Below are 126,904 nucleotides of genomic sequence, written 5' to 3' on the forward strand. Positions count from 1 at the left end.
CCACATTATCTTGGAAAACGCCTGGAGTTCTGAGCTAAAATTGCCCATCGTGGATTCCTGTTGGGTCAAATATTCCTCATTCGCTTCTCGGCGGTAACTGCCTGTGAGGAGCTGTCATCCAAAAAGAGAATGATTATTAGTGTGGGCACATGATATGTTAGAACGTTAAATCTGTGTCCAAATAAGAACATCGAAAGGCGGAAAAGAAATTCATATGTAGATATTTATTTCATCATTGTAACTGGATTTCCAGAAGACGGACGGTTACCTGAAGACGGGGATTTTTGAAATGAGAACCACAAAACTTTTTTTAATGTGTCAGGTGTAGGAATAATAATGAATAAGGAAATTACCAGTAGACCAGAAGATTATCTACAAAAAACAGGAGAGCAATTGATGGTGGAATTGAAAAGACATTGTGATGTTGCTGATAGGGAAATGAATTTGCAAAAGAAGTTAATGTAGGACACTAATATTATAGCTATGGGAGACTTAAATTTTGTCGATGGTGAAGGTAGCGAAGAGAAATTAACGGGACAGCACGATTACAGCAAACAAAATAAGAAGGGAGAAAGATTAATATAATTCTGCACGCTAGTTATTCGTTGTGAATGCATTTTCCTAGAACCCATTCAGCACGAAGTATACACCACCCGCCAAAAGATGTGAAGCATGTGGACAATGAGGAAGAAAATAAAGCTGTAAGGCCCGTAATACAATGAAATAAGGTATTTCAGGGGCGTGTAGAAGTTCAGGTGGACTCTCGAGTAATGAAGGACTAAGCAGGGGGAAAAAAAACAACGGTTAAATAACGAAATAGAATGAACGGATCCACATCATGACATGAATCGATACTGCAACTGTAGTTAGTGGAAGGAAATAATTGCGTGGGTAGACATTTTCATAATATATATGGTAATCGTGAACGATTAAAATAGAGAAGAAGAGTGTAATAACAAGGAGAGCCGACAAGCCACAGAATGGAGAAGTACTTCAAACCAACCTTAGAACTGATTTCTGAAACAACAATTTTATCGCTGTTGGTTCGTTTCTGTGCATCAAAAGTCTCTGTTTGTAGCCACCATCCTGGTCTTTTGACATTAAGGCTTTGTATACTCGTTTACAAAAAGGGTGTAGGAAAGTTCTCCTGGAACATATCTAGGTTATGTCTGATTTCATGCCACGATGAGTAGAGGCTTCATAAAGCAATGTGACAAAAAATTCCATAATCCTTGTAAGTTTTTGTATTGTCATGTAGAAAATGTTTGGCACAAAAGGGAACCTCATACTCACATTTGTTTTGTAGTTGTCACAACACCATTAAATCAGCTATTTCTTCGGAATCTTCCTCCTCCTCCTTGTGACCACATCCTCCTTCCCATCTCTTTTTCTTTTCCCCTTCTCCATCTGCCTTTTACCCCTCTAGGCTGTGCACCTGCCTCATGCACCTCCCACTATTCCCCTCTTTCAGTCCATCCCCTCCTCTATCCGCCCCAAACTGTCCCCATCCGTACTCATTCTCATATGCAGTTCCATATAGTTCCTTTCATTGCCCCTAACATGTAGGCTGCCCTGCAAAGCAGCCCAATATGTCAGGCTGGTACTGTTCCCACACAAATGTCTGTCGTGCAGAGCATCCTGTACCTGAGGGACTGGATAAAAAACACGTTAAACACGTTTCTGCCCATACCTTTTCTCCTATTGGAGATAGGAGATTATAAATCTCACAGTACTGATATTTATGAGGCTCGTTGTTTCTGTGCCAAGTGTAGCTGAAATCGTCTCAGAGATGTGAGAGGACATCCCAGACATACACGCATACACTCTGCTTTGTATGGGGTTGCTCACTTAAATGTATAAGTGCAAATATCTCTGGAACAAAAATAGATAATGGGAAAATCACTTTCACTGGTATGAATGTAAGACAGAAGCTCATGAAAATAAAGACCACCCACGTTGCTCATAATCGCGATGTAACGGACGTACGGAATCTTATTTTTACTGTTGTCATAAGGGCTGAAAGAAATAATAGGATTTCCTGTTACAAACACTGACATGTGGGCATCACGCTTGTACCTCAGGATGTGCAGTAACTGTGCATTTAGGTTATTTAAAGGGTTAATTTCTCTTTTCAATTTCTTGAGTTGTAACTGACATATTGTGATGCAACCAAAACGCCACTGTTTTTTGTAGTGTTACTGATTGCGCAAAACATAACGAGTGGTTATAATTAAACTTCCCCTATTTAACACGTTATAACATGAGAACTAATTACCATATGCTGGCTACCTCTCTTGACATGCAGCGTTTAAGATCAGCACATGTGTGACTGTTTCCCTGGTAAACCCTGTCCTTCAAGTAGCCCCACAACCAGAAATCACAGGGAGTGAGGTCAGGTGATCGTGCCGACCAAGCGTTTGGAAACGATCGCCTGCTAATTCAATCGTTTCCCTACTTGTTTTGGAGAAGCAGGTAAACTTCATGAGCGATGTACAGTTGGACCACATGAAAATTCTTGAGTTCAGTGCGTTTCTCTCCTGTGAGACAGGTGTGAACCATATCGCAGTAGTGCTGACCAGTCACACTGCACGTCTTTGGTCCTTGAGCGCCAACCTGTTCAAAAAATAATGGGCCAATGATGAAACCACGTCAAACAGTGACACGTTCACCATACAGAGGAACTTTATGCACAGTGACTGAAGGTGAAGATCCCCACACTCGGAAATTCTATGAGTTCATCTCACTCTTCAGTCAAATTAAATCTTTGTGAGAAGGTAGAGAGCGAAGTCAACATGTCGTTGCGCGTTCTGTGATGGAAGCTGCTGGACGATATGGGTCTTATATGGATACCATTTGAGAATGGTTCAAAGCACCTTCCACACAACGGGTAACAGGATGTTCAACTGTCGTGCCACAGCACACGCACTGCCTAACGATCGGGAATTGCGTGCAGTGTTGTCTGCCATAGCAACAGCGATTCCATCAGCCACCTGTGGTGCAACAGGTCGTCGGCCTTTTCCCGGAGCTACGCCCAGTTCTCCAGTTTGTTCGAACATCATCCTGCTCCACAGAGCAGATGGAGAAACAAGACCCCACCGTAATCCTTTCAGCCGACGATAACCTCGAACTGCAGCTGCAGCATTACTGTTGATTTGATAGTACAGGTTCATCAATAATGCCCCGCTTCTTTTGTCCAAGCTCATGTTGACACATCAACAAGTGCAATGCGACGCGTCAGGTGTGTGAGACTTTGAATCACAATGACTGATCATGGCACCTCATGGTCATAGTTTGAACTGGAGGGTGGTGCTGCGATGCATGGAAAGCATGCACCCCATGCTCTGGACATTAAAGGTCCCAAGTTTGGTACTCGCAAGGTCATTAGTTTCCGTGTTATAACGTGTTAAATAGGGAAGGTTTAATTATAACCACCCAGTAATATGGGGAGTCCATTTAAACAAACATAAGTTGGTGTTGGAACTGATATTTGCTTACTGTTTAGAATGTCTCATACCATTAACGGTTATGAGCACCTGTCTTACATTCATACCAGTGGGTCTCTTTCAGTATCTATTGGTGTACCACAGATATTTGTGCTGAAACGTTTAGATGGGCCACTTCTCTCTCTCTCTCTCTCTCTCTCTCTCTCTCTCTCTATCAGCAAGGGCTGATTGTAGGTACTACTTACTCTCATTGTACCCTATATGTAATTAGATGCATTGATGAAATTTTTACACAGTTATTATAACATTTGAAGCCAAAATGTATACTGAAATTAACATTCACACTGTAAATATAAAATTTAATGTTGTCCTCTCACATTGATACAAACGACTATAAGCGAGTACATACATGTATATCTCTCTATATAAAATTGACTCACAATTCATAATATTGATGTTAATTCGAAATGTATCTTCAGAGAATGAGGAATTGTAAAAGTAAATGCAGCTTGTTGCACACATTGATTGTTGATTAAATTTGAAAAATCATGACACTATTATTCTTTGTAGACCTCATGTCCTTGTTGCGATACCATTATTTTTCAGTGAGTAGCCACGTGGTACTCATTTTGCTAGCTTCCAATAAAACTTTATTTTGATTGATTTCACATTGCTGTGAAGAAATGAAAACACGAAATATTGGCTGATAGCCACCAGTTATTATCCCAGCGAATGCAATAAATTTGGATTGTAGCTTCCACCTTGTGGCCGCGGTCCATAATACTGATTGCCATGAGTGGGGCGTTGACCAGCGTACCGCCCACTTGGTGTTCTTCTGGCTGCTCCAATGGGGACGCCTCCTACTAAGCTGGCACCAGTGTGAGACAGTGGTTTCCTACTGCGAGGCTTTGTTGGTGAATAATTAACATCCCCCTCTCCAAAAAATGGTGAAGCACCCGGTCCGTAGTATGTCGTTGGTTGGCCATCTTGAGATGTAGTGTAATCAGGCTCTCCATGGGTATAATCTCTCCAGATGTCACCCTCTATCCACATAGAACCTTCTCTACCTGCTGATCTCCCATGTGAAGCATATGGAGGTGGCACGAATCCCCCAGTTGCACTGTAGCCTCCATATACTTGATTTCTGAATGGATAAAGTGCATTATAGTGTTGCCAGTAAGGTTGTGGTGGACCTTTCCAGCCATAAATTTGTGCTCCCATTGTAGGATCGTAGGAAGTCCCATAATTTCCCCATGGATCGTTCCATGCATTTTCTGGTGGTGTGGTCAACATCCTACCATCAGTGATCCCAGATAGCTCTGGGTTCCATTCGAAACCAATGCGACCTCGTATCTTCCATCCCCTTTCTTGTCGAGTGCCTGGAGCAGTGAATGATGTGTCACCAGGTAGAGATCCGGAATGGGATCCTTGGTTTGGCAAGCTACCTGCAACTGAAGCCCCAACACCGGTTCCAATTTCGGTTGTACTTGGTCCATCAAAGTTCATTATAATTTTGTTTCTATCGTCACTGGACCACATTCCTGCATTCGTGTTGGGACTACCAATGCTATTATCATATCCTGTGAACGATGTGTCAGCAGGTACAGATCCGGAATGGAATCCTTGGTTTGGCAGGCTACCTGCAACCAGTGCCCCAACACTGGTTCCAATTTCAGGTGTACTTGGTTTATCAAAGTTCATTATAATTTTGTTCCTATCATCAGTAGACCAAATTCCTGCATTCGTGTTGGGACTAACAGTGCTATTATCATATCCTGTGAAAGGTGAATCATGATTCGTAGTTCTTTCTGTGGAGCTCACACTATACGGAATCTGGCTTTCTTGACCAGATGGACCAGTATATGGAGGTAAACTCGCTTCTGCACTTAACACATTACTGTCAGGATAAACATTATACGCTTTACCTGGTGTACTGCCGGATTCTGTGCCACTGAAACCCATAGTGCCTGCTCCAGAGATGGAAAGGTCATTTCCCATATTTGCCGACACATTTACTGTACCAATGTTGTGTTCAGATACCCCATTGTTGTGGGCTGCAGTGTCCTGGTGTGGATCGTCCGACCAGGCAGAGGGAAGGCTGATTTCACCTCCTGTATGAGGAGATGGATTGTCAAAGTGTGAAGAGGTGGTTGGTTGATTGAATGGTCCATTGTGTAGACTCCTAGCTGAGTTAACATCAATTCCACGACTTCTCCCCGCATTTAGAACTGAACCGTCAGTCTCGTGATTATAGCTCTGTAGAAGTAATCTATTAGCAAGTCTAGTAGGGAGAAAAACCATGGTCATTCCATTGTTTGCTAAACTACTGTAATTGAAATTTTTTGCGACATTCGAAGTTTGAGTGGAAACTGCTTCTTTGTCGGCAATGTAAAGGACATTACTTGGATTGTAGCTGCCATTACTAAGTGCGCCACTTTCGTAGGATGATGAAGAAGAATCGTTTGAACTTACTGGGAGCAGTGCTCCACCTGTAATAATAACAGGCCCATAAAAATTGAAAATATTATAAGTGGGGTGGCTGACGTTAAGAGAGCGAGAGCCGTTTCTTTGTTCAGACGTTAGGTTCAGACGTTTCGAAGTGTTGGTCTGATGTCGGCCCAATATTCTGCGTCTCCTCTCATGTCTTAATTTGTGCATAGTATTGGTTATGTGATTTCCTTCTTGACTTCTTGCTTCTAAGGGATTAGCAGCGTTTTTCGGTTGCTCTGGGAACTGTTGGAGTGGAGTTTCCTTCGAATAATCTGGGAGATCTTCGGGGACAGCACTCCCCTCTGTATGATTTTCGTCTTCCAATCCAACATTATCTGTATGTCGTGCCGTTTGGGGGGCCACTGGTTTCGCTACCACTGGCTCTAATAACATTTTCATGGATTTCAAGTTTATACCTGAGCCTGAGTGTAGCTCCTGATTAGCGTAGGAAGCACTTTTACGTTCTGTCTCCAACGACGGGGCCAAGTGATGTGTTTCATTCATTACTCGTGACCTCCCTACGTCCCCAATATGTAAGGATCTTCCTGGTGATTGGTGATTGATTACGGAGACTGCAGGCACTTCATCACCCAATTCGTGAGAAAGTGGATCGATGTAGCTATTGTACGAAGACTTGTTCGAGAGAACACTTTTATTTTGCTCCGATGATTTCCTCATATGAAAGCCATTATGATTTTTATCACGTAATTTTTCATTTTGTTTCAGTACCCCATCTGTTAGGGGCTGTCGTTGTCTGTCGTTTGCGTACACTGGTAGTCGAATTTTCTGATTTCTGACTTTTTGTGACACTCTGTCTTCGGGTACAATTTTTGAGCCAGGCAAGGTATAAGTAGCAATGTCATCGTTGATAGCTCCCGTATCTGATTTCTGTGAAGATATCTCTATATAATTAGCTTCGCTAACATTGTCATTCCGTGACTCAGCATGATGTAGTTGCTGTACGTATCGATGCCGTCCATCTCGAGTTGAACTGGAACTTTTCTGTAAATAAGAAGAGTCTGTTACGTTGTGGTTCTCTGGAGGAAATTTGTAAGTGTTCCGATATGATGTGATAAACTGTGCGGAGCTCGGTTGAAGGGGGGGATTATTTGTCTGTACCACAGAATCTGTTTCCCAAGACAAGGAGGTTTTCCTCATTATTGGTCGCTTGTATCTTCTGTGCCCCTTTCGTAAAACTCTCGGTCGCTGGTGATCGTCATTCTGGTTTGTTGGATTACCGATATGCGGTACGGTTTTCCTTGCTGTGTGGCGGTTACTATTTCTTTCCTTCTCTCGGTCTGCCACATGCGTTTTTTGTTTCGTTGAGCTGCGTTCGTGACCTGTATCCACCGATTCATGCTGTGAGATGTGTACATCATGACTACCATTCGGTTCCGTCTGTGGTAGGCGGGTAACTGCAACATTGCCAGCACTGCTCCTGTAAGGAAAAGAAAGCAGGAACTTCTTAAGAGACACATTGAGAAGTAAAACTTACTTTTACCTTTCCATTTGTAATAGTTTACAACAAACGAACATTTTTAACTTTGAAATTTTCTATCGTCAGTGGTTAGGGACGCAGCTTACGTAACGTAAAAACTGAATAAACAAGAAAATAAAATATTACTAGCGTCTTGTTACATTACTGAGGCAAATTTCAAGGAACGAAGTAGAGCTCAGAAAACTACTATTCTCATTCTTGTTCATTTGGTACTTGTTACACATACATTTACAACTTCAGAGTTTATTGTGACGAATGTGTTTATAACCTCTTTAACTGTGAATATCAGTGTTTATTAACAACAAAAGGATCATATGGGATTGCAAACAAAATTTGTGATAGGACTGAAAGTTTGTTGGTAGAGGGACGGAGTATGGTATCCCTGATAGAGAATCATTGGCAGATGTAGACTGTAGCTTCAGACACACCCGAGGCAAGTGTGTTGGGGTCCTTGTTGTTGTACATTAATGACTTGGCATAGGAAAAGCCGTAACGCTGTAATGTTAGGACGTATTTATCGTACATAAAAAACAATTTATGTTTTCATATAAGACATTTTTCACTTTCTAAATCTGTTGTGATGATTTAAAAAAATATAATTAAAAAAATAACTAAAGGACAGTCGATATTCTTCTTTGAGTCAGTTAGTTCCGCCTTTAGCGATTTCATCGCAAAAGGGATGTTTTAATGGTGTAGTAATTAAATATCCAACTTTTCTAGATACCAAACTGCGTGCCTAGAGCAGGGGTCATCAAATTCATTAAAGATTCTAATATAAACTGCACAATGGTCGAAATTTATATTGAAAGACAATTTTTCTGAACTTAAACCATAGAGATAATAAATCGTTTACACGTAAGGATAGTCCTAAGCTGTTTTTTTTTTCTAAAACAAAAAAGGTCCTAAATCCTACTGAGGTACGTTCGATTATATCGATTCCTCCCAGTTCTACCACCCACTCTCTTATGGTAGTTTCGTCAATCCCCTTTCGTTCATTCTCTCTGTACGATCGAATCATCTCAACATACCTTCCTCAACATTTCGAAAAAAATCTTCTTTCGACCCACAACGCTCCTTAAAATTAAGTTCATAAAGTAAACTTAAAGTTTCAAGTCGTAGTAAGATTGCAGACTCGTTGATTAAAGCTTGATGTCATTCTTAATAACGATACTATTTATTGATAAAATTAAATTGTAATGTTCGCCGACGTATGTTCCGTCTTTGCAACAAAATGAAAGGCAGTTTGTTTTCTGTCATACACGCTTCGCCACATTTATTTCTGAAGCATCTTCAGTTGCCTGTAAGACATGTTTATTTGACGTATATAATAAATGCTTGATGCAGTAGTCACAGGTGTGTTACTATATTACGTTTTCCTCGTTATTCTCTCGTTTCTCATGTTGGAGACAACTTTTGCGTCACAAGTTTCATGACGTTAAGTTACCGTTTGGTGTTACTACTTCTGATATTGTCAGTCTATGTGGGTAATCCTAAGGATTTATTTAATCGGTTTGTGCTCTGCAGATGGCCGATTTTCAAAGTTTTTTCTACCACAGTTATTTCAGCACTTCCCTTGTACTTTTCACTGTGTGATGGATGTGTGGGTTTACAGTCTGTGTGTGGGTCGGATTCTCTCTCTCTCTCTCTCTCTCTGTGTGTGTGTGTGTGTGTGTGTGTGTGTGTGTGTGTGTGTGTGTGTGTGTGTGCGTGTGTGTATGAGAGAGAGAGAGATTTATTAATTAATTATTTAGTCTAATTACGTTTTTCAACTTTCGATGTTACTGTTTTAGTGGCTGACAACATCAGTGAGTTATTGTTTTTCTGATTTGATCATTAATTACTTTCTTTCAAGTTGCAAGAGCTCTTTGTATATGAAAGTTTTACTCCAGTGTCTGGAGTTTTTTGTTGCAACTATTGACTGAAATAACGCTTATGACGTGACCAAGAGGAAGAAATGGTACACTTCAACACATAAACATGTATCAACAAAAAGGACAGCAAATATATAAAAAAGTAAACGATTTCACATTGCTTACAGAACAAGAAACATACTCCAGTCACGTTAACAGACAGCAATTTACAAATCAGATAAATACCAGCGAGTAGGTACGGTATATACCAGTTAGAATGTCAAGAATATGAATCAGTATATCTGGTAATTACATGCAGGAATTTGAAAACTAAGAACAAAGAACATACAGGAAGCTGGAAGTGCGAAAACAGCCATTCTGACTTTGCCAAACATCTGATAAAACATGGGCATGGACCATCCAACATGGAACAGGACATGAAAATTATTAGAGTCGACAATTACAACAATACGTTGTTGAAAATACTGGAATACTTTCATATACAAACAGTCTTTGTATTGAAAATTAAATTAATTAATGACCAACTCAACATAAACAGTAACTCACTGACCATGAAACTACACATGCACTCCAAAACACACAAAAGAACGAAGGCTAAACATATGCGACTGTTGGCAAATGTACGCTGCAAACACACATATTAAATGCGTGGAGGAAATTGGAAGTGAAATGAAAAATAATAGAGGTGAATAAAGTGTCCTAAAATCGGACATATGGTAGGTACAGACCCACTTTATAGACTATGTCTCCAGGATCACATATTGACTGACGACATCAGAACTAGTAACATCAAATGATAATTTAACCTCACAAGACTTGTTGGCCAAAAGTTGTCTCTAATCCGAAAAACGAGATAATAACAAGAGAAATCATGGTACAGAAATTATTTGTAACTAGTACTTAAAGCTTTTGTCATATACATACAGTCCACTGAAGATACTTCACATGTAAGAGAAACGAAAGGCGAATGGTAAAAAAGAAGCTGCCTTTCATTCAGTTGCAAGCACTGCATATACCTCCATGAATTTTTAACCAACTAAGGAACAATAGAAAACGGGTAAACAATTGTAAGGGGGTCATAAAACTTAAACCATGTCAGTGACACAAAAGGTAATGTGAACGATGATCTTGCATGTCCTTGGTAAGTTTGCATAAGTTACGTTCTCATTTTCTGTTTCAATGTTAGACTCGATTTCAGGTTCTCACAAGTAAATGCGGATTCTCAGTTACTCTACACAAGGTTTAAGCTCGAAAATAATTGTTCGAATGAATATGTAACCCGAATGAGGAAAGAACAGCAGATTCTACATTTTTCAGCTTATTGTGTGTCAGGAATACTATTCCAGAAGTTAAAATCAACTTATCTTCGCTTTAGAGCCCTCGCCTCAGGATCAGGATAAATCAACACCACCGAAGCATGTAAAAGTAGAAGTAAGAAAACCAGTCATGTCTGCAAGTATATTTATTTGTTATTACACAAGCTTATATTTCTTTGTCACCACCATCGTCTTTCACTTATTTCTTACTCAGAACTCAAAGTTATTGCTACATCACTTCCCCAGTGATATGCTGTTAGTTCGTTGTTAAAATAACTACTCTGAAACGCCAAGGAAACTGGTGTATGCATGCATATTCAAATACGGAGGTATTTAAACAGGCAGAATACGTCGCTGAGGTCGGCAATGCCTATATAAGAGAATAGATCTGCCGCAGAACGATTATTGCAGCTACAATGGCAAGTAATCAAGTTTTAAGTGAGTTTGAACGTGGTGTTATAGACAGTGCACGAGCGATTGGACAAAGCATCTCCGAGGTGGCGATGAAGTGGGGATTTTCCCGTACGACCATTTCACGAGTGTACCGTAAATATCAGGAATCAGGTAAAACATCAAATCTTCGAGAGCGCTGTGGCCGTAAAAAGGTCCTTCAAGAAAGGGACCAACGATGACTGAAGAGGATCGTTCAGCGTGACAGACGGACAACTTTTCCGCAAATTGTTGCACATTTCAATGCTGGGCCATCAACAAGTGTCAGCGAGCGAATCACCCAACGAAACATCATCGATATGGGCTTTCTGAGCAGAAGGCGCACTTACGTACCCTTGATGACTGCACGACACAAAGCTTTACGCCTCACCTGGGTCCGTCAACACCGATATTGGACTGTTGATGGCTGGCAACATGTTGCCTAGTCGGACGAGGGTCGCTTCAAATTGTATCGAGCGGATGGACATGTACGGCTATGGAGACCACCTCTAGAATCAATGGACTCAGCATGTCAGGAGGCGACTGTTCAAGTTATTATAGGCTCTGTAATGGTCTGGGGCGTGTTCAGTTGGAGTGATATGGGACTCCCGATACGTCAAGATACGACTCTGACAGATGAGACGTATATAAGCATCCCGTATGAACACTTGCATCTATTTATGTCCATCGTGCATTCCGACGGACTTGGGCAATTCCAGCAGGACAATATGACACCCCACATGTCCGGAATTGCTACAGAGTGGCTCCAGGAACACTCTTCTGAGTTTAAACACTTCTGTTGACCACCGAACTCCCCAGACATCAGCATTATTGAGCATATCTGTGATGCCTTGTAGCTTGCTGTTCAGTAAAGATCGCCACTGTCTGGTGTTCTTGCGGATTTATGGTCAGCTCTGCAGGATTCATGGTGTCCATTCCCTCCGCCACTACTTCAAACATTAATCGAGTTGATGCTACGTCGTGTTGCGGTAATTCTGCGAGCTCGTGGGGTGGGGGTTGGGGGGGGGGCACGACATTAGGCAAGTATACCAGTTTCTTTGGGTCTTCAGTCTATCTTCTTCTTCTTTCCGCTGCTAACACGTTTATGAGAAACAGTTACACACTCTTTAACTGAATAGATATTCCCTACATCGTTTGATTTTGTACAATACCACGTTAAAATTATGTTACGCTTGTGACTTTTAAATGTTGTCTCTGCCCTCCCCCCCCCCCCCCCCCTCTTTCGAATACATTGCCAGATCTAAGCCGAAATCGACTTCGGCGTATGAGCCACGAAGTTTCAGTCACTCTGTAGGTTCATCTCCGTATGTGATATTTCGTTGAGAAACGACACTCAAGGGCTAATGAGCCATTGTTTGCCGAGCACTGACCTAGGGGAAGAGTATCCGTTTTGCACAATTACATACCCGTCTTTCGGGATGAAATTTTCTCTTATTTTTATCATTTTCCTCTATCTTATTGGTACAAGCAAAGTTTCCCTTACGTGTTCAGCAGTTTTGTAATACTAAAGAATTTGTAGACGGTTTGATACAGTCTTCCAGTTACTTTTATTCAATGCCAATTTCTCGCTGCACGCATGTTTACAACACCCAATATTCTGAGTCACTTCTACGCCGTACCTCATCCATAGGTACACATGTAGGCGGCCTTCCCTCTATACCTTCTTTTCTATTCTGAACTTTTATTCGGACGTTCCTTAGTCGACGTACTAGTTAACTCTTTATGCACCAGCCATAAAATCTTTCTCAGTATTATACCTAAAATTGAAGCACGTGCAAGCATTTTCTGAAAAAAAGGGTTTTCAGTTTTTTCTTTCATATGGTGAAGATTTTAATGGCTCCACGACCAATGGCTGTTCTACTTCGTTAATTTCACGTAATATTATCTGGCATTGATGACATCCACTGTGAGAAGTTGCCACATTTTGCTATGCCAGCATTTCACTTTCGATTCCAAAGTTACTGATTTCGGATCCCTTATAATTCATCCAGTGCCGTTACAGCGTCTTACAAGGCGTAGACTCCATGATTCTGTCTCACAGAAGAGGAGGCGGCGCGACTTCTAACCCTAGAGCAAGAAAGTGTGAATCCCGAGACATAAATAACAAGATGGTATAAAAATTTACCCAACATTTTTCTAAATTATTGTGAACGTTTTACAATATGACAAAGCAAATAATAATTATAATATCAATGTATATTATTATATAATGGTTGTCATATATGGAAATATGAGATAGCACTTATCTGTTGTACTCAATTACCCTCTTTGTTATAAGACTGCAAAACACGATAGGACAGATCATAAAGCGGAAGAGTCATTGAAGGAGTCGTTTAGCATAATATCACAAATAATATGTAAATTGATAAAAAATATAAAGCTAACAACTTCGAAAAGATAGTTCCTCATGAAACAGGAAATACAGATTTTATAAGTTAATTTCAAAATTTGATCAGATTTTGAATATATCGAACATTGTCGAACAACTGTTATGGCTAGTGTGACAAATATTTTTCCGATGGTCATTGCACGCTGGTTTCGGACATTCAAAGAAACTTTTCGGGTCTTCTTTTCGACTGCAAAGAAAGCATCGTCCACTTTCTTTCCTTTTTTTTGAGATCGTTTTGGGTTGCACTGTTGAGCTTGGAATATCGCTCCTAAAACGTGTCAAAATCTGTTCCATTGTTATGCGAAACTCTTTGTGAAAATTTTTTCTCGTGAGTCTGTCTTTCATTCCTGCTTTGGCTGCTTGTGCCGCCATTCTCCTTATACAAGATCTAGGCGTTTTTTCCTGAGGCATATAAAAGCCCATATATGTATCGCGTAGGCCAGCGCCTGGTTTTTCGTACAGTGATCTTGTCTGTTATCATTGTAGAAAATCACTATGTTCGATTATTTTGTCTTCTCATCTACTTCGTGTATCTCATGCATCGTTGGCGCAAGAATAACGTTTCAATTTTTCTTTGGAATCCATGACTGCAACATTCCTTTCTTTCTTGTAAATGATTACAGAGGAAGAAACTGGTCTATTCTTGTTTCGAAGCAGAGTTTATAGGATTTATGGCTTGTTGCTGCGTAAGGTGTCAACCATTGTCCACTTTTAGTCGGCCAGTTTGTCGACTACTTCACAAGAAGCAAGCTAGTTATCCATCGTAATGTCCCGGATGGTTCCATGTACAGGGTCACATAATTTCATCACATAATAAAACGTTTGTACGAATCTAAACACTTTTATCCTTAATCTCTTTTCCCAAATATGGCATGCCGCCGTAAAAGTTATATGTTTTCGCAACCCATAATGAAATTATCTTTAGTCTATATTTGTCCGGTATGCTCGGCAGATAGATTCTGAATGGGCATCTGCCTCGAAAGCCAAGGAGTGTCTCGTCAGTGTTTAGGAGATCAGAGGGAGTGTACAGTTCTTGACTATGCTTGACAAACATACACCAACAATCACGGAATGCAGTGAACTTGTCTGCCGTTCTTCTTCGCGATCTAGCACACTGGCCATCAAATCTTCGATTTTTGATCCAAAAGTCAAACCGGTTTATCGTCATAACTCTTCGGAAAAATCGGGACCCGTGTAGAACAGGCCACACGTGAATACAATTGGCATTCGCATTTTTAAGAGCTCCACTTATAAAAAGTATACCAAATAATTCTTTAGATAAGGCTTTTATATACGGAGAGAAATACAGTCATACATATCAGTTATTATATCATTGCATCATATCATTGCATTGGTACAAATATCTGCTACTTACAAAAATATTATATATATATATATATATATATATATATATATATATATATATATATATATATATATATATATATACTCCTGGAAATTGAAATAAGAACACCGTGAATTCATTGTCCCAGGAAGGGGAAACTTTATTGACACATTCCAGGGGTCAGATACATCACATGATCACACTGACAGAACCACAGGCACATAGACACAGGCAACAGAGCATGCACAATGTCGGCACTAGTACAGTGTATATCCACCTTTCGCAGCAATGCAGGCTGCTATTCTCCCATGGAGACGATCGTAGAGATGCTGGATGTAGTCCTGTGGAACGGCTTGCCATGCCATTTCCACCTGGCGCCTCAGTTGGACCAGCGTTCGTGCTGGACGTGCAGACCGCGTGAGACGACGCTTCATCCAGTCCCAAACATGCTCAATGGGGGACAGATCCGGAGATCTTGCTGGCCAGGGTAGTTGACTTACACCTTCTAGAGCACGTTGGGTGGCACGGGATACATGCGGACGTGCATTGTCCTGTTGGAACAGCAAGTTCCCTTGCCGGTCTAGGAATGGTAGAACGATGGGTTCGATGACGGTTTGGATGTACCGTGCACTATTCAGTGTCCCCTCGACGATCACCAGTGGTGTACGGCCAGTGTAGGAGATCGCTCCCCACACCATGATGCCGGGTCTTGGCCTTTCGTGCCTCGGTCGTATGCGGTCCTGATTGTGGCGCTCACCTGCACGGCGCCAAACACGCATACGACCATCATTGGCACCAAGGCAGAAGCGACTCTCATCGCTGAAGACGACACGTCTCCATTCGTCCCTCCATTCACGCCTGTCGCGACACCACTGGAGGCGGGCTGCACGATGTTGGGGCGTGAGCGGAAGACGGCCTAACGGTGTGCGGGACCTTAGCCCAGCTTCATGGAGACGGTTGCGAATGGTCCTCGCCGATACCCCAGGAGCAACAGTGTCCCTAATTTGCTGGGAAGTGGCGGTGCGGTCCCCTACGGCACTGCGCAGGATCCTACGGTCTTGGCGTGCATATGTGCGTCGCTGCGGTCCGGTCCCAGGTCGACGGGCACGTGCACCTTCCGCCGACCACTGGCGACAACATCGATGTACTGTGGAGACCTCACGCCCCACGTGTTGAGCAATTCGGCGGTACGTCCACCCGGCCTCCCGCATGCCCACTATACGCCCTCGCTCAAAGTCCGTCAACTGCACATACGGTTCACGTCCACGCTGTCGCGGCGTGCTGCCAGTGTTAAAGACTGCGATGGAGCTCCGTATGCCACGGCAAACTGGCTGACACTGACGGCGGCGGTGCACAAATGCTGCGCAGCTAGCGCCATTCGACGGCCAACACCGCGGTTCCTGGTGTGTCCGCTGTGCCGTGCGTGTGATCATTGCTTGTACAGCCCTCTCGCAGTGTCCGGAGCAAGTATGGTGGGTCTGACACACCGGTGTCAATGTGTTCTTTTTTCCATTTCCAGGAGTGTATTTTGGAGAAATACTCAGTATGGTTATTCACTAACAACTCTGCTAATTCCTCATATTAACAACAGGTCACGGCACGTTTCTTGAAACATTTTTGCATGTTGTATTGATAGACAATACATTAGTACTTATTGTTGTAAAAAAAGACACGTGATAGTTAAACAACACAGATACAATTTGTAGCCTACAATACTAATGATCGTGTTTAATATCAACAATTACCAAAAACCGACAGTATTACCTTTTCTGCCTGACATTTAAGTGAACATGTATTGTTTTGTATAAAATTTAAATCATTTATTATACATGCAATACTGATATATACATGCTGTATTTAACTTTCTTTGAGACTTACTGTTTCATATTCGAAATCTGTGTACGTTGACATGAAAGTGTACACAGCTTGTAATAGTTATTTCATAGTGGTGTCATATGCAAAGGAGATCAACGAAATTCGCAGGTGTGCTATACTTTCATTTTTGGAGCACATGGCATACGCTAGATAAATTTAAATAGATCAGGACCATACTACAGCCATTTGCCAGTACAGCGCACCTAGTGACTAGACAGACGTAGTCCAGTTTATAGAAATCGTACTTGTTTTCTGAAATTTATCCCATATTTTGTGCAATTAGACGCTCCCCTAAATCAGTTGGGGTGTAAGGTGAAAAAATTTCAGTGGATCGATATTTTGCAAGCGATCTTCGACACTTTAAGATTGGCTTTAGCTGGTGAGATTGTGTTGGATCGTTTCTAATCAACGCACATAATTCTTTAATAATTGCCGTGTCTCTCGAAGAGCATGAAGGACAAATGAAACCGAATACTTACGCTTCAGGGTTCATGTCCATATCCATGGATGAGAGCAGAGACTCAGTATATGCATTAGTGGTGTAAGTAGGCTGTTTAGGTTTTTATGTTGGTAACGTCACGTAGCGCTCTGTATGAAACTTACTGACTGTGCAGTGTGCAGTCTGTGGCTGGTTGGCATTGTTGGAATATTCACTATTGTAGTGTTGGGCAGTTGGATGTGAACAGCGTGTAGGGTTGCGCAGTTGGAGGTGAGCCGCCAGCAGTGGTGGGTGTGGGGAAAGATATGGCAGAATTCTGAGAGCGGACGATCTGGACGTGTGTCCATCAGAAAGAGTAAATTTGAAATATTGGATATCATGAACTGATATAAATATGATGACATTTGAATATTATTAAGGTAAATACGTTTGTTCTCTATCAAAATCTTTCATTTGCTAACTATGCCTATCAGTAGTTAGAATCTTTTATTTAGCTGGCAGTATTGGCGCTCGCTGTATTGCAGTAGTTCGAGTAACGAAGATTTTTGTGAGGTAAGTGATTCATGAAAGGTATAGGTTATCGTTAGTCAGGGCCATTTTTTTGTAGGAATTATTGAAAGTCTGATTGCCTTGGGCTAAAAATATTGTGTGTCAGTTTAGTGTTGATCAGAACAAGTAAAGAGCGAAATGTGTGAATACGTTCAGTTCTGCTCAGCTGTTCGAAAATCAAATAATGTAAGGGGTTTATCAGCGCAGTAATTCATTAAATCTTCTAAGGGGACGTTTCAGTGGCACTGGCCCTCATATTCGAGATGGTAAACGTAAATCTTAACAGGGGCATAAACTATTTCGGCTGAAAAGCGATGACTATGCCTCGCCTTGAGTATTGGCAAGGAAGAGCTAAGTGAGGCACATCAAGACCGCACATCAACTATCTCACGGCCTCTGCTGCATGTTCCACCACAAACAAGTCACTAAGCTCTCCAAGTATACTGAAGGGCAGGTGCGTGAGTCTGTGGTCCCATGGGAAATTGCAGATCTGCTCATAAAAATGAGGGAAAACAGGCAGTAGATGCATCATTAAAGGAAGTTAAAGTTAGGGATGGTAAGCAGGTGCCAGAGTATTCTCTTAGCAAGAGCTTTGTTACCACTCTCACTATAATTGGAAAGTCAAGCATCCCAAGAAAGCTGATTCCTCCTGTTCTCGGGTACTTTGACCATTCATTATACGGGGGAAGTCTAGAGTTTTATACGGCAGCTTGTCAGGCAACGTCGAGAGTGTAAGGTGGCTAAACCTGATCCCGGTACCTGCACAACTGAGGCTGGTTCCAGTAGGGTACAGCGTGCCATGGGCAAATTTTTTACCGATTATCTGTGGCGTCTACACCCTACCAGACATTTTATTTGGTTGGGCATTTAGCACCCACTGGGGTCGCTGTTGGGCGTTTAGGAGGAATATTTTCGATGCTTGGCTCACTTAAGGTATTAGTGATCGATATTGCTCCATCTATTTTGTGTTGAGAATTTAGGTAATTGCGCTTCAATGGCGCTATATATCACGTTACTTCCACCCCTTATTATTACAGCAGAAATTTGCGGAACGAGTTAACCGAAAAATGTAATGTGTCCTGATCATTTTCCACCTACAATCTCACACTAAGTTGGATCAGTCAATCATTTGAATTCATTTTGTGTTTATACGACTGTGTGTGAAACTCACAGAACTACCCCGACCAATCTGATGTTCGCATTTCCTGTTCACTTACATGTATCTAACCTATGTGACACTCCTAGAAGACAGTAATCCGAAGGTCATTAGGAAAAACTGGGAGGCGGCCAGGAACGATATTCGTCTTGGATACCAGAGGGAGGCTACCCAATACAACAGGGCAGATGTCCCATCTTGCAGGTTCACCACGTCGGTTTTCTAAAACTCTCCTGGGTCCAGAGTAACTGCAGCAAGAAGACAAGAGCCAAAATGTATCCCCACTTCCTGGGGTCATACGATGTCGTCAGTGTAAACACCTCAGTTAGATTTCTGGTCAAGGACCGAGCCACCAAGAAACAAGTTAGAGCACACTTAAGTCAGCTTAAAGTTGTGTCTGGTAAACAAGATGCTTCGACCCGTTGCCTTGGCACTCTGAACCCGCCAGATGCAGCAACGTATTGTTTTGCCAGGATGAAGGTTCACGCATGAGCAACGGCAGTAGGGATGGTTGAGCGACCACTGTTGTACTGCAGCTTGTGGGCGACATTTTTCTGACGACTCCGGTGTAACACCTGAGGAACTGGCTTGGAGTTTCAAGGCGGACGAGTTGTCTGTTAAAGGAGCGGTCATGCGTGTGGAAGACCCTGTCTGCAGCCTGCTTGGGCACAGACGAATCACTGGCTGCTGCCTTCGATGGTTTAAATTAGATCAGATTAGATTAGTTTTTCGTTCCATAGGTCCGTGCTGAGGAGATCCTCGTGGATGTGGAAAATGTCAATTTTTTAAAGCTTAAATAACAATACTAATAGTATGAGTATATACAATACATCATTTGTTCCTATTAAAAAATTCGTCAGTGGAGTAGAAGGAGTTGGCCACTAGTAAGTCTTTCAGGCTCCATTTAAACTGATCTTGATTTGTAACTAAATTTTTTATGTTTGCTGGCAAATTATTAAAGATGAGGGTTCCTGAGTAGTGGACCCCTTTTTGACCTAAAGTAAGTGCTTTTAAGTCCTTGTGCAGATCATTTTTGTTCCTGGTATTGTATGTATGAACAGAACCGTTTGTTAGAAAAAGAGATATATTATTTAGGACAAATTTAATTAAGGAGTAAATATACTGAGAGGCAGTAGTTAGTATACCAAGTTCCTTGAAGAGGTTTCTACAGGACGTCCGTGAATTTACTCCACAAATAATACGCATTACACGCTTTTGGACTCTGAAAACTTTTGTTTGACTTGAAGAGTTACCCCAAAATATTATACCATATGACATTATGGAATGAAAGTAGGCAAAGTATGCAAGATTTTTCATTTTTATGTCGCCTATGTGCGCTAACACTCGAATTGCAAATACAGATTTGTTAAGGCATTTCTGCAGTTCTGTGGTGTGCTCCTCCCAACTGAATTTATTATTGAACAGGCTATTGTGGGTTTTTAATTTCATTCAAAAGCAACGTAAAAATTTGGTGAGCATACGCTGTAGAGCTACTGAGTGCCAGGGAAGGAAATTTTGGAATATGCCTGTGTCCTGCCTTAAGGTTCGACTTTCTTGGCTATCAAGACGCTTTGCACTGTAACATTGTGCGGTCCTGACCTGTGCAGGGGCATTGGTTATGCTCTGAGGTTGTAAAAAGCAGCCGGCCGGAGTGGCCGTGCGGTTCTAAGCGCTACAGTCTGGAGCCGGGCGACCGCTACGGTCGCAGGTTCGAATCCTGCCTTGGGAATGGATGTGTGTGATGTCCTCAGGTTAGTTAGGTTTAATTAGTTCTAAGTTCTAGGCGACTGATGACCTCAGAAGTTGAGTCGCATAGTGCTCAGAGCCATTTGAACCATTTTTTTGTAAAAGGCAAGTGTATCAATTTTTAAATGTTTATCAAGTTATGCCTAACCTTTGGCGAAGGGTTGCCTTGGCAGTACATATGTAGTCTGCTGGCGAACGGACATTCCCTGTGATTAACGTGTGTTACTCGTTTTCACTTTATGTATATAAGTACTTGAGACTGGCGGCTCTGACCGATGTACTGCTCACATTTATTATTGCTTGTCTTCCGAGTGGTTCTAAGCCACTTCACGATTAACTGGTATTTATGTTTTGGCCGGTTGCCGTTTTGGGGTTACTCTTTGGTGTAGTATTTATTTTTTTGTTTTGTTTCACTGTCTGAAGGTTAAATATTTGATGTGCTTTCTGTATTTTAAATTCAGGTGCTTTGTGTTGGTGTTTAAAGACTATTGATGTGTTCCAGGCAGTCTCTTGCTGTTGTGGGTCTTGACATTGTAAGGAATTTAAAATATTAAATAATAGTGCAATGCCTTGTTTCCTGAAGCGTTCTCTTCTAGGACTGCTTTTTAAGTTTTGGTAACTCAACTGGAAAGTAGTTTGCCACCTGACGCGGATACCTAAATTCTGATATTCTTTGCTTCCTTAATTTAATCTGACTGCTGTCACGGCCAGTTGTTTTTTAAATTTTGCTTATCTTTCTTGACGACTAGATTAGTTATTAATTATAGCTATTTTATATTTGTACTGAAACACACTGGGCACCCTGAAGGCGCTTAGTTAGTTACTGTGTTTCTTTATTCTATTGCCTTTTAAGGCGGGTAATGGTTTCAGTATTTCTTTCGTATTTTATTGCTTGTGCACTCATTGTTCTGAGTGTTTACCAGAACGGAAAACATAAAAGGGTGTAAATTGCTTCTATAAAGCAGTAAGCGTGCTAATACATTATGTTGCTTTCGATGTTGGCTCTTACTGTTAAGCATCTCAAACAGTATGAATTAATTTGTTCGAGTACCTTGCCAACCATCCTACCACCCAGCCATTTTAGTATGTAGATATACATTTATTACACTTACATTTAAGAGAAAATCCTACTTAGTGTTCATTTAATAGGAAGTGCTATGGTCTAGTAGGGTAAAGTACCATCTTTGAAATGAGAAAAGCGAGGAGGCGGAGGGTTAATAGCGGGGACTCACAGAAAGTGAGATTTGTTGAAATCGAATTCGTAGGCGTTTACGGGTTCGAGAGCAAGTCTTCTGGTCCAAACTATACCAATTAGGTTCCTTTCGGACTATGCTGATGCATTAGCTCCATACTTAACAATCATACGCAACCGTTCGCTCGACGGAAGATCCGTACCCAAAGACTGGAAAGTTGCACAGGTCACACCAACATTCAAGAAAGGTAATAGGAGTAATCCACTAAATTACAAGCCCATATCGTTAACGTCGATATGCAGTAGGATTTTAGAAGATACAGGGTGGTCCATTGATAGTGACCGTGCCAAATATCTCACGAAATAAGCATCAAACGAAAAAACTACAAAGAAAGAAACTCGTCTAGCTTGAAGGGTGAAACCAGAGAGCGCTATGGTAGGCCCGCTAGATAGCATTGCCATAGGGCAAACGGATATCAACTGCGTTTTTTAAAAAAAATAGGATCCCCCATTTTTATTAGATATTCGTGTAGTACGTAAAGAAATACGAATGTTTTAGTTGGACCACTTTTTTCGCTTTGTGATAGATGGCGCTGTAATAGTCATAAACGTATAAGTACGTGGTATCACGTAACATTCCGCAGTGCGGACGGTACTTGCTTCGTGATACATTACTCGTGTTAAAATGGACCGTTTACCAAGTGCGGAAAAGGTAGATATCGTGTTGATGTATGGCTATTGTGATCAAAATGCCCAACGGGTGTGTGCTATGTATGCTGCTCGGTATCCTGGACATCATCCAAGTGTCCGGACCGTTCGCCGGATAGTTACGTCATTTAAGGAAACGGGAAGTTTTCAGCCTCATGTGAAACGTCAACCACGACCTGCAACAAAAGTTGACTCCCAAGTAGGTGTTCTAGCTGCTGTCGCGGATAATCCGCACATCAGTAGCAGACGAATTGCGCGAGAATCGGGAAACTCAAAAACGTCGGTGTTGAGAATGCTACATCAACATCGATTGCACCCGTACCATACTTCTGTGCACCGGGAATTGCATGGCGACGACTCTGAACGTCGTGTACATTTCTGCCACTGGCCACAAGAGAAATTACGGGATGGTGACAGATTTTTTGCACTCGTTCTATTTAGCGACGAAGCGTTATTCACCAACAGCGGTAACGTAAACCGGCATAATATGCACTATTGGGCAACAGAAAATCCACGATGGCTGCGACCTTGGCGGATTAATGAATGGTGCGGCATTATGGGACAAAAGGATAACTGGCCCCCATTTTATCGATGGCAATCTAAATGGTGCAATGTATGCTGATTTCCTACATAATGTTCTACCGATGTTATTACAAGATGTTTCACTGCATGACAGAATGGCGATGTACTCCCAACATGATGAAAGTACGGCACATAGCTCGCGTGCGGTTGAAGCGGTATTGTATAGCATATTTCACGACAGATGGATTGGTCGTCGAAGCACCATACCACGGCCCGAACGTTCACCGGATCTGACGTCCCCGGATGTCTTTCTGTGGGGAAAGTTAAAGGATATTTGCTATCGTGATCCACCGGCAACGCCTGACAACATGCGTCAGCGCATTGTCAACGCATGTGCGAACATTACGGAAGGCGAACTACTCGCTGTTGAGAGGAATGCTGTTACACGTATTGCCAAATGCACTGAGGTTGAAAGGCACCATTTTGAGCATTTATTGCATTAATGTGGTATTTACAGTTAATCATGCTGTAACAGCATGCGTTCTCAGAAATGATAAGTTCACAAAGGTACACGTATCACATTGGAAAAACCGAAATAAAATGTTCAAACGTACCTACGTTCTGTATTTTAATTTAGAAAACCTACATGTTACAAACTGTTCGTCCAAAATTGTGAGCCATATGTTTGTGACTATTACAGCGCCATCTATCACAAACCGAAAAAAGTGGTCCAACTAAAACATTCATATTTATTTACGTACTACACGAACATGTAATAACAATGGGGATTCCTATTTTAAAAAACGCAGTTGAGATCAGTTTGACCTACGGCAGCGCCATCTAGCGGGCCCATCATAGCGCCATCTGGTTTTCCCCTTCAAGCTAGACAGGTTTCGTTCTTCGTAGTTTTTTTGTTTGACGATTATTTCGTGAAATATTTGGCCCTGTCACGATCAATGGACCACCCAGTATATTGTGTTCGACTATTATGAATTAGCTCGAAGAAAACGGTCTACTGACACACAGTCAACATGGGGTTTAGAAAACACAACTAGCTCTTTGTTCACATGAAGTGCTGATAGCTATTGACAAGGGATTTCAGATCGATACCGTACTTCTGGATTTCTGGAAGCCATTTGACACTGTACCACACAAGCGGCTCGTAGTGAAATTGTGTGCTTATGGAATATCGTCTCAGTTATGTGACTGGATTTGCGATTTCGTATCAGAGAGGTCACAGTTCGTAGTAACTGGCGGAAAGTCATCGTGTAAAACAGAAGTGATTGATGGCGTTCTCCAAGATAGTGTTATAGGCCCTTGGTGTTCCTTATCTACATAAACGATTTGGAAGACAATCTGAGCAGCCGTCTTCGGTTATCGACTAATAAAGCCATCAGAAGATCAAAACAAATTGCAAAACGTTTTAGAAGAAATATCGGAATGGTGCGAAAAGTGGCAGTTGACCCTAAATAACGAAAAGTGTGAGGTCACCCACATGAGTGCTAAAAGCAACTCGTTAAACATCGGTTACGCGATAAATCAGTCTAATCTAAAAGCCGTAAATTCAACTAAATACCTAGGTATTACAATTACGAACAATTTAAATTAGAAGGAACACACAGAAAATGTTGTGGCGAAGGCTAACCAAAGACTGCGTTTTATTGGCAGGACACTTAGAAAATATAACAGACCTACTAAGGAGACAGCCTACACTACACTTGTCCGTCCTCCTTTAAATAGTACTGTGCGGTGTGGGATCCTCACCAGAAAGGACTGACGGAGTACGTGAAAAAAGTTCAAAGAAGGGCAGCACATTTTGTATTATCCAGAAATATGGGAGAGAGTGTCACACAAATGATACCGGATTTGGGCTGGAAATCGCTAAAAGAAAGGCGTTATTCGTTGAGGCGGTATCTTCTCACGAAATTCCAATCACCAACTTTCTCCTCTGAATGCGAAAATATTTTGTTGACACCGACCTACATAGGGAGGAACGATCATCGCGATAAAATAAGGGAAATCAGAGCTCGTACGGAAAGATATAGGTGTTCATTCTGTCCGCGCGCTATACGAGATTGGAATAATAGATAATCGGGAAGGTGGTTCGATGAACCCTCTGAAAGGCATTTAAATGTGATTTGCAGAGTATCCATGTAGATGTAGATGTAGATGTAGATGAGAGTCACGGAATGAAAAGCTAATCTCAAGTGAAGACACAGACAGTAACGAATGTATTGCAGACGCAAAAGGGGCGATCTTCAAAAGGAATTCGACCGATCTTCCCAAAAGTAACGAAGAATCTTCCAGAGACTCATCATGGTGCCAATGTCGGACGGGTAATTACAATTACGGTCTTGGTTTTACGTGCACAAGCTATTCAAACACTGAAACAATTCGTGCAAAATGTTTGAGCAGTAACTGTATATATGGAACATAACAGCGGTGTGTTTTGACCGAGAGGAGGAAGAGTCAGTGAACCATAGCGTCAGTGAACAATATAAAAGAAAGTGAGTGTTAAGCGATCATCGTTTTACGCAAAACGGAGTTCGAATGGTGGTTATTGTTTAGAATCACTTATTCTGAGGACCAAGATCTGGTTTAGATGCAAAGTGAAATTTTGAATAAATAGATGCCACGCCAATTAAACGAACTATTGAGTGAGTATCCACGAAATCACAGAAAACTGTGAGTGCTTATAAAATAACACCAAGAATCTCCACCACTATACTAGTGATTTCATACTGTCATGTCAAAAACTTGTTTCGAAGCGTCTATCTGAAGGTGAATACTTTTAATTTAATTTTTCACTGAATGAGCCGAAGACGGGGTGCCGCGTTGTTAACCTGTAAACGCAGCGTAAACATCTACCAAGTTGATGGTCGGAGATCTTCTTTGGGTGTGGCCACTGCTACACCCTCAGGTGAGACAGAAAAGTTGTACGACTCTGGGCAGCCATTGTCACAACAAACAGGTGAATTGTTTCTCTGAACTGAATAATATTGTATGGGCGCGCGAGATTAGCCGTGCGGTCTACGGCGAAGCAGTCATGGACTGTGCGGCTGGTCCCTGCGGAGGTTCGAGTCCTCCCTCGGGCATGGGTGTGTGTGTTTGTCCTTGGGATAATTTAGGTTAAGTAGTGTGTAAGCTTAGGGACTGATGACCTTAGCAGTTAGGTCCCATAAGGTTTCACACACATTTTTTGAGCAACATACTTTCCGATAATGTCAGGTATGCCTCACGTTAATAATAAAATCAAAAACTCTTCCTAATCTGCGGAAAAATTACCACTTTCCGTCGGATAATTCGCTTTATTGTATAAGACTCAAATAGGAAAATCTTGATCATTACCTGTTTCAGTCTGCTTGATAATATATTCTCTTTGGAGGTTAGTTCATTTACGCCATTATGTTGGTATATTAATGAAAGACCACACTAAGCATATATTTGTACGTAAAGAGTGATAGGAACCTAGACAAAACTACTTCTCATTACACTTACAACTAACTACGCACTGATTGTGTTGCAGAGTTTAGCAAGTTCACAACAGATGAGACATTTATAGCTTCATGTAGGGAAATTTGCACTAGCAACATTAATACACAGTAACTCTCCCAAATCGAGACATAAAGTAACCTACCTTACATACTTCGAAATGAACGACACTGTAATGGTATATTTGTGTCTGATTCTATATCTGTGATTGAATACATGTGAAAACGTAGGTCCAGCATTTATTATCGTGTGGAGACGTGCGATTTAGCCACATGTGAATCCAGAGCAGATATTACTTCAATTCCGACTTATTCTAGTGAAATAGTTGTGAAGAACTACTCTTGTGGTTGTTGGCTCGAAACAGTGATCATTGGTACATCCTTCACATATGATGAAAATACAGTATACCAGTGATAGCTGGTTAGTAATCATATGTATATTTTAAACGTTTTTATTTTCAATTAGATGTTTATTTTATTCCAAAAACCATTAGCATTACTACATTCCATTCATTTTAAAAACAGCCGTTTATATATGAAAGAAAAAGGTTCATGATTACTCGTTCCATCTTCTTCTTAGTTTACCGCTCACGTGGGCAAGTGCATCAGGTTTCTAATATTTCAGACTGTCGACGCTAATTTCTTTCTCATCCGTTTCCATCACTCACTCTTGTTTGCCATCACCATATCTGTAGTTGCACGTCAACAGATATTATTTTTTGTTTGAGAATTTTTTCTTGCGCCGAACACCGGCGGATCCCAGGTTAAGAGGGTTGCCACTTCAATGACTCCAATCTTGGACCTTTTCTGTAAAGTATAAATTTGCAATAGAGACAATACCTAATTTACGAGCGCCTTCTGACATTACTGCAAAGTGGGATGAACAGATAGTTATGTGAATGGAGCCTAACATGATGTATGACATGAAACAAGGTAAGGAAGCAGGAAGGTTAGTGCCAACAAAATGAGCTGGTGTACGTTGATAGACAGTAGATGGGAGACGACATTCGGGGGAGTGATTTCCAAGTGAATGTAGAAGCCTTTCGTCATATAACTGGAATGTGTTGGTTCCAAAACTGCAATCTTCCGTGACTAAGAGGAAAATAATTCGCCATGCAGCTATCAATTACGATTGTTTTACATACCAAATGGTTCAAATGGCTCTGAGCACTATGGGACTTAACTGCTGAGGTCATCAGGCCCTAGAACGTAGAACTACTCAAACCTAACTAACCTAAGTGCATCACACACATCCATGCCCGAGGCAGGATTCGAACCTGCGACCGTAGCGTTTACATACCAGATAGGAGCTTTATAGCTCCAGTTTTAAGGCTGCTGCAAAAGAGATAAAGCAACGTCAGTTATTACATCCAAACATTAAATTTCAAAAGTATATAGTAAATATTATGACAGATGTATACATAAAATTATGTAACGGAAAGACAACTGGAAACGAGACAGATAGAAAAAAGTAAGTATACTGTTTACTGTTACGAACGTAATCGTCGTAAGTGTTAATAAATTTATCCCACTGTGAGATAAAATGGTCAATTCTTCCAGGAGAAATGTTTGCAGTTGGCTAAATAACGATGACTGCACCCAGGCGCCCAACATAACGGCTACGAATGTCTTTCTTTAGGGTTCCAAAAGTATGGAAATCGTATGGGTAGAAATCGTGACTATAGGTGAGATGTTTAAGGGCTTCCAATCAAAACTTCTGCAGCGTACCCGAAACAATCTTGGGCTGACATTATCCTGTCTCGGAATGATGCCGTTCGTCAATATTGCTGAGCATTTGGACTTCTTGACGAGGTTCAATTTTTGCGAAGTGTTCACCAACCCCTGTGTGTTAATTTTGGCACCCTGTTCCAGAAAGTCAATGAGCAGCAGACCCTCGCAGTCAATGAAAAAGGTTATGATGATTTTCCCGAAGCTGACGCGCTTGTTCTTCCGAGAACACTGCAGAAGTTTCGCTAGAATGCCCTTACAAATCCTCCGTACTGTCCCTATCTCTCCCCTACCTCTCCATATTTTGCAGCCCTCAAGAAAAACATTCGTGGCCGTCGATTGCTTCGGACGAAAAGGTGCACGACTGGCTACAGTCATGGTTTCGTAGGCAACTGCAAACGTTTTTCCATGACGGTCTTCTCTAACACTGGAATAAAAGTATTAACACTTATGGGAGTTAATTTTGAAATAGTCAACTTACTTTTCTCCATTGACCTTTGCAGTTATTTTGGGGTTGCACAGATGGTGTACATACACAATGTCACACCACTGTGTTATCTGCCATGTGCCCCCTATGAAAAAGACTAAAAGAAATTCCTTCGATTATTTAGCAGATTGACATTTTCAGTGCTCTTACTTCAGATGAAATAATAAAATACCGTTAAAACTGTTTGTCTTATATGTTACTTGTCACTTTTAACGGCTTCTTTGTGTAAAACGTACACTTTAGTGATTGGCAGCACACATCTACATCTACATACACTCCTGAAAATGGAAAAAAGAACACATTGACACCGGTGTGTCAGACCCACCATAATTGCTCCGGACACTGCGAGAGGGCTGTACAAGCAATGATCACACGCACGGCACAGCGGACACACCAGGAACCGCGGTGTTGGCCGTCGAATGGCGCAAGCTGCGCAGCATTTGTGCACCGCCGCCGTCAGTGTCAGCTAGTTTGCCGTGGCATACGGAGCTCCATCGCAGTCTTTAACACTGGTAGCATGCCGCGACAGCGTGGACGTGAACCGTATGTGCAGTTGACGGACTTTGAGCGAGGGCGTATAGTGGGCATGCGGGAGGCCGGGTGGACGTACCGCCGAATTGCTCAACACGTGGGGCGTGAGGTCTCCACAGTACATCGATGTTGTCGCCACTGGTCGGCGGAAGGTGCACGTGCCCGTCGACCTGGGACCGGACCGCAGCGACGCACGAATGCACGCCAAGACCGTAGGATCCTACGCAGTGCCGTAGGGGACCGCACCGCCACTTCCCAGCAAATTAGGGACACTGTTGCTCCTGGGGTATCGGCGAGGACCATTCGCAACCGTCTCCATGAAGCTGGGCTACGGTCCCGCACACCGTTAGGCCGTCTTCCGCTCACGCCCCAACATCGTGCAGCCCGCCTCCAGTGGTGTCGCGACAGGCGTGAATGGAGGGACGAATGGAGACGTGTCGTCTTCAGCGATGAGAGTCGCTTCTGCCTTGGTGCCAATGATGGTCGTATGCGTATTTGGCGCCGTGCAGGTGAGCGCCACAATCAGGACTGCATACGACCGAGGCACACAGGGCCAACACCCGGCATCATGGTGTGGGGAGCGATCTCCTACACTGGCCGTACACCACTGGTGATCGTCGAGGGGACACTGAATAGTGCACGGTACATCCAAACCGTCATCGAACCCATCGTTCTACCATTCCTAGACCGGCAAGGGAACTTGCTGTTCCAACAGGACAGCGCACGTCCGCATGTGTCCCGTGCCACCCAACGTGCTCTAGAAGGTGTAAGTCAACTACCCTGGCCAGCAAGATCTCCGGATCTGTCCTCCATTGAGCATGTTTGGGACTGGATGAAGCGTCGTCTCACGCAGTCTGCACGTCCAGCACGAACGCTGGTCCAACTGAGGCGCCAGGTGGAAATGGCATGGCAAGCCGTTCCACAGGACTACATCCAGCATCTCTACGATCGTCTCCATGGGAGAATAGCAGCCTGCATTGCTGCGAAAGGTGGATATACACTGTACTAGTGCCGACATTGTGCATGCTCTGTTGCCTGTGTCTATGTGCCTGTGGTTCTGTCAGTGTGATCATGTGATGTATCTGACCCCAGGAATGTGTCAATAAAGTTTCCCCTTCCTGGGACAATGAATTCACGGTGTTCTTATTTCAATTTCCAGGAGTGTAGATACTCCGCAAGCCACCGTACGGTGCGTGGCAGAGGGTACCCTATACCACTACATGTGACTTTCCATTTCAACTCGCAAATAGAGCGAGGGTGAAACGACCGGCTATATGCCTCTGTATGAATCCTAATTTCTCGTATAATTTTCGTGGTCCTTACGCGCAATGTATGTTGGCGGTAGTAGAATCGTTCGCAGGCTAGCTTCAAATGCCGGTTCTCTAAATTTTCACAATAGTGTTTCCCGAAAGGAACGTCGCCTTCCGTCCAGGGATTTCCATTTAAGTTCCCGTAGCATCTCCGTAACATTTACATGTTGTTAGATTCTACCAGTAACAAATCTAGCAGCCTGCTTCCATGTCTTCCGACCTGGTACGGATCTCAAACATTCGAGCAGCACTCAACACTTGAGCAGTACAAACGCATCAGAGTCCTATATGCCGTCTTCTTTACATGTGAACGGCTCCTTCTTAAAATTCTACCGGTGAATCGAAGTAGACCATTCGCCTTCCGTACCACAGCTCTCACATGCTCGTTCCACACCATACCGCTTTGCAACGTTACGCCCAGATATTTAAATGACTTGACTGCGTCAAGCAGGACACTAGTAATACTGTATCCGAACATAGCAGGTCTGAGCTTCCTACTCAGCCGCATAACTGACATTTTTACACATTTGGGGCTAGCTCCCATTCATCACATCAACTGCAAATTATGTCTAAGTCGTCTCGCAGATTGCTGCGCACTCTATCCGTCAAATCATTTTTGTCAACAGCGGTCCAATCAATCTTCCGTGAGCCACTAATGACGATACCGTTGTATCTTATGAAAACTCACCATCGAGGACAGCGTACTGCGTTGCTTTATATTATTTAAGAAGTCTTCGAGCCACTCACATATCTGTGAACTTCTTCCATAACCTCGTATGTTTGTTAGCAGCGTGCAATGGGACTTGGTGACAAATGCTTTTCGGAAATCTAGAAATACGGAATCCGCCTGTTGCTCTTCATCTATAGTTCTCAGTATATCATGTGTGAAAAGTACAAGCTGAGTTTCGCAGGACCGATCCGATTTATTCTTTTAAGTAGTATGAATTAACACTTCCTGATTGTCTGACGTCTTGTTTATACACGACTGGTACAGCTCCAAATGAAATCTGAAACGTATTTGTATTTGGGGCGGAACACATCAAGCCAGTCAGAAGACTGTACTGTTTCCTTTATTTCATTCTTGGTTGCATTGGAAGTTGAGCTACAATGCTCCGGAGGCAGTAAACCCCATAATTGCATTCGGAAGCTGCGTGGCGAATTGTTTTACTTCCATAAGGAGTGTTCAAATAAAAAGGTACGAAGCGTCGTAACAACCAAGTTGGTTGACATCTGGATATCCCGCTCTGCGATAACGTAGTGGGATATCTAGGGTCGCAATGCAAAGGAAGCACCTAAAAAAAAAAAAAAAAAACATTCACTGCTGAACCGTCAGCATTGAAGGTGACGAGCTCCATCTTTTTCGAATCGTAGGTTCGATGCTCGTTGAGCACGGAAAAATCACTTACTGTTACGTGATGGGAAAAACTTTGTAATGTAGCTTCGATAGAGTGAACCAGAAACCCCTCTAAAAATTTCAGAAGTTGTTCAGGGACATTTTAGGAGAATATTTGTTTCAGGGACTTGTAGTATCCGTCGCAGTCGTTACAGAGTAGTGTCATTTCATTTGATCTCTTACCTCTCCCCTTCCCCCCCTCCCCCAACAACTTTTTTTTTTTTTGGTCATCAGTCTACTGACTGGTTTGATGCGGCCCGCCACGAATTCCTATCCTGTGCTAACCTCTTCATCTCAGAGTAGCACTTGCAACCTACGTCCTCAATTATTTGCTTGACGTATTCCAATCTCTGTCTTCCTCTACAGTTTTTGCCCTCTACAGCTCCCTCTAGTACCATGGAAGTCATTCCCTCATGTCTTAGCAGATGTCCTATCATCCTGTCCCTTCTCCTTATCAGTGTTTTCCACATATTCATTTCCTCTCCGATTCTGCACAGAACCTCCTCATTCCTTACCTTATCAGTCCACCTAATTTTCAAGATTCGTCTGTAGCACCACATCTCAAATGCTTCGATTCTCTTCTTTTCCGGTTTCCCCACAGTCCATGTTTCACTACCATACAATGCTGTACTCCAGACGTACATCCTCAGAAATTTCTTCCTCAAATTAAGGCCGGTATTTGATATTAGTAGACTTCTCTTGGCCAGAAATGCCTTTTTTGCCACAGCGAATCTGCTTTTGATGTTCTCCTTGCTCCGTCCGTCATTGGTTATTTTACTGCCTAGGTAGCAGAATTCCTTAACTTCATTGACTTCGTGACCATCAATCCTGATGTTAAGTTTCTCGCTGTTCTCATTTCTACTACTTCTCATTACCTTCGTCTTTCTCCGATTTACTCTCAACCCATACTGTGTACTCATTAGACTGTTTATTCCGCTCAGCAGATCATTTAATTCTTCTTCACTTTCACTCAGGATAGCAATGTCATCAGCGAATCGTACCATTGATATCCTTTCACCTTGTATTTTAATTCCACTCCTGAACCTTTCTTTTATTTCCATCATTGCTTCCTCGATGTACAGATTGAAGAGTAGGGGCGAAAGGCTACAGCCTTGTCTTACACCCTTCTTAATACGAGCACTTCGTTCTTGATCGTCCACTCTTATTATTCCCTCTTGGTTGTTGTACATATTGTATATGACCCGTCTCTCCCTATGGCTTACCCCTACATTATTCAGAATCTCGAACAGCTTTCACCATTTTATTTTGTCGAACGCTTTTTCCAGGTCGACAAATCCTATGAAAGTGTCTTGATTTTTCTTTAGCCTTGCTTCCATTATTAGCTGTAACGTCAGAATTGTCTCTCTCGTCCCTTTACTTTTTCTAAAGCCAAACTGATCGTCACCTAGCGCATTCTCAATTTTCTTTTCCATTCTTCTGTATATTATTCTTGTAAGCAGCTTCGATGCATGAGCTGTTAAGCTGATTGTGCGATAATTTTCGCACTTGTCAGCTCTTGCCGTCTTCGGAATTGTGTAGATGATGCTTTTCCGAAAGTCAGATGGTATGTCGCCAGACTCATATATTCTACACACCAATGTGAATAGTCGTTTTGTTGCCACTTCCCCCAATGATTTTAGAAATTCTGATGGAATGTTATCTATCCCTTCTGCCTTATTTGACCGTAAGTCTTCCAAAGCTCTTTTAAATTCCGATTCTAATACTGGATCCCCTATGTCTTCTAAATTGACTCCTGTTTCTTCTTCTATCACATCAGACAAATCTTCACCCTCATAGAGGTTTTCAGTGTATTGTTTCCACCTATCTGCTCTCTCCTCTGCATTTAACAGTGGAATTCCCGTTGCACTCTTAATGTTACCACCGTTGCTTTTAATGTCACCAAAGGTTGTTTTGACTTTCCTGTATGCTGAGTCTGTCCTTCCGACAGTCATTTCATTTTCGATGTCTTCACATTTTTCCTGCAGCCATTTCGTCTTAGCTTCCCTGCACTTCCTATTTATTTCATTCCTCAGCGACTTATTATTTACAATAACATACCAGAAAGAATAGTACACACTTTCAGAAGTTTCCAGTTGACTCCAGATTGTTGCAACACTGTATATGGAGAACATGAAATGATTAAATAAGATTTGTTCGATTACGAGTTGCAAGCGTACTTGTCGTTCCGTCGTATCCCACAGATTTCCTATTGGAGATGAGTTCGGAGATGGTCATCGCCATAAAAGCTGCTGTCTTGGCCAGAACAGTTGCTGTTGAGTTCCATGGGCAGTGTGTGGGCGAGCATTCCCTTTGCAAGAAGGCTAATAACATTCTGCACTTACCAAATACTGATTAGTGTCTCCTCCGGAAACGCTAAAGGTGAACGAGAGCAGTAGCTCACCGCACTTTAGACCATAAAGCCTGGGGTGACGTTAGTGTATCTTAAACGAATGCCCTATACAGTGAGAGTTACTAACTATTGCCACCAAAAATAACTCCGAATGTATGATAGGAGCTGAAAAGTTTGTAGGAGAAATGTTGCATGGGACAACGGGGGCCATAGTATGACGTTGGTTTTTGGTTGATAGGTGTGGTAGCATCAAACATATGAAGGTCAGCTTTGTTTCTTTTTTAAATGGGATGCTGTAGTTTGGTACTTATTTTCTGTTAGCGGCTATCGAGACGAATGCAACGATGTGTAACAGTAAGGTCTTTGAAGGTCAACGAAGGTCACAAAGGTGGCATGAACGTCCATTTACAGAAGGTTTTCGAAGTGATGACCACTGGTATCAATGCAGTGCTGCAATCTTCTTATAATGAATTAAGTGGTATTCCCCACTACTTCGGCGCTTATCGAAGTACATGCTCTGACAATTCCTCTCTTATATCGTGCAAATATTAAATATTCGCCGAATACGGCGTATCCATCTAATGTGTCATTGTCATGTAAACACCATTAGACGGTTTTGCTATACAACAATATGAACGGTAAGACTAGTATCGTCGAATCAAGCGAATGTGAATAATACGAGTATATTCCTTTGAACAACAAGTCGATGTGCTTCTCATTTACGGAGAATGCCAACGAAATTCAGTGAGAGCTAGAGACTATAAAATAAATAAAATAAAATAAAATAAAATAAAATATTAATTATATTTTATCTGTATGATTGGCTCTCCTATGAGTTGTCAGGTTTTGAATATTCGGTATCAGACGCTTGACAATGGCTTTTTCGTAAAGGCAATGTTACTCGTAGTTGACCGTGAAATAAAACTGAAATAATCGGACTTCGTAATTAAATCGTTTCCAAAGACTGCTGCGGTAGGTGCGGACTCATAAACTAAATCTCAATATTACAATAATTTGCCAGCCATGCCAAAACGTCGTACAGAGGTGATTGTCTACTAAACAAAAAATTACACAGTTAGTTAAATCAGATATATTCAATGAATAAGCCTACAGTTCATAATCCTACTTACTTTTATAAATATAAATTCTTTACAGAATCGAGTGCCTAGTATGGTTGCAACTCGCAGTAATTTTCTATATCATGAAATATGGCGGTGTGCCAGACAATAAACTAAAATACGTGCTTCTCGCACCACTTGAACCAGAGCTCTCTTTTCTTAAACAAACATACGAGTAACGTAAATGTACTTTTGTTTTATCAGCGACACAGCGCTGCAGTTGTGTGCCATAGGCTTTATTTATTTGTCACTGATTATTAATTTAATTAATATCTCGCGTTTCCGAGGAAACTCACGCTCGGCATGCAAATGTGCCTTTATATTGCCCCCTGAATTGCGAGGCGAAAGGACACACCTGCAGGCGAGCAATTCACCTAAAGGCACAAGAAAATCTAAGTTATCTACAACTATTTACATGACTTACATTATACTGTATATTATATACAAAATTTGAATGACGCGCGTGCGCCGAAAAAGTTCTTATGTTGGCAAAACAGAGTGCGCGCATGCGCAGAAGCGTCTGTGTAACTACGGCACTGCCGTTATTTCGTAAATTTAGATCACGCGGCACAGTATTGCAGTTCATATTGTTCGTGTGCGCGCGCATTTCTTAGTCGTTGCACAAAGAAAATATTCCACCAAGATTACATATGAAGACTACATTCTATGACAGGTAACTTAGTTTTAAAATTACAATATTTGTTATAATACAATACAACTTTAGATTGTTGAATGTTCTTAGTTACATAGCATTGCAATGAAATGCTTCAACGAAAAATGTTCTGTTGTTTCAGGTGCGTTGACCTATACACATGGTGTCGTTATCACAGTTCATATTCATCTGCTGCACAATATTTTTTTACAGGTTAGTATCGTCGTGGTAAAGTTTTTTGATCACAGTAACATCGTTGTATAACAACGTGATTAATACATAAGCGTGTCCATTTCCTATTTCCATTATAGTCGTTGTGATGCAGTTCGTTGTGACAAAAAGCATTGTTTATTACAGATCAGACGTGACCCGTCGAGTAATTGGTCCACGTGCAGTTCGTTTTTTTTTTACATTCCGTGGAAGCTTGGTTGCAGAACCTCGGACGGCACATAGCTGGCGTCGATCCTTGGACAGTCCAGGTAAGAGTGTCCGTCACATTTCGAGAACATTTCATTCCCTGAAGTTCCAACCAAAACTCTTCCACCCGTCGTGTTGTTTTCTGGACAGGCACTTTGTGTCCATTTAATCCAGTTAACATCTTGAAGTTGGGTACTGTAGTAATGTCACTAGACGATGCACGAATTATGCACTTCACATATTCAGTTTTTTTTTAAATATAGCTCACCTAAATGTTCGTTAATGTCCGTGAACAGAGGTTCACTATGCAATGTCTTTTTGGCACTCGTTATCGTTCAAATTTTCACACAGTAACAGTTACATTATACATCAGTTTAAAAAAACATAAGTAATAATACATACACACGTCACATATTTTCTTAGCATAAACATAATACAGTTGCACATAAACATGTTTACATCATCATTACATAGCTATAGGTTATTACATTGTGTCACATTTGATTACATGAATTGCAGATATTTACATCCCCTTTAGCGGTTTTGCTGGGATATTATCGATGTTTTTTGTGATGTCATCTGAAATTAAGATAGGTTAGACACAACATTCATTACATCAGTAGGCAAGACCAGGCGTTTTCGCTACTCAATAAATATTCAAAATAGTAAGAGAGAGAAAATGTTCGATTCCTCGCGTTTTGTGCGTGTGTGTAGAGTGTCTGTGTGGCCTTGACTACTGATAGATGCTTTTCGTGTTGAGAGATGTGCGTCTAATCTATTTCTCAAAGTAAAAGATCGCTTCACAGATGACGTCTGTCAGTTCGTCAGGTGTCATATCAAGTCAGTGGTACCTACAATAACAAATGTTCCGTGAAAAATTAATATGTCATTCACTGCTACGTAATCATAAATTTTACTTTAATATTCAGTCTTCTCGGTGGAGCCGCGGCGTTGAAAGAAAAGTTCTTCTGTCTTCAACTGCGTCACTGGAACGCTGAAATGAAAATTTCTATACTACTTATAATCTATGTTGTAATTTGTTTTAGTTCTTGCCACACAGCAGGTCGTTGAGATAACGGTACGTTATATGTCTTATGGTAGAAGATCTTGTGAGGCTTAACTTCAATCTTGTACACATACGTGTTGATAACACCTAATCGTTTGGTAAAAACTTGTAAATATTTGGATAACACTTCCTGTAGTTTTATACGTTCATGTACACTGAGAGCTGTAGCTTCACTTATCTTATGATCAAGCAATGTTTTCAAGTCCATTAGCTCTGCGTCAGATGAGTGTGTTTGCATGTCTTGAATGTCTTTGTCAAGTACTAACTGAACCTTGTACCCTGTACAGTGTTTGTCATGCTTTAGAGTTCTCCTGTCCAAATCAATAATAATTACACTGCCTTTATCATTTAAAATACATTTACCTTTGGAGAAGTCTATAATGCAGTCCTCCTCGCTCATAATATCTATTCCTAATATGCAATTTGTCACAAGGTTTTGTACAACCAGGAATGGCCATTGTACGGTTCCATTACTTATTTTAACGTTTACAAAAACTTGCTTCGTACCCCTACATGACTTATTACCTAGTGCAGTAGTTATTTTACAGTTTTGGGCAGGAAACTCAGGCACAGGTTCCAATTCACACATCTTTTTATAAAAATTAAAAGATAAAACGCTCACAGCTGCACCTGTATCTAGGATAATAGTAGTTGGAATCCCACCTACTACACCAGTAGTGGATGCTAAAACAATTTCATTTGTGTTTAAACGACATTGTGTACTGTCTTGTAAAAGTTCATCTGATATATTGTTATTGTGGTTGTATCTTATAAATAAAACAGGTAGTTTTTGTTTAGAATTACTCGGCATATCATTATTCTGTTGTTCAAGTGTGGTGTCAAATAACTGATTAACATTGAAGCCGCCCCCCAAGGATTCTTCAGCCACGACCTGGGGCAAAGTAGTGACTGTTTCTAGTTTGTTGGATTAGCATTTGTACTAGGTACTGACACAGATTGAGGTTGTGCATCAGGTGTCATTTCTATTATATTCACATTCGGATATTGCCTATTATGATCTCCAAACTTTTGCGGTTGTTGTTGCTGTTGCGCATTATAACTTACCTGTCGGTCGTAAGGTATGCTCCAATTTTGACCTGGTGGCTGCTGTGGTAAAGCAGAGTTTGAATGAAAGTACTGATCGTTACGAGTCCAACCTTGATGCTGTCTTGGCTCGTAGTTATTATTATTTCTATTTCTGTTTGTGTTTTTGTTATTACCTTTGTATCCGTTGTTACCGTTGTAGTTATTACCGCGGTGCCTTTTATATGGATTGCCGCATGAAATGTTATTACTGTTGTAACTACTGTTTGTATTGGAATACGCGTGTTGATTTTGATTTCCGTACCGAGACGGCATGTGAGTTTGCTGTTTTTGTTGTACCGCGTATCCAACTGTGGGCGCGCCAGAATTGTGGTGGCAAGCCTGCATGTTTTGCATACCACTAGTGTAAACATTGTGGCTGCTGTTTTGCCGCGCGAAGCGCTGATCTTCAAGTAACATGTCAACCGAATCTAAAGCTGTTAAAAAATAATCTGAATCGTCATCCGGGATATGTAGAAGTTTTTCCTTAATGTTGAAAGGCAATTTGGCCTTCAACGCTCGGAGTATATCACGTGTTGCGACTGGTTCGTCTAAAAAATGTCCCATGTTCAAGTATTTTTCAAAATATCTGCGTAAGTTACCATTTTTACTGTTAAAAGTTTCAGGTTCTAAAATTTGTCTTCTGAGTCGCTCCTGGACGGATTGCGACCAGAATTTGTTCAGAAAAGCACGCTCAAACTCACTGTACGTGGTACATACGTCAGCTTGACTGTATGCCCAGACAGCTGCATCGCCTTGGATGTAACCGACAATATATGAAATCTTTTTCCGGTCACTCCAAGTGCGTGGAAATGCGTTACTAAAAGATTTGAGAAAAATCACCGGATGAATGGTTCGTTTTTCTGGGATAAAAATCTGAAATTGCCTGTGTTTCATTAAGCTTTCTTCTTCCTTTGCATTATGATGTGGATTTGTACCACTGTAATTACTGCAATGCTCAGCTGGCGAGTAATTACGATAATGTTGCTGTGGTTTACCATGATAATACCTTGTGTTTGTGTTTGCACGTTGTGGTATGTGTTGTTGTCGTGGTGTGTTTTGTTCTTGTGTGTATGTTGTGTGCGGTATGTGTGCGTCATACTCGAATGTATATTGATTTCTGAACTGTACATTTTGACTGATATTTTCGTTACATTCAGACTGTGGTTGATCGGTGAATTGTCTCATGGGTGCAGTGACGGATTGTACTGCGTCACTAATCAGCTGTTTGTTATTAGTGATGTATTCCGCTACGGAGTCGTGCACAATTGTTGGTAAATTTTCACGTATGCATCTATCAAAATGTTTGTCTTTGTTCTCTACCCAATCATGAAATTCTTTATTAATATTTTGAAAATGAGCTGTGGCATCAGATTGTAAGATGTCAGTCAGGTGTTGTTCAACATCGTCAAATTTATTCTGCACGTCAGTAATTCGTTTTTCAAGGTTGTCGTGTACTGAAGGATATGTTTGAATTTGTTCAGTAAGAGCTTCACACGTGACATTAAGGTTTTTTAATTGTGTCTGTAAAAGTGCTACGTCATTTGTAGTCTTTTCTTGTCTCGTATTAAGCTTGGAAAATTTCGTACTGAGTTCAGTCATCTGTTTGGTCAGTGTGGCGTCTATAAGTTCCACACGCTTACATAAAGTGTCATTAGCTGTCTTGAGTGCTATGAGATCAGATTTGATTCCGTCATTTTGTGTCTTTAACTGTTCATTTTGCATCTGTAAGGTTGCCATGTTTTCGGCGTTTTGCTTCATTAGTATTTGTAACATGTGGGCAATGTTTACCGTTTGCAAGGTCTCTGCCCCCGCCGCGTCATTAGACGTGACGTCATGCATTAACATGGGCTCTGATTGAGACTTTGAAATTTTTGTGGTGGAAGGCCTATTGTCAAAATTTTCGTCAACACTCGCGTCAATGTTTGATGAATCGTCACTACCGGTTGCTGTCGTAAAGTCATTTTCTAACATTTGTCTCTCGTCCGAGTCGGATTGCGTCTGAATAGTACGTCTTTGCTGTTCCATTTTTGCGTATTGTTTTCTAGTTATTACCATGCCACACGTGATATATGTTTCAAGAAAATATTTGACACTGATTTTAAAATAAAATACAGTTGAGTATGAATCGCTCGTAGCAACAATGGCTGTCTGTTAATTTAAAAATATAAACTGAATTTGAGATTATTGGTAATGGCTGCTGGCCATGTTACATGATATCGTACAGAAGTCGGCCATATTGTACACTCGTGTATTGGTATTGTTGCATACGTTATTGTTTAAGGAAAAATACTGAGAATGGAATTTATCACTGAAACTGTTATGCGGAAAAGAAACACTACAGAATTTTACTGAAAAGCTAATACACTGAATTATACGTCTGGTCAAGCCTGCTAATGCAAAGATGCTGCGTCTTACCTTATTTTGCTGGAAGCTTCTTTGCGTCTTCCCGCAAAATTTTATAATTGGCAAATATCTTCTGATTTTTTTTATTTCTCATATAGTCAAGTCCAGGACCAGAAGGTTGATTTTTCACATGAAACAAAGAGAACAATGTAACAAATGACAAAATAACAAGTCCGACACGCAGTCGCCAATATAAAATAAATAAAATAAAATAAAATAAAATATAATATTAATTATATTTTATCTGTATGATTGGCTCTCCTATGAGTTCTCAGGTTTTGATTATTCGGTATCAGACGCTTGACAATGGCTTTTTCGTAAAGGCAATGTTACTCGTAGTTGACCGTGAAATAAAACTGAAATAATCGGACTTCGTAATTAAATCGTTTCCAAAGACTGCTGCGGTAGGTGCGGACTCATAAACTAAATCTCAATATTACAATAATTTGCCAGCCATGCCAAAACGTCGTATAGAGGTGATTGTCTACTAAACAAAAAATTACACAGTTAGTTAAATCAGATATATTCAATGAATAAGCCTACAGTTCATAATCCTACTTACTTTTATAAATATAAATTCTTTACAGAATCGAGTGCCTAGTATGGTTGCAACTCGCAGTAATTTTCTATATCATGAAATATGGCGGTGTGCCAGACAATAAACTAAAATACGTGCTTCTCGCACCACTTGAACCAGAGCTCTCTTTTCTTAATCAAACATACGAGTAACGTAAATGTACTTTTGTTTTATCAGCGACACAGCGCTGCAGTTGTGTGCCATAGGCTTTATTTATTTGTCACTGATTATTAATTTAATTAATATCTCGCGTTTCCGAGGAAACTCACGCTCGGCATGCAAATGTGCCTTTATAAGACTCATACGATGAAAGATATCCTCAACGTACTCACCGTACACGTTGCACATTTAAGTATGTGTATGATAAATTGAGAACAACTGGATCTTTAACGAATCAGAAACATATCCGTCGAAGGAAAGTTACCAACGAGGAAACGGAAACTGGTATTCTTGCCACTGTGGTCCGATGTCACTCTGTTAGTTGGCGACAAATTGCAAGGGAATCTGGTATGAGCCAGAGTAGTGTTGTTCGTGTTCTGCATCGCCATACATATCATCCTTACCATATCAGTCTCCACCAAGAATTAACTGGTATGGATTGTATGCGTCGCATTGAATTCGGCCGATATTCTCAGCTTCAGATTCCGAGGGATGACACATTTATTAATTTGCTTTTATTTACTGACGAGGCTGCATTAACGAACCATGAAAATGTTAATTTGCATAACATGCATTATTGGGTAACCGTGGAAATCCATGTTGGCTGCGGCAAGTTGCACACCAAAAACCGTGGTCGGTGAATGTATGGTGTGGGATTCTGGAGAACAGAATTATAGGCCCCTATTTCATCGAAGGAAACCTTAATGGTAGGAAGTACACCACATTCCTGCAAGAAACACCAGGTCTGTTATTGGAAGAACTACCTTTAGGAACAGGGAAGAGAATACGGTATCAACACGATGGATGTCCTTTGCATTTTTCGCTGATGGCTAGAAATGAGTTGCAGAGACAATTCCCAACTCGTTGGATTGGACGCTTGTGACGTGGAGGCTCGTTCACCTGACTTGACCGAGCGAGGTGGCGCAGTGGTTAGACACTGGACTCGCATTCGGGAGGACGACGGTTCAATCCCGCGTCCGGCCATCCTGATTTAGGTTTTCCGTGATTTCCCTAAATCATTCCAGGCAAATGCTGGGATGGTTCCTCTGAAAGGGCACGGCCGACTTCCTTCCCTAATCCGATGAGACCGTTGACCACGCTGTCTGGTCTCCTTCCTCAAACAACCAACCAACCAACCTGACTTGACACCTCTGGGTTTTTTTCTCGTGGGGATTCGTTTTATAATGTTTCAACTACACCTGAAGATATACAAGAGAGAATTGTCAGAGCATGTGCTTCGATAAATTCCGGTGTGATAAGGAATACCATTCAATGCATGATAAGAAGATTACATTATTGCATTGATACCTATGGTCATCACTCCGAACACCTTCCGTTAGCATCCCATTTAAAAAAAAAACCAAAGTTGACCCTCATATCTCTGACGCGACCCTACGTAGCAACAAAAAACCAACGTCATATTATGTACCACAAGCGTTCCAGCTACTATCATACTTTCGGACTATACAAAATATCCGTAATGGATAAGCTATGTCACTACGCTATCTGTTGGCGGACGACACTGAAACAGTTATCAGTACGTCTACTGTCCCACAGGTGGCATATGCCATCGTCGGATCCAAATCGACGTCGTCTTACTACCTTTTTTTCCCGAGAGTGTATACTGCATTTAAAATATCTTCACAACAACCCGAATATCAAAGTTATGTGTCGTATTTCTTGCTCGGAAGAAAACTTTTGCCTTTCACTCACGGTACTCCCTTCTGACAACAGCAACGTTCAGTTTACTCTTCGTCTTCAAGCTTGGATTCAGTGCAACTCAGTTCTGTCTCTGGTTTGTTTTACCCACAGCACTACTTGCAGTTCAACACTGGTTCGCAGCCGTTTGGATAGGTTTCAGGAGTAGAAGAAAAGCTGGTCGATGTGCAGCTCCTGTGTGGTTTCACTGACTGCACACCAGCGGCACATAGACAGTATGCTGAGCTGTCCCCTTAGTAATACCAACTAAAACTCAATACAATCATACACAGAAAAGCCAAAGAAACTCGTATACCTACCTAATATCCTGTAGGGCCTCCGCGAGCACGCTGAAGTGCTGCAACAGAACGTGGCAAGGACTCGACTCATGTTGGAAGTAGTGTTGCAAGGAATTGATACCATCAATCCTGCAGGGCTCCCCAAAAATCCGTAAGAGTACGAGGAGGTGCAGATCTCTCCCGAACAGCACACTGCAAGACATCCCAGAAATGCTCAATAATGTTGATGTCTGGGGAGTTTGATTGCCAGCGGAAGTATATAAACTCAGATGAGTGTTCCTGGAGACACTCTGTAGCAATTCTGGACGTGTGGCGTGTCGCACTGCCCTGCTGGATTGCCCAAGTCTATTGGAATGCACAATGGACATGAATGGATGCAGGTGATCAGACAGGATGCTTACGTACGTGTTACCAGTGAGAGTCGTATACAGACGTATCACGGGTCCCATATCTCCAACTGCACATTCCTACCATTACAGAACCTCCACCAGGTTAAACAACCGACTGCTGACATGCAGGGTCCATGGAATCATGAGGTGTCTCCATACCCATACACGTCCATCCACTCGATACAATTTGAAACGAGACTCGTCCAACCAGGCAACATGTCTCCAATCATAAACCGTCCTGTGTCACCGCTGACGGGCCCAGGCGAGGCGTAAAGCCTTGTGTCTAGCAGTCATCAAGGGTACACGAGTGGGCTTTCGACTCCGAAAGCCCATGTTGGAGATGTTTCTTGGAATGGTACTCACGCTGATACTTGTTGATGGCCCAGCATTGAATTCTGCAGCAATTTTCGGAAGGGTTGCATTTCTATCTCGATGAACCAATCTCTTCAGTCACCGTTGATCCCGATCTTGCAGGAGCTTTCTCCGGCCGCAGCGCTCTCGAAGATTTGACGTTTTGCCGGATTCCTGGTATTCACGCTGCACTCGTGAAATGGTCGTACGGGAAAATCCCCACTTCATCGTTATCTCAGAGATGCTGTGTCCCATCGCTCGTGCGCCGACTATAACACCACGTTCACACTCACTTACGTCTTGGTAACCTGCCATTATAGCAGCAGTAACCGATCTAATGTTCGCCCCCGGTAGCTGAGTGGTCAGCCCGACAGAACGTCAATCCTAAGGGTTCGATTCCATGCTGGGTCGGAGATTTTCTCCGCTCAGGGGCTGGGTGTTGTGTAGTCCTAATTATCGTCATTTCATCCCCATCGACGCTCAAGTCTCCGAAGTGGCATCAACTCGAAAGACTTGCACCCAGCGAATGGTCTGCCAGACGGGAGGCCCTAGCCACACGACATCCACATTCAACCGATATAATGACTGCGGCAGACGCTTGTTGTGTTATATAGGCGTTGCCGACCGCAGCGCCGTATTCTGCATGTCTAAATATTTGTGTATTTGAATACGCATGCCTAAACCAGTTTCTGTAACGCTCCTGTATAAATGTCTTACATTTTTTTAATGGTGTCACATTCGCTTACAGCTGCAACAGTTTTATAGCGCTATTGCTTTTGTAGAACAAATAGCATGCTGAGAGGTTTTTTTTGTGTTACGAGCAGGAAGATAAAAGGAAAACCGCACAGAAAAACATCATTTCATTGATTCACGACTAGTCATGTGTCCAGAACCACCCCAGTTCCATTAACCATTGATCACAGAGTAACAAAGACAATGTTTTTGAATAAATTTTAACAAGATAGAACGTTGCTGTTAGTATGGTACAAATGATGGTTTGCGTTATACGCGTCACCTTCATAAGGTAGATTTTATAATATCTTTTTCTCCTGCCATTGTTTTACAGACTGTATATTATACAGTCCTACGAGACGAGCACGAAGAGAGTCTGTGAGGTTCTGGAAAGTACCGACAGGGATACGGGACCATAAAGCGACAGTTTTCTCGGTTGAGAATCCAGGGTGCTAACTGCCAACTTCAGAGGGTACCACACAGCCTATATATACGGGGCATTTAACGGCCATTGGAGCAGAGTAAACTCATGTTGATGCTCTTCGAACCACGCATGTACATTGCGAGATGTGTGACACATTGCATTTCGCTGCTGGCTGATGCCATCGTTCCGAGGAACAACAAACTACATGCAGGGGCAGACATGACCCTCAGGGTGATCTACTGTGCCTTCCTGAATGAAGAGATCATCCAGAGGAGTGCACGTAAACATTCCCCAGGCCATATAGCACTCCGTTCTCTCGCCTTGACTACATCTACACCCACGCTCCGCAAGCCCTGTGACGTTGTGTGGCGGAGGGTACCTTGAGTACCTCTATCGGTTCTCCCTTCTATTCCAGTCTCGTATTGTATGTTGAAAGAAAGATTGTCGGTATGCCTCTGTGTGGGCTCTAACCTCTCTGATTTTATCCTCATGGCCTCTTCGCGAGATATACGTAGGAGGGAGCTATATACTACTTGACTCCTCGGTGAAGGTATGTTCTCGAAACTTCAACAAAAGCCCGTACCGAGCTACTGAGCGTCTCTCTTGCAGAGTCTTTCACTGGAGTTTATCTATCATCTCCGTAACGCTTTCGCGATTACTAAATGATCCTGTAACGAAGCGTGCTGCTCTCCGTTGGATCTTCTCTATCACTTCTATCAACCCTATCTGGTACGGATCCCATACCGGTGAGCAGTATTCAAGCAGTGGGCGAACAAGTGTATTGTAACCTACTTCCTTTGTTTTCGGATTGCATTTCCTTAGGATTCTTCCAATGAATCTCAGAGTAGCATCTGCTTTACCGACGATTAATTTTATATGGTCATTCCATTTTATATCACTCCTAATGCCTACTCCCAGATAATTTATGGAATTAACTACTTCCAGTTGCTGACCTGCTATATTTTAGCTAAATGATAAAGGATCTTTCTCTCTATGTAGTCGCAGCACATTACACTTGTCTACATTGAGATTAAATTGCCATTCCCTGCACCATGCGTCAATTCGTTGCAGATCCTCCTGCATTTCAGTACAATTTTCCATTGTAACAACCTCTCTATATACTGCAGCATCATCCGCAAAAGCCTCACGGAACTTCCGATGTTATCGACAAGGTCATTTATGTATATTGTGAATAGCAACGGTCCTACGATACTCCCCTGCGGCACACTTGAAATCACTCTTACTTTGGAAGACTTCTCTCCATGACATGCTGCATTCTGCTGTCTAGGAACTCTTCAATTCAATCATTCAATTCTATCATATCTGATAGTCCATATGCTCTTACTTTGTTCATTAAACGACTGTGAGGAACTGTATCAAACGCCTTGCGGAAGTCAATAAACACGGCATCTACCTGGGAACCCGCGTCTATGGCACTCTTGAGATTCGTGGAGGAATAGCGCGAGCTGGGTTTCACACGATCGTCTTTCTCGAAACCCGTGCTGATTCCTACAGATCAGATTTCTAGTCTCCAGAAAAGTCATTATATTCGAACATAATAGGTGTTGCAAAATTCTACAACTGATCGACGCTAGAGATATAGGTCTATAGTTCTGCACATCTGCTCAACGTCCCTTCTTGAAAACGAGGATGACCTGTGCCCTTTTCCAAGATTGGTGTAGGATGTTTGTTTTTAGTCCGATCGAGCACGAAAGTTACTTATCTGGAAAGGCCTTCTGTCCCCCCTTATTGGACGTCGACTTCCGTTATTGGCGTATCCGTTGGAGATGAACAGCAATCAGCTTGACTGCTTTAAGCAGACACCTGCTGCAGAGTCCCATACGCAGCAACGTACGCTGAATGGTCGTTGAGGTTACATTACTGGTAGGTCCTTGATTCATACGGGCGGTCAGTTGCTCAACAGTTACACCTTTATTAGCCCTATACATTTCCACAGACGTCGTTCACCCCTGTCATTTATGGCCCGTCCTACACTGTAGTCGCGTCGGCACTGGCTTTGAATAGTGCCATTTTACCATGCATGGTATACTTTAACCACGTTAACAGTTTACAGACTTCCGTTTCGGATATGATTCTTATTTTCGCCCGAAAGCCAACGATCATGAGGTTGTTTTAGGCGTTTGATATAACCCCCCGTTCCCACAATACAACAAAGACCACACTGTCCCGCCAATTTAACCTCTCCGCCCCGCCCCCCTTCCCCCCCCCCCCTTCCCCCCGCCCCCCTCCCAAGCCCTCCCCCAGCACGCTTTATGCACCCTCCATTGCTAGTGCTGCCACTTGTTACTGGTTAATTTACGTTGTTGTCGAACATAGGCGGTGATCACATTATTGTGTCTGTACCGTGTACTAATGGCCGAGCGGTTCTAGGCGCTTCAGTCTGGAATCGCGCGACCGTTACGGTCGCAGGTTCGAATCCTGCCTCGGGCATGGATGTGTGTGATGTCCTTAGATCTGTTAGGTTTAAGTAGTTCTAAGATCTAGGGGACTAATGACATGAGATGTTAAGTCCCGTATGCTCAGAGCCATTTGAACCATTTGTACCATGTATTTTGTTGTAAATTTAGGCGGTATCATGGTTACCTAATTTGCATGCCATCACACATTCGTCCATCGCTATTGGTTTACTATACAATCAAATGCAGCGCAAAGTAGGCTCACCCAGAAGCTTGTATGTAGTAGTACATGGGATGTCATTAGTGTCGTGGGTAATGTGACGTCTCTAGCGGCACATTATGCCCCATGTCTACGCCATTATCCAAGTGAGACCAGCTCGAACAACTCAGCTTGCCGCAACGGCCTTGGCCGGAACTCATTTTAGCGCCCGCGAGAGGGTCACTGCGGCCAAGGCCGGCTGCTGCGTTCCGCCGTCTGCCGACCTTGACACGGCTGCCGTGGTGGGGGCTGCGGACGCCTCGGTCCGGGCCACGTGGCTTCTGAACGGACGGGGCGCAGCGGGAGCCCGTCCTCTGAGCTCACCTTTCTAATCCAATACAGCCTGAAATATCGCTGAGGTTAATGTATTTACATACTGAAATGAAGCCCATCGGCTCTTCAAGCTCTAAGCTGTCCGATTTCCTTTCTCACGACTAAGAGCAGAGAGAAACGTGCAGCTTCAGCATGAGATTTTCACTCTGCAGAGGAGTGTGCCCTGACATGAAACTTCCTGGCAGATTGAAACTGTGTGCCGGGCCGAGACTCGATCTCGGGACGTTTGCCTTTCACGGGCAAGTGCTCTACCAACTGAGCTACCCGAGCAAGACTCAGGCCCCGTCCTCACAGCTTTACTTGTTCCGGTACCTCGTCTCCCACCTTCCCTAACATCCCCAAGGCTGTGGCTAAGCCATGTCTCCGCAATATCCTTTCTTTCAGGAGTGCTAGTTCTGCAAGGTTCGCAGGAGAGCTTCTGTAAGGTTTGGAAGGTAGGAGACGAGATACTGGCAGAAGTAAAGCTGTGAGGAGGGGGCGTTAGTCGTGCTTGGGTAGCTCAGTTGGTAGAGCACTTGCCCACGAAAGGCAAAGGTCCCGAGTTCGAGTCTCGGTTCGGCACACAGTTTTAATCTGCCAGGAAGTTTCAACATGCAGTTTGCCTTAAAATACGCGGGAACTCTTTGTGTATGAATGACAGGGATGACACAGACTCTTTGTGTATGCATGACAGGGATGACACAGACGACAGAACTCTAGCGATCCTGCTGAGACTGAGGACTTATTTTGATGCTAGAAATGGCGTCCTTTTCGTTGAAATAATACCGAGTAATCGCTCTTTTTTTTCTCTACTGCCTTGATGTCACACAGGTGGAAGACACCGCCGGTGGAGTGAGACGTGTGGCGTTTGCGTCATGAATGAGGAGAATGCGTAATCACCCCATAAAGCTTAACGTCGTATGACAGTGCCCAGAAACGGAGTCGCTTACCACCCCGTCTGACAACGTGGTAATGCGACTGGAGGCAGTTGTTTATGAGGGTCGCCGATTAAATTTGGAAGATGTATGTTCCGTAATTGGATTCTCCGTCGAATCCTGCGTGGTGACCTGAAAATGCTGGAAGTGTCCACGTAGCTGTCGTGAAGACTAGCGGAGGATTTGAGGGCTGTACTTGTGCGTATCGCACGTGGTGTCGAGACGAACGGTACAAGAACTGTGACGCTAGCTGAGACATAGTTTCCGTTTTTCGTTTATGATTCCAGAAAAAAAGCACGTGGCAGTTCAGTGAAAGCACGCAGACTGGCCATCACCAAAGGGAATTATTTTTGAGTGCCAGTGTTGAAAAATGATAGTGGGTTTTGGGACAGCGAAGATGTAATCCTTACTCATTGCCTTCCGAAGGGCACTATGATTACAGTAGTGACAAAACGATGTGTCATAAACAATCTCCTTCGAGCAATCCAGAAAAACGGCGGAGAATGACTGGACGTGTGCTCTGTCATCAGGAGACTGTCCCGACGAATCAGGAGGACGCGACGCACATTCTTAATCACCTCGGCTACTAGCCTTTTTTTTCTTTTTTTTTCGACAATAGAACCATGCGGTGAAGGCATATCTTCTAGTCATGCTTCCTATCTTCTAGTCATGTTACAACTGCATGAGCAATTTTCCAGTAGTCAAAACAGACCCATAAAACTTCGTTCGTAATAGCCACTCAGTCATGATGTCGACGTTATGAGAAAATTAGACTAGATTAAGGTTTCGTTCCATAGACCCGAAAACATCAGATGATTCTGGAACAAGTCAGAGAGTACAAGATAAACAAAATAAAACATTTGAATATAATAGTCACTACCCTCTTCAATTCTCAGGAGATTGTCAAAGTAGGTGAATACATTACAGTAAAATGGAACTGCTTATGTTTACAGAATTAATACATTCCCGGAATGAAATACGGATATTCACTTTTAATACACTTATCATACACAAGTTCTAATCTTGACTATTGCGACCAAATGCTATCAAAACTGAAGTCTAACAGACATGTTTACTAAAAAATGATTAAAATGGCTCTGAGCGCTATGGGACTTAACATCTGAGGTCATCAGTCCCATAGAACTTAGAACTACTTAAACCTAACTAACCTAAGGACATCACATACATCCATGCCCGAGGCAGGATTCGAACCTGTGACCGTAGCAGTCACGCGGTTCCGGACTGAAGCGCCTAGAACCGCTCGGCCACCGAGGCCGCCCATGTTTACTAAACATGGTGTAACTGTTCCATTTAAGATATTCATGTATAGTGTAGAAGGAATTTCCTATCAAACTCGGTTTAAACTGTGTGTTATTTGAAACCAAGTTTCTAATGGCTGCTGGCAATTTACTGAAAATGTGTCACCTCGAATATTGGACCCCTTTTGGACCAAGGTAAGTGATTTTAGGTCTTCATGTACATTGTTCTTATTCCTAGTATTGCCACAATGTATTACTAGCAACAAATTTCATCAAGGAATAAATTTACTGAGAAGCATTGGTTGGAATACGAAGTTCCTTGAACAGGTTTTTATATGATGTTCTTGAATTTATATCACAAATGAGTCTTATTACAGGCTCCAAAAGTGTAAAGACTGCGGGGAGATTACGTCTATAAATCACAGAAAGATCAAATTAATTTTTTGTGACTGTTTGGGGAAAGAAATGAAATCGAAGGCAACTGGAACACACTATGACAATTACTTCCCTGATAGATAAAAGTTATGGAACATTCAGCTTGATTCTCAATAGTATCGTCAAGCAACTGCCAAAACCAATGAACACTAAACGTTTAGACCTCATGTTTATCATTCAAAGCCTGGAAATTTTCTGTGGTACGAACAAGAACGGTATAATCTCTAAAATAAACTCTCGTTTTGGAAACACAGTAAGTGCTTTTCTATGGAAGTCGACAGCTATTCATTCATATTCATTTCCAGATATGTTTCAATGGGACATAACTGCCCATTACAGCCGATAATGTCATAGATTTAACCGTTACGAAACTTCCACTGTATCCCAAGGCTTGGATTGTAAATTTCTTCTGATGGGCTCCAAGAGAAGCGTGTCTCTCAGATATGGCACATTTCAGAAGTGGACTCATAGGGTCTGTTCGCTACAGTACGTCATAATCCATCACTCCACTGAAGTTCCGCACAGGGTGTCAGGAAAGTCCCGTTACAAATTTCTCGGACTTGTACATTGGAGGGAGTACATAATATTTTGAATAGAACCCGTATCCGGAAACGTACGGTACCCGCGCAACAACTATTGCGAGAACGAGCTGGTAACGCGACCACTTTCCAAGTAGTTGATCAGCTGTGACCCAGTACATGACTTGCTTTACAGTTCCACTCATTAATAGTCAAAGGAACTGCTGGTGTAGTCGTTGAAGGATTCTCTTCAACGTGAAGGAGTATGTCCTCTTCCTATTCTGGTGTGTGGCGTCTTCTTGGAGAACCGCAGTCAAACCTATTGGTGAAGGGGTACCATTTCTCGAAGCCGTTGCGTTGTCGTGGCGTCTCGATAAAGGCGACGAGCATCTCTTCCGCGACCCTGATATTAGCCATTCAGAAAGATCATGTCGGTGTATTCTGCAGCTGTGTGTTCAACCTTGTCACTCTAACATTCACGTGAATGAGGCCAGAACCAGTTCAGAAAGATAGGGTAGACGTCAAATGACATCAGCCGATCCTACGTAACCATCCCCCACCATGTCTAGCGAAGATGTTTTCAAACGGCTGTAGCATGTAAATTTCCCAGCATAGGTTCCTATTCAAAATATTATGAAATCACTCCCGTCTACAAGACCTAGAAGCTTGCGCTGGGAATTTCCGAACCACCTCTTCATCAATTCACCTGCTTTACAAAAGATTCATCAGTAAAAGCTCTATCCAAAATTGCTACGTTTTCCAAGTTTCCACTGAACTGTGTTTTTCATGCATTTTAAGCTCAGCAACAAATTTCGTGACAGTGAAATTATAAAGCCGACAACACTGCAGTTTATTCAGCTTGAAGACGACCCGCCGCAAAGAGAGACAAAACGTCGCTAAGTTCGCTTAGTATCTTCTGACGAAGCGGCCTAAGACTCAGAAGATAGTTATTCAGGTTATAAGTATAGTGGAGCCAAAATATTCCCTTAAAACTTGACTCTTACTTACATCAAGCTAATGACTGTGCCATGACTGGTATTATCCCAACTAGTAGCCTAAGTTTTCAGTATTTCTGCCGTATGGCCTTGAACCTAATCGTTAGCGCGCAGGCGGTTTACCTGCGGGGTAGCGAGTAGGAAACGCAGAGAGTACAGAGTGCGGACGAATAGGTCGCTACTACACAGGGGGCTGTTGTGCATCTAGCTTCGTGAATGCTCTGGCGGCAGCTGGTCTGGCGAGCTGCATCAAGTGTGAGGTGACAAAACTCGTGGGGAACCTCCTAGCATCGTTTCGGACCTCCTCCTGCCTTGTGTTGTGCAGCAATTCGACGTGGCGAGGACTGCACAAGTCGCTGGAAGTCCCTTGCAGAAATATTTAGACATGTTGCCTTCACAGCCGTCCATAACTGCGAAAGAGTTGCCTGTGAAAAAATTTGTGCACGTACTAATCTCTATACTACTTGCGTGGCAAATTCATTCGCTCGAATTGTCCAGAATGTTCTTAAAACCAATTGCTAGCAATTGTGGCCCAGTGACATGGCGTTCGTTTGCGAACACGAATTACATGAATGGCTGCGAATGATCTCCAACTAGCTGAAAATAACCATTTCCAGTCAGCGATCGGTTCAGTTGGACTAGAGCATTCAGTCCATTCTGTACCCGGGTTCCCGGGTTCGATTCCCGGCGGGGTCAGGGATTTTCTCTGCCTCGTGATGACTGGGTGTTGTGTGATGTCCTTAGGTTAGTTAGGTTTAAGTAGTTCTACGTTCTAGGGGACTGATGACCATAGATGTTAAGTCCCATAGTGCTCAGAGCCATTTGAACCAATCCAATCTGTATAAACAAAGCCCACACCACTATGGAGTCACCAGGAGCTTGCACATTACCTTGTTGACAACTTGGGTCCATGGCCTCGTGCTTTCTGTACCACACTCGAACCCTACCACCAACCGAAGTCGGAACTTGTCTGACCGGTTCACGGGTTACCAGCCGTCTAGGATCCAACAGATAAGGTCACGACTCCTTCAGAGTCGCTGCAGGCGATGACGTGCTGTTAGCAAAGGCTCTCGCATCGATCGTCTGCTGCTAAAGCATTAAAGCCAAATTTCACCGCACTGTGCCAACGATACCGTCGTCGTACGCCCCACATTGATTTCTACGGTTATTTCACGCAGCGTTGCTTTTGTTAGCCTTGACAACTGTATACAACAGCCGCAGCTCTCTGTTGTTAAGTGAAGGCCGTCGCACACTACATTCTCCGTGGTGAGAGGTAATGCCTAAAATTTGGTATTGTCGGAACATTTTTTACGATTTGGTAGATGAAATGTCCCACGCATTTAGCTCCAATAACTCTTCCGAATACAAAACATGTTATTTTCTGTCATGGGGCCATAATTACGTGGGAAACCTCTTCATGTGAATATCCTGAGTAGAGATGACAGCTCCACCAATGCGCTGTCCTGTTATAACGTTTGTACGCGATACTTCCGCCATCTGTGTACGTCCATAGCGCTAGCCAACGTTTTTTGTCACCTCAGTGCATCCTGGTGACGGTACCCTAGTAGGTCTGTGATACGAAAGAGTGTGCGTATGTGATGTGTGTAGCCAGCCAGGTTTGGTTAAGCTCACAGTGTTAATCGGTACTGATATATTTGGTGAGCTCCTTCGTGGAGTCCACCGGCAGACTGTTTAACTGTTTTTGAAGCACATGGAGTGTTTCTGTGGACTTTGACATTTCTGCCTGGTATTTTCTGAATCGAAGTTTGGCCCACGTTGCTGACACTGTTACTTACTTGTGTACTGATATATTCACGAGGCCACTTTTTTAGAGAAGAGGATAAATACGGGTCTTGTTAATAAGAAAAGTGATTGCCGGATATTAATTATATTTCGGCACAGGTTTGATTCTCTTGTACACATATTACTTGAGTGAACCGATGTGCTAAATCCCTTTCACATTCAGAAGGACGGCTACGCTCGTGCGGCGTACAGTGATCAGAGCAAGCTAACAATTTTTTTATCATTACATTAAGCTAAAAGTACTGTATCACTTAGAATTGTATTTTGCTCACATTAGTTGGACGTGTTGGTAAGATTTTGTTATGATTACCTTAATAGTCATTAAGCAACTTCAATTGCTATGTTGTCTTACCTGTCGTACTGAAGGGAATTACAGAACAAAACTTTTTTCTAGTGATCATGATTTCACTTTGAATATTGGCCGATTTTTTAAGTAAACTTTTTCCAGTTACGTGTCACTTACCTGGCGAACTCTGTTTCCTGAATTAAGTGGTGGCAAGCCTGTCGGAATAACTAAAGGATATATTACCTGATACGTTCCAGTTAAGTGTTACATGCCGGTCTGTTTCAAAGAACTAAAGAATAACTGTTCCTCAAGAAAGTGGAATAGCCGAAAGATAGTTTGGCTGTTGTTTTTAATTAAGTGTTACGTGCGAGCCTATTTTAAGTAACTTAAAGCATAAGTTTTCTTTCTGATTTAAATGCTGCTGGCAAACCTCTTTCAGTGACTGAAAGGCATATTGGCTAATGCTGTCTTAATGGAATGGTACTTGCTAAGCTGTTGAATAACTAGAGATTACTGTTTTCTTAACTGAGAGTCATCAACTTATTGAAGTAACTGCAGGGCTAATGCTTCTAAAATAATAGCTATTGTCATTGGAACATTAGCTGATTATTACGTTAATACCTAGTCATCATGAGCTGGAGTACATTGCCAACTGAATTTTATTCTGTTGAATTATTGTCATTTTAAGTTTTATTAAAGATGTCAATAAATGCAGTTGTGCAAAATATGGAACTCCAGCTCAGTCAATCGCTCAACCATTTGGTCATAGTGCCCCAGTAGCCTGCTACGATCTGGAAATTTAGATTAAGCTACACCTAGCGGCTATTAGTAAATCATAGCAAATTTACTGCGGCAAAATAGCCACATAAGTTAAAAGTACAGTTATAATAATACACAACGTTAGAAATTTTACATATTGTGGTTTGCATATTAATGCACTGACCGTGCCCGTTTTGTGCAGCGTTCTATATGGTAACGTTTGCATATTCACTGACAGTTTACCTTCATCCATTTCATTTGATTAATGGTACAACGTCTTTAGGCAAATAAGGTGGTGGAAACCATGGACTGACATTCAGGTGATCAAGTGTCTCATCTCGAAGTTTTCCTTTGTCCATGTTCGGTAATCAACGGCATATGCTGTAAAATTCTGGAGGTACGTCTTTCCTGTTCAATGTTTTTAGTAGACTTTCCGAAGCGCTGGTGCTGGATAACATTAGGATTGTCCGTAGGTCTTCAATGAGGAAGAATTTCCTCGCCAGCAGGTATACGTCTGGATCCTTTTGTCTTGGACACTCCAACTGCTTTCTTTATACAGGTTGACTAACTCTTTCAAGGGCCGTTGCGTTTTTCACTGTGAGATATACTCCGATGATTTCTATCTCGTACGTCGATTGTCGCTCTGAATAGTTCCATTGTGGTCTCTAGACTGAGGGATGAAACGTGTTACGTTTCATGGATAGTCATTATTGGTGGCATTGCTTTCTCTGTTACATGTTTTGTGAAACATTTGGCACTTGTTTGTGTCGTGCCCCATAGGTACTTGAAGTCTGGCACGACCTTCAGTTTTCTCTCCCATATGAATGTCTCAGCTGACACAGAAGCTCTTCCTCTGTCTGGAAACACGCGACCGCTACGGTCACCGGTTCGAATCCTGCCTCGGGCATGGATGTGTGCCATGTCCTTAGGTTAGTTAGGTTTAAGTAGTTCTATGTTCTAGGAGACTGATGGCCTTAGATGTTAAGTCCCATAGTGCTCAGAGCCATTTGAACCATTTGAGCTTTTCCTCTATTTCTGAGCACCATCGTTTCTGTTTTCGCCACACTTATTTCGAAGCTGTATTCGACGCACCAGTCTTCCGTATCATTTATTGCTTCTTGTAGCTTTGCAAAGTCATTCTGGCCTGTTACAATGTCGCCTGCATGAGGGTATGAGATTACACCCTTCCTGTGCGGTATTCTTACAATTTCTTCCTCTGTAAGGATACATAATAGTGGGCTCAGTGAGTCTCCCTGAAGTACTAGGTTTGATTGGAATATCGGCTCTGGTGGGAGAGTATTGCGCTTGTGATTCGTGTCCTCCACTTATAGTTCCCTCTAGTTTCTTTATCACTAGTTTCTGTTTATAAAGTCAAAGGCTTTTATGAAGTCTGTGAATGCTACATAAGACTTTTCTCTCTCTTCAGGACTTACCATAGGCTCTTTAGTAGGAGTTCTATTGCGGTCAGTCTTAATCTTCCTTTTCTTAATCTCATCTGGTTTTCGAGTAGGTGTTCGTCGATTGTTTGGCTTATTCTTCCCGTTATTATGTTTTTGAATACTTTGAAAGGTAAGTTTTCTAGTGCTATGCCTTTGTATTTGCGAGATTCCTTCGGGTCTCCTTTCCCTCCATATAGCACTTTTATTATTGACTGTTCTGGAATGGAGGCTGCACTTGTAGTGTTTTGCCCACAGTGGAGTTGCTATTTGGGCCATATCTTTTAAGCTTTCGCTATAAAGTCTGTCAGGGTCTGCAGCTGTTTTGTTCTTGGTGCTGTTAATGGCATCTTTGACATCTTCTGTGGCTAAAGGGACCCAGTCCATAGCAGTTGGTAGCATTGTCTCCTGTCTGCCCTTTGGTCTTACTTGCAGTCCTTCCGTGTTTAATATGTCGTGGAAATACATCTGACATTCTTTTGTATCGATGTAATGTGTTTCGGCTAGTGCTCTGGGGCTTAGTAACATATACGGAACTCTTGCGGCTTCCTCCATTACTTTGTCTCCTTCTCTTTCCCAGAATGTTCTCTTCTTTTAAAAACAAGTTGCACTTTCGGTAGCAAGTAATTATTTTAATCCGAGTGTTTTGTACCGTTCCCATCCCTCCTACGGGGTGCATAGTTTATGTGTTTGTGTGAGTCGTTAAAAATTTTTGGTTTAAAGTAATCTGGTGTGTTGCAGACTCGCACCAGTGTACTCTTTCAGAGGTTGTTGTGAGCGGTCGTGACTACGGCCGTGTTAAAAGGGAGCGGCAAGGTCCTCAGCCCGAAAGCTCATGCTGTCGAAAAAAATTGTTATTTCTGCCTCTGAATAAATTGTAACTTGATATTTAGAGGGTGCTTTCTGATTATAATTTTAATTTTTTTTAAAGGGTTTTTAGGAATAAAATTTCCATTTGTTGAAATTTAATTTGTTTTCATCAGTTACCCACTGGCAACTACTTCTACGCTCACATAGTGTGATTAAATGTGTTAATGTTCTTGATGAATCGCTAGTAAATAAAGTAAATTCTTTAAGAAAAGATTTTGAAAGTAAATTCACGGTACAATCGTTTCTCAGCGTAAATCGTGAGGAGTGTATGGTTATCTCCGCACCATTTTAGTTAGCGTTGGCTTTTCATTACATGTTTTCTTAGCCTGTAACCATTTTTCACACTTCTTTTGTCCTGGGATTGGTGGCTTGTCTGAGGTGTTCTCCTATCGCTTCTGCTACCTCCTCTACTAACGAATTGTCTTCAGCATTTCAATTTCTTTTATATTGTCTAATTTTTCGTCCACCGAAGTTACTAGTGAGCGCTCCAGTTAAGTAGCTTTGTTTTGGCATAAGGTGGCCGCTGCAGTTTATTAATGTGTACCCAACTGTAGTACTAACTGGGTACATCAGGTGTGTGCTATGTGTATGACCATGTTACGGTCAATGTCCTTTCGTAATCGAGGTTGCTTTCCTATTTAACATTTTATGAGGTCTGTGATTTTGAAGTTTATATCAAACGATTTTTCATTGCAGTTGTTGAAGTTGCATATTGTTAGAAGAGATATTTTTATTCGATCTTTAGAATGTTCTCAGTGGTGTTAGTTGGACTCAGACCACTTTAGATGTACAGGAGTCGGTGGCAATGCGTCTGCTTTACACTTGTAGGGTCTCTCAGCACATGAGTGGCGCGCTGTCATTGCTACTGACGTCCCATTGGTCGAGATGGGCGGGTCTCTTCACCTGGCGCTGGCTCACAACAACTACGTCAGGTGGTCCAGTTTGGCATCGGATTGAGATACTTGTTGATGAAGTTTGACTCGAACTCGAAAAACTTAATAAAAACGGAACTGAAAAATAAAGAAGTGCTTCAGCCCAAGCACTCCAGTGCTCCGCCCCCCAACCCTGTTACTCTGGTACTTAGTACAGTGAAAGATTTTTAATACTGCTTTGTTTGAAGGTAATGAAGCTGTCCTCTCACCAACTGCTGAGAATCTGGGAAAGATACTTATTTTCTATATGCACGTCCGTTTTCAGTTAGACGAAAGAAGCTGAGAGTTACGCATAGCTTCTGGTAGCTATCTGCCAGATGCAGCATACGGCTTAACGCTTGCGCTGTTCAAGCGACGCTGGCGGCCCCTAATGACGTGAGATTTCTATCGTTCGCTGCAGTGCGGCCGGGGTTACGCAGCTGCTTGCGCGTCACTCACGGGTCGCCGGTTGCGTCTGCTGCGTGGCGAGGCCGTTGCGTCACTGCGATGGCGGTCGCGATAGCCGCGGTGAAAACGAGCAGCCGCTGCAACACCACACAGGACATTGTAAACAACAACAACAGCGGCGGCGGAAGAGGCTGGAACGCCACAGCAGTTTGTCAGCGCGCAGCGTTATCGGGCAACCAGAGCCTAGCTGCGGCTGAGGAAGATGTCACACTGGTTTGTGAGGCTACGTCTAGATCTACAGGTTGTTTCCGTAAGAGCGTTAAAAATTTTGACAGGACGTAGAGGCTGCTCCACTGAACAATTTGAGGTAGGGAACCTGGGGTCGGAGAAGTCAGCTTAAGGAGACAATACGAATAAAATCACGTTACTGTGCCCTTTCTTATTTATATTAGTTACAGTTGACTGCAAATACCATCACTGACACAGTGAACGTACCGTTTGTACATCCCTGGTGTGTTTCGAATCACCTCACAGGCAGGTACAATTCTGGCAACTAATTCCATCTTCGTATTCAGTGTGGTCTCATACACAAGTGACTTTGGGTATCCCAATAGGAAATAATCAAGGGGATTCAGATCAAGTTCTAACAACCCTACCACAACAAAGGTCAGCATTTAATAGCGGTTGTGGTGTGTGGTGTGCTAAATACTGCATTTTCGGGCAACAACGAAGTTATTATGTGGCAGGTGTTATTAGAGCACAGTTAATAGTCATCTCATGTAATAATGAAAAAACTAGGCACTCATCTTTTTGTGTTTCCCACGCTGGTCTCGTCGTAAAATCATGGCTCAATCGTTAAAAATCTATGATTCTAAGCTCGGATGCAAAGAGGCTTAGGTTTTATTCTGCTATATTCAAAAGTTATGTAGATGCGCTTCACAAACCATTCTTAAAGATTACACTTTTGCTGGAAAATGATGATGTAAAAAAATTATCAGCACTCTGAATTTTAGTTACACTTCCTTTTAATTGCTTTTATTGCAATATCACGTGACACACAAACATCACTTCACAATACAAAACATACTTGAAAACATCTTCCTCACAGTCACTGTTAAAGTTCACATTTTATAAGCTGACTACGTTATGCGTCTTTCCAACATGACGTCCAACACTTGACTTTCTCAAGGTCCGACTCTCTAACAACTCAACAACTAACTAACCTATCCCTTACGCGCCCAAAAATCAGAGTTACAAGTACATCAAATATCATAGTGACAAAAGAAAGAATACACATAAGAATAATATCATTGCAATATAAACATATCGATGTATCAAAAGTGAAATCAGATCTGAATGTTGTCTCAGAAATATGTTAAGTAGTTAACAGAAATACAGTAGAATATTACTGGTATCGAGAGGTTCAGGTGAGGTACCATAATGGTTACGTAATTCAAGTACCATTACAAAGTGATCTCGCAGACAAAGGACTAGGACCTATTCTTCCAATCCAGCGACCAGAAAATACACCATTGAGATCGTTGTGGACATCCACGCTAAAGCGAGGCAGTGCATTGTGAAGTTTTACCTACATCCTCTCGCGAACAGCCAAAGGATCGTTCTCCAACAACGCAGGTAGAACTGTTTGCACGAACCTCAAGTACAGGTTGCCATTCAGACGGTTGCCATTCAGACGGACAGATAGAAGATATGGCCCAATGAAATTGTCGCCTACAATGCCGGGCCAGATATTCACGGTAAAATGTGCTTGATGGTGTGACTTTTCTATAGGGTGTCGGTTTTCTTCATCCCAAACATGGCTGCTCCTATTATTCGATCAAATGAGGCCTCGCCAGTAAACAGCCCGATTTGGAGAAAATGAAGTCTATCAATCTGTCATTGTAACAACCACTGACACAATACGACGCGTGGTGCAGAGTCAGTCACAAGCTTTAAATAGATTCGTTATGGGTGATATGGATATAATTTTTGTTCAGAGAGTATTCGTTACAGGCTAGTGTGTGCAGCGCCTATATCACGTCAATACGACGAGTACTTGCAGTGGGGTCCGCTGGAGCACGTTGCAGCACCTTCTATTCAGAATCGGGTGTGCGAGTGGTCCTCTTGTTGCAATGTCCCTCGTTTCTTCTTTGCAGTGAACCAGTCTCCTTAATTCGCTGATCGAGAGAAATAAACACTCGTCATGACGGATGATGATGTCTGTTAGGAAATAGTTCCCTGTACAGTCTCTCAATAGTAAGAGCATTGCAACGTACTTATCCATACACAAGGTGCAAGTCAATGAATTCTGCGACACTGTGCCGGTACAACACCATCGCATAGTACTGTACATCTCTGAATAGCAGTGAGTAATGAGTGGGTCTGTAGTTGATTCATAGCTCTTTCTATCATGGGACAATGTAAATACGATACAATAGAGCCACATTATGGACAAGTAAACAAAACCTGCATCTCAACTTCCTAGTAATCAGCCTCGTCCTACTTGTTTCCTTGCAGGAAATAATGAATGTACATGTAAATAAACGGTACAATACGTGTAAACCTGTTCGCATGTTAGCTCTAAATAGGCAGGAAAGCAATAATGTTAGACAAAGTTGTAGACAAATTTATTTCCATATCTCCTTAAGCTGGCTTCTCAGACCCTAGGTTCCCTGCCTCAAATTGTTCATTTGGAGCATTCTCTATGTCCTGTAAAATTTTGGACGATCTTACGAAAATACCGTATGTACTCTGCAATGAACTGTGAAGTGTATGGCAGAGGTTATTTATCATTTTACTACCTGTTTTGACTTCGGTTCGTTCCATTTGAATATCGAGCTCTGGAAGAAGGGTTGCTTTAACGCGTATGTGCAGACTGGTTCTTTTACGGAACATTTGGCTCCTACCTTCAAGATCCTGGCAGTTCAGTTCTTTTAGCACATCCCTGACGCCCTCCTATAGGTGAAGCAAACCTCCATTCTTTGTATACCTTTAATATACTCTGTTAGTTCAATTTCGTACGAGTCCCATATACTTGGTAAATAGTATAGGATGCGTTGCACGAGTGTTTTGTAAGCACTGTCCGTGGCAGACCCTATTTTCCTAGAACACTGGAAATGACGTCTCCCACCTGCTTTACCTGTGACTGAGAATATATGATCGTTACACCTAGGAATGTTATGAGTCAACCGTTTGCTGTTGACACTCGTTGATATTGTACTCAAACGAAGTTATGGGTATTGGTTCTTTGAATTACAGAATTGTATAATTCTGGTCATTTAAAGCTAGCTTCAGATATTTACACCACTTACAAATCTTATCAGTTTCTGAGTGAACAATGTGCATATCTTTTCAGACTGTGATTTATCACATATAACGGCAACATCTGCGAAAAGTCCGAGGTTACTGTTAATATGCACTGTAAGATAATTAGTACACAACATAAACAGCAAGGGTACCAACACGCCTAGTACACACCTATATCTGTCGATGGCTGTCCAAGACAACACACTGTATTCTCGCTGCTAAGAAATCCTTAATCCAGTCAATAATTTCGCTTCATACTCGATACGACTGTAGTTATGATAATACACGCTTCATGTTAGTGAATTAAGTGATTTTCGGAAATCAGTCGATACTGCACTATTGAGACACTTTTAAACAGTTTTTTTTTTAAAAAAAAGCGCGAGTCAAATTTTTCATGAAGACTTTTCAAAATCCATATTGGTTGACATGAAGTAGTTCATTCTATTTGGACTGCTTCATTACGCTCGACCTCAGAATACGTTCTGAGACTCTACAGACAGCTCTACGTCGAGAGAGTTTTGCCGGCACTTTCGTGGATAGCTTCTGCTACCTTTCTTTAAGGCTGGTGTGACCTGTGCTTCTTTGCATCTACTGTGCACAGTTTTCTGTTCGATGGGTCTACGCCATATTTTCGTTAAAAAAAGGAGTAATTGAACTGGAAATTTTGTTTAGAATCTGATAACAGATTATATCGGATCCTATAACTTTGTTCAATTTATGCGTTTCCACATGTTGCTTAGTGCCACCGAAACTAATCTCTACACGGAATGGAGAAAAATATGGAAACTGTGCCGTCTCCCAGCGTAATTGTTCTCCTTGAACTTACGTGAGAAAAGAACTTAATATTTTTCGGTAATATGTGAAAACCACTGGCTCTTTTCATGTGAAGTCCATCGAGTGAGGAGGACAAAGGCAATAAGCATGATTATTATCTGTGTAGACAATGACTGGTGATTTTCATTTGTGTGACAGAAGACATTGTACATTTCTGAATATTGCCGCTGATCTAGTGTTTCAGCTCCTGAGACAAAAACAGATCAGGTTCATGTGTTGCTTTTGCTTTGGTGTTCAATAAAGTAGCTGCGCTACAACGTAACTTCAATAAAAGGAAATAATTATGATCAATTATTTAGCACACCGAAGTATTGGGTGTAATAAGTCTGCGTTAACATTGTTACAGTTTAAAAGATTGTAAGAAGGTCTGTGATAAAAATAATTAACTATTTTGTATTTAAAAGACAATCTCATACAACATGTTACAATTACACTACACTACACACAAACGCCAAAACACCCCAAAAACAACACATTACCTTACCTAATACAGTGCTGGAAAAACGTTGACATTCAAAAGTGGTTTCAGTTGTCTCGGAATGAATAAATACGTGTCCTGTATGGTTTCCAAGGGAATGTTGTTCCATTATTTTGCAAAACATTGACAAGTTCAGGTGGTGGAGATGAAAAGCGATCACGTAGCCTTCTCTCCAAAGTAGACCACAAGGGTTCAATAAGATTGAGATCTGGTGACTTTGGTGACCATGGTAGCTGCGGCAATTCATCCAGTCCTGGGTGATATGAGCTGTGTGAGTAGGGCTCTGTCATCTTGGGATACAGCATCACAATTTGAGAGCAAACATTGTACCATGAGATGGACCTGATCAGGGCACACAATCCTTGGCATTTACGGCGATCTCATAGGGCAATCATGTGGAGCTTGGAAAACGACAATGGGACCCGTGGAAATCCGCGACATGACTGCCCAAATCAATGAGAAACCATCATCATTTTTCACTGTTGGGACGTATACTTGCCAAGAGATTGGAAACTGTGTGCAACAAAACTTGTCCAAGTGACACGCGTTCTTTGCTCCACAGTCCAGGTTTTATAACTTGAGAATGACGTTTTACTGTTCTGGGCATTTGAATCGCTGACAGGTTTTGGAATTCCAGCTCACCGTGAAAATCCCAGTCTGTCGAGCTCCATTCGTGTTATTTTGGTGTGACTGAGTTCACGACTGCGACATTCAGTTTTGCAGCTATTTTTCTAGCAGTCGTTCTCTTATTTTTCATCACAATCTTCTTCAGTGACCATCCGTCATGACCATTCACGACACACTTCCGTCAGCTTTGTGAGTTAGTGGATAAAGTTTTTCCGTGTTCCCTGTATGCGGTATAAATCTTCGATACTGTGCCTTTAGAAACACTAAACACCTCGGCTACGGAAGCGCGCACCATACGAGCGCCAACAATTTGAGCGCCGTCGTATCCACTTAGCTCCGACCTAATGCATTCACAGCTACACAGGACACTGGTTTCACGACTGACACTTTCAACGTATTGAGGACATTACGAAGGCGCCGTACGTCGTCCAGTGCTACAGCGCAACGTGCAGGTATGGCTAGCGTTTTCATTCCTATTCAAGACTGGATTTCTCACGGTCTTCCCATATTTCTTTCCAGCCACCGAACATCATTCATATTTGCCGTAGTGCAGGGGTTGAACTCTGGGCAGCAACAATTTTTTCTGGAGGAATGCATCTTCCATGAGAAACAGACTGAAGTTCTTAAAGAGAAAAACTTAGCGCAATCCAAGAGTTTCTTACCCCACACCCCGTTTGCTGCAGAATATTCAGGAGATCAACGAAAGAGAGAAAGCGAAAGAACACTTTCACTTACAAGGGGAGGCCACGACGTTGGGATCACTGATTTATTTCCAAATTTGAACACCTTTAGTAGGTCATTAAAACAACTGGAAGTGCGAGTAGTAGGGTGCACTACTGTGGCAATTTCGAGAAAATCGCAAGAGAACTGTTATGTATCTGTTATGTAACTGATGTATCTGTGCTTAGGTGCTTGACGTTGAAGATCATCGTGTTTACGTTCGAGCTTCGTAAAACGAATGTGTGTGGGCCAAGTTTCGACTCCCGGTCGAACCTTCACTTTTCTTGTACAACTATAAATTCTGTGCAATTTTCGAACAAGCGCGTTTTACGAGAATTTCTGTGAAGTGTATAAAATTTACAGTTAAGAAAAAAGTCTGTACCGCTCGAGAGTAATTGGGGGATCGAGTCTCGTCTAGGTCATAATTTCTCTCGTTTTTTTAAATTCATTTAGAATACTTACATCATTTCAAAGTAAAATTCGTTAGATATCCACTAGTTAACACATATCTAATTGTCATTTTTATAATTATATATTACGCAGACAAATTATGTTTTAATTACAAATATAAATTCCTAATTACCGATCTTTTTAAAGATTGTTAGTAACGAATGTTTAAATCAAAAAACCCGTTTCAAATCAAAATTTTCCGATGTTATTGTATTTACGGAAATGGTCGTAGAATATGCACCTTCGTTTAAAAATTTGCATTGGCCGTAAAACCGATCCTCACCACGCACCTAACAAGTAAGCCATTCTACCAAAGACGCACGCTAGCATTTAGAAGAATCGATCTAACTTTATGATATTAAAGACACTTAAAAATTCCGAAGTGAATTTTCTTGAGAATTTTTGTGAGTTGCATTTAACGGTTTTGGTAACTGACATGTGGGCCTGGAACTTCGCGTGTTAAAAAAATTTTTAAAAATCCTTTTGCCTTGTTGTATCCTTATCAGTTGACATCCAGTTATTAGTCCATATTCGACGTCACTGCTCTTCCTTGACCTATCCATTCTCCTGTTACCATTTCTCTACTGAGAAAACAATACTGACCGCCTCTGTTTATACCGGCGGATTCGGTTCTGGTGGTGCGCATTAGATACGGATGTCGTGACATTTTTGATGGACAGTGTATTTTACTTAACAAAGGTGAGTCAAGCGGCACATTACAAGCAACAGTAGACGCCTATGTCTACATCTTCATACACAACCACAGGCAGCAGCTCATTTTGAAGGACAAGTCACAGGTTACTTACCATTTTACAACTTATTAACTTTACGTCCCGTACATTTCCTTGAGACGGAAAATCTTCTGTCCAGGAATCAGCACGGTTTTAGAAATCGCCGCTCGTGTGAAACGCAGGTTGTCCTTGTCTCACGTGGTACTTCGTGAATTGTGGATGAAGGGAAACAGACGGATTCCATAGTTCTAGATTTCCGTTACCGTGACCCACTGCAGACTGGTAAGGAAGATATAAACACATAAAGTAGGCTCCCAGATATGTGAGCGGCTCGCAGACCTTTTTAGTAACAGAAAACACAACGTTTTCTTCGACTTCGAGTGTTCACTGTTATTTTCTATATACATAAATGATCTGGCGTACAGGTTGACCCGTGAGTCTGCGGCTGCTTACTGATAAAGTTGTGGTGTACGGGGGGTGTCGTCATTGAGTGATTGTAGGAGGATACATTATTCATGATTACTTGGACGAAATTTCTAGTTCGTTTGATAAATGGCAGCTAGCTCTAATTGTAGAAATGTGTAAGTTAAAGTGTAAAAGCGGGAAAAAGAAACTCAGAATATTTGAATAGAGCACAATTAATGTGCTGCTCGACAGAGTAACGTCACTGAAATGTCTAGGCGTAACGTTGCCAAGGTGTGAGATGGAACGAACGTTGGCTCATCTGCGACGCAGACCTCAAATGGGACACTAGTACGACCCATTCTTGAGCACGCTACAGCTTGGGTATTTAGGATTCACACCAGTTCGGATTATAGAAATACATCGAAGCAGTTCAGAGGCGGGCTGCTATATTAGTTACTGGTGGGTTCGAATTAGGCGCAGATATTGCGGCGACGCTTCGAAAACTCAGATGGGAATCGCTGGAGACGGCCGACGTTTTTTTCGAGGAACACGACTGAGAAAATTTACGGAACCGACATTCGAATCCGACTGCTGAATGATTTTACTACAGCCAACTTACACTTCGCGTAAGGGCCACTATGATAAGAGAACAGAAATCATGGCTCGTACGGAGGTATGGTTCAAATGGCTCTGAGCACTATGGGACTTAACTTCTGTGGTCATCAGTCCCCTAGAACTTAGAACTACTTAAACATAACTAACCTAAGGACATCACACACATCCATGCCCGAGGCAGGATTCGAACCTGCGACCGTAGCAGTCCCGCGATTCCTGACTGCGCGCCTAGAACCACTAGACCACCGCGGCCGGCTCGTACGGAGGTATATAGATAGTCGTTTTCCCTTCATATTTTTTGCAAATAGAACACCAAAGGAAATGAATAGCAGTGGTACAGAGTACCTTCCGCTGCGCCGTGGACGGCTGCCTGCGGAGTACGTATGGAGATGTAGATGTAAATGTATGACTCCTTATATGTCTCTGTAATATCTAATATACTCTTTGTGGACACTATGTGAGTTATACGTATGAGGATGCAGTACATTCTGAGTTCCCTATCCTCATACTATTTCTTAAGAGTTTTTAAGTAGGCTCTCGCCAGACAGTTGACGCCCATTTTTAGGCGTCTGCTAGTTATTTTACGGCATAGCTGTAACGTTCTCCCGGGGCCAAACAAACATGTTTCAAGCTGTTCTTCTTTCCCTTCCTTCAAAATCGCTTGTTAGTCTCATCGGTATGTTCCTCATCCATTTACGATGTATATGGTGGGTCGTATAAGTGTTTTGTAAGACTTCTTTGTAGACTCTTCCAGTACCTCACCAACGAATCTACGTCAGCTGCCTATTTTTCCTACGACGAGTATATGTGATCGTTATACGAGGTCATGCGGAAAAATAATTCCTCCAATTTTTTTAAATTTTTTCTCAATATCGGTTGAGGTATTACATGTCATGCATATTATTCGGTCGACCCTCCGGCTTCACTGAGGCAATATGCAATCCCCTTACCGCTAGAGAGCTCCGAGCTGTAGCGTGTAGCATGAATGTCTGTAACGTAACTGTGTCGGTGCGTAAGAAACAACGTACTATAATCGACGCTCTAATCGCAGAAAATGTGTCGGCAATCGAAAAACATAGAAGAACGAAAGCCGTGTACGGTGACGATTGACATCAGTAAGGTGTGACGTTAGGTTGTTGGTGGTCGTATTGAAGGAAATGGTGGTGCGAAACTGTATACAGTGCCGCCTTGGTTCCATTAGATTTTCGTCTGTTTCCAAAACTTCGAGGACTTACTGTAATAGTGATGAAGCCAAGGACGTAGCCAAAGAGGAAGTGTAGGGGGTCCGTCACCGAAAGGAAATTACACACGGCCTAGTTGCCGTGTAGTGAAATTGAAAGAGATTTTGTTTTAAATTCATACGGCGGAAAAGGGCTACCCCGTATCGACAGTTAATAGTGCCTTCGCTAGAATTAAATTACCGGTCTACAGACAGCACTATCAGCTATAACCCACCCATACTTCAGCCAAAACCAACTACAGCACATGGCCTTCGCTGAACTCGATTGTTATTTGTTTATCAATTGAGGTCTTACTTGCAGTGGATCTTAATATAAGTGCTGCCGTTCATTGGTTTTGCTCTGTGTGCTGTTGTAGTTTTCAATAGCAGGTAACTTTGTATCAAGAAAGAAGAGGCAAACCAATTTTGATTTGTTCATTACCGTTATGGTAACTTAAAACATGTGCGTGCTACTATAATAGCCTAATTACCTAAAAATAGCAGTTTAATGTCAGCACAGGAGTCGTTATTTGGAGACTGGTAGGACTTCGAGGGTGGAATATTTCAGTATTCCACAGCGCAGCGGAGCGATAAAATAATATTAAAAAATATGATAGTAAAGCCAGTGCATAAAAATACACTTTGATTTGCCTGTCGCCCAAAAATCGCGATGATCAACAATTTCTTTAAAAATTTGCTCAAAATTCTCTCATTAATATCCGAAATGGCAAAATATCGCCCAATTGGTCACACGGGTGATATTCAGTTGCAAAGAGTAGTTCAGATACGGAAAGCAGAAGGGTATATGATGATGAAGTCGTTCGATTCTATGGGATTTTTTAAGCGGACTGCTTGAATTCATCCAAGCCGACTGCGCTGAACAACCCCCGCACCTCGCCCCCCTCACCATTCGACCATACTATATTTATGTTCTTGTAACGCTATAATGATTGAAGTGTGTCCTATGACTATCTTCAAACTGTAATGATTTAAGCTATGGAAATATTTTTTTTTTCGTTACTTTTGTAACAGTATTTACCTTGATTTCGGGGAGCTGGGATAAACAGCATTTTCTTTTTTTTTTTTTTTTTTCGTTCTCAATTGTTTGCTGAATGTATTTCAATCTCTGTCTGCTGCTATAGTTTTTACTCTCTACGGCTCTCTCTAGCACAATGGAAGTTATTTCGTGATGAATTAACAGACGTCCAACCATCCTGTTCCTTGTTTTCGTCAGTATTTTCCAAACACTCCCTTCCTCGCCAATTCTCCGGACAACGTCCCCATTCCTTACCTTGTCTTCTACCTAATTTCGAACGTTCTTCTGTAGCACCACATCTCAAATGCTTTGATTCTCTTCTTTTCCTATTTTCCCGCTGTCCATGCTTCACTACCATACAATGTGCCACAAACATACATTTTCAGAAATTCATTTCTCAGGTTAAGATGTATGTTTGATATTATTAGACGTCTCTTGGCTAGGAATCCCCTCTTTGCCAATGATAGTCTGCTTTTGATGTCCTACTTTCTCCTTCCGTCGTGGGTCATTTTACTGGTAGGTAGCGAAATTCCTTAACGTCGTCTATTTCGTGACCATCAGCCCTGACGTTAAATTTTGTCGCGGCTCTCAGTTCTGTTACTTCTCATTACTGTCTTTCTTCGATTGATTCGCGATCCATACTCTGTACTCATTAGACGGTTGCTTCCATTAGGTAGATCATGTAATTCTTCCTTACTTTCACTCAGGATAGCAATGTCATCAGCAAATCGTAACATTGGTATCCTTTCACTTTGAATGTTAATTCCACTCTTGAACCTTTCTTTCCTTTCACTCACTGCCTCTTCGATATATAGATTGAACTGGGGCGAAAAGCTACATCCCTGTCTCTTTTGATCCGAGCACTTCGCTTTTGATCTTTGACTGCTTTTATTCCGTTTTGGTTGTTGTACATGTTGTGTATTATCCGTCTCTCCCAATAGCTTACTCCTATTTACCTCAGAATTTCTAACACCTTACACCATTTGACATAGTCGAACGCTTTTTCCCGTCCACAGATCCTGTGAAAGTGTCTTGATATTTTTTTTAATCTTGCTTCCATTATCAGAACTGCCTCTCTGGTGCATTTACCTTTGCTAAAGCCAAATTGACCTCCATCTAATACATCTTCTATTTTCTTTTCTTATCCTTGTCCCGCACGACTGCTACGGTCGCAGGTTCGAATCCTGCCTCGGGCATGGATGTGTGTGATGTCCTTAGGTTAGTTAGGTTTAAGTAGTTCTAAATTCTAGGGTACTGATGACCACAGATGTTATGTCCCATAGTGCTCAGAGCCATTTGAACCATTTTTTTATCCTTGTCAGCAGCTTCGATGCATGAGCTGTTCAACTGATTGTGCTATAATTCCCACACTTGTCATCTCTTGGAGTCATCAGAATTGTGTGGATGATGTTTTCCTGAAAGCCTGAAAGATTCCACACACTAACGTGATTATTGTTTTGTTTCCATTTCACCAATGACTTAAGAAATTCTGCTGGAATGTTATCTCTCCCGTCTGCCATATTCGATCCTAATTCCTCCAAAGCTCTTCTAAATTCTGATTCTTTTATTGGATCCCACACCTCTTTTGTATCGACTTCTCTTTCTTCTTCGTCGTTAGACAAGTCTTCCCCTCACAGAAGCCTTCTATGTACTCTTTTCACCTATCTGCTCTCTCTGCATTTACCAGTCGAATTCCATTGAACTCTCTATACTACCAACCTTGCTTTTAATTTCATTTTTCTGTATGCTGAGGGACTCCTTCCGACAGTCATTTCTTTTCCGACTTCTTCACAGTTTTCATGCAGCCACTTCACCTTAGCCTCCCAGCACTTCCTATTTGTTTCATTCTAAGTGACTTGTATTTTTGTATCCATAAATTTCCCTAAATATTTTTGTACTTCCTTCTTTCGTCGATGGACTGAAGTATTCTTCTGTTATCCATGCTTCCTTAGTATTCTTCTGTTATCCATGCTTCTTCGCAACTTCTGTGCTTGCCCTTTTTACAGAAGTTCGTTGCTCTTCGACTGCACTGGCTACTTAGCCAGAGAACTTCTAGCGTATGTCTTCATTCCTTAGAACTTTCTTATCCCATGTCTCTACGCATTGGTTCTTCCTGACTAGTTCTAAATTGTGATCTGAGTCGACATCTGCTGCTGGGTACAACTTACAATCCAGTATCTAATTTCGTAATCTCTACCTCATCATAATGTAATCTAATTGAAATGATCCCGTGCCTCCAGATCTTTACCATGTATACGTCCTCCTCTTGTGATTCTTAAATAGAATATTCGCTATTACTAGCTGAAATTTATTGCAGAACTCAGTTAACTTTCTCCTTTCTTATTCCTAGTACCAAGCTCATATTCTACCGTAACTCTTTTTTCTACTCCTTCCCCTACAACCGCATTCCAATCCTCCAATGACTACAAGATTTTCATCTCCCTTTACGCACTGAGTTACCCGTTCAGTATCCTCGTATAATTTATCTATCTCTCCATCTTCGTCTTGCGATATCGGTATTTACATCTGAACTATCGTTGTCTGTGTAGGTTTGCTGTTGATTCTGATGAAAATAACTCAGTCACTGAACTGTTCACAATAACTGACTCTCTGCCCTACCTTCCCAGTCACAACGAATCCTACTCTCGTTATAGCTTTTCTACCCCTGTTGATGTTACCCTGTACTTATCTGACCAGAAAACCTTATCTTCTTTCCATTTCATTTCAATGACCTCCACTATATCAAGACTGAGCCTTATCATTTCCTTTTCGAGATTTTATAGCTTCCTGTTATGTTCAGACTTCTGGCATTACACGCCCTGACTCCTAGAAAGTTAATTTTCGTTGGTTATCCAGTGTTTTTCCCAAGGTTACAGTCCCCTTGACCAGAATCTTCAGCCAATAGCAAGAACATCAAAACAATTTTTCAGTTACAGGCCACATTTCCTGTCGATGCACGTTATATGTCTTTGATGCAGTAGTTTTCATTGCCTTCTGCATCCTCATGCCATTGATCATTGCTGATTCTTCCACATTTAGGGGCAGTTTACCACATCAAGGGTCGCCCTCTTTGACAAGGCCGTTGGTTGAATGAGGATGACATCTTACGCCGGAAGTCTTAGGCCTCAATTACTGATGAGCGTTGTTGGGGATTACTAATACTAATCAAACGCGCGTGCGCACACACACACACACACACACACACACACACACACACACACACACACACACACACTGTTGATAATACATGTTATACCTATTTTAAGAAAAAAATTTTCTTCCCTAATTTTAAAGACCATTTACTATTTGTATGAAGGTCTCCTGAAAGTAAGTTATGCATCTAAAATAAAAAATAAATATATTTAATTTCGGAATAAATAAAACCATGAGCCTATTTAAGGTCCTCTTTAAGATTGTAACCTCGCCACAAAAATTTAAAAGACAATATTATATAGAAATGGAGCCAAGAAGCAATATCGTCCCCACAGAAATATTTAAATAAAAAATATAATAATAAATGGGACCCAAGAATAACCTCCCTGCAATGAAATGTACTGACAAAGGCAACAAAAATGTGAAATTCGCAATCTGACTCTGGTGTAAGCTCCCACAAAAATAATGAAAAACAATTCAGTGCTAATGAAATCTCAGTGATAATGATAATTCAATTAAACCGAAATATCGGTCTTTGGCCCTGTGCAAAAGTCAGAATTAAATTCTTACCTCATTGTAACTGCTAGTCAAAATTCTGCTCTTATTCTTGCGCACGGCTTGGAGGAACTGCATTGCAAATAGTATATTTTTTTCTTTTTTTTTTAAATTTGACTGAAACTTTTCTTTAAGGGAAGTGGAACGAAATCGTTAGTTCAATTAAATAAATTTTGTTTTTTAAAAACTGCTTTGAAATCAAAATTATTATTGGGGGCACTTGTTGAAAATTAATTACAATAAATAAACTTTACATTATCTGATGATTACCTTAATTAACAATATACCTCATTCAGCATCTTGACCAGTGTTGCCGACAGATTACATCACACAACCGCACTGGGCTGCTACTACTGACCGAGTGCACTGGCCTACTGCAACTCGCGTACTGCTCTACATGACGACTACTGGCGTACTCCACGACGACAACTACTGTACTGCTCGCAACACTCGCGCGGTCAAGCGCAGACTAACCACGATAATAGGCTCTCTGGTCAAAGATTTTAACGTGCCTCACCATCGCTGCTATGTTACATACGTGTTTCAAGATATCGGACCCTTCCTCCTTTCTTATCAAAATCCTGGCTACGACCTCGATGAAGAGTTGCAAGCAGGGTTGAGGTAGCGACTCGTTCATCGTAGACAAGCATCCTACAATGACGGTAGCAGCCAACTGGTCTCTCGACAGCAGAAATGCATTTTTTAATTAATTGAGAAATGAATAAGTAGTCTTATAGTTTAAAGATGTAGAATGTTAATAAAGTTTGTTTTATGTAGAAAGCTTTTAGAGTTATCACGTAAAAACGCATTTGTATTTCGTATCCTCGTCAGTTTTTCCTCTCAGGTAATTATATGAGCCGGCTGATTCCAGTTGCGACTCATTGATATTTTAGTTGTAGCAGTCTACGGATTTGCCTGTTTTCAGGCGCAGAGTTTTGCATTTCTGAACATTAACAGTATGCTGCTACTCTCTGCACCGCTATGATATCTTAAATGAATATTTATGCAGATTTCTTCAGATAGACTTTAATTACAGGTAACTGATTCATCTGAAATGTTTCGAGTTTACTATTGATATTGACTGACAGGTAATTAACGTAAAACATGAACAACAAAGACCTCAACGAACTTCCACAGCACACTCCTGAATTTACCACACCTGTCCATGATTCTGCATCTGAAAACCGTGCTGTGTATTCTTTATCAAAAATTTTCATTGAATTAAAAAACTGTGCTTAGTATTACGAATAATCGCAATTTCATCAGCAAGCGTGGGTGTGGTTACTGAGCCGGCCGTGCGGTTCTGGGCGCTACAGTCTGGAGCCGATCGACCGCTACGGTCACAGGTTCGAATCCTGTCTCGGGCATGGATGTGTGTGATGTCCTTAGGTTGGTTAGGTTTAATTAGTTCTAAGTTCTAGGCGACTGATGGCCTCGGAAGTTAAGTCGCATAGTGCTCAGAGCCATTTGAACCATTTTTTGTGGTTCTGAAAGAAAGCCCATAAGGAAGTCGAGTATGCGCGCGTGACCGGTGAATTTTTCCAATTACTGGACACATTACATTATTCAAGAGATTAGCCATCCTCTGGCCGTAGAACCCTATTCAGTTTTACCGTTCTGAGCTGTTACCGAATGGCACTGACGTCACCGACTAGCTTGCTAGCCGAGCGGGGTAATGCAATGGCAAGCTAAGTCGAGTCACATTCGGCCACAGAAATATAGGTTTTCCATAATTTCCGTAAATCGTTTGAGACAAGTTCCGGGATGGTTCTTCATGTCTTCTTTCCAGTATCTACATCATTCATCCTTATATAGCTGCGGGAATTAAACAGAAGCAGTACTCTTGCATCCTCATTTGTACAGAAAAATTTGAAAACAGTTTTCAGTACCCGTGTTTTTGGTTTCCTGCAATTAATTTTAATTTCTATGTCATCCACGACTGCCTGGAAGTAATGACTGCCAGTGGCAGATTCTACATACGATGAGAACCTCTTTGCAGTTATGGAAAAGGTTTATCGATTATATTCTGTTATGGTAATAAACGAAGGCTTCACGCTTCACGCATTGCACTTGTGATAGCCACGCACATTTCATTTGACATCTCTCTATCTGCAACCATACGACTTGCTTCATGCCAACTGTGCAATGTGTGCCATTTCTTCAGAAATTTCTTTGCAGAGACTTTAAGTCATCGATGGTCGTTCCAATAATGATCTGTTCCACTAGATGTATATCTATCCAAAGCTTTGCCATGTTTTAAATCCACTTTTCCTCTATATACTTTTACAAGACTTGAGGTCGTGAAGTATGTAGAATAGCCATCGTATTTCGAATATAAAATGATTTATCTGTCTAGACGCACATTTATAGAACGATACGGCAATTTCGACTGTGCTAGCAATCATCTTCAGATCACTAAACCATTATTACTTTGTGTTACTCGTCACTTGTTGTACAATCAAGTGCCTCTTCAGAAATTTTCAGTAAGAAAGTTATCGTCTGAGGCCGGTGCCGTCAGACTTCCGGCCTATATTCCGAGCGAGATGGCACAGTCGTTAGCATGCTGGACTCGATTTGGACAAGATGACGGTTCAAATACCGTCCGACCATCCTGTTTTATATTTTCTGTGATTTCCCTAAATCGATCCAGGCGAATGCTGGGATCGGTCCATTCCCATCCTTTCGCAACCCGATCTTGTTTCCCATATTTAATGACTGCACTGTAGACAGGACGTTTACCTCTAATTTTCCTTCCTTCTTTCCACTGACACATTTTGCACTATGGTTAAAGAAACCTGTGGCGGGGCCGCGAATCTCTGTGGTTTGATAGTGAGTACTTCGGAGTACAGTAGTGGGGTTCTGGTATCAAACATCTCAAGAGGGGCGGACAGAAAACGCTGCGCTTGACATCCAAAGGTCTAAGGTGCTATGAATTGGAAAGGAGGAAGAAAATAAGAATGATGAGAATTAAGAAGCAGTACCAAACGATTCTCTGCTGGAAACACAAAGCAAGAAAAGAAGTTACGACTGACGTGTAACTAAGATGGTCGCATTGCAGTAGGATGCAATACGCAGACACATACAGTGTGTCCCAAAAACCTCGGACAAGCTTTAGGGACATTTCATTACACCAAAACAAGAAAAAAATGTCTGTGAAACATAGACTCTAAAATGCATATCTTAAGTGCTAAGAGCACTTAGTCAATAGAACAGATGTTTATCATACCGTCGAAAATGTACAAGTGGTCATAGCTCTTTAAGTAACCATTATAGACACCATGTGCCCTGGACATTTCTTCAAAAAAATGGCTCTGAGCACTATGGGAATTAACATCTGAGGTCATCAGTCCCCTATAACTTAGAACTATGTAAACCTAACAAACCTAATGACAACACACACATCCATGCCCGAGGTTGTTTCTTGGTTTGGTCCATATTGTCTCCTTCCAAAATATGGGTAGCAAAATCCTTACTTTAGAAAAGACGTGTTTGATAGTAGCGAAGATGAACAAGTGTTCATAGCTCTAAAGATATCCATTTTAGAGGCCATGTTTACTAGACTTTTTCTCTAGTTGTGGTGTAAGGAACCCTCACGTAAAGCTTGCTGGTGCTTTTTTGGACACGTTTAAGACAGTCTTCCACAGAGTCCCACAGACAAGAGTACATACACATATTGCTGATTCCTTTGTAGTTTTATCGCACACAGATGTCGTGGTTTGATGTTAGGTAGCAAAGCTCACATTTTTTATCAAAAAAAAAAAAGAAAGAAATTCCGCAAGGTAATAGTTCCCCACACGGTGCTGCTACAATATTCCAGCCAGTTGTTCCAGCACAACGAGTAGTCTGTGTAAATCAAGCTTCTTTTCAGCCTCACAGTAGCTGAGTTATCTGGCTAAAATAACTCTCTTCGAAATTATCTTTGCGAGATTAGTTTCCGGCAAGCCAAGTAATTCTCTGAATTTTACGATAGAGAGAAGTAACATAGTGGCCTGTAAACAAGCGTATTTGCGTCCCATACGGAACACTGAATCGTACATTAATGAATGCCACAAGATGACAAAAACCTGGACGAACCGCACAGCAACGGAACAACAAAAGCACCCAGAGGAAAGCACAGTTTGGCAATACAATCGCTAGGCTAGGCTCGTGGGTTCGTTCCATATTGTTTATTGCTGTTTCGTTTCAGAAAGGCAGGTCCTTATAACTTGAAAGTGAACGCCACACATTTCACTGGTTATTTTACAGTACGCAGCTACGAAAAATGTCTCCAATTGCCACGTTAGTAAAGGACAAGTAGTGATAATTTTACCTGGGTAGAAAGCAATATTCCACCAGAGGGAGTTGTACCTCTCATGAATAAGGCGGAAATAATGGCATCTGTAAAGCTGTAAAAGCCAAAAATGTCACGGTACCAGGTCGACCAAGCGACTGCGGCGAAAGGACATTGTAAATTCATTCTCCATCCATTCCAAGCTCATGACCGATGACCTCAGCAGTTTGGTCCCTTAGGAAGTCACACATACACCAAGCTCATTTCAAACCTACTGAAATGTTACGTGGCAAGAAACAATAAAAAGCGTAACCTCAGTAAAGTGGAAATACTGATCGAAGAAGCTATGACGAACGTTCCCCCACAGGACTTGTCTCGGGTTGTGAACCCTACCAAGAACGTAGTAGAAGAAACATGGATCCGTGGAGGTTGTATGTAAGAACGCACGGAGGAGATTTGTGTCAGCTGCAGCACCAGTTGCGGGTCCTAGACAGAGAAGGATGAAGAATCTTAACTTGGAGTCACGACATTTGTTTAATCGTAATTACAAAACATGAACAGATGTTAATTCCCTGCTCGGTTCCGTCGTTTTAAAACGTATATTCACTGATGTGCCGTGGAAACTTCGTCCTGAAATTAGGCGTGAGGCCTTCGGTTCGTTCCGGTAACAGTGCTCCCTTCCGCTCACTCTGTGAATCTCTCACAAGATGTAAGTTATTTAATTCGTGGAAACAGGACACTTGTTTTCTTTTGTTGTCACTTCGTTTGTAGAATGGATCGATTTTGAAAGAATAGAAACGTTTAATAACGGATTCAGTGACAGAAGAGAGGGTGGTTCCACATTGCGGAATTTGTGCCAGCCATTGGGGAACTACCTAACAACCGACAGCGCCAATATTATATTCCTGGTTGTTTGAAAATATTCTGGTTGTGCCGCTACCTAATGCAAGAAATAACTTACAGCGAAAGTCTATCGACGTGTAGAATATCATCAGAGTAGAGCGTGAGAGAAGCATTATCTGCATGTTAAATCAGAACTCTACCACCAAATTTTCATATGTTGTTGTACAGCCAAAATTAAGATATGAAAACCAGTTATCTTCGTTACTGTGAGACACATAACTATATTCTGCTGCAAACTCCATGTTTTGAGAAGAGGTAGTATGAGCCAAGACAGGAGAAACATGTCAAGCGGACAGGGGCTCAAAAGGGCTTACCATAAGAGCGATGAGTTTATGCTCATCTTCGGGAATGTGAAACACATCTCTTCAACTAAACAAGTCCTCATAGCCCTTGAGGTACGTATTTTAGAGACGATGTTTACCTGACTTTTTTTGTTGTTTTGGTCCATACGATCTCCTCCAAAAATGTGGAAAGCAAAGAGCCTGAAATAGAAATGTGTTTTATGGTATCTACATCTACATCTACATGATTACTCTGCAATTCACATCGAACCACAATCATACTCTCTCTCTACCATTCCACTCCCGAACAGCACGCGGGAAAAACGAACGCCTACACCTTTCTGTTCGAGATCTGATTTCTCTTATTTTATTTTGATGATCATTCCTACCTATGTAGGTTGGGCTTAACAAAATATTTTCGCTTTCGGAAGAGAAAGTTGATGACTGAAATTTCGTAAATAGATCTCGCCGCGACGAAAAACGTCTTTGCTTTGATGACTTCCATCCCAACTCGCGTATCATATCTGCCACACTCTCTCCCCTATTACGTGATAATACAAAACGAGCTGCCCTTTTTTGCACCCTTTCATCGAAGATGAACAATTGAGCTTAGCTTTTAAAATATGCATTTTAGAGCCTATGTTCGTTGCTTGCTTTGGTCCCAGTTGCCACCTCTCAAAGTTTGGCGGTGGTGTTCTGATTCACTGTGCATATTAGGAGGTGTCACTGGATTTATACGGTGTTCCAGCAAATCCTAAACGACCATCTCAATACTGGGACGGAGCAGTAAATAGCGCAGCTTAACACAGGAGGTTCTACTTTCACGTACAATAGGTGGCTTTCCAGATTTTCACAACGCTGTATCTTCTGCATGTACAAAGAGAAATGGAGGTTCGAGTCCACCCTCGGGCATGGGTGTGTGTTGTTCTTAGCATAAGTTAGTTTAAGTAGTGTGTAAGTCTAGGGACCGATGACCTCAGCAGTTTGATCCCTTAGGAATTCACACGCATTTGAACACGTTTTACAAAGAGAGAAACTTGAAGCGAATTTTAATTTACTCACATGACTATAATGATCTTAGTCTCAAAAGAACTACTCGTATTTTACAAGTATACATCCTCCACATATATGAAGGTACAACATGGCAGCATTATTTACTTTTGGGACTTATTTACAATTCACAAGTGTTCATTCTATCTTCCAACGTACGTGCGACATATATCCAGCCGATTGCCAAATATGTCTCTTATTTTTGCTACTATGTCTGGAGTTAGAGCATTCAGTGCTCTTGGAATACGGCGTCGCGGTTGACTAAATGTGACTGCGGAGGTACCCACACGGAGCTTGTAGCGAACCTGTATGGTAGTAAAAACACACCAGGCGGCCTTGGAGGCCACTGCAGCTACGTGAGATCTGTACACCTGTTGGCACACACCTCTGTAGGAGACCGCAGCGCCGTACCCTCAACAAGAACCACACAGCATGCTCACATTAAATTTCTGCGTTAAAAATCATTTTGTTTCCGACGCTTTTCGTTGGCACTGGGCGCCACATGAAAGACGTGAAGAGCAATATTAGACTGTGTTCACTCCAGCTACAAACTGGAAAGAAAAACGAAATTGTAAATATCTGCTGAAACACCATAGAAAATCAAGTAGTAAAGGGTACAGCAATCAGTCGCAAATGATTTTTATTCCATATCTAGATTTCAGTCACGGTGTGGCCAGCTTTAGTGTTAAAACATGTGAAAAATCTGTTACAATACTGTAACATGCATGCTGTTAATTGTACAGTTGCATAAGCCTTAAATGTAAGTCGGTCAGAAAATACAGACCAGTAAATGTAAGTTAAAACATTAAAAACTCATACTATATGCAGATAGCCAAAACTAAGCGATTCATACACTACTAGCCATTAAAACTGCTACACCACGAAGGTGACGTGCTACAGACGTGAAATTTAACCGAGAGGAAGAAGATGCTGTGATATGCAAATGATTAGCCTTTCAGAGCATTCACACAAGGTTGGCGCCGGTGGCGACACCTACAACGTGCTGACATGAGGAAAGTTTCTAACCGATTTCTCGTACACAAACAGCAGTTGACGGGCGTTGCCTGGTGAAACGTTGTTATGATGCCTCGTGTAAGGAGAAGAAATGCGTACCATCACGTTTCCGACTTTGATAAAGGTCGGATTGTAGCCTATCGCGATTGCGGTTTATCGTATCGCGACATTGCTCCTCGCGTTGGTCGAGATCCAATGACTGTTAGCAGAATATGGAGTCGGTGGGTTCAGGTGGGTAATACGGAACGCCATGCTGGATCCCAACGGCCTCGTATCACTAGCGGTCGAGATGACAGGCATCTTATCCGCATGGCTATAACGGATTGTGCAGCCACGTCTCGATCCCTGAGTCAACAGATGGGGACGTTTGCAAGACAATAACCATCTGCACGAACAGTTCGACGGCGTTTGCAGCAGCATGGACTATCAGCTCGGGCACGATGGCTGCGGTTACCCTTGACGCTCCATCACCCACAGGAGCGCCTGCGATGGTGTATTCAACGACGAACCTGGGTGTACGAATGGCAAAACGTCGTTTTTTCGGATGAATCCAGGTTGTGTTTACAGCATCAGGATGGTCGCTACCGTGTTTGGTGATACCGCGGTGAACGCACATTGGAAGAGTGTATTCGTCATCGCCATACTGGCGTATCACGCGGCGTGATGGTATCGGGTGCCATTGGTTACACGTCTCGGTCACCTCTTGTTCGCATTGACGACACTTTGAAATTGGACGTTACATTTCAGATGTGTTACGACCCGTGGCTCTACCCTTCATTCGATCCCTGCAAAACCCTACATTTCAGCAGGATAATGCACGACCGCATGTTGCAGGTCCTGTACGGGCCTTTCTGGATACAGGAAATGTTCGACTGTTGCCCTGGCCAGCACATTCTCAAGATCTCTCACCAATTGATAACGTCTGGTCAATGGTGGCCGAGCAACTGGTTCGTCACAATGCGCCAATCACTACTCTTGATGAACTGTGGTATCGTGTTGAAGCTGCATGGGCAGCTGTACCTGTACACGCCATCGAAGCTCTGTTTAACTCTATGCCCAGGCATATCAAGGCCGTTATTACGGCCAGAGGTGGTTGTTCTGGGTACTGATTTCTCAGGATCTATGCACCAAAATTGCGTGAAAATGTGATGTCAGTTCTAGTATAATATATTTGTCCAATGAATACCCGTTTATCATGTGCATTTCTTCTTGGTGTAGCAATTTTAATGGCCAGTAGTGTATTAGAGTCTGAGTTCTCACTGACGCCGCTGTTTACAACTTAGCTGGGACTTCAGTGTATGTTACACCAGCCTACAGGACCGTCCTTACGTGTATGATGCGTTGACAACTTGTGGGGCGGCGGGAAATAATCAAATGGTCGATACTTCGTTATATCGTTATGAAGACACACTTAAATTGTTTGTGCATGCCTTACACCTACCTTCGCCGCTTTCAAGAGCTTTAAAACTTTTATTTCGGTCAGCCAGAGAGCGATGGCAAAGATACTGACCATAATCTCCAGCCTGCAAGTCCACATTACTCTTCGTGCTCACTTAACGAAAATATTTCTACTTGCTATTTAGTGAACGGGATCAGGAACTATGACTATATATAAAAGTTTTGACTTTTAAGTGATTTATATATTCTGTGAATATTCGCTCGACAATAATAACAATAATAATAATAATAATCATTATACGTATAAGGACTACTCAAAAAGAAATGAGATGGTGGCTGTAAAATTATAATCATTGAAAAGATTGAAATGTCATTTCATGTGAAAGAAGATGTGGCCTCTATAAGAGCGATCAGGTCCCAAACTCGCCGCTAGAGGGAGGCCGGCACACATCCACATGACGATGGACAGAGCATGTGCACCCATCTACCGTCCACTGCACTAAGTTCCGAAAGAACAGATACCATCGGTGATCATGCAGCTCTCTTAGAATGAAATGAAACTTAAATCAAGATCCTAAGCCATCGATAGGTGTTGATATACATCAACGGGGAGCCTGCCGGAGTGGCCGAGCGGTTCTAGGAGGTACAGTCTGGAACGGCGCAACCGCTACGGTCGCAGGTTCGAATCCTGCCTCGTGCATGGATGTGTGTGATGTCCTTAGGTTCGTTAGGTTTAAATAGTTCTACGTTCTAGGGGACTGATGACCTCAGAATTTAAGTCTCAGTGTTCAGAGCCATTTGAACCATCTGAACATCAACGGGGAGAGTTGAAAATGTGTGCCCCGACCGGGACTTGATCCCGGGATCTCCTCCTTACATGGCAGACACTGTATCCATCAGAGCCACCGAGAGCACAGAGGATAGTGCGACTGCAGGGATTTATCCCTTGCACACTTCCCGTCAGACGCACATTCCCAACTTAACGTCCACACACTCCATTGGTAGTGTCCCTGCCCATTACACTAATTACAGCAGTTAATCTTACCGAGTCCCGTAAGAGTACGGGCAATGCGTGTGCATCTAGCACAGAGGAAGAAGAATAAGAAGGTCAGTGGTCAGTTAGCCTTAACTATATGAAGATGGTATCTGTTCTTTTGGGCCGACCGGGGTGGCTGAGCGGTTCTAGGCGCTACAGTCTGGAACCGCGCGACCGCTACGGTCCTGCCTTGGGCATGGAGGTATGTGATGTCCTTAGGTTAGTTACGTTTAAGTAGTTCTAGGTTATAGGGTACTGATGACCTTAGAAGTTAAGTCCCATAGTGCTCAGAGCCATTTGTACCATTTTTGTTCTTTCGGACATGTCAAAAAGAACACATACCATCTTCATATAGTTTAAGCTAACCGGCCATTGACCTTCTTCGTCTTCTGTGCTGGATGCACACGCATTGCAGGAACTCTTACGGTACTCGGTAAGACTGTCTGCTGCGAGTAATGAGTGTAGTGGGCAGGGACACTACGAATGTAGTTTGTGGATATTATGTTGGGGATGTGGGTCTCACCGGGAGCGTTCAAGGAATAAATCCCTGCAGTCGCACTATCCTCTGTGCTCTCGGTGGCTCAGGATTTCCCTGGTTCAAGTCAAGGTCGGAGCACACATTTTCAACTGCCCCCGTTGATGTATATCAACACCTGTCCACAGCTTAGGCTCTCGATATAATTGTCATTTGATTCATCGAAGAATGGCGCAAGTGTACGTGGATGCCTGCACGTCCGTTGCAAAGTTGAGAAGCATGGCACAGACGATTCAGGGAGGCACAGACGTTGTTCTCTGATGACGTACGATCCGAAACACCACACTGCATTACCGATGCCACCGTCCATCATGCGGACGTATTCATTATTCGAGACCACGGAGTTACGGTAGCAGCCATTTTCGCATCGAAAATGCACTGCTTTCCTCAAACTTGTGACATTTTCTATGAATTTCTGTTCCCCGCATTCCTTCCACTGTCACGAAATGCATTACACCCCTTTGCTGTTTTTTGGAAGGCTCCATTTGGTTTCAACCCGAGTGCTATGGACGGTCGATACGTGCGCGTGCTCACATGGGCGAGCATACTATGCGGCCATGTCCCTCTAGCGGCGACTTTGACACCTCAGATCCCTTACGGGGCTCGCACCTTCTTCCGCAGGCAATTGACTTTACGATATTTTCAGCGGTTTTCATTTTACAGCCTCCGGCAAGTTTCTTGTTGAATGCACCTTGTAATAACACCTCTATCGGAAATAGCACTATTAACAGTTCAGAGGCGATCGTGGAAAGTAATCTCGCCACTTGCCACGCTCTTTTGTCAACTTTACGGGCGACACACAGATACTTCATTGAAAACTAAGCGACCCATAACGGTGAAAAGTCCTCGCGAGTTCAGCTGCTGCTTCTGCCGAAAACGCACGTCTACCTATCTCTGACGTCGTCCGAGGCAAAATGGTCGCTGGCTTTGACTGACGCCTACAGATTAATGTCTCGGTGAGATGTGTCTGCACTACCTCTCCGGCTGCGTTTATATACGGGCGCAGTATACCGCTAAACGGAACACGTTCTATCAACCGCCCTAGGCACAGGTAGCAGTATCTGAATGATCTCTTTCTCGAAACTGTATTAATTAATAGTTTTGTGGTTCAACAATTTACAATCTTTTACGCTCTGGTGGACCCGCAGCATAGTATATGTTAGTGTATGTTAGTATAAGAAATAACAAAAATGATTGCTCCAAAACTAACTGCAATTTACAATCTTATATATATATAATGAGAGAGAGAGAGAGAGAGAGAGAGAGAGAGAGAGAGAGAGAGAGAAAGTTTCTTTTAGTTGCTGAAAAAGTCTTAGCTCCACTGCATTCAAACTTTGTCGGCTAGAATTCTGAGAATAGAACCAACAATAGAAGCTGGTCTCTGAACTGCCTTTTTACGATTCCTTGTAATCATCATTATTTGCAATACAATCTCGAAACCTGGTACAGGTATGTTACTGCATGAATATAATCGAGTACTGTAATTGGAATTTCCTATTACCAACAAAAATTGTAATCTATATTTTCGTTCCTAATTTCTTTTAGTAAATAACTCGAAAACTAGTAGAGGTAGCTTATTGCCGTCACGTATCTAATGTTTTTACATGAAACTGAGGCTACATAAGAATTTTCAGCTTTCTAAATCTAATGCTGAGCAGTTTAAATTTTTCGTAAAAACGCCTGGTTTTACCAAAATATTGGTTTTATCAAGTTGAGAGCTAACTTGTAATGGCAACGTATATTTGCATATACTGAACAATTTTTTTGCTTTGTAGTTTTATTATTCAGCACCATTTTTTTTCTTCAGATCATATATTTTGCCTGATCTATTCAAAATGGCTCTGAGCACTATGGGACTCAACTGCTGAGGTCATTAGTCCCCTAGAACTTAGAACTAGTTAAACCTAACTAAGCTAAGGACATCACACACATCCATGCCCGAGGCAGGGTTCGAACCTGCGACCGTAGCGGTCGCGCGGCTCCAGACTGTAGCGCCTTTAACCGCACGGCCACTTCGGCCGGCGCCTGATCTATTCATTTGATCATTGTGAGACTTTATAGTATTAACATTAATGCATTTAAGCATGCACTGATAATGTTTGAAATGGTATTTTAACTTTTAATTCCACTATTATATTATGGTGCAACGCTTTGTATTTTAAGCCCAGACGCGTTATGGTGACGTGGTCTTGGTATTAGTGAACTGCGGTCAGCTCAGACACACTCTCTCGCCTCTATTCCTCTTACAATGATACAGTGCTTGTTTTTGCCTCAAATATGTATTAACTTTACGTACAGTTCGTATGTTTTATCATTTTAATTATTTTATGCTTTGTGTATACAACAAATAAGGTGGCTGTAAATAAAACCAGTGACTAATGTTTTACATTTATGCATCGTGTTGTGTGAAATAAGCGGTGGCGTCGGTTATTGCTGCACTTTTTTCAATTGAACATAGTTTAAAAGATACGAAACATCGTTTTCCGGACACCTGGCTGAAAATGACTTACAAGCTAGTGGCGCCCTCAATCGATAATGCTGGAATTCAATATGTTCTTGACCCACCCTTTGCCTTGATGACAGCTTCCACTCTCGCAGGCATACGTTCAATTAGGTGCTGGAAGGTTTCTTGACGAATGGCAGTCCATTCTTCACGGAGTGCTGCACTGAGGAGAGATATCAGTGTCGGTCGGTGAGGCCTGACACGAAGTCGGCATACCAAAACATCCCAAAGGTGTTCTATAGGATTGAGGTCAGGACTCTGTGCAGGTCAGTCCATTACAGGGATGTTGTTGCCGTGTAACCATTCGGCCACAGGCCGTGTATCATTAACAGGAGCTCGATCGTATTGCAAGACGCAATCGCCATCCCCGAAATGTTCTTCAATAGTGGGAAGCAGGAAATAAACATCCATCTAGGCCTGTGCTATGATACTGCCACGCAAAAGAACAACGGGTGCAAGCCCCCCCCCCCCCCCCCCCTCCATGAAAAACATGACAACACCATAACACCACCGCCTCGGAATTTTACTGTCGGTACTACAAACACTGGCAGATGACGTTCACCGGACATTCGCCATACCCACACCATGCCATCGGATCGCCACATTATGTACCGTGAATCGTCACTCCACAAAAATTTTTTTCACTGTTCAATCGTCCAATGTTGACGCTCGTTACACCAAGTGAGGCGTATTTGGCATGTGTGGCTTATGAGCAGCAGCTCGACATGAAAATCCAAGTTTTCTCACCTCCCGGCTAACTGTCATAGTACTTGTAATGGATCCTAATGCGGTTTGGAATTCCTGTGTGATTACATATTACGACCCTCTTCAACTGTCGGCGGTCTCTGTCAGTCAACAGACGAGGTCGACCTGTATGCTTTTGTGCTGTACGTGTCTCTTCACGTTTCCACTTCACTATCATATCGGAAATAGTGGACCTAGAGATGTTTAGGAGTGTGGAAAATCTCGCGTACAGGCGTATGACAACGTTCGAAGTCCTGAGTTCCGCGGAGCGCCCCATTCTGCTCTCTCACGATATCTAATGAGTACTGAGGTCGCTGGTATGGCATACCTGGTGGCAGGTGGCAGCACAATGCACCTGCTATGAAAAAAGTAAGTTTTTGAGGGTGTCTGGGTACTTTTGATCACATAGTGCATGTGGGGGGCAGGGAAAACTATTGTCGCCTACTAAATTTTCGCTGTTCATGCATGACGTTTTAATTTCTTACTTCATTACTACTAACTGTACTCGTGACTCATTTCACAGACAGTCTTAACATATACTACTGATGACACAAAAAATTATATATATATATAATTTTTTGTGTCATATTATATATATATATATATATATATATATAATTTTTTGTGTCATAATATATATAAAATGGAAAAACTGGTAGAAGCCGACCTCGGGGAAGAACAGTTTGGATTCCGTAGAAATACTGGAACACGTGAGGCAATACTGACCCTACGACTTATCTTAGTAGATAGATTAAGGATAGTCAAACCTACGTTTCTAGCATTTGTAGACTTAGAGAAAGTTTTCGACAATGTTGACTGGAATACCCTCTTTCAAATTCTCAAGGTGGGAGGGGTACAATACAGGGAGCGAAAGGCTATTCACAATTTGTACAGAAACCAGATGGCAGTTATAAGAGTCGAGGGGCATGAAAGGGAAGCAGTGGTTGGGTAGGGAGGGAGACAGGGTTGTAACATATCCCCGATGTTATTCAGTCTGTATATGAAACAAGCAGTTAAGGAAACGAAAGAAAAATTCGGAGTAGGATTTAAAATCTATGGAGAAGAAATAAAAACAGTGAAGTTCACCATTGCAATTGTAATTCTGTCAGCGTCAGCAAAGGACCTGGAAGAGCAGTTGAATGGAGTGGACAGTGTCTTGAAAGGAGGATATAAGATGAACATCAACAAAAGCATAATGAGGGTAATGGAATGTAATCGAATTAAGTCGCGTGATGCTGAGGGAATTAAATAGGAAGTGATGGTTCAAATGGCTCTACGCAGTATGGGGCTTATCATCTGAGGTCATCAGTCCCCTAGACTTAGAATTACTTGAACGGAACTAACCTAAGAACATCACACACATCCATGCCCGAGGCAGGATTCGAACCATCGACCGTAGCAGCAGCGCGGTTCCGGACTGTAACGCCTAGAACCGCTCGGCAACAGCGGCCGGCAATTAGGAAATAAGACAATTAGAGTAGTAAATGGGGAGAAAAATAACCGATGATGGTCGAAGTATAGAGGATATAATATGTAGACTGGCAATGGCAAGGAAAGCGTTTCTGAAGAAGAGAAATTTGGTAAAACCGAGTATAGATTTAAGTGTCAGGAAGTCGTTTCTGAATTTTTTTTTATGAAGTGTAGCCATGTATGGAAGTTAAACATGGACGATAAATAGTTTGGACAAGAAGAGAATAGAAGCTTTTGAAATGTGGTGCCACATAAGAATGCTGAAGATTAGACGGGTAGATCACATAACTAATGAGGAGGTATTAATAGAATTGGGAAGAAGAGAAAGTTGGGGCACAACTTGGCTAGGAGAAGAGATCAGTTGGTTGGAGATGTTCTGAGGCATCAAAGGATCACCAATTTAGTATTGGAAGGCAGCGTTGATGATAAAAATCGTAGAGGGAGACCAAGAGATGAATACCCTAAGCAGATTCAGAAGGATGTAGGTTGCAGTAGGGCCGGCCGAAGTGGCCGCGCGGTTAAAGGCGCTGCAGTCTGGAAACGCGAGACCGCTACGGTCGCAGGTTCGAATCCTGCCTCGGGCATGGATGTTTGTGATGTCCTTGGGTTAGTTAGGTTTAACTAGTTCTAAGTTCTAGGGGACTAATGACCTCAGCAGTTGAGTCCCATAGTGCTCAGAGCCATTTTTTTGTTGAAGTAGGTTCTGGGAGATGAAGAAATTTGCACAGGATAGAGTAGCATGGAGAGCTGCGTCAAACCAGTCTCCGGACTCAAGACCACAATAATATATGACGATCGCTGTTCACTACGTTTCCTCGATAACGCCTACTCATCACGCTGATCGGCGACCGATTGTTATTCACTTGGACCATGCCTGGAAATCTGCCACGGATTCTCTAGCACTGCCGATGACAGCCTGGGAACGAAGTGTTGAACGTTTCACTTTAAGTATGCAACAGCCACACACTTTCATTTTGCAGGTGACACACTTTCATTTTGCAGGTGATACTTTTCTCATGTCAACCACACTAACAATTCCTAATTCAGGAACTGTGCCTCACACTGTCCTCACTACATTAGTGAGCCTTTTGTACTTACTAGTCCTTTAGTGACTCCAACTAACGTCCACATACATCGCGTATCCCAAACATTGCAGGTAAGATACAAGAGTCTTATTTGTCTCCAAAGTAATTTTTTGGTGTTCGTTTGAATATAGATGTTTTTTTACTTTACTCTTGCATTTTTTAATTCGTCGATAGTTTTTCAGCAACAATACCGGAAACATAACCTCAAGTAACTTTACAAAAGATATCACATTTACGCCAGTGACTATAACACATTCACTATTTCATGATTGCAATTTCGGTCTTAGGCCATTATCAGGTGAAGATGTTATGGTTATTAGGCTATGTCAACCTAAAATGGGCGGACATCTTCACTTGATAATGGCCTAAGGCCGAAATTGCAATCGTGAAATAAAGAAAGTGTTACAGTCACTGGCGTAAATATGATGTCTTTTATCAAGTTCTACATGACTGTGTATCCCAGATATAAAAAGTTAATTAATAACCTCAAGTATATGAGAATGTTGATTTGCTAGTGCTGTGAAAACGAGATTTCGTCTCATAGTACGCAGAGGAAGAACAACTATAAAACGTGAAAAACAACACATGCGGAGCAGCATCTATTAAATTTATATTGTTAAGTGTCAGAAAGGGAGGAAGTGCTAAAACTGTTTATAATCTCAATATAAAATGTACAGAACGTAAAAGAAAATACTATACAAATTTACAGCTTGGTTGTAACTTTCGCTGCTTGAGAAAACCTCCATCTACAACGAGAGATCGTAGGACAATGATTCTTCGTGGGAACATTTGTACGGAGAAGCGGAAGAGATATAAAGAATAACCATTCAAAGAAACACGATTTAATTTCCACATGCGTACAGGTTGCAAACGTTGTTCAACGTGATAACCATCTCTAGCCACGACAGTCTGGAACTGCACTGGAAACTGCTCTAATAGTGCCCGAAACTAGGGTGGGCATTTGAATGTTCAGCTGCTATAGCACAGGTAGTGCACTGTTTGAAGATCACACGCTGCGTCCAGAAATCTCAGCCATACCAACAGTAACTACACTACTGGCGATTAAAAATGCTACACCAAGAAGAATTGCAGATGATAAGCGGGTATTCATTGGACAAATATATTATACTAGAACTGACATTTGATTACATTTTCACGCAATTTGAGTGCATAGATCCCGAGAAATCAGTACCCAGAACATCCACCTCCGGCCGTAATAACGACCTTGATACGCCTGGACATTGAGTCAAACAGAGCTTGGATGGCGTGTACAGGTACAGCTGCCCATGCAACTTCAACACGATACTACAATTCATCAAGGGAAGTGACTGGCGTATTGTGACGAGCCAGTTGCTCGGACACCATTGACCAGACGTTTTCAGTTGGTAAGAGATCTGGAAAATGTGCTGGCCAGGGCAACAGTCGAACATTTTCTGTATCCAGAAAGGCCCGTACAGGACTTGCAACATGCGGTCGTGCATTATCCTGCTGAAATGTAGGGTTTCGCAGGGATCGAATGAAGGGTAGAGCCACGGGTCGTAACACATCTGAAATGTAACGTCCAATGTTCAAAGTGCCGTCAATGCGAACAAGAGGTGACCGAGATGTGTAACCAATGGCACCCCATACCATCACGCCGGGTGATACGCCGTATGGCGATGGCCAATACACGCTTCCAATGTGCGTTCACCACGATGTCGCCAACCAGGGATGAGACCATCATGATGCTGTAAACAGAACCTGGATTCGTCCGAAAAAATGACATTTTGCCATTCGTGCTCCCAGGTTCGTCGTTGAGTACACCATCGCATGCGTTCCTGTCTGTGATGCAACGTCAAGGGTAACCGCAGCCGTGGTCTCCGAGCTGATAATCCATGCTGCTGCAAACGTCGTCGAACTGTTCGTGCAGATGGTTGTTGTCTTGCAAACGTCCCCATTTGTCGACTCAGGGATTGAGACGTGGCTGCACATAGCGTTATAACCATGCGGATAAGATGCATGTCATCTCGACTGCTAGTGATACGAGGCCGTTGGGATCCAACACGGTGTTCCGTATTACCCTTCTGAACCCACCGATTCCATATCCTGCTAAAAGTCATAGGATATCGACCAACGCGAGCACAATTTCGCGATACGATAAACCGCAATCGCGATAGGCTACAATCCGACCTTTATCAAAGTCGGAAACGTCATGGTATGCATTTCTTCTTCTTACACGAGGCATCACAACAAAGTTTCACTAGGCAATGCCGGTCAACTGCTGTTTGTGCTTGAGAAATGGGTTGGAAACTTTCCGCATGTCAGCACGTTGTAGGTGTCGCCACCGACGCCTACCTTGTGTGAATGCTCTGAAAAGCTAATCATTTGCATATCACAGCATCTTCTTCCTGTCGGTTAAATTTCACGTCTGTAGCATGTCATCATCGTGGTGTAGCAATTTTAATGGCCAGTAGTGTACATACTCAGATTGTGGAACAGTTGGCCTCTCTCAGAAATAATTCGGAAATCGTCATTTAAATCGAACTTCCCAGTCATGTTCTTTAACCGCGGTACGGAAAGAGGATATCTCCGTATTTGGTTAACTCGTCGATACTCGCGAAGAGCAGCAGCCCTATTGCTGTTGTTTTGATAAAACACACGAGTAAACCCTTGCTCATTTTGTCCAGAGACCCGATGACTGTCTCCAAATGTGATGCACGCTGATGCTTGTGTTTCAACCCTATGTCGACGTACCAGTACCGGCGCCTAACGGCCAATCACGACACAACTATCAACGGGAACTAACACAGTCTGAACAAATTCCCATAACTCTGGCTACTCATCCAATAAACAGTTTAATTATTGCCCCTCAGTATATACATGTTCCAGGTCACAGATGATACCTTGCAAATAATCAAGGCGAAAACCTTACGGAGGAAAAAAATTTTTTCACTTCGTTATATTTAGACGGATCCAAATTGGTATCAACATCAACATAATATTGCTCGCAGCTGAGGACGATAGAACAAGAAAAGTTAAAAGCGTTCCTGCATAGAGGTTCAGAGTCTAACTGTACCGAGGTGACCCTGCACGGACAAGTACTTTCGGTTTCGATGCACAAGTTGATCTGTTTCCCACGTATCTATATTTACGAGATACAAACTTCTGAAACACTTTTGAAAAGCCCTGTATTATTCATTCATCGCTTAGTAACAGAAGTAAAATAGAGTTCTACGCACTACTGCACCTGGGCTGCGAAAAGGAAATGGACCGCGAATACAAAGGATCGTTACGTAACGCTGCAGGAGCAAGCTGGTAGTGGAAGTGCCGCGTCAGTTCCTCACCTTCATGACTGCCGCAGGAAGAGCGCTGGCGCCAGTGACCGCTGCACCGCCTGACTGGCGTCTAGCGGCTCCGCGCGTGCCTTCATTGGCAACACGGCGTCCTTGAAACAACAACCACTCCCATTTCGTTCGTGCCTGTCTTTACAGACACAGTAATTCACTAGTGGACACGGATACATTACATAACGAATTTTTAGTTCATTCAACCCATAGGAATTATTAGTGGCGCTCTTGGAAGAGGTATCTACGTCTACATCTTTACTCTGCAACCCACCTTGCGGTATGTAGCGGAGGGTACTTCGTGTACCACTCTCACTTTCCGTTTTTCCCGTTTCGGTTAGTGAGAAGAACGACTGCTCGTAAGCCTCCGTGGGGACTCGAATCACTCTCATTTTTTCTTCGTCGTCTTTTCGCGAGGTATACTTAGGAGGAAGGAATGTATCTGTTGATTCTTTGAGGAATGTACGCCATCGGCACTTTTAACAGCAAACTACACCGTATTATAGAACTCCACTCTTACAGCGTCTGCCGCTAGATTTCGTTGACCATCTCTGTGAGGCTTTCGTGTATTCTAAATGAACCTGTAACGAAATGCTATGCTCTTCGGATTATTAAAGTTTTGGTTGAACGAGCATTTTGCAAGACACCTCTTTTCTTGGTGAACTGCAGTTCCTTAGGATTCCTCCAATGAATCTCGGTTGGTATCTGCGTTTCCTGCGATTACTTTTATGTGGTCACTCCACCTCGCATAGTTCACGTGGTCGCTCCTCCTCACATCGTACATTGCGCGTACTCCTATATACGAGTATTTTATAGGAGTAACTGCTTCCAGTGATTGGAAAAGACCAACATACTAAACTATTACCGATAGTACCTATGTTTGTCTTATCTAACTCTTTGTTTTTCTTAATATGGCTTTTGAATAACCATGCTCTTTGCTGTACCTTCTATGTAAGTGTTTTATTCATTATTTATGTCAATTGATGTCGCTGTAATTAATCTATGGAAGTTATTTCAAAAATAATATAATGTGAAAGAATGCCTGTGTTTACCTTTTACTCGTAATACTAGTTCTTGCGTAGGGCGTGTAGGTTTGCGATCCCGTAAAACATGGAGAGAAGCCCTACTGCAATGAAACTTGTTTGGTGGGAATACGAGAGGTGGATCCGATGGTCGAACTGCAAAGATTTGTGGCATGAGCAATCCGGTGGCTTGCAAGCATAATATTAGCTTCTTGTGTACTGAACGCGGGAAGAAGGACTGCAGGGTTGTATAATTAAGCCTCATATGTTAACTTAATTTGGCTTATTGTTCATGGCGTACTTAGGTCAACTCCGTGCAATGAAAATCCGACGCTAAGAAGAGAATTTTCAGAGGGTGTTATACAGCGAGAGCCATGGATGCTTTCACCGCCTTTGTTTATTTTTAAAAAGCACAGGAGACAGACCAACTCAGTGTTTTCTTTTTGAGTAATAACTTTGTATTCTGTAAAGTTTCTGTTGAGCCTTCGTGTTTTATCCTTAGGCGTTTACCTAGACACGGTCCTATCCCAAGTGGTATTTCCGAGCAGCCTGTTACACTAAGCTGAAAAGTCATTTCAGTAAACTTTCACTACAGTTAATTTTATCAATATTCAGTGGACGTAAGCATTTCACGTAATTTTCATAAAAGGATAGTTAGAGTTTCGTCAAAGTACAGTCAGTAAGAGAAGATTTAGAGTATTCAGTTTAGAGATTCTTCTTATTGAAATCTCAGTACAATATTACAGTTAGCAAAAGCTTATAGATTCATGATAGTTACTAGCTAGTACAACTGAAAGCCGGCATAAAGATAAATTATTACGAACTCAAGTGTTTATAATTTCACATGTTACATAGTTACCAATTTTTCTAATATTGCCTTGTGACTAAAATGATCAGCCTTGATCTGAGTCTACTGAAAGACTAGCCTCTGGGTACCCATGCTAATAGTTGAGCCAGATTTACATTTCATATTACAAAAACAGTACTCAAGCAGTGCACTTTCATTCTCTTAACTTGTGTTTACTATAGTAAGCAAACAGCTACACTAAATTCAGGAGCCCCCAGGGGCTCAGCATTCATTTGCTGGGTACGGGCTTGGCGACCCCGGGGTTCCTGAGCTGGGGACTGGTAAGCGCCGCCAGTCCCCTGTCTCCGTAAGCTCTGAGCATACTTCAGCGATCACCGTGCGGCGCGGCGGTGGAACGTTGTGTGTCTCAGGGAATGGGGATCTTGGGTTGACCGCCCGGATCGCGAGGATGGAATAAACCTCTATTAAAAAAAACCTCAATCTCCAGGTGTGCCGCGCGCTAATGAGATTCATGGCTGTTGAGGTGGAACAGTCGTTAGCGGGCAACCTCTGGGGAACCTGCCGCACCTCATTTGTATAAGGCTTACCTAGGCACGCGGGGCTCTGTCTAGGTGGACTTCTAGTTCCCTAGCTGCCAGCAGCTGTGATAAATGTAATAAAACGAATTTTTCATGACTTAGCACAGCCAGGATTGTTACACAAATGTCTACACGGAAAGACGCAGAATCCTAATGAGAGCGTAAACAATTTGATTTGGAAAGTGAATCCTAAAAGGGTGTTTGTAAGCATAAAAACACTGCCCTTTGGCATTTATGATGCAATAGCAACCTACAACCAAGGGAACAGTGTCAAGTGTGAAGTTCTGAAGGCATTAGGATTTACAGCTTGGGTGAACACTGTACGAGCACTAAGAAATATTGACAGAGGAAGGATAAGAGGAGCAGAAAGAAGAGAAAGGCATATGAAGTATCATGGAACAACAGGCCAGAAAAGAAGACAGAAGAGGAAGCTTTTGGAGGATGAAGAAGAAGACCCTGATAATCCATCCTAAAGTGCAGGAATGTATTGAGAAACTTTGATAGCCATTTCCCGTAAATTAGAATTTTTCTCAAAATCCACTCAAGTTAGAGAGATGAAATTTTTATAGAGCACTCCTAGTGGTCAAACGTACATTGTAACACAGCCATTTGGCAATATGTTCAGTAGTTTCATTTCAGTTTAATTATAAAACAATTATGTGTAAAAAAATTTGGCTCATTAATAAAAAAAAAAATAATTGGAAGGAAACTAGAAAAGATACTCCAAAATCCCTCTGTCATAACTGCAATACTAAACCACTCTATATGTAAAAAAAATTCAAATTTTTCTATTTGGTAGTTTATTCATAAATGTTCCTCAAACTCAGTGATTTTAACATGGGCAGCATAGGCACCTCCGGCTCCCCTTAAGAGGGCTCGTGCAGTCAGTTCCTTGACTCCGGCACTTCTTTGACAAGTCCTGTCTTAGGTAACAGAATGCATTCTGGTAATCCGAATGTGTTTCTCATTGTGAAACGGTAGGAGGGTAGTTTCGAGAAGGTTTCGCCCTTCTATATACAAAAGGGTTTGGAGGCAATCTGTGGCTCCTTAAAATCGGTGAAGCGCTTACGTAATGGGACCTTGGTAGTGGAAACTTCCACTTCCCAGCAAGCAACTAACCTCCAATCTGCTAAATGCCTTGGAGAGTATGCCATAGACACTGAACTGCACAGCATCTTGAACTACAGCAAAGGTGTTGTGACATGCCGCGATCTAGTTGACATTCCCAAGGAAGAAATGCAACGTGAGTGGGCTCCGGAAGATATCTTTGATGTCCAACATATCATGAAGAGGGTTGATGGCAATCTTGTCAAATTCGACTCCTTTATTCTGACCTTCAGTAGCACGAAACTTCCTGAACATGTTAAAGATGGCTTCCTTCACCCTAGTGTGAAGCCTTATTTCCCGACCGCAATGCGCTGTTTTAAATGCCAGCGTTTTGGGCAAACCACCTTAGGATGTAAAGGCGAAGCGCCTTGTGGTAACTGTGGTAAGGCTGCTCATGAAGGAGTTGGTTGCTCCTCTCCAGCCAAATGTATCAATTGCTCTGGGAACCACCCTGTTTGGAGTAGGGACTGCCGAATATTTTTAGAGGAACGCAAAGTCCAGGAAATAAAAACAACCAAGCGTATCCCCTATGGTGAGGCCAAGAAGATCTATAAGTCGATGCAACATCCCACATTTGCTACATCTTTTGCACCCCTGGTTCAGAAGCCTACTCCAAAAGTCGATGCCTCAATGCAGACAGAGGTGGTGAGTGTTGGCACTAATACCTGCAGCTGTCAGTGCACTTGCAACGCAGCCAGTGTTTCAGAGCCAGTAGCCCCTACTCGAACGGTGGATAAAGGTACAGTGGCGAACTTGGGCCAGCCCCTGGCGCCTCCAACAGCTGAGGATGTTCCAAAGCCCAGTACAGCTATTACCACTCCCACATCGGCTCCCCCAAAGCCCACCAAACCACAGAAAGCTTCCGTACAGCAGCAACAGCAAGTCAAATCCCGTGGTAAACCGTCTCACCAAGCAGATGTTTTACGTGGGGCTTCACCTGACTCTTCCCCAGAGTTGATGGAATACGATGTATGTGTGGGGCAATCATCTCGCCCCACGCCTGCCCCTCCACCTGCTGCAGTCCCCCCGCCCCGTCGGAGAGACAGGATGACGGTGCTACCCCCATCATAGATGGCTCCCATACTTTAGTGGAACTTGCAAGGGTTCAGGACGCATGTGGAGGAACTTCGTCTACTATCTCATAGTGGACCACTGTGTCTATGTCTCCAGGAGACTTATTTCCATCCCTCTTACTCCCCTGAGCTACAAGGCTATACACTCCACAAAAAGGACGACCTGCGTGGAGAGAGAGCTAGAGGATGCGTAGGTATTTTCGTCAGGACGGACTACCACTCCTCGCCTCTCTGACTGTATGTTCGCTTTACTTGCCCCCACAGGATGCACTTGATGAAGCGGCACTCACCGACCTTCTTACACAGCTCCCCCAGCCATTCATTATTTGTGGTGATTTTAATGCCCACAAGGTGCTTTGGGGCTCTGCTATTACCTGTCCCAGGGGTAGAGCAATTGAGAGGCTTCTCCTGTCAACCTGTGACTACTTGCTCAATGGAGGACAGAGCACTCATTTCTGCACGGCGACTGGGTCGTTCTCTGCCACTGATCTCTCGTTTTGCTCTCCAGCTCTTGCCGTGAGTGCTCATTGGGAAGTGGTCACTGAATTTCACGGCAGTGATCATTTCCCAATCTGGATTCACCTGCCAGATCGCGTGGGTCCCGAACGGAGACCACCACGATGGGTGCTCAGTGCAGCCGACTGGACACTTTATAGCCAGTTGGCCCAGTTCGAACAGTGTGCGAATGTTGAGGCGTGGGTGGATCATATTACCAAAACGGTCCACCACGCCGCTGCAGCATCCATTCCACAGTCCACAGGCCACCGGAAGAGGCCTCCTGTCCCTTGGTGGAGTGCCGAATGCCGCTCTGCAATCAGGACCAGGCGTGCGGCTCTGCGTCGGTTCGAGTGTTGGCCGACTGCGGAGAATCTTGCAGCTTTTCGGGTGGCGAGGGCAAGATGTCGCCGCATTATTCGTGAGAGCAAGAAGAGGTCGTGCCAAAAGTTCCTGAACACCATTAATCGATCCATCGAAAGTTCCATTGTGTGAGAGACCATAAGGAGAATTTCTGGCAGAGGAGGGAGGTGCCCCATGGCTGCTGTAATGAATAACAGCATCTGTGAGACATTGCCCAGACTATGGCAGCGTATTTTGCCACAGTTACTGCCACAACCGGTCAGGATCCAGGTTTCCAGCGCCATAGAGCGGTTGCTGAGAGATGTAGTCTGGACTTCCAGTCCACCTCTCATGAAGTTTACAACTGCCCATTTTCTATGTGGGAGCTGGATTCTCCATTGTCTGCAGCTCGTGACACATCCCCTGGTCACGACAGGATCCATTACAGTATGCTATGACACCTCACAATGCGCAACAAAGAAATCTTCCTCGCACTTTTTAATGCCATTTGGGCGTCGGGTCACTTTCCTGACGCATGGCGTGAGGCAGATTTAATTCCTTTTTTAAAACCTGGGAAAGACCGCACGAGCCCGAGTAGCTACCGTAGTGTCGCCCTCACTAGTTGCATGGGGAAGACCTTGGAGCGGATGGTCAATCGCCTCCTTGTCTGGATGCAGGAATCCCGGCAACTCCTTAGTCGATTTCAGTGTGGGTTCAGGAGGTTTCATTCCACCTTCGATAACCTTGCTCTCCTGGAGGCGGCTATACAACAAGCTTTCCTACGCCGTCATCAACTTCTAGGTGTATTTTTTGACATCGAGAAGGCCTACGATACCACTTGGAGGCGTCTCATCCTGGAGCAGCTTCACGAATGGGGCTTTCGTGGTTGTCTTCCTCTTTTTATTCAGTCTCTCCTCTCGCCACGATATTTTAGATACCGAATTGGTGACGTCCTGTCTGATCGCTTTGAGCAGGAGAACGGTATCCCTCAGGGTAGCGTTTTAAGTGTGACTCTCTTTGCCATCGGTATTAATAGCATTACGTCCATAGTGAAAAATCCTGTCCAGTGTTCCTTGTTTGTGGATGATTTCTCTTTGTTTTGCTCTTCTTCAAGCCTTGCAACGACTACGCGTCAGTTGCGACTTACTATTAGACGTTTGGATGACTGGGCGCAGAAGAGTGGTTTTAAGTTTTCATCGAGAAGTCTGTATGTGTTTTTTTTTAACCGTTCTCGTTCGATTTTAACCTTTCCTGAGTTGAGGATGTGGGACACTATTCTTACTTTTAAAGACACTGTGAGATTTCTGGGGCTCATTTTTGACTCGAAGCTTACGTGGTTACCTCATCTTAAAGACCTGAAACGGCGGTCGCTTCAGGCTTTAAGTATTTTAAAATGTCTTAGCCACAGTACATGGGGAGCTGACAGGACTTGTCTGCTCCAGTTTTACAGGGCGTTTGTGCGATCTCGGCTCGATTATGGGTGCACGGTGTATGGGTCTGCGAGGCCTTTTTACTTGAAGATTTTGGATGTTGTGCACCATGAAGGGCTTCGGTTGGCCACTGGGGCATTCCGAACTAGCCCCATACCAAGCCTCTGTGCAGAGGCTGGTGAACCGCCACTTCATATGCGGCGACGGCTACTTACAGTACGCCAGGCGTATAAAACTTTGTCCACACCATACGCACCTGCATACCATACCGTTGCTCAGCCTCGTCTGGCACGGTTCTTCTACTGGGCGACTGGTCATGGCGGAATATGGGGCAATGAACAGGCCGATCGGGCTGCCAAGGAGGCATGGAGAGAGCAGGATGAGGTCCAGTGTCTTATCCTCTTGCAGTCAGTCATCGCTGCACTCCACAGGAAGTGCATGGAGTTGTGGGAGGACGAATGGCTGGCGGTGATGGCCAATAAACTGCGGTTGGTAAAGTCAACCACTCGGCCGTGGCGTTCCTCCTGCCGGTTGCTCAGGCAACCTCACACGTCTTCGGATCGGGCACTGTCCTCTCACACATAGCTTTTTATTACGGCGGGAGGATCCTCCGTTTTGTGATACTTGTGGTGTGCACATCTCTGTCCGGCACATTTTAACAGACTGTGTTTTATACCGTGATGCAAGGGCAGAAGCACAAGTTGATGGGGATCTGCCTTGTGTTTTAGCTAACGATGAGACGTGTATGTCTAGGGTTTTTAAGTTTTGTGATGCCTGGACTCTGGCCTAAACTTTTAGGCTGGAGGTTTTAGTGTATTGCAGAGTGGCTGACTCCTCCCTTTTTTCCTTGCGGTCAGCCAGCCACTTCCATCTGCTACATTGTTTTAGCTCCTTGTACCATTTTCTTCCAGTGTTGTCCATGTTTTACTGCTGACACCCTGCTTCATCGCACGCTTCGGTGTGGGTGAGCACATATTTTTCAACGATTGTTACCCGTGTTTTATGTTCCGTTTTATATTACTGTTCTCAGTTTTTTTCTTGACACCCGTCTCACTATGTTACTGAACGGGCGCTGAAGACCTTGCTGTCGTGCGCCCAAAAACCCCTCTACTACTATTACTACTACTAAATTCAGGAAAAAACGGAAATTTTTGATAAGGTCTTATGGGACCAAACTGCTGAGGTCGTCGGTCATTACGCTTACACATTACTTAATCTAACTTAAACTAACTTCCGCTAAGGACAACACACACATCGATGTTCGTGGGATTACTCGAACCTCCGACGGGGGGAGGCGCGGGAACTGTGGAAGACGCGCTAGACCTCGCGGCTAGCCCGTGCGGCGTTCTATCTGGACTAAATAGTAAAGGAACTGAATGCGCCTTGAAATAAAAATAATAATCAGTACAAATGAAACAATTACTTGAAAACTATTTCCATGGTAATAATTTCCAATAATTAAGCTGTTAATCTCTGTTGTTGTCTTCAGTCCTGAGACTGGTTTGATGCAGCTCTCCATGCTACTCTATCCTGTGCAAGCTTCTTCATCTCCCAGTACTTACTGCAACCTACATACTTCTGAATCTGCTTATTGCACTACCATTAGTAATTATTTATCTATAATAATCATTAGCTTCCTACCATATTGTGCAGCTAGTAAGTGATACTGAGAGCCAGTTGTTGGGTAAAAGTACTTATATTCCTCCTATGTAGTTCATGTCAAACCTAATGTTACATTACTTGAGAAATTGCACCGCTGCTTGGTATCTTATTTAGTATCTTACGTTAAGTCCATCCCAATACTTAACTTTCTTTATGAACATGGCTGGTACTTGGTAAAATTTTGCCTATTTATGCTGACCACCGTTTTCGTTAACGTAATTACAGTTTACGTAATTGCTAATAGAACTTCGGTTCGATTTCCGCTTGTTCTGCTACTGACTGTTTTTAGTACAAAGCGTTAGTGAAACAAAAGTACTCCCATACCTTTCCATTACGCGCGATCACTCCTTTCACAGGAGTAACTTTATACCAGATTCTATAACCACTGTTCACTTCGGATAGCCGTGGGTTGGGCATGTTTGGGGTGGAAGAAACGCAGATTCGTGACACCAAATGGTAACAACACCGTTAAGTACGTAACGCATGTAACTGTCAAGCCAATTGATGTTGCGACACAAAGCCACGTATGAGGACTGCGATCATAATATAAATCGCCAATACTTCTCGTATTAGTGCCTAAAGGGTCAACTGAAATAAACAGATCACTTCTTCTTGAAAAAATTATATTTGATGCGTTTCAGGCTTAGCTCATCGTTGAAATATCAGTCAAATGAAAAGTAATGAGAGCACGAATAAGTCGTTCAATAATCGTCTGAACATATTTACTGCTAACAATTATCGTACGGTGTACTTGTGGTTTTCTTACTTCTTTTTTCGTTTGACATACTGGCCGCCAAATAAAAAGGTTTTTACAAGGCAGAGGACCACAAGACACTTATCCCCTCTCAGGACAATTATAGCTATGACACCATGAAGGCGCGCTGCAACAAACATGAAAGTAAAATGAGGTGAACATGCTTGGGTATAGATACGGTTACCATTTCAGCGGAACCGTATTAAATAGATGGGGATAACGCCATGTTTAGCCTGTAAGTAAAAAAAAAAAAACTGCAGATTTACCATTCAGAAATCACGTTTGAACGTTGGTTGTTTGCGAGAAACGCATACCAGCCTTTGCCATAACTCGACAGGATCGTAGCCTATGGATACAGTGGATTAACGTGATACTGCTGCTTGCATTGGCTGGAATTCCAAAACCGTCATGGAAATTTTTACTCGAACGTCTTAGGAGGGCCATACTCAACGCCATGCAGAATCTCAAAGGCCTAGGCGATTAGCAGCCGAAAGGATCTTAAAGACACACCAGATTCCATGAGTGTGAAAATAGTCTTCTTTACAGCTAGATAAGTATCCACATAGACAACCTGATGTCTGTAAATGCGACCATTGTTACAGCTCTACCTTACGCGACATCACAGCGGCGACTCCAGAGTAGGGACTTTTTTCACCGTTTTGTGGAAATCTTTTTTTTTTCTTTTTTTTTTTTTTGGAGGAACCTTAGGATTCAGCCTTAGGGAAGCTTCTGGGGAAGAAAATTTCTAAACCGGCCAAATTTTGGAAGTATTTTACCTGTTTAGTCTTACTACTAACACCATCTGTGAAATTTAGTTCAAACGATACGTGCTTGGTTTTCTAGATATTCACTAGACGTCATTCACTCGATACACCTTTCCTTTCGAAGGTGACTTTAGAATTACCACAGTGATAGCTGTGCGTGACGCCACTATGTCAGTTTCGACGGTTTTGGATGTCTATCGAATTCTAAGGAGACACCATACTAGTTTTCGTTGCATTAGTTGAAACTTGTATTTGACAGGTTTTATATCATAAAGTACGTCCAGTGAATATATGATGATCCGTCCAGAACTCTTCGGCGTTGGTGTGATTTGTCATTACTGAATGTAAAGTAACGACGGGTCGGTGGTTAATAGCCTTCAGGAAATGTGCGTAAGAAACAGAGGCACTGAATTTTCGTGTTCACAGTGACGTGGTGAGCAAAGGTGTCGAACAACGAAGTTAGATATAGGTGATTTGTTAATGGTAAATCAACAGAAGAATGAAAAGAACGTGACGAAAACAAATGTGAAGCCCCTAGAGCAGCTTTCCTTTAAATTTATCCTCAGGCTGTGGCACTGTTTCCATTTACAAATTTTAAAAAGTTAGTTAATGCAGTAAAACTTTTGGTATGTACGATAATTTTACACCCATGAATACATAATCGCACTCTTCAAGCTGTCAACACTGATGACAAATAACAGGTTAGAGGAACAGGTTTAAGACATCTGGGGGAAAATGCAGAAATGGTTTCAATTTTTGTCTGGGGGAATTAGGAAACTCAATCTGGAAACGCTGAAGCAGAGAGAGTGCGCCCAACAACAAAGGATACAAGAATCGTATAGCGTCGTCCTTTCAGACTCGGTTCAGGGTACAGCATCACGGTGGACGTACCCGTGTCTAGAGACTGCGAGGAGGACAGACGTTACAAGACTGCACTTTTCGTCGTCTTACCACCACAACACCTGATTTAGAGGTATGCTGTGCCAGTGAGCGCAGAACACTATCCCCTTTGGTTAATTCGGACAGCAGCCTTTCCGTTTCTAACTTATTAAAGCCGATGGATGGTAAAGCCCAATCGAGGTCCCGGTGATGTTAGTTTTCAACAAGATAATGGAAGAACATGTAACACGTCTTCCTCAGTTGCAAATAGAAACCAGACTTTACCCAAGTATCAGCCAAAATAATTTGGCCTTTTTCAGAAGCTACTGACACTAAACTACTGCATGCCAAAGTTTGTCGATGTAAAGTACAAAACTGTACCGAGTAGTGACCAGTCATCAATCTACATAACTTAGATGAAGAGAAACAGCAAGCCCCACTGCGCGGACGAGGTCGGCAGGCCGCGAGAGCTGCACCGGAACTGCACATGTTGCTTTTACTGTTCTGAACTACAAATGGTGTATGAATGTTGGCCTGACCCACACGATATCCAAATCTAGTGGTGGTTTCCTGAAAGACTGAAGCTCACAGATCGCCAGCCAATACAACTCTGACATAGATCTGAAGCAGCTTGGAACGATGTACCCGTACCTATCATCTAATGACAAGATGAGGTAGAACGATTGTTGCTGTCAGAGTCGGTATTACTGTATGATAAATTTCGCACACATATACTCGTGGTCTAGGACAACATATCCAGCCTTCGGCAGCGCTACGGTGCAGACATGTGACTGCAGCTAGGTGCAACTAGCCGGTGTACGTGTTTACTGGGGCCGTAACCACGTACCGTCGTTCCTAACGATACATCATGGAGTATAACTGCCACAAAGCGACACAGCAATTGTCCCCATTTCGCCCGTTCAAATGGTTCAAATGGCTCTGAGCCCTATGGGACATAACATCTGAGGTCATCAGTCCCATAGAACTCAGAACTACTTAAACGTAACTAACCTAAGGACATCACACACATCCATGCCCGAGGCAGGATTCGAACCTGCGACCGTAGCAGTCTCGCGGTTCCGGACTGAAGCGCCTAGAACCGCACGGCCACCGCGGCCGGCATTTCTCCCGTTCCAAGGCGCTCGATGTCGAACGATTCCTGCGTGGCGAACCGAAGATATTGCCGATCGACATTACAAGGATCCATCTTCCCGCAGTCCGTAGTACTATCTATGTAAAAATGGTTAGCTTGTAATTCTTATAATAGTTTGTACATTACGTTATTTTCAAAAAGTGATTGTATATCAATTATTTTTCTCAGAAATCCAAGGAAGAGAACCAACCACGCGGCATGTGACAAAATAATACGAGAGACCCACGCTTCTGTCACTCTGAACATAGCCGTTGACCATGCCAGTCTCGGTGACGGAACCATCAGGGTCTTCGACCTATTGATCGAGCTCTGTCTGGAGGTTGTAATAGAGGCTCTCCTTCCCTACGGCACTGGCATCGAATACGTTGACGAACAGAGGGCTCAGTTCAGGACGCAACCTATCCTGAATGATGGTCAGCTAGTTCTCAAAGAAATTCGGAGCCATACACGCTCATACTTTCGGATCGGAGGTTCCAGGGCATAGTGTTGTACGATGGTCAACCGCGCTCGTGCTGTGGTTGCTGGAAAGAGGTTGATCTACGGACAGAATGAATTCAACGACGTGTTGCGCAACTTCCTCTTTCGTACAAACCACCCTCGACCACCATGACAGTCCTGCTGGTGACATACGCGGCTGCACTCACCGCGACGTCGACAATCCCAGTCTGTCGCTTGGCCGCCTTGAAGAGCAGCATGCGTCTCCCTGCTCTCACTCAGACGTCATTGTGGCCACGATGGATGGAGTCATTCCACACATGGCCGCTCGACCCATTCATTCTGCTGACGGTTTCCTAGCTGGGACGTCGTACCTCGTTGTCGTCGTCTGAAACGGAGAAACACATTCGCAAACTATGATCATCACGTCTATGCAAGCGTTGCCTTCGACCACTCACAGTGCCCGGCGACGTTCCTCCCACGACGATGCTGATCCTGTCCGGCAAAATGACACCCACTCTATAATGTCAACCTACGGTGTAACCTCCCCACAAAAATAGGAAAATGAAAGGAATTGAATAGAATTGCAAATAGTGCCAAATGTTAGCTTCATTACCTTATTTATCAATATACCTCGTCCCGAACCTTGACCAGAGATGTAAAGGGCGCACGCCGCCGACCCATGCCGACGCCCGCTCAGTACTACCGTCCACTCGCTACTACAGTCGGCTGACTACTACCTCTCGCGACTCGCTACACACAACATCCTACTCGCAACTGAACTCTCGCGCGGTCAAGCGCAGACTAGCAACGATAAACAACTCTCTGGTCAGAGATTCTGTCATGCCTCGCCATCGCTGGTACTGAATACATACGCGCTTCATAACCCTCCACTGGGGGGGGGGGGGGGGGGGGCAAAAATTTGGCAGCGATGGTGAGTCATTTGGACTTGCCATGAGGAACAAATTTTTTCTTAACTAACTAACTTTACAATCACAGAATATTCAGATGTAGAACATGAAGTAATTGTGGTGCACATGCACCGAGTACAAAACATATTAGACAATAACAAAATGTGAGTACAAAACATATTAACAAATGACATAAGTGCACACGCACTGAAAAACTCTTTAGCATTTTCACAACAAATAAACGTAATGGCAAAAATCATGTTGACAAGTGACGTAAGTGCACATGCACTGTAGTTCAGAATATATCAGCAAATCAAAATGTACATACAATGAGTAGTAATCATGTTAGAAAATGACAAAAGTGCACACGCACTGAAATTCAGAATATATCAGCAAATCAAAAAATGTATATACAATAAGTAGAAATCATGTGAGAAAAATGACAAAAGTGCACACGCACTGTAGTTCAGAATATATCAGCAAATCGAAAAAATGTATAGGCCATGAATATAAATGATGTTAGCAAAAATTGATTTTCACTATGTTACAAGAATTAGGATAGGAAAGGGAAGGATTGCATCATGGTTGTAGCACTTTAGGTTGCACGCAGCTGCACTGAAAGTCCATATCTTTCTACTGTAGCACAACACCAAGTGAAACAATCTGAAGTTCTTTTCCCAGTATTTATCAGCATAGCCAAGACACTGAAATGTCGTAGTAATATTCCATGGTATCATTTTGCCAGTTCATTAGGTACACCAAACAGTGGGACCATAATAATGTCTCCATCGCTTACGGTGGTGGACAGCATGTCGTGTCAACACCACGCTCTTGTAAGGTACACCAACGTAGAATTAGTGCAAAACCAAATATAGTGCTCCATAATCAAGAGGATATACAGGACAACGGATATTGCTTTAATTCCAGGATAGTTAGGCCCGATGGTGAAGGACATTAAGTCACATACTAGTCTTCATTGGGAATTACATTAGTAGTTGCTGGCATTCAGTGCCCAGTTATTGAACATTTCTGTACCATGTATGTAGTATTACAGAATAATGATATAAATTGCTTTACAGAGAACATTGGCATTCATTGCCTAATTACAATCATCAGAAGTCATTTACACAGAACATTGGCATTCATAGACTAATTACAAATCATCAAAGGTCATTTACAGAGAACATTGGCATTCATTGCCCAATTACAATCATCAAAAGTCATTTACACAGAACATTGGCATTCATAGACTAATTACAAATCATCAAAGGTCATTTACAGAGAACACTGGCATTCATTGCCCAATTACAATCATCAGAAGTCATTTACACAGAACATTGGCATTCACAGACTAATTACAAATCATCAAAAGTCATTTACAGAGAACACTGGCATTCATTGCCCAATTACAATCATCAGAAGTCATTTACACAGAACATTGGCATTCATATACTAATTACAAATCATCAAAAGTCATTTACAGAGAAACAGGAGGTAGTCAATAACATAGTATTACAAAATAATGTTGATAATTAGTCTTTGGTCATCCCAATACAGTAATCAGTAGCATTCATTTCCCAGTTACATAGTATTATTAATTAATCATTGGTCATCTCAATACAGTAATCAGTAGCATTCATTTCCCAGTTACAAATCATTATTAATTAATCATTGGTCATCCCAATGCAGTAATCAGTAGCATTCATTTCCCAGTTACAAAGCATTATTAATTAATCATTGGTCATCCCAATACTGTAATCAGTAGCATTCATTTCCCAGTTACAAAGCATTATTAATTAATCATTGGTCATCTCAATACAGTAATCAGTAGCATTCATTTCCCAGTTACAAAGCATTATTAATTAATCATTGGTCATCCCAATACAGTAATCAGTAGCATTCATTTCCCAGTTACAAAGCATTATTAATTAATCATTGGTCATCCCAATACAGTAATCAGTAGCATTCATTTCCCAGTTACAAAGCATTATTAATTAATCATTGGTCATCTCAATACAGTAATCAGTAGCATTCATTTCCCAGTTACAAAGATTATTAATTAATCATTGGTCATCTCAATAGAGTAATGAAATTATGCGCATAGTATTTATGCATTCATTATTCAAGTGACATCCTATTCAGAGCTAATCAGAATTACTCAGAACTCTCTTAAACTGGTATCATTATTTGGGTCTGGTAATACATTTTTTTTTTGTTAGCTATGCATTGCTTTGGATAATTATAGGGGAAAGCAAGAAGAAAAAAAAATTAGCTTCTGGGTTGTTCCTGTAAATGAAAATGTGTAACGTCATTCGTCATGAGTCAGCTGTAGCAAGGTTATGAAACAAATAGAGTATATGTAATCACATTCATAAACGACATAGATTTAATGAACAACTGCTTATAGCACATTAATTTCATAAATAATTTCTCCTGCAAAAATATATAAAAAAATGGATTATTAAGCTGAAAGAAGATTCGCATTTTATGCTGAAAGTAGTAAACTTCGAATTAACAGGTAGTGAAATGTGTTCCATAGCTGTCCTTTCCAAAACCTTCAGCCATTATACTATGCAATATAACACCTGCTGTCAAAGCGAGCTGCAACAAATACTTAAATAACTACATAGCATGAATACATAACTTCCACATTAACCTCGTCTGTAAAGAAAAACTTCATTATCCATCACATCATTATCTATATTATCATAACTCCATTATTATCATCACCTGTAAAGAAAAACCTCATTCTCCATAGTAGCATATTCTTCATCATTATTCATCAGCATTCATTATCATCTGCAAAAAATCACTTCATTACTCATTATACAACTATCCCTTATCTGTAGTATATTCCATCACTAAAACTAAGATGTGTAGTTCTGTCTGACAGCCTGCATCAATCGCCTCGTATTCTGAAAGAAAAAAAATAGTTAAGACTGCTATTCTACGATGTGTATAGTATATTCTTGTTAATGCTTGTTAATTCTGATCCATTTACTCTTCATCACGAAGTATTGCATTCTCTTTCGTTCATTCCGAAGGTGAAATTCCCATTTTGTTTAATTTACTTCTTTCACACATAATTTCTTTCTGAAATTGATGAACAAAGATTAATGTCTTGCATTTAAATCATATTCTCACTAAATAATGACAGGTTTATGGTAACATAATTAAGCATACAGCATAACATGACAAAAAAAAAAAACGTAATAAGTGAGAAACTTATATAGTGTTCAGAGGCAAAAGTGTACTCAGTGTATCACAATGTAACAGTAAAGTAGTCACGATGTTGAGATATCATAAGGCAAAATGTCAAAGTCAACTGGTGTTTGCTATATCTTAACTATTTCATAGTGCATACAAACAAAATATGAAACAATCGTATATACCTAAGAAAGACAAAAAATGTGATGTTCATTGTGTTCAGCTTGTATGTTGTGTAGTTAATAGAGGCGAGAATTGAAGACTTTAATAGAGAAAAAATTTGATAAAATTAATATATCACTAGATAGAATTGCATAATTATTCGTAACATACGTAATTTTATCTGAAAAATGTGCACTGTCTAATGTGTAACGACAAGAAAAGCCACCTGCTAACCTTACTTCGCCGGGCACTTGCCAAGAAAAAATACGACAGTCATCAGTAAGTAATCACATAAATATAATTGCATAAATGGTCATAAAATATGTAAATTCATCTGGAAAAATATGCACGGTCTGATGTGTAACGACAAGAAAAGCGACCTGCTAACCTTACTATGCTGTGCACTTGCCAAGAAAAAATACGATAATCATTGGTAATTAGTCATGTGAATATAATTGCATAAGTGATCATAAAACTAGCAAAATGGCATTATAGCATGTCAAATCATAAAGTGTCTTCATTCAATAAAAGGTTTGATGTTTGACCAGTGGTGAATGCCTTTGGATTTTCTGGTTCTCTAAGTTTCGACGTGTACAACATTGAGGTGAGGAATGCTGCGAATCCGATGTGGACCTGCGTATAGAAGTTCAAATTTACTGCACCTACCTTTTCCTTTGTTGGATAAATAGTGTGTACGTACTAATATTTTCTGTCCAATGTGAAAGTCACGGCGTGTACAAACCTGTTTTTGCTGTCTTCTCCGGCGCTCTGCGGCACGTTTGATGTTGTTCAGCGCAATGTCGATTATTTCGTGGTGTCGTAATCGACGAGATGTAGGAAAGTTTACTAATTCTGTAATTTTGTTAGGTGGTTCAACATTTTTCAGTATAACAGATGGAGATAGCATAGTGGATTCATTTGGTATGGAATTAATTACATCTTGGAATGAGAGTATGTGTGTGTCCCAATCAATATGTCTTTTGTGGCAGTATATTCTACACAGTTTACCAATTTCTTTCATTAATCGTTCACAAGGGTTCGAAGAAGCATGGTACTTGGATATATAGACCGGAGAAATGTTTCTAGCTCGTAACATGCGTGTCCATATAGCAGATCGAAATTGTGATCCATTATCGGGAATTACTTTCAACACATGCCCCACATGAAATAGAAAATGTTTTACAAATGCTTTCGAAACAGTTTTAGCAGTAGCTTTACGTAATGGGGTGAAGGTAACAAATTTTGAAGTGAGTTCAACAGCGACAAAGATGTAGCAAAAACCTCTATTAGTTCTGGGAATCGGCCAAAAAATGTCTACAGCGGCCATATGTCTTAATTTAACAGGTACAATGGGATATAATTGAGCAATATGTGAAGTTGTGTCTGACTTAGCTTTCTGACAGATTTTACATGACGCTAAAACTCGTCGTATACGTTTCTCCATGTTGGCAAAATAACAGTTCTGTCTCAGTATAAGAAAACATTTTCTAGCTCAGTAATGTGCGTAACTTAAATGAGTATACCAGATTAATTTGTTAACAAGCTCGTCAGGAATGCATAATAAGCAGTTGTTGCTGTCAGGATCAGAGCGGCGAAATAGAATTTCATTGCGTACAGTGTAATGGTTTCTAATCGTAACATTATTCCTATCTTGCCAGAGGTGTTTAATTTCTTTCCATACGTTGTCTTTACTCTGCTCTTGTGCTATGTCTTGTAATGACGACGAATTAAAATTTTCAAATGCAACTTGTTGAATGTACAAGGCTCTGAAATTTGCTTTGCAAAAGTTGGTTGCGATTTCTTGCTGATTGTTGCTGAGAGAACGAGATAGTGCGTCTGCTATAATATTTTGTGTGCCGGGAATGTGAACCATTGTAAAATTAAATTCCTGTAAATAAACCTTCCATCTGCTTAATCTGTCGTGAGTAAATTTAGCTGAAAGTAAAAATTGTATAGCTCTATTGTCTGTGTAGACAGTGGTATGTCTTCCATAAAGAAAATGTCGAAATCTCCTAAAAGCCCAAACAACACATAATGTTTCCAGTTCTGTAACGGAATAATTTCGTTCAGCAGGTGACAGAATGCGGCTTGCAAATGCGATGTTTTTAATTGTTGTACAGCCATCTTCTTCAATTTCCTGAAAAATGTGTACGCCTAAAGCGGTGTCAGAACTGTCGGTGGCAATGGAAAAATTTGTGGTAAGATCTGGGTGCGATAAAAGTGGTGCATTCAACAAAGCATGTTTCAGGTTCATAAATTCAGGATGTGCTTGCTCATCCCAGGACCAAATAGTGTTTTTACCTGTCAATTGGCATAATCTAGGTGTGTCTAAAGCAGAGTGATGAATAAATTTACGAAAAAAATTAATCCCAAAAAGCTGTGTAATTGGTTTTTTTGTCGTAGGAACAGTAATGTCACGTAAAGCTTGAAGTTTTTCCGGATCAGGCGCAATGCCTTTTGCTGAAATTACGTATCCAAGGAATCTTATAGAAGTTTTGCCAAAGTGCGATTTACTGAGATTAACTGTAAGTCCTTGTGCATGAAAAGTTTGCAACAGTCGTTCAAGAATCATATTGTGTTCAGACCAGTTAGCTTCTGCAATAAGAATGTCGTCTACGTACGTCGTGATAATGTCTTTCATGCAAACGTGTGTCGGATGGCGTCAAAATTAATAACATTTTCGTGAACAAGATTCTTAGGGTCAAAAGCATTGCTTGCGTTACTGGAATATGCAACCTGCACTGTATCTGGTCAAATTCTATCGTACGTGCTGTTATTTAGGGCAGAATGCTGTGGCATATCCACTATTTGAACTGCTCTGTTATTTGTTCCTGACGTATTACGCTGTAGATGATACCTATTGTCTGGTTCATTCATGATAACATGTTGTTGCTGATGTTCTTGCTGCTGAAAAGATCGACGCGCTGAAAATTGTGCTCATTATTTTTACGTTTTTCATAATAGTCACTTCTATACGGCGCATTTGCGATAGGAATTGAAATACTGTGTTTTCTATACGTAGTTATTTCCTTGCTGCTGTGCGTTACTATTTGTTGGAACTGAGACCATACGTGCACGCGGCGAAACATTAAAGTTAGGTTGACCTTGTGCATTACATTGTTGGTTAGGTATGCTAACCGGCTGGTTTTGTTGCTGTTGTTGTGAAAAACCTCTTTTGTTACTAAAATGTGGTTCTTCTTGCTGATAATTTTCTCGATACTGATAATCAAAATTTTGTCTGCTATTAAAGTTCTGGTGGTTGTCGTTCCTAAAGCGTCTGTTACCTTTGCTATTGAAATTACGTGGTTGACCGTAATTACTGTAAGTTTGTTGGCCTTGGTTGTTAAATGAAAAATTTTTGTTTACAAAGGAATAATCTGATTGCTGCACTTCTAAAAGCTGCAGCAGATCCCTGAATGCAGAAATATTTTCTTTTTGCTGACCCATTAAAAGTGACACTTTTAATGATCGTGGCAATTTAGAAATACATAATTGAATGAGTGCAGATTCACTATATGGTTCACTTAAGTACTGGTTTTGTTGGACCATATGCTCAAAAAATTGCGTGACACTGGGAAAATTTGTGTTCTCATAATTTGGTAAACTGATTAGTTGATCTTCCGCGCTGTGTCGTCTTCGACCAATACACTGATAGAAAAGCATTCTGCAACTCTTCTACCGAATAGCATTGTCTCGCAATCGGTCTCATACGAGTTGCCGGTTCATCTTCCAAAAAACTGCAAATAAATTCAAGTTTATGCGTTACGGGCCAAGTCGGTGGAAAAGCAAAGCTAAATTGTTGTATCCAATCCAGTGGGTGAATCTGTGTTCTGCCATTTTTAAACACTTCAAATTTTCTCACTGACAGAAAATGTTTGTAATCAAAATTATCGTCTCTGTATGATGGAACAGGTTCAGGATTGTAAGAGAATCTGTTTGACTGTGACTGTTCTGAATCTAACTCAGGTACTCTCTGTAGATTACCTAAATTATACGCACTGCGTGAGTCTGACAAATGTTCGCAAAGTGGCGTCTGCTGTGATGTGTTATTAACTGAACTATTTCATCTCTCTGTTACCTCTTGCTGTAAACTTGACAATTTTCTATGCAATGTGTTATTAGACGAATCGATCTCATTGATTGTCTGCTGTAAATTTTGGAATTCAGGTGTTTGGTTAAACAAAATCGGTGCAGTATCGTCTGATTTGCTGTCATTATTACTCTCAATAATATCAATACGACTGGCCAATTCATCACATTTTTCAGTCAGTATTTTTACCTGATCATCGGTTTTATTGTCAGAGGCATTAATCCGTTTTTGCATTTTACGTGTTCTTTCGTTCAGTTTTTTAACGTCAGCTTTGATGTCATCGGAATCCTGTGTTCTAATTGTTCGAGTCTGTCTGTCACTGTCTGAATATCTGCTGTATGTGTATCTGTTTTTGATTTAAGATCAGAAATTTCATCACGTAATTCGGTGTTCAACTCTTCGATGGTATTAATTTTGTCCGATACTGTAGCAATATTGTTGTCTACGTATGTTTTTGCCTTCGCAAACATTTTACGTTTATCTTCTTGTCTCTGTGCAGTGATTGTTTCCATGACTTGACGTTTTACTTTATTTTGATCCTGTATAAATTTGCGGAAACGCGTATCACTGTTTTGTAGGTTTGTAGGTTCGTCAATTTGAGTGTTCTGTTGGTCGAATTTCGCGTCTATCTTTGCATCCATTGTGCGCGAAAGTTCTGCTGTCATTAACTTAAACTCGTCGCGTAATTGTGTAGCTTTTTCAGAGCATTGTTTACCGACTGCACTTATTTCGTCTCTAAGTGTTTCTGTTGTGGCTGTTTGCATATCCCTTAATTCCTGAGCAACAGACCTAATTTCTTCGCTACTTTTTCTTGAACAAGCCTCAATTTCCTCGCGTAACTGTTCCTTAGTATCGTGACACTGCGCGGCAACGTCTCTAATTTGTTCACTAAGCTGTCTGGAATTGTTGTCTAATTTTTCATTAAAGTATTGTTTGAGTTTTTCGTTATCTTGTTTGTTATCTTCACTCTGTTGTCTGACCTGTTCACTAAGTTGTTTGAAATTTTCTTTAAATTATTTGTTATCTTCACTCTGTTGTTTGGTAATCTCGTTTTGTTCTGTCTTAAACTGTAGAAATACAGCCATAATATCATTCAAGCCAAAAGTAACCGCTGCATTCTCTGTGCCGTGAGATGCCGTATATGCATTTGTCACGTTTTCTGTACCCATTAGGATATTCTGTGATTTGCTAGTCGGATGTGCACAGTTAGTCACTATTTCGGAATCAAGTAAATCTGTCCTACTTTGAGTATCCTGTTCATTTTCATTAGAAAAATTTGTCCGTTTGTCACGTGAATTTTGCGAACTGGTTGTGTTAAGCTGGGCAGCGCTCATTGCAACAGAACGCCTCGCGTCATCAATTGTCGTCAAATTAACAGAGGAGACAATTGAGTTCGTTTGTTCATCATTAAGATAAAAATCATCATTAGTGGTTGGAACGCACTGATTGTCAGTGAACGCAGGATTGTCATCATTACACTGCGTGTCACAAGTACTATCAGTGAAGTTGTTTACGTCGGTAATTTCATTCATTACACCTCGCGATGTACTATTAATAGTTTTTCGCGGCATTTTTACACAAATCACAACTATTCACAAATGAGACAAAGACAATGCAAAATTCAACAAATACAACAAAGAGCAACGAATTGCCAATGATCTGTGGAAGAAAGTCACAAAATTAGTAAAAGCGTTGCGCCAAATGCTAATTATATTTAAGTAAATAAGAGCTGCTATCTGACTACTTCTCAAAAGATTCTCAAAGAAATACGATCCTGGTCCAGATGTCGCCAAGTGTAACCTCCCCACAAAAATAGGAAAATGAAAAGAATTGAATAGAATTGCAAATGGTGCCAAATGTTAGCTTCATTACCTTATTTAACAATATACCTCGTCCCGAACCTTGACCAGAGATGTAAAGGGCGCACGCCACCGACCCATGCCGACGCCCGCTCAGTACTACCGTCCACTCGCTACTACAGTCGGCTGACTACTACCTCTCGCGACTCGCTACACACAACATCCTACTCGCAACTGAACTCTCGCGCGGTCAAGCGCAGACTAGCAACGATAAACAACTCTCTGGTCAGAGATTCTGTCATGCCTCACCATCGCTGGTACTGAATACATACGCGTTTCAACGGTGACACCGACGAACGGCCTTGAGCGACGGTTGCCTTTGGCCCGTCAACTACTATGGATGTTTCCACGTCTGACATGTGAGTTGAGACCACAGTCTCCCCACAGTCGTCACACGACCCCCCGTCTTCAGGGAAGACCATGTAGTAGATACAGCAGTACAGCACAGTCCCTCCCAAATGAGTGCGTGGGGCGACGACGTTGAGGACGAACCGGACCTCACCCGGAGTTGCTGCCGCTGTCCTATATTGATACCCTACAGAGCTTCCATCCGCATTGTGGAACAAGTAGTCGTGATGTCGGTCGATACCGTCCTCCACCGCTTCTAACGACGACAGATACGATACCAGCACCACCTCGCTACACATACAATGTCGCAAGGCTCAAAACTAATATGGCCAGCAACAGTGGGAAGTTTCAATTCCTGCGTGACATACCCGCTCCTTCAGAAGTTATCTCCTTTCTACAAGAGGTGCATCTCGCTACCACTCCGACTGCGGATTCGTGTGTTTGTCCTCAGTCGGCGATCAAACTGCGTGCGGTGTAGCGCTCTACGAAGAGGAAGGCATCCCAGTCACAGAAGTGGTAGCTTTCCCGTCTGGACGAGATATGGCCCTCACACTCTTTGATTACAAGGCTCTGTAACGCCGGAAATGCATATCCTCCTATTTCCATCTATTGTACTATAAATTTTTTCCTTATTTGTTACCTGAAGATATGACATTTCTGTGTCTTTATATATTGTAATCGTTTTACTATATATATATATATATATATATATATATATATATATATATAGTGCCACCTTGGCACAGTCTTGGAGAGCGTCGACAATTCTGGTCGTCCGTAGGTGAGAATCTAGTATGGAGCGAGAGTGGAGCGGCAGTGAGAACGTGGACAGAGCAGGGACATTGAGTTAGTAGACTGTTCTGTCTGGCGCCGCTGGCTCTGATCGAGCATCGACTATCCCCCTTGCGGCCCCATTGCCAATATCTATGAGGAGGAGTTGGTATCTGTGGGTTCTGCCCTTAGAAGGTATTTGCTTGCCGATATATATACGGGGTTCGTTGGCCCGAGACGGAGGCACGAAGTTTTGGGATTGGCGGTAGCGTCGCGACAACAGGTGGTCACGAGGTCCGAGCGGCCGAAGCCACGAGCTGCGCAAGTAGGGCCTGCGTAGAGCGAGGATACAGGAGTACTTCACCGGGGTCAGCGTCGACTACAAGCAGCAGGCAGACATTCCGTCGGTTGGTTGGCAACATTCGTGTCGGACGACCGCTCATGGCCTGGCTGCCCTCTTCTACCTGGCTCTCATCGCCACCATTCAGTAACCGCTGCGACCCACAGTGGATCCATGGAACTACTTGCTGATGAAGGGGAGTGACATTCAGTAATCCTCGTGGTAATCTGTTTCTTTGTTTACCTGCCTTATTATTTTCTGGTTTGTATCCGACCCTCAGAAGTTTACTCGGTCGACTCATTGGTCGTGTACTAAGACGCTAGTTGTCACTTGAAAATTTGTGTCGCTATTATATTGCCTTTCCTTTCTGGTTTGTTTCCGATCATTAATGTTCGAATTAATCAGCTCTTCGTCGTAAATGCAGCCGAAACAACTTTTTTTTTTTTTCACAGGGGAATGCCTCGGCTGCCTGGTAGTCGCCAATTGTATCGAAATGATACTTTGTATTGTCTCCTCGGAAGATGGCTTTGAGGGGACCTATCATTTTTTGTTTTTGCATTTTGTTGAGTTTTATAAAATCGCAGTGCTGGTAGACGACTAAAGCTGATATTCTGATTTCGGCATCTTTTGTTGTTTGGTTTGTTGATGGTCGAGTGTAGGCTCGTGTGTGGGTACTGGGTTCGTTCGATTCGGCACGTGGGCCGATACCTGCCTCTCTCGGTTCATGTTTGACTGCCATGTGGTGTGAATGTTGTTCTGTCAGGTCCGAGACGTTGTAAAAATTTTCGTTCTCAAATGAGAAGTTGTCTTGGGTGAGCTGTAGCAGCACTTTTGGGGATATTTGGCGTCTTTTTTTTTTTTGCCTAGCAGCAGTGGTCTTCCCGTGTCGGGAATAATTTACACGGCTGCGACCTGGTGTGTCGATGTCAGACTGGTTCATTCCTTGTCTTGGTGTGGGTTAGGGATTGCTAGCGGGTTGGCCTTGCTTTTTCTCCATTTTGAGGAGTGACTGGTGATTGTAATTTTAGTCCGAATTTTGGTACCGACAGTTGGCGGGGCGGGCATGGAGATGGACTTCTTTTCGCGGTCGCCTGCCTAATTTTATGTATTGACCTGGCCTGGCGGAAGGCGGGCTTGAACTTTCGCGCCGCGCGGGGTAGCCACGCGGTCTATGGGCGTCTTGTCCCGGTCCAGGCGGCTCCCCCCGTTGGAGGTTCGAGTCCTCCCTCTGGCTTGGGTGTGTGTGTTGTCCTTAGCGTAAGTTAGTTTAAATTAGATTAAGTAGTGCGTAAGCTTAGGGACCGACGATCTCAGTTTCGTCCCTTATGACCTTACGACAAATTTCCAAATTTGTCCCGCCGCAGCAGGGGCCCTGGCCTTGCAGCGTCCCCTAACTCTGACCAGCCCTAAAGTCCGGAATTTCTAAGCCCTGCTCTATACTTCGGAACATGACCTAGCGGCAAGTTTGATTTGTTTTCGACGGCCCTGGCGCAAGCAGCTCAGCGGCGGCGATGGTGGCGGCAGTGACAGCGGCTATGGCGGAAGCTACATGGAGCTCGCCCCGCCCCAACATTCGAACGAGACACCCCTCAAGGGTCTGCAGTACGGTGAGGGAAGCAAGCGCCACATCGGCTAGTGCGCGACTGTGATTCTAGTGTTTCGTTGTTGTTGTTATTTTTAGGGGGGGGGGGGGGGGGGGAGGACTTGAGGTACAGCGTCACCGGTGGATCTCGGTCTTACTGTTTGCGTGTAGCGGTAAAATTGTTCTATCGTATAATGATGTGATTCCAAGGACATTGGTGTGCACGTCGAAAATTTGGCTGTGAGACTGGAAGTCCCATACCACCCTCTGACAGTGGAAGCACAAGGTTTCAGGCAATAGGTAACACAACTATATTAGGTACTGATAATGGGGGTCGTATGATAGTCGATACACATCGAGTGGTCGTATCAAAACTGGCACTAGGAACGAGTCCGATACTTATGCCTATGCTGTGCTAGGCCGCTCGCTCTACCGTCCACGCCACGCCAGGCGTTCTGTCCGTGGTGTGCGCCGGCCAATAGCAGCGTGTGGAACAGCTGTGGCTAGAAGGAAACGCTACAGTCGTTGCTATTAGCCGGCGCAAACCACAGACAGAGACCCTGACATTGCGAGGGCCGCAGAGGGTGCGGCCTAGCACACAACATACGCATAAATACCGGACTCGTTCCACATTGGAATAATTATGAAGTAGACTGCCAGTCACGTAGTTGAAATATCGTGGAGGAAAGACATGGATTTCTGGCTTTTGTTTCTTCTCGCTGTCACTGTGATATCCGTAATTTAGTCGCTGCAAAACTGCGTCCCATTCTTTAGGCACTGTCTAAAACACAATTCATTTATGTTATTTTACTGTATCATACTGTCAAATTATCTCAAGTCCATGTGGGCAGCTTTGGTCCATGGACAATCTTCTTCATTATCTAGAGGCATCCGGAGATTTGAGTCTTATATTTCTTCTAGAAAGATGTGGGAAGGCAAGGACTACCTGATTTCTGGAAAGCTGTACGTTGTAGGATCATGTTGCAGAAGAGACTTTGTGATTCCGTCGTGAACCTATTAAATTCGAGTCTGGTCCACTGTTACTTGATTTTTCCAATATGTTTTTGATGTTGAGTGTTTCGTGTAGAGAATTTGTAGGAAATTGTCGTGACATAGATTTCCAGCAATACACAGCATCATTCGGTCAACAAATATAATTCTTTTTTCTTGGATTGTTGACATGATCTGTACTTGAGATTCATATTCGATTACGGTGCAGACAAAGATATTACACGTCAGAAGAGCCGCTGGTTGATCAGCTTCATGTGTTATGCTTTTCATGAGTTGCACTAGATACAGTCTCTATTCGGCTTGTTTAAATTTTTCAGATTTGTACGTTAGGTAGTTTCCAAGATATATTACGTTACCTTGTGAAGTAATTTCATGCCCCAAAAGTTGAATATTGAATTTGTGATGGCTGGTAACCGAATATTGTTTAGATTTCTATGCCTAGAAACTGCTGACTGTGCCTATAGCCCTTGGTATGTAACTCCCTCATTGGCACACGATTTAAATGCAGGAAAACTTTTGCTACTATGTAGCAACCCATTTGTGGTCACATATTTCAGTGGTGCGGCAGCTCAATGCTAACAAAATTCTGGAGTCGCACAGAAATTCAACAATTCAACCGTTTGGCAGTCGGGTAGAAAATCGCTATCGTAACGTAATGTAGTGGTGTAGTAGTTCCGTAGCGGCAATATTTTGCAATTGTCTAACGGAACAATTGTAGCAACATTTTGCATTAGAATGATAACGTCACGCGTTTAATGTGACGTTTCTCATGTTTAATGCGTTTTTGATTACCTTCTCATACCCTATTAGGTCACGTGAGAGAGGAGATAGGCAAATCTGCAACGCATCGATAATAACCAAACAGTGAGTGTACATATAAACCTTCTGTTATAGATCAGTAACTTCCTTTGTAATTCTTATTACTATTGCAGCGCGCAACAACAGTGAGCTTGGAATATCTTCCAAGCGTAGTAGGCGCTTGTCAGAGCTGAGCAGAAAAAGATGAGGTACGCATTCGACAGAGCGAGACTGGGTCGCTTTATTGCCCCCACTGCATTAGACTTTGGCCTCCTTCTTCTCCTGGCGGGGAAAAGAGCTCTATCGGTAGAAGAGTAACTTACAGTATTGGACACGGGATGCAAAAGAAATACCATCCGCCACCCGCTTGCAAAGTGATTTCCTATTTGGCTCCAAGCCATAGCGTGGTAACGTGCAGCATTCTGAGAACTTAAGTCCTACGGCGAAGACATTGTGACATCAGAGGGATGGCTGTCGTGACCCCCACCCGTGCTAGATATATGAAACCAAGCATTCATTGAGCAAACACTTTTTTTCTTTTGGTAACAAAGAGACTCTCGCGGCGCTAAGGCCTATGATTGGAAAGGACCTGTGAAAAATACAGACAATTAGTGTGGGGTACAAAGTTCCGTAATTCCCACCGGATGACATACACCACACTCTGGATTCTGCTCACGTCACGGTCGATACTTTGCCACAAGACGGGCCAGACCGGGCTGTTTTCAGACTCACCAGATCAATAGTCGTCTAATTGACTCCATGCGACTGCAGGAAAACTTGTAACATTGGTGTGTGGTGATGGACAACATCTGCATGGTTCTTTGCAATTGATGGATGACCTTCTGCCCTAGAATTCAGCCAAGCACACAGATTTTTGTTTACCCTCCTACTTTGTCAGATTATATTTTGTCCTTAGATGTGAGAGTTGACGAATGTCTGGTTCAGATTTCTGAATGTGGAGAGTACTTTGCATTTTTCGATCCAAGTAGGAGAGCTTCATTCTAAGTGCGGGTTCGATATGAGCATCACTCAGAATCACATACTGTAATGAATTTAGTTCTTCTGACTTTATTCATATAGATAGAATATTTATTAACTTGGTTTTCGGAAATTTATAGATAGATTTGCATTGGAATGGACGCATACCGTCGTCCTCATTAACGTAAATCTGAACAAGTGTCTTCCAGCACCTATTTCAGAGTAGGGCAGGATTACTTTCAGTTTCAACTTCAACTAAAAGACCATATTTTTACGAACAGACCCGTCGTGCAGTACGTGAGCCGAGACCTCACATCAGCAGGTGACGGCTCAACGGCACACCACAAATGTTCAATACAATAAAATATAGCTCAGCTCCTGTGGTGTACAGACTCTTTTGATGCCGGCTTCTTGCTCATTTCTGGTCATGAATCAGTAGATCGTTAGGCTTTCATAACAAATCTGACATTGTAATACACGTTCATTTGTGATTAGGGAGGGCATATTCATACAAGAATGAGAAGTGGGAAAACTGACATTCCTCCCCAGACCATTTTCTTTGCTTTAAAAGATATTCGTCTTCGAATTAATTGAGGTCAGTTTATTTTCGTTGAATAACTCTTGCTGATATTCACCACCTAAATAGCAGTGATGCTGAAAAGTATTCAATGTGTCTCTTTCTGGTTTGCTCAAATAAATGAAATTCTTAAAACATAATACCTTTCTTTCGAGTTGTAAGTAACAGTGGTCATCCCTATCTGTGTTTGATTCTTAAGGATGGCAGATCCACTGTCAGAAGATAGTACAGTTATTTTGGTTGGATGCGTATTTTTTTATATTTGTTGATAGGGTTCATTCACATGGCACCCAGGGGTTGAATGGCCCAGAGCTAACTTGTTTTTCACTTTATCCAACATCCATTACGTAATTGAGGGAGTTAAGGAGTCAGATCACAATGTAGTCGTGACGAAAAGTAGTTCAAATTTAACACATTAATCAAGAAGAGACAATACGCAAAGAAATGGCATACGGAACCACTAAGGAGCGATGAGTTACGCTTGAAATTCTCTAAGGCTATAGATGCAGCAATGATGAATAGCTCAATAGGCAGTGCAGTGGACGAGGCATGGACATCTCTAAAAAAGGAAATCACAGAAGTTGTAAAGAAAAACGTAGATACATAGAAGGTAACTGCGAAGGAGATATTGGTAACAGAAGAAATACTGCAGTTGATCGATGAAAGAAGGAAGTACAAAAATGTTAAGGGAAATTCAGGAATAAAGAAAAAAAAGTGCAGGGAAGCTAAGACGAAATGGTTGAATGAAAAATGTAAAGAAATCGAAAAGGCAATGATTGTTGGAAAGACTGACTCAGCATGTAGGAAAGTCGAAACAACCTTCGTTGAAACTGAAAGCAAGGATGGTAACATTAATTCCACTGCTAAATGCAGAGGCTAGAGCGGATAGGTGTAAACAGTACATTGAAGACAGAAGATTTGTCTGATGTGATAGGAGAGGAAACTAGAGTCGATCTAGAAGAGATAGGGGATCCAGTATTATAATCAGAATTTAAGAGAGCTTTGGGCTACTTAAGATCAAATAAGACAGAAGCGATACATAACATTCCATCAGAATTTCTAAACTCATTGGATGAAATGGCAACAAAATGACTTTCACGTTGGTGTGTAGAACGTATTAGTCTGGCGGCATACAGTCTGACTTTCGGAAAAATATCATCCACACAATTCCGAAGACTGTAAGAGCTGACAAGAGCGAAAATAAACGCACAATCAGCTTAACAGCTAATGCATCCTAGTTGCTGACAAGAATAACATACAGAAGAATGCAAAAGAAAACAGAAGATGTTTTAGATGACGATCAGTTTGGCTTTAGGAAAGGTAAAGATACCAGAGAGACGATTCTGACATTGCAATTGATAATGGAAGGAAGAATAAGACACGTTCATAGGGTTTGTCGACCTGGAGAAAGCGTTCGAGTGTAAAATTGTGAAAGATGTTCGAAATGCTGAGAAAAATAGGGATAAGCTACACGGGGAGACGGATGTAAGACAGAGATGTAGTCTACTGTTCAGTCTGTACATCGAAGAAGCAATGATGGAAATAGAACAAAGCTTCAGGAGTGGAATTAGAATTCAAGTTGGAAGGACATCAATGATACGATACGCTGATGACATTGCTATCCTGAGTGAAAGTGAACAAGAGCTACGAGATTTGCTGAATGGAATGAACAGTCTAATGTGTATAGAATATAGTTTGAGAGTACATCGAAAAAAGACGAAAATAATAGAAAATGGAAGAGCGACAAACTTAACATCAGGACTCACACCACTAAGTAGATGAAGTAAAGGAATTCTACTACCCAGGCGGCAAAATAGCCATTGACGAACGGAGCAAAGAAGACATCAGAAACAGACTAGGACTGGCAAAAAAGGGCATTCCTGGTCAAGATAAATCTGCTAGTATCAAAGAGTGGACTTAATATGAGGAAGAAATTTCTATGGTAGTGAAACATGGGCTGTGGGCAAATCGGAACAGAAGAAAATTGAAGCATTTGAGATGAGATGCTGCAGATGAATGTTGAAAATTAGGTGGGCTGTTACGGTAAGGAAGGAGGAGGTTCTGCGCAGAATCGGAGAGGAAAGGAATATGTGGAAAACACTGGCAAGGAGAAGGGACAGGATAATAGAATATCTGTTAAGACATCACGGAATAACTTTAATGGTACTAGAGGGAGCTGTAGAGGGCAAAAACTGTAGAGGGAGACAGAGACTGGAATACATCCAACAAAGAGTTGACGATGTAGGGTGCAATTGCTGCTCTGGGATTTAAGGGTGGCACAGGAGAGTAAGTCGTCTTTGGCCGCATCAATCTAATCAGAACACTGATAACTCGAAAAACAAAAAGAAAGACTTAAGGGGAGTAGAGTGGTGTTTCACATACATTATTCGAATTTACCCGAATATACTACACATGAAAGAGGTAGATCTTGCTATACTTGCAACTCAATGCTGACAATAATTTCCTACTGTGTATCTGCTCAGTGGTGGCAGTATTTTACAGTGGTGTAGCAGTTCAATGATGACATCATTTTCCGGTAGTGTAGTAACTCGATAGCCGTATATTGCATAGTGGTGTTGCAACATCTTTCGAGCAGTGTATCATCTTAATGGTTGCCATGTTACAACCACGTAGCATGTTAGCAGCGGCCAAATTATGCAGTAATGTAGGGTTGCTGTTGTGGCTTGATTTTCATTTGTGCAGCAGAAGAGAGGTGGCAATAATTATCTCTTAAGTAGCAATTCAGTGGTGACAAACATTCTGCAGTCGTGAAACTAATCACTGGTGGTACCAACTCGTGCAGTGTAGCAAACTCAATGTGACAATATTTCGTATTTGTGTAGTAACTGAGTAGCGGTAACATTTTACTCTTAAATAGAAATTAACCAGTGCCAAAATTTTGCAGTAGTCTAGCAACAAAATAAAGTTCACACTTAAATAGCTAACCAGCAACCCCTGTTGGCAACATATGTCATAGTAACCCAATTGTGTCAATAGTCTCCAGTTTAGTTGAAGTTCAGTAGTATTATCGTTTTGTAGAAGCGTACCAAATTCATGACGGCACTATTTACATTGAAGAAGCGGCTCACGTGTTAACCATTGCAGTGGCAAGCCAATGTTTGCCACATTTCGCTGTGATGTCGCATATCAATCGTGGCAACATTTTGCAATGTTGTTGCAAGTCAGTGGTGACAATATTTTGCAGTGATGTGGACACTCAATGATGCTGATTTATAGCACTGGTTTAGCAAATCAGTGGTGACAGAATTTACACTTGTATAGCAGCTCAAGGGTGGAAAGAAATCTCGGTGGTGATACAACTCAGCTGTGGAAAATGCTGCAGTGGTGTAGCAATGGTTATGCGTTGTTGTAACTTTTTAATGCTGGCGGCAGTGTCCATTGTAATAGTAAGTCAGAGGTGGTAATATTTTTGTATTGATGTAACGACTCAATAGTGCCCACATTGTGATAGTGTGTAGCAGATCTAGACAGGTAACTTTTTGCAGTGGTTCTGAAATGCAATGCTGGTAGCATGTTGCAGGGGTGTAGCAACGCAATGGTCAAAACAGTTAGTGATTTTGTAGAAATTCAATGGTGACAAAAATTTTTAATGTTGTGGAAATAAAATTTCCACGATTATTTATAGAGGTAGCAACTAAATCGTGGCAGCGTATTGGAATGTTGCAGCAGCTCAAAGCTGGCATCATTCTGAACTGCTTCACATTCAGTCTATGAATGACAAACGTTTTTTGTATGTTAAAAGATTATTGTATTTGTTAATTCGCTTACACATACAATGCTATTCAGGTAACCAACATCGGAGCAATTGTTTAACTTTGTTTTGTAATGATAAGCTGGAAGTTTTGCTTAGCAATCGATTGCAAAGACAAATTAGCAGACCGGTACCCTAAGATGTTACTGTGTTGTAATTTACTTTTAAGGAGACCTCACAGCAATAGGATTTTTGCACGTTTTATATTTAAAGTTTGTGAAGTTCACTATTTAAATATCAATAAACCAAAGCATCTCGATGGAACTCTCAAAAATTCTCGAAAAAACCGACTGTTAAGATTTCAGACCATCCTTAATACGCCAGTTTATCCGACAACCAGCGAGACTCTGTGATAAGGGGCTTCCTGCCACTTGGAGGAAGGGGAGGGGGAAGGTGAGCTTGATTTCTAGGGAACAAAGTTTTGAACGAGCATTTCCACAAGGCGTAAAATACATAAAGGTGAAGAAAATTATGTTAATTTTTTAATGTTAAAAATCTTTCTTAATCTTTTGCAAAAGTTCTGTAATCAAGTATTTGCATTTGCAATGAGTACTGGATTTTTGTTCGATATGTAATTATAAATAAAAAGACGTGCCTATTTCATAAAAGTCCAGTTTTGACAAGAGTTAATTGCGTTATATTTGACGGGTTTTAAATTTAAATAATGTACATATTCGGATCGAACAGTGAAAAAAACGAAAAAAGAATAACCAAAAATACACTTTATCCGTTTTTATGTATTGTAGGCTTCAGATAAACACCTGTCCCATACGTCCTCAGTTGTTTGTTGATGTATTCATATCTCTGTCTTTTCTAACAGCGTTTATCCTCTAGAGTTCCTTGTAATGTCAGGGAGGTTTTTCCGTTATGGCTTAACACATGTCCTTTCATCCTGTACCTACTTCTTGTCAGTGTTTTCGTATGTTCCTTACTTCACCGTTTCTGCCGAGAAACTCCTCGTTCCTTATCTTGTCGGCCCACCTGATTTTCACCAATCATCTG

At 42.1% G+C, this 126,904-nt stretch overlaps 1 protein-coding gene across 2 annotated transcripts; it reads right to left on the reverse strand.

Moving 5' to 3' along the window:
• Nucleotides 1-3,781: 3,781 nt before the first annotated feature.
• Nucleotides 3,782-93,042, reverse strand: LOC124711279. 2 transcript variants are annotated; one of them, XM_047241276.1, is made up of 3 exons: nucleotides 92,995-93,042; nucleotides 59,305-59,390; nucleotides 3,782-7,371 (listed from the first exon to the last, which is right to left on the reverse strand). In XM_047241276.1, the coding sequence occupies exons 1-3, from the start codon at nucleotides 92,998-93,000 to the stop codon at nucleotides 4,164-4,166; spliced, it is 3,300 nt and encodes a 1,099-aa protein (XP_047097232.1). In that variant the 5' UTR covers nucleotides 93,001-93,042; the 3' UTR covers nucleotides 3,782-4,163. The 2 variants fall into 2 exon arrangements, with proteins under 2 accessions (XP_047097232.1, XP_047097233.1); XM_047241277.1 differs by lacking the exon at nucleotides 59,305-59,390 and having other exon boundaries at nucleotides 92,995-93,029.
• Nucleotides 93,043-126,904: the final 33,862 nt, after the last annotated feature.

The sequence above is a fragment of the Schistocerca piceifrons genome, chromosome 8 (genome assembly GCF_021461385.2).
Source record: "Schistocerca piceifrons isolate TAMUIC-IGC-003096 chromosome 8, iqSchPice1.1, whole genome shotgun sequence".
Taxonomy (NCBI): domain Eukaryota; kingdom Metazoa; phylum Arthropoda; class Insecta; order Orthoptera; family Acrididae; genus Schistocerca; species Schistocerca piceifrons.

Coding starts and splice junctions, on each gene's coding strand:
- LOC124711279 (XM_047241276.1), bottom strand. Junction 7,372..59,304: donor GCAGACGCAACCGGCGACCC/GTGAGTGACGCG, acceptor TTTTCCTTACAG/GAGCAGTGCTGGCAATGTTG.